General features: G+C 41.8%; 2 protein-coding genes across 2 annotated transcripts; one reads left to right on the top strand and one right to left on the bottom strand.

Annotated features, from left to right (window-relative positions):
- The first annotated feature begins 26333 nt into the window (after positions 1–26333).
- On the top strand, positions 26334–45533 carry TAF7L (TATA-box binding protein associated factor 7 like). Its single transcript, XM_032618941.1, has 13 exons — positions 26334–26565; positions 30247–30314; positions 31150–31228; positions 32556–32689; positions 33336–33462; positions 33702–33757; positions 36271–36312; positions 37176–37248; positions 37579–37692; positions 38116–38334; positions 38531–38643; positions 39933–39992; positions 45489–45533. The coding sequence occupies exons 1-13, from the start codon at positions 26334–26336 to the stop codon at positions 45531–45533; spliced, it is 1362 nt and encodes a 453-aa protein (XP_032474832.1).
- Positions 45534–52872: 7339 nt separating this feature from the next.
- Positions 52873–80439, bottom strand: DRP2 (dystrophin related protein 2). Its single transcript, XM_032619831.1, has 22 exons — positions 80323–80439; positions 76049–76212; positions 74304–74460; positions 72769–72889; positions 70529–70797; positions 70014–70160; positions 69492–69570; positions 67742–67802; positions 67367–67428; positions 65832–65906; positions 64702–64903; positions 64394–64479; positions 62318–62475; positions 61806–61972; positions 59819–59930; positions 58431–58567; positions 58044–58109; positions 57714–57779; positions 56681–56824; positions 54679–54916; positions 53507–53627; positions 52873–53188 (listed from the first exon to the last, which is right to left on the bottom strand). The coding sequence occupies exons 1-22, from the start codon at positions 80437–80439 to the stop codon at positions 53064–53066; spliced, it is 2874 nt and encodes a 957-aa protein (XP_032475722.1). The 3' UTR covers positions 52873–53063.
- Positions 80440–112319: the final 31880 nt, after the last annotated feature.

Here is a 112319-nt window from a genome sequence, read left to right as displayed (position 1 = left end):
ATCTGCAATATAATAATAATAGCTATGCTTTATTGAGGGTATGCATACTGCTTGCCACACAATGTACTAAGTATTTAACATTGGATCATCTTTTTAAAAATTAACAATTCTGTGTGAGAGGAGCTATTATATTCATTTTACAGATGGAGAAGCTGAAGCTCGGAGAAATTATTCAAGGTTACACAGCTAATAAGTTATAGGAATAGGATTTGAGCCCAGGCAGTTTGACTCCAGAGCTCATGGGCTGAAATACTATACTAAACTGCCTCCTAAAGTGTTTAAAGGTAGGAAGTAATGTTTCTCTAGAAGGTGGGGCCAGAATGATGGGAACATTTCATTCTAGAGATGCCATCGTAGAGTGGAAAGAGCCGGAGTTTTAGAGTTAGGCAGAACTGGGTTCAAAGCTTGACTCGGCCAGTACCTGCGTGACATTAGGGAAGTCACTTAACCTCTGATCCTCAGTTTCTTTACAAAAAACTCAGTTGGTAATGCCTACCTCACAGGGTTGAAAAATGAGAGTGCATGTAAAGTGCTTGGCACACTGTAGGTACTTTAATGTAGCTATCATTTATTATTATTATTCAGAACTGAGCATCTTTGATCATCCTGGCAGAGTTGTTTGGGAGAACAAGAAAAAAGAAGTCACTTCATGAAGCTAACTAGTTGATAAAGTGGCAGAGCTAAAGGAGCATGTAATGTTAAGAAGTTTGAGTTTTATGTTGCAATCAATGGATAGCTGTTGGAGAATTTTTAAGTGGAATAATATAATATTTGTACTTGTTTCATGACAAAAGTACTACCTGCATGTTTTAAAACTTTCAAACAATATAGAATTGCTTACGATAAATGGAAGTCCTCCTCTTACCCTCATATATGCATTTAGAAAGATCATTTTCACAACTATATGGTAGTTGGATTAAGACTAGGAGAATAGTAAGGGTATTTCGTTAGTTCAGGCAAGAGACTGTGGAGGATTGAATTCAGATAGTGGAATTGGGGATGGACAGGAGGGGACATGTTAGGAATATGAGGGAGCTGTGAGAGAAATCTGGAGTAAAATGGAGAGGGAGTAAGACATTATAGGGAAAGAAGTAGGGGATAGAATAATGTGCCAGTGAGACCATGCCTTGGGACTCAAAGGGCAGCAAAAGTGACTGGGAAGAGAGGGAGATAACACAACTGATAACGTTGAACAGGCTTCAGAGAGGAAATTACACAAATGCCCATCCCCATGGGTAACCCCTGGAATTTATTGCTGCCCTCCAATTTGAGGAACATAAGCATATCACCAAAGTCAAAAGATTACTCACAATGTTCTATAAACTTTTCATGGGAAAAGTTAGAAACAAGCCAAGAGGAAAAAAAAGATAAAATATTATTTGAGTTTTAACACTGTATTCTGATGAGGTAAGGAGGAATGAGTAGAAAGACAAAAAGGAAAAAAAGGGAGGCAGGGAGTCAGCAGTACAGTCATCCCTACAGGGGGATTGGTTCCAGGACACCCCCCTCACCCCTGCAGATACCAAAATATGCAGGTGCTTGAGTCCCTTATATAAATGTAGTATTTGCATATAACTTACATCCTGCTGTATGTATATTTTAAATCACCTCTAGATTACATATAATGCCCAATACAGTATAATGTAAGTGCCATGTAAATAGTTGCCAGAGTTCAGGAAATTAAAAGTTTTGCTCTTTGGAACTTTCTGGATTTTCTTCCAAATATTTTCAATATGCGGTTGGTTAAATCCACAGATGTGGAACCTGTGGATACAGAGGGCCTACTGTATTTGTTAAACTGTCCTTCAGACCTATAGTTATTTCCTTAAAGCTTAAACCATTTGCTATATAACATGACTGACCTGTGTATTAAACCAGTATTGTTCCAATTAAAAATCTCAGGTGGTCATGATATTGCTAGATGTACCTTGTCACTCCAAAGGAAACATCAACACGGCTTAGTTGCAACAGCTATCCATCATTATGTGGCAGCATACACCACCAGGTTGAAAGAGCTGATCCCCATTTTTCAAGCATTTTCTTTTTTTTCTTTCCCTTAGGCAGGTCCCAGGGATGCTTTATTTTCTTCTTTTCTTGAAGCTGCCAACACTTTGAGGTTCTTCCCATCAGATTAACTATAATTCCTAATCACTCCATTCTCCACAAGACAAACATATAGGCTCTTAGCATAGTAAGGGTTTTGCTTTGAATCACCATGGGAGAATAGACATGGGACAACATGCAGAATAAATACAGGGAAGTTACAAAGGTTACAGAATTTTACAAATTTCTAACAATCAACTCTGATTCATATTCCCTTCCTTACTGATACAGTGATTACCAAGATCTCCTTTGGTCTTTATTCTTTAGTGGGCTTTCAGCTTCCCCACTGCACACAAAACTCAGAAGCGAAAAAAGAAAGGGTTATTAATTTTGTCTACATAAAAAATTATGAACAGCAAAAACTTCCATAAGCAAAGTTAAAAGAAAAAGAAATGGGGAACAAATATTTGAAACTTTTCTACAAAGGACCTAATTTACTTCTTATATAAAGGGCTCCTACAAGTCAATAATAAAAGAACAGTCACTCGATAGATGGACAAAGGATATAAGGAGACAGCACAAAGAAATAGAAATGCAAATGGCTCTTGAACATGTGAAAAGATGTTTATATTTAAGAGAAATTTTTAAAACCTGCACTGAGATATCATCTTTGTGGGTGCAAGGAAGCAGGTACTCTTTACTGGTCAGAATGTAAATTGGTACCACCTCCATGGACAGCAGTTTAGCAATATCTACCAAATTGATAGATATATAAACCTATTCCAGAAATCTGACTTCTAGAAACTCATCCTGCAGATATACTCACATGTACAAAATGAGGAACCTCTTTATATACTGATATGGAATGAGCTCCAATACATATTAAATTAAATTAAAACAGCAGTATTTAAGACACAATATGCTACCATTTGTGCAAAAGGGGGGGATTAAAATACATGTACACATTTGCTTGAATAAGCATAAATTATCTCTTGAAGGATATTGTTAACATTGATTGCTTGCAGGGAGAGGAACTGGGTGGTTAGAGAGTAGGAGTGAGAGGGAGACTTTTTACTATATATCTTTTCTCTATGCCTTTTGAATTTTGAATCATGTGACTATATTACTCATTCAAAAATTAATATTATTTTTTGGAAGAAATATCAAACTCTCATTTTTATATATTCTTGTACCCAGTAGTTTGTAGATCCTCTTGGATTTTTCTAGTAGACAATAAAAAAAACATATCATCTATAACAACATTGCTTTTGTTTCTTTCTAAGCCTTACACTTTTTGGTTTGTTTTGCTTTATTCACGGGCTTCCAGTACAATAGTGAGTAGAAGCAGTGCTGGTCAGCATCCTTGTCATCTTCCTGACTCTTCTAAAAAATTAATATTATGTTAAAAATAAAATTTCTCCCCACTTCAGAACTCTGAGCTCTGTACTAAGAAGCGGAGAGGTGATGGAAACCACTTCCAGGAATAAAAATCCTATATCTCAGCTACAGTAATGTCAGATGCCCACTAGTTGCAAATAGATTATTTATATATCTAAGGACCTCAAGTAGGGATGGGATAAGTGGGGGGTAGTGAGTAAGGCATTCACCTTGTGTGCAAAATTTAAGGGGATGCCAAAAAACTCAGTGATCAAGATAAATACTTTAATGCAATATTTTAAAAATCAAAATTAGTGCAAAAATTCATGATGAACAAAACGTCAAAATTTTAAATAAAGACAATGCCATACTGAGCCATACTGGAGTGTGAGGAAAAAGGAAAAATGTGGGCCCCATATATGTGTTTTTGTGTATTCTTGAATGGTTAATTTTTTCCCGAACATTAAAGCAGTTGAAAAAATGTTGGAAAAATTGAAAAGTAGATACATTACAACTCACAGCATTAAGTTTAAATATTTTATCAACACTAAAAGCAGAATTAAATTTTACTTTCCTGCCTTTAATGGAAGTAAATTCATCAATAATATTTTCATTAAAACCAGTAATAGTCTCATTAAATATTTTCTTAGGCCTAATAAGAATATATAGAATTTGGGGGAAGTGCTAGTAATCTAGTGGGATTTATATGCAATGTAAGGGCTTCCCTGGTGCAGTGGTTGGGAATCCACCTGCCAGTGCAGGGGACACAGGTTCGAGCCCTGGTCGGGGAAGATCCCACATGCCGCGGAGCAACTGGGCCCGTGCACCACGACTGCTGAGCCTGCGCTCTGGAGCCCGCGAGCCACAACTGCTGAGCCCATGTGCCACAGCTACTGAAGCCCGCGTGCCTAGAGCCCATGCTCTGCAATAAGAGAAGCCACCGCAATGAGAAGCCCGCGCACAGCAACGAAGAGTAGCCCCCGCTTGCCGCAACTAGAGGAAACCCGCGCGCAGCACCGAAGACCCAACGCAGCCAAAAATTTTTAAAAAATAAATTAAATAAATTTATAAAAATAAATAAATAATACAAGGTGGATATTGGAGAATCTCTGGAAATAAGGATCACAAGGTAGATATGTACTATTTAGTTACGCCATGTTAAGGAGTTTAGATTTTATTTTGAAGGTGATGGTGAACCTCTAAAGTATTTCAAGCACATGTTTTAGGAAGATTACAATCACACCAGTGTCAAGGACTGAAAAAGGACAAGACTGGAAGTAGGTACCTGATAGATTTTTAAGTCAGAAATGTAATTCCAAGGTAGATAGGGTAAATTATTATTATTTTTTTTTTTTGCGGTACGCGGGCCTTTCACTGTTGTGGCCTCTCCCGTTGCGGAGCACAGGCTCCGGACGCGCAGGCTCAGCGGCCATGGCCCACGGGCCCAGCCGCTCCGCGGCATGTGGGATCTTCCCGGACCGGGGCACGAACCCGTGTCCCCTTCATCGGCAGGCGGACTCTCAACCACTGCGCCACCAGGGAGGCCCGGTTGGGTAAGTTTTGATGAATAAATAAGAGGAGCAAGGGACTTCCCTGGTGGTCCAGTGGTTAAGACTCCATGCAGGGGGCGCGGGTTTGATCCCTGGTCGGGGAACTAAGATCCCACATGCCGCACGGTGTGGCCAAAAAAAAAAAAGAGGAGCAAAAGGGAATAAATGAGGATGACCCACCATTCAAGATTCGCCCATTTACCACCTGTTGTGTATCCGTATTACACATTTGTTCTTGAAATGTGTGAAAGGAAATATATTACTCTCTCCTTTCTAAGAAGCATGCCAAGCACCTTTTATTTTTGTAGCTGAACTCACCAAAAAAGTTGAGGATCATTAATCTGGTCAATTTTCTCATATTACAAATGACCCATCCATAATATATATATATGACATATGTGAAATGTATCCTTCTCACCCTCACTATAGTCCTTTTCAACAAAGTTCTTTTCAAGAAACTGGCACAAAATCTGGTATTCTACCAGATATGCCAAGATTAGGATAAAAGAAAAAAGGCAGCAGACCTCAGATAACTGGTAGGTTGACAGTTTTGTTTTCTTTTTTAGGCAAGCAGAAATATTTAAAGATGATGAAATAGGGCAGAAAAATCCATTTACATTCTTCCCTGAAAGAAAGGAGGATGACCTTTTAAATAAGAATTTTTAAAATTGAAGTATAGTTGATTTACAATATTATACTAGTTTCAGGTGTACAGCACAGTGATTCAGTATTTTTACAGATTATACTCCATTAAAAGTTAGTACAAGATGAAGGCTGTAATTCCCTGTGTGGTAAAATATATCCTTGTTACTTATCTATTTTATGCATAGTAGTTTGTATCTAACATCTAAGACAATGCTGCCTGCCATCCTAGGATTACTTACCTTTAAAAATAATCTTTGATATCCATTTTCAGCAATGCGGTGGCCAAAATGACCTGAAAGTCCAACCACATTACAAAACACTTGGAAATACAGAATAAAATATAACATCCTTTTAAATGTATAGCTGAGTTTACAGGTAAGTAAAGGAAATCACTAGGGGTCGAAACACAAAGTGGAAAACCGAACACAAGAACATTTAGTGAATGTTGAAGTTGTAGCCGCTCTGATGGTGTGGTGCAAGTGGCTTGGTTATCTCACAAAGTAGGGTGCTTAGATTCTGATGCCCATGTAGAGGCAGGAGACAGAGCCTTGGGCCTAAGTAAGGCAGAGAATTGGAGCTGGGACACCTGTAGAAAGTTGGAACTTTCAAAGGACTACATCTTCAGTAAGGGTGAACTAGACAAAAAAATCCATTCACTAGTATCAAGAAACAACCTGGGATCTGGGAAGGTGGAAAAAAGGTCTTCCCACGAGGATTTGTATCCTCAAGCCTTCTTTCACATGGGTTTGAGATTCAAAATGTATACTTCTTGCAAAGTCCAAGAATCCTCCAGATCTAAAAATTAGCACAAAGTGGGTCCTAGCTGTTGATATTCCTCAAACTACTTGGCAGAAGCAACATAAAACAGCTCTAAGGGGACAAATCCTCCACAAGATCCCCACAGGTAAAGCTACACTGAACATGACTTACAATAAAAAATTATAAAACACATGAAGAAACACCCCACCATAAGCCAATGTCTCAAGATACAACAGCAGGATTAGACCCCAAATCTTCAGATAATAGAATCATCTAATGCACACTGTAAAATAACTATGCTTAAGATTAAAGACATAAGTGAAACATGAGAAAAAAAGAAGACACTATTTGTTTTAAAGAGACCAAGTAGTTTTGAAAGAAAATTCTAGAAATTAAAAAACACAGTTTTAATGTTAAAAACTCAATGGATATATTAAACCATAGATTGGGCACAGCTAAAAAGTGGTAAACTGGAACACATATACAAAATATAACACAGAGAGATAGATAAAGAATTTAAAATATGAAAGAGAGGTAAAGAGACATAGAGGACAAATGGAAAAAAAGTAATATTCAAAGAACTAATGGCTGAGAATGTTCCAGAACTGAAGAATTAAAGATGTGAATTCTCAGATTCAGGAAGTATGAGTCCTGAGCAGGAAAAATACAAACTAAATTCACATTTAGACCATTTTGGTGTATCTTCAGAACATCAAAACAAATGATCATAATGATAATACTTAACATTTCCTGTGTGCCAGGATTGTTCTCAACACTTTACTCAAAAGACAATCATTTTAATATATTGGTATATTTTTCTTCCAGTCTTTTATCCATGCATGTTTATGTACATATATAAAAATTTCGAAGACAAATAAGAATAATACTGCACATATAATTTTGTATTCTATTTTTTTACTCAACTTCTTTCCATAAGCATTTTCCTATGTCATTAAGCAGCAGCAGCAGCCACAAAGGCACAAATAACAGCTAACATTTTAGTGTCGTGGTTATGAACATGGGTTTTGAAGTCAAACTTTGTGTTTGAATCCCAGCTCACCACTTACTAGCTGTGTGACCTTGGGTAAGTGACTCATCCTCTCTCTGGTCCCATTTTCTCATCTGTAAGAACCTACATCCTAGAGTTATTGCGAGTTACTATTAACTAAGCTATCTGCCAGGCACTGTGCTAGATGCATGAATAATCTCATTTAATCCTCACAAAATCCCTGTGGGTTAAAACTGTTATTGCCCCTATTTTACAGATGAGAAAAGTGGGGCTTAGAAAGACTAAGTGATTTGCCCAAAATCACATAGCCAGTGATGGTGCTTCAACTTGAATTCAGATGTCTCCAAAACCTATACTCTTGATTGTCATGCTACACTCTTTCTTCTTCAATATGTTTGAATGGCTTCATGGTATGTAGAGATCATAAAGCTCATCACAATATTCCCCAAATGTTGCACATTTAGATATTTTCCACTCATTTCCTATTACAAATAACCCAGTGAAGAACATCTTTGTCCATAAAATATTGTGTGAACTTCAGATAAACCCCTTAGGGTAGTTATTCTGAAGTGGACTTAGACTAAGTATGAACATTTTAAGGCTCTTAACATAAGCTGGCAAACTGCTTTCCAGAACTTTGGTAGTTTATGAGAATAAGGTTAAATATGTTTTCATATATTGACCACCTATTTATATGCTTTGACCGTGTTTCTTCAAAGATGTTCATTTTTCTAACTTGTCTGTATGCTGAATAGTTATATATTATGTTATGGTATATACATTATATGTTATATGTATATATTTACATGTTATATATAATATATATTAAGTTATATGTTTTATAGTTATATAGTATGGATATTAGCCAGTTTTATCTTATAAATTTTTAATAAACTTTTTATTGTAGAATAGCTTTAGACTTTCAGAAAAGTTGTGAAGACAGTACAGAGTTTTCATATACTCCACACCCAGTTTCCTCTATTGTTACACCTTACATTAGTATGGTACAGTTGTCACAACTAATGAACCAATACATTATTAACTAAAGTTCATACTTTATTCAGGTTTCCTTATTTTTTTTTAACCTAATGTCCTTTATCATCCAGGATACCACAGTACATTTAGTCATCATGTCTTCTTAGGCTCCTTTTGCTGTGGCATTTTTTGCCTGTTAAACTTTTTTTTGCAAATCTTTTACTTCCAATTTATAATTTGCCTTTCTCATGTATGTGTTTTTTTTCTGATGCATATAAAAAGTAAATTGTACATTCAAATATATCAGTATTTTCTTCTGTGATATCTTCTCCTGTATTTATACTTAGGAAGTTCTTCCCCATATCAGATTGAGGAAAATGTTTACCTATATAATTTCTTATTGTTTCATACTTTCATTTTTATATTTATATCTAACTCACTAGTCCACATGGAATTTATTTTGGTATATGGTATGAAGGAGGCAGTCTAATTTACTTTTTCCCGAATAGTTACCATTTCTCTGAGCACCATCTTTTATAAATTCTTTCCTTTTCCCACTGATTTGTGATTCTCTATTACCTATTAAGGTTTGTTTCTGGGCTGTCTATTCTTTTCCACTGTTAGGATGACCAATCATCCCAGTTTGCTCAGGACCGTCTCAGTTTTAGCACCAAAAGTCCCATGTCCTGGGTAGCCCCTCAGTCCTGGGCAAACCCCCCATTGGACAGAGTGGTTGGTCAACGTATCCACTGTCTTTTCTTGTGCCATTGCTATGCTGTCTTATTTACTGTTGCTTTATAATACATCTTCATATCTAATAGAGCAAGTACCCCTCACTGTTCTCTCCAAAAATTGATTGTTTCTCCTTCTAGATGAAATTCAGAGTATTTTACCAAATCCCAAAATAACAATTCTAGTGGGGTTGCATTACAGTTACAAATAATTTGAGGACAGACAATTTTGCAATATTGAGTCTTCTCATGCAATATGGAATGCCTCTTTCAAGTCTTCTTGCATGTTTCTTATCAAAGATTCAAAGTTGTTTTCATATAGGCCCTTACATACATTTCATTCCTAGGCAATATAAAATTTTATACTGCTATATTAAATGGGATCTTTTTTCCTCCATTATATTTTCTAAATAATTTAAAAGATATTTTTATGTATATCCACACAATTTTACCTAAATGCATAAATGTGAATTATACACATGCTTTATTTATTAATCACAGCCTTTTTTTTCTTTTGTTTTTTGCTTGGCTACCCCAACTCTTCTCCACTTCTACCCCTGCCACACATGTTAATAACCTAATATGTACCTTTCCGTTTTCCCCATACTTAGAGAAATCTATACAGATAGATATAGATAGATGATAGATGATAGATAGATAGATAGATAGATAGATAGGTAGGTAGATAGATGATAGACGATAGATAGGTAAATATGTCTTTTGGTCATTGATTTTTTGTGTACTTTTATTTATTTTTAACATCTTGATTGGAGTGTAATTGCTTTACAATGTTGTGTTAGTTGCTGCTGTATAACAAAGTGAATCAGCTATATGTATACGTATACCCCCATATCCCCTTCCTCTTGAGCCTCTCTCCCACCCTCCCTATCCTACCCTTCTAGGTGGTCACAAGGCATCGAGCTGATCTCCCTGTGCTATGCAGCAGTCACTGATTTTTTAAAATGGAGTCATATTATATACATCAGTAGATATTTTCAGATTGTTTACCATGACTATAATACCAAATATTTCTACCATCAATGTGTAAGAACACCTGTATGGGAAAAAACACTCTTTCTCCTGTGTTTCTCCTTTACTCTCACACTACTACCACACAATATCTCTGACACCAGATGTGTGGTTTTTCCACACATCAAGCAATTCTCTGACACCAGATGGGTGTCCTACAATTCAATTCAGTCCTAACGCTATCTACTTAGCGTCAGATCTCACAAATTAAGGGTTCAGTCCCACAAGACTCCCCCTACTTCAGACACAAGTTGAAAGTCCCAGCTTGTCACCTGTACTTCTCACTGACCAGCTAAAAATCGGGGTTCTGATGACCTCTCCTTGGATTTAATATCGATAGCTTTATGTTTACCAGTTTATGATAAAGGATATAATAAAGGATATGAATGTACAGCCAGATGAAGAGATACATAGGGCGAGGTCCAGAAGGGCGCTGAGCCCAGGGGCTTCTGTCCTCATGGATTTGGGATGCGGCACCCTCCCAAACTTCTAATCGTGGTTTGGTCTTTCTGGTGATGAGTTTCCATCCTGAAGTTATTCAGGAGCCCACTAAGAGTTGCCTCATTAGAACAAAAGACATTCCTATTGCCCAGGAAATTACAGGGGATTTAGGAGCTCTGTGTCAGGAACCAGGGGCAAAGAGCAAATATTAGAACAAAAGATGCTACTGGTGCTCTTATCACTTAGGAAATTTACAAGGGTTTCAGGAGCTCTGTGCCAGGAACTGGGGACAGAGACCAATATATATATTTTTCTATTATTTCACAATATTCTTTTTCCCCCATATCCACCAGCAATAAATTTTTGTCACTCCTAAACCACCCAAATGTCCATCATAGGAGATTTGCTGGGTAAAATATGGCACACTGGAACAATGGAATACCATGCAGCTGTTAAAAGAAATTAGAAAGTTTCTATATACTGCTATGGAGTGATCTCCATTAAGTGAAAAAGCAAGGCGCACAACAGTATTATGAAAGAAAGTGGGAAAATAAGAACATATACATGCTTGTTTATGTTTTCAAAAATAAACAATGGAAGTATAAACTAAGAGCTAATAAAGATTGTTACCTCTAAGAAGAAGAAGGAACAGTCTATTGGGGGTCAGGAATGAAAGATAGACTTCTCTGAATGTGTCACTAGTTTTGACTTTGGAATCATGTAAATGTTTTTCACAATTATAACAAAAATTAAACAAAAAACTCCCTAACATTTGAAAACAAAATAAATACAACAAATTACATATATATCAGTTGTTGGCAGAGCAACACAGAATTATTCCACGTTTCTTTAAGGCACAGTAATTTGACTCAACTGGTGGGATAGACCCCAAAGAGAAAAAAAATCACAAAGAAATCAAATTACTTTCAATAACCGTATTTGTTAGCAATAGTACTGGAATTGTTATTTTAAAACTATAAGATATGTATTGTAGAATAGAGTAAATAAATAATTATGTTAATGTCATTAGCAACTGAGATTTCAGCATGAGAATAGGGACACAAATATAAAATCAAAGTAGTTGAGAACAAATTCTATAATTTCAATTTTGAGCCAACAATATCAGAATGAACTGATTTATTTTTCTCTTTCTAAAAATATACTTTTAATGTTTTTATAGTTGAATACATCTATCTCTTCTTTTATATTACTTCCAGATATATAGCCTTTATTAGGAAGATTTCTTCTGCCCCTGAACTGTACTCACAGTCTACCAGACTTTCCATGTTTACCATTTTACTTTTATATTAAGTATTAAACTATCTGGAATTTATTTTTCAAAAATGTATAAGATAAGAATACATTTTTATTTTCTTCCAAATGGATAGCCAATTGTGCCAGTATCAATTATCAAATAATCTATACTTTTCCCACTGAACTGAACTATTGTCTTGGTCATACATTAACTTTTCACATATCCTGGTGTCTCATTTTGGATTTACTTTTCTGTTACACTGATCTTTTTGTCTAATCTTATATTAATATTATGTTGATTTGATCACAATGGCTTAATAGCATTTCCTAATACCTAGCAAGACAAATCCTCCTTCAGTGTTCTTATTTTTCAGACTTTTCTTGACTACTCATTTTATCCAATTCTCCCTAAAAAATCTTGTTGGGATTCTATTTGGAATTGCATTACATTTATATATTAATTCTGGGATAACTGACATTTTTCCATTAGGTCTCCCCATTCAAGAACACTGCATGTGCCTTTTCGTTAGCTCACGAGATTGTCTTATATTTATAAAATATTTATAATGAAATTTTATAGGTTTCTTCATATAGGTCCTGTGACTTTCTGGCTAAATATATTCCAAAGTATTTTATAGGTTCTTGAAAAAGTTTTTTTCCAGCTTTATTGAGGTATATATACTTGACAAATAAAAATTGTATATATTTAAGATGTACAACGTGGTTTTGATATACCTATATATTGTTAAATTATTACCACAATTAAACTAATTAACATATCCCTCACTTCACATAGTTATTATTTTTGTGTGTGTGAGAACACTTAAGATTAACTACATTTAAGTTTTTATTTAATCTTAATTAACTTAAATGTAAATAGCTACACGTGACTAGTAGCTACCATATCAAACAGCACAGGTCTATATTATCTAAAATAATGTTAAATAATAACAATAGTAGGTATGTCTTTATAGTCCCTGCTTTTAATCAAAATGGTTTTAACTTTTGCTACTTAGGATACTCTTTGTCTTGGTTTTTGGTAAACAGGCTGTTATATTTAGGGCTTTTTTCTATTCTTATTTTACTTAGAGTTTTTATTAGGAATTCCTGCTGAATTTTATCAAATTACTTTTACTATTTATTTATGTGATCATAGGGCTTTTTCCTTTAACTTAGTGGTATAATGGATTATGATGATAGATTTTCTTATGTCTAACCACTCTCATTCCTGGAATAACCCATATTTAGTCATAGTCTAATTTGTTATTAAATGATTTTAAAATAAAAATTTAATGTGATTTTAACTAGAAATTATGTTATTTCTTTTTTAAATTTTTATTTTATATTGGAGTATAGTTGATTAACAATGTTGTGTTAGTTTCAGGTGTACAGAAAAGTGATTCAGTTATACATGTACATATATCCATTCTTTTTCAGATTGTTTTCCCATTTAGGTTATTACAGAATATTGAGCAGAGTCCCCTGTGCTCTACAGTAGCTCTACTTTCTTCAAGAGTACCTAGATCTTTCTGTTTCTCCGCCGTGACAAGGTAGAACTATGCTCCCCCTGTTGGGCATAGATCACCATTTCTGTAGGGCTCAGATCACCTAGGATGCAGCCCACCTTCACATGCATATTCAATTACTTATTCAAAAGATAAGAAGATAGAATTGGACTAGGGGAAAACAGATAAAAGGTAAATAAACCTAAAATTCATTCTCTAGACTTAGACTAGGCAGTTCTTGGAAAAATAGTAAAAATGACCAAGTTGATTACTATTCCTTTTACCACATAGATTTTTTTCTAGTGTATCAATAGGAATAAAAACTGGCTGATTAATTTAAATCTAGTGGCCAGTTCCCAGGAACAAAGTAAAGAGGCAGCAAGGGGCATGTAAGACAGATAAATTAAACTAAAGAAAATGATTGCAGAAGTAACAATTTAAGCAAAGTTACAGTTGGTGTGCTTTATATACAGGCAAATATTCACTGAAATATATAGTATCTTCTAAATACTCTAAAAATTAAAACTTCTACCAAATAAAGAGACAAGTGAAATAAAAGACCATCTTTGGCAGAAGTAAAATACTATCAGAACTAATTTGGGAGTGTAACAATTAAAAATGAGAAAGATAGAGTAAAAATTATGATGATACTAATGGACATCCCAGATAAAGCACCTTCATTCTGCCTACCTAATACCTTCAATGCACCCAAGGGTTGCTAGGGCAAAGACACAGGCTACAGAATTGGCAGCTTCTCTGACTCCCACTTCAAAGGAGACACAAAGTTCATGGTTACATGAGGGAACATGAGTATGTATAAACCAAACTTGACATATCTGTACTATTTTTTACATATACTACACTTCTTAAAGTTAAGTCCAGCCCACGTAAAGAATCAAAAGCTCTTATACATCCACTGTGCTGTATAAACTCTGAACTTCTACCAAATTCCAGTTCAGCACTACCTTTTCTCATGACTAAATAAATCCCACAGCAGCTATAAAACAAGACAGTTCTTACTGATGCCCTAGTAATTTTTATCATTATTCCAGTGAGCCAAGGTTGATAGTTTTTTGTTTTTTGTTGCGATACGTGGGCCTCTCACTGTTGTGGCCTCTCCCGTTGCGGAGCACAGGCTCCGGACGCACAGGCTCAGCGGCCATGGCTCACGGGCCCAGCCGCTCCGCGGCATGTGGGATCCTCCCGGACCGGGGCACGAATCTGTGTCCCCTGCATCGGCAGGCGGACTCTCAACAACTGCGCCACCAGGGAAGCCCCTGATAGTTTTTTTTTTTAAGTTGATAGTTTCTAATACGTTATGACCCACTAAAGTATCAGTAAATGTGCACAAATGACTGGTAAATAAGGAGCAAATGCATCATGTTTCCAGAGAAATGAGCAGCAGATAAGCATTTGATTTATATTTTACTGTGATTAAGAAAACTGTGCTTCTGCCAGAACAGAAGACCGAAAAGGCAGGATTTTATTGAAAAGCTCACAGACAGCCTCAATTTCTGGAATCTGACATCAACTTTATCCTCATCTCCTTACGTTATTTGTTCCCAGGATGCCTCCATCATTTGGATAATTTTCCTAGCGAAGTTGCTTCATCCCCAACATAGAGCCCATCTGCAAAGTCTGGGACAGATCTCTCTTTTACTTCCTCCCTCCCTTCCTTAAAAGAAGTTGCTTCGTTATAGTGCAGGCCTTGAGAAGTGAGACTCAACTGTCACTCTAGGCCAAGGCAACAGGAGCTGAAGTTAAATTTGCCTTTGCTTAGCCACACAGAAATGGATGTGAATGTAGGGCAGAGACAGAAATATACTCTTGAGATAATTTTTTATTATATAAAAGTAAGTAAATATGTATCTATGCTTATGTAACTGTGTATGTGAGTGTGCATGTAATTATGGGCGGAAATGAGGTTTTACTGAAAATATCTGGGAAAAAGAGAAACCCTGAATGCTTGTTGGCTTATTCTAAACCTGGCTGTGATCCATGAAGAAAACACTGTCAAAATCAACTTTATAAGAACACTGGAAACAAATCAAAAGTTTATAGCAACTATACTTGTTGAGTGACATCACCAAAAATGGCAGAGTAGGGAACTCCAGGGTTCCATCTCCATGAAAACAACTAATAAGTGGTCAAAAACTGTCAATTTTTTCAGAATTCTGGAATCTAATTAAAAAAATACAAGCAGTGGAAAGTTTAATGAGGAAAAAATTGGCTGCACTGCAGTAAAAGAGTGCTGTGGTGTTTTTAATCACCTACCTACCAACTCCTCACTCCCCAGGTCAGTGGCAGCCATGAAGATGACATCCTGCACTCTTGGCACAGGTTGATATTGCCAGAGTGAGCAATACAGACCTTGTTCCCAAGGATTGTGATTGTTTCTTTCAAACTGACTAGTGGCTCCCTCAAGGACTGGTATAAGGGCCTGCCTTTATTTCACCTGAATTAGAGCAATCTCAGGGCTTCCTCAGTGGCTTTTGCCAAAAGCATTTAAAAGCAAAAGTATTGTCTGGAGCAGCCTGGGGGAAGGGATAACAGTAGAGACAAGAAATAGACAGCCTGAAAAGCCCTGGAAAAAGGGAGTTGGGAAAGGAAGCCTTCCAACAGTTCTCATGTATACCAGGGAATTGAGAAAGCTACATGCATGCCAAGAGCTACACACATGTTCAGAAAAGGCCTGAGAAGATTTAAGCTTTCACCTCTGCCTGATCTTCAGGATTTGTCCAAGCAGGAACTGAAGGTTAAGGCAGAGTTGTAAAGGAACTGGCTAAGCATTTACAGAATCCCCCAACGCAGAGGCAATCTACAAACATTGGGAGAGTACTTTTCTCTTTCTCTTTTTTCCTTTCTGTATTTCTTTTCTTGGCTCTAAGCATTTAAGAAAATTCCATCAAAATACTAGTTGACCACTAATCTAATGGAATACAAACCTAACTGGCCACATTACACAATACAGTAGTCTCCCCTTATCTATGAGGGATACGTTCCAAGACCTCCAGTAGATACCTGAAACTGAAGATAGTACCAAATTCTATATATATGAATACTGTGTTTTTTCCTATACATACATACTTATGATAAAGTTTAATTTATAAATTAGGCACAGTGAGAGACTAACAATAGTAATAACAATAACACTGAACAATTATAACAGTATACTGTAATAAAAGTAATGTGAATGTGGTCTCTCTCTTTCACTCTCCCTCTCAAAATATCATATTGTACAAACTTAATGCCTTTTCCATCCTAATCAAACACTTATCATGCACTGTGGCCATAACTCTTGTAGTTTGAGGTGCAACAGGAAAACTATCATGAATTTCTTTTTCCTTCTTCCTGATTTCACAGATAGAAGATTCTTTCTTACTGTAGATCTTAGCAACCTCAGCAAACAATTTTTTTCTTCCCTTATTAAGTCAAGAACTTTCACCTTTTCATTTAAAGGAAGCACTTTAAAGCTTCTCTTTGGCATATGTGAATTGCTAACATCACTACTCTTATGCTTTGGGGCCATTACTAAGTAAAATAAGGGTTATTTGAACACAAGCACTGCAATACTGTGACAGTTGATCTAATAACCAAGATGGCTACTAAGTGACTAATAGGCAGGATATGCTGGACAAAGGGATGATTCATGTCTCAAGTGGGACAGAGTGGAACAATGAGATTTCATCATGCTACTCAGAACAGTACACAATTTAAAACCTATGAATTATTTATTTCTGGAATTTTCCATTTAATATTTTCAGAACATGGTTGACTGTGGGTAACTGAAACCATGGAAAGTGAAACTGAGAATAAGGGGGAACTACTGTAGAGATTTTGTAAAAATAGTTTAGAAAAGTTATTAAACAAACACAGTCCACAATAGGAAGCAGAACACACCCTGAGGAAGAGGAACAATCGTATTTCAAAAGTTGCCATATTATAACATTCAAAATATACAGTTTTCAACAAAAATTAAAGGAAGCCAAAGAAAGGAGAAAGAATGGCACATTCACAGGAAAAAAAGAAATTAATAGAAACTGTCCCTAAAGAAGCTGAGACATTGGATTTACTAGACAAAGAGTTTAAATCAACTGTCTTAAATATGCCCAAAGAGCTAAAGGAAACCAAGAACAAAGAACTAAAGGAGAGTAGAACAATATCATACCAAGCAGAGAATATCAATAAAGAGATATAAATTATAAAAAGGAATGAAAAAGAAATTCTGGGGTTGAAAAGTATAATAACTGAAATAAAAAATTCACTAGAGGAGAGAGTTTTGAGCAAGATTTGAGCAAGGAGAAGAAAGAATCAATGAACTTGAAGATAGATTAATCCATATTATCTGGTCTGAGGAGCAGGAAGAAAAAGGAATAAAGAAAAAGTAATAGAGCCTAAGAGACTGATAAGACATTATCAATCATATTAACATATGCAAATGGGATTCCTGGAGGGATGGAAGAGAGAGAAAAGGGAATAAAAAATACTTAAAGAAATAATAACTGATAACTTCCCAAATTTGATGAAAGACATGAACCTATGAATACACGAAGAAGCTAACAACCTCCAAGCAGTGTAAATTCAAGAGATCCACACTGAGACACATTATAGTCAAATGGTCAAAATACAAAGCCAAAGAGAGAATTTTGAAATAATGAAGAAGTGACCCATCATGTACACGAGAGCCTCAATAAAATTAACAGTCTATTTCTCTTCAGAAGCCATGGAGGCCAGAAGACAATGGGGTCACATAGTCAAAGTGCTGAAAGAACCCAAAGCAAACATCATTCTCAATGGTGAAACACTGAAAGCATTTCCTCTAAGATCAGGAAAAAGACAAGGTTGCCCACTCTCACGACTATTATTCAACATAGTTTTGGAAGTTTTAGCCACAGCAATCAGAGAAGAGAAAGAAATAAAAGGAATCCAAATTGGAAAAGAAGAAGTAAAGCTGTCACAGTTTGCAGATGACATGATACTATACATAGAGAATCCTAAAGATGCCACCAGAAAACTATTAGAGCTAATCAATGAATTGGTAAAATTGCAAGATACAAAATTAATGCACAGAAATCTGTTGCATTCCTATACACTAATGATGAAAAATCTGAAAGAGAAATTAAGGAAACACTCCCATTTACCACTGCAACAAAAAGAATAAACCTACCTAGGGAAACAAAAGACCTGTATGCAGAATACTATAAGACACTGATGAAAGAAATTAAAGATGATACCAACAGATGGAGAGATATACCATGTTCTTGGATTGGAAGAATCAATATTGTGAAAATGACTATACTACCCAAAGCAATCTACAGATTCAATGCAATCCCTATCAAATTACCAACGGCACTTTTTATGGAACTAGAACAAAAAATCTTAAAATTTGTATGGAGACAAAAAAGACCCCGAATAGCTAAAGCAGTCTTTAGTGAAAAAAACGGAGCTGGAGGAATCAGACTCCCTGACTTCAGACTATACTACAAACTTCCAGTAATCAAGACAATATGGTACTGGCACAGAAACAGAAACATAGATCAATGGAACAAGATAGAAATCCCAGAGTTAAACCCATGCACTTATGGTCAACCAATCTATGACAAAGGAGGCAAGGGTATACAATGGAGAAAAGGCAGTCCCTTCAATAAGTGGTGCTGGGAAAACTGGACAGCTACATGTAAAAGAATGAAATTAGAACACTCCCTAACACCATACACAAAAATAAACTCAAAATGGATTAGAGAACTAAATGTAAGACCAGACACTATAAAACTCTTAGAGGAATACATAGGAAGAACACTCTTTGACATAAATCACAGCAAGGTGTTTTTTGATCCACCTCCTAGTGTAATGGAAATAAAAACAAAAATAAAGAAATGGGACCTAATGAAAGTTAAAAGCTTTTGCACAACAAAGGAAACCATAAACAAGACAAAAAGACAACCCTCAGAATAGGAGAAAATATTTGCAAACGAATCAACGGACAAAGGATTAATCTCCAAAATGTATAAACAGCTCATGCAGCTCAATATAAAAAAACAAACAACCCAATCCAAAAATGGGCAGAAGACCTAAATAGACATTTCTCCAAAGAAGACATACAGATGGCCAAGAAGCACATGAAACACTGCTCAACATCACTAATTATTATAGAAATGTAAATCAAAACTACCATGAGGTATCCCCTCACACCAGTTAGAATGGGCATCATTAGAAAATCTACAAAGAACAAATGCTGGAGAGGGTGTGGAGAAAACAGAACCCTCTTGCCCTGTTGGTGGGAATGTAAATTTATACAGCCACTATGGAGAACAGTATGGAGGTTTCTTAAAAAACTAAACATAGAATTACCATATGATCCAGCCATCTCGCTACTGGGCATATACTCAGAGAAAGCCATAATTCAAAAAGATACATGCACACCAATGTTCATTGCAGCACTGTTTAGAATAGCCAGGTCATGGAAGCAACCTAAATGCCCATCAACAGACGGATGGATAAAGAAGAAATGGTACATATATACAATGGAATATTACTCAGCCATAAAAAGGAACCAAATTGGGTCATTTGTTGAGACGTGGATGGATCTAGAGACTGTCATACAGAGTGAAGTAAGTCAGAAAGAGAAAAACAAATATCGTATATTAACGCATATATGTGGAACCTAGAAAAATGGTACAGATGAACTGGTTTGCAGGGCAGAAACTGAGACACAGATGTAGAGAACAAACGTATGGACACCAAGAGGGGAAAGACGTGGGGGGGTTGGGGGGTCGTGTGATGAATTGGGCGATTGGGATTGACATGTATACACTGATGTGTATAAAATTGACAACTAATAAGAAACTGCTGTATAAAAAAATAAATAAAATAAAATTCAAAAATTAAAAAAAAAACCACAATGAAAATGATGGCTATATATGTTCTGTGCAAGCTAGTTTGACAAGAGTGTTACTTCCGGGAATAGATGTGATTGCTCTTTTTTAATGTTCTAGGGATTTGTTCAACAATACATCTAACAAAGATGAATATGAGTGCTAAAAAAAAAAAGCCCACAGTGAGATACCATTACCTACCCATTAAGATAGCTGTTGTTCTTTAAAAATGGCAAATAATAAGTGTTGGTGAGTAGGTGAGGATGTGGAGAAATTGGAACCCTGTGCATTGTTAGTGGGTTGTGAAATGGTGCAGTCACTATGGAAAACAGCTTGGTGGTTCCTCAAAATTTAAAACATAGATTTACCATATGATCCAGCAATTCAACTTCTAGGTATATAACCTGAACAATTGCAAGCAGGGGCTCAGATACTTGTACACCACTGTTCATAGCAGGATTATTCACAGTAGCCAAAGGTAGTAACATCCCAAATGTCCATGGGCAGATAAATGGATAAAGAAAATGTGGTATATCCGTACAATGAAATATTATTCAACCTTTAAAAGGAATGAACTCTGATACATGCTACAACAGGGATGTACCTTGAGAATATTATGCTAAGTGAAAGAAGCCCGATACAGAAAGACAAATGTTGCACAATTTCACTTATATGAGGTACCTGGAATAGGCAAATTCATAGAGACAGAATGTAGAAGTTACCAGGAGCTGGGGGGAGAGGGGGAATGGTGAATAACTGTACAACTAATTGTTTAGGGGAAGTCCGAATATGTAGACATAGACACAGAGTCAAATGGAACTGAACTTAAATTCAATATTGGCTCTGCCATTTACTAGATGTGTGACATGAGTCAAGATAACTTTTTAAAATCTCAGTTTACTCATCTGAAAAAAACAAAAACAAGAACAGGATCATAGTCACATCAAACTCACAAAGCAGTTGTGAGCATTAAATGAGATAATGCATGAAAAACACTTAGTGAAGAGTTTAGGGGAGAAGGGGAAGATGGCGGAAGAGTACGACGCAGAGACCACCTTCCTCCCCACACATACATCAGAAATACATCTACACGTGGAACAACTCCTACAGAACACCCACTGAACGCTGGCAGAAGACCTCAGACCTCCCAAAAGGCAAGAAGCTCCCCACGTACCTGGGTGGGAAGAAGAAAGGAAAAACAGAGACCAAAGAATACGGATGGGACCTGCACCAGTGGGAGGGAGCTGTGAAGGAGGAAAGGTTTCCACACACTAGGAAGCCCCTTCGCGGGCGGAGACTGCGGGTGGTGGAGGGGGAAAGCTTCAGAGCCACGGAGGAGAGCGCAGCAACAGGGGTGCGGAGGGCAAAGCGGACAGATTCCCGCACAGAGGATCGTTGCCGACCGGCGTTCACCAGCCTGAGAAGCTTGTCTGCTCCCCTGCCGGGGCGGGTGGGGGCTCGGGCTTCGGTCGGATCGCAGGGAGAGGACTGGCGGCGTGAACACAGCCTGAAGGGGTTAGTGCACCACGGCTAGCCGGGAGGGAGTCTGGGAAAATGTCTGGACCTGCTGAAGAGGCAAGAAACTTTTTCTTCCCTCTTTGTTTCCTGGTGCACGAGGGGAGGGAATTAAGAGCGCTGCTTAAAGGAGCTCCAGAGACGGGTGCGAGCCGCGGCTATCAGAGCGGACCCCAGAGACGGGCATGAGATGCTAAGGCCACTGCTGCCACCACCAAGAAGCCTGTGTGCGAGCACAGGTCATTATCCACACTTCCCTTCCGGGAAGCCTGTGCAGCCCGCCACTGCCAGGGTCCGGGGATCCAGGGACAAATTCCCTGGGAAAACGCACGGCGCGCCTCAGGCTGGTGCAACGTCACGCTGGCCGCTGCCGCCGCAGTCTCGCCCTGCACTCCGTACCCCTCCCTCCCCCCGGCCTGAGTGAGCCAGAGCCCCTGAATCAGCGGCTCCTTTAACCCCGTCCTGTCTGAGCGAAGAACAGACGCCCTCCGGTGACGTACACACAGAGACGGGGCCAAATCCAAAGCTAAACCCCAGGAGCTGTGCGAACAAAGAAGAGAGAGGGAAATTTTTCCCAGCAGCCTCATGAGCAGCAGATTAAATCCCTTTTATTCTGAGCCGTGTGGATGAAAGGCTCTTGGTGCTGCAGCCAGAAGTCACTGCTGTCCCTCTGAGGTGGGAGAGCCAACTTCAGGACACTGGTCCACAAGAGACCTTCCAGCTCCACGTAATATCAAACGGCAAAAGTCTCCCAGAGATCTCCACCTCAACACCAACACCCAGCTTCACTCAACGACCAGCAGGCTACAGTGCTGGACACCCTATGCCAAACAACTAGCAAGACAGGAACACAACCCCACCCATTAGCAGAAAGGCTGCCTAAAATCATAGTAAGTCCACAGAGATCCCAAAACACACCAACAGACGTGGACCTGCCCACCAGAAAGACAAGATCCAGCCTTATCCACCAGACACAGGCACTAGTCCCCTCCACAAGGAAGCCTACACAACACACTGAACCAACTTTAGCCACTGGGGACAGACACCAAAAACAACGGGAACTACGAACCTGCAGCCTGCAAAAAGGAAACCCCAAACACAGTAAGAAAAGCAAAATGAGAAGACAGAAAAACACACAGCAGATGAAGAAGCAAGATAAAAACCCACCAGATCTAACAAATGAAGAGGAAATATGCAGTCTACCTGAAAAAGAATTCAGAATAATGATAGTAAAGATGATACAAAATCTTGGAAATAGAATAGAGAAAATGCAAAATACATTTAACAAGGACCTAGAAGAACTAAAGAGGAAACAAACAACGATTAACAACACAATAACTGAAATTAAAAATACTCTAGAAGGGATCAATAGCAGAATAACTGAGGCAGAAAAACGGCTAAGTGACCTGGAAGATAAAATAGTGGAAATAACTACTGCACAGCAGAATAAACAAAAAAAGAATGAAAAGAACTGAGGACAGTCTCCGAGACCTCTGGGACAAATTTAAAAGAAGCAACATTCAAATTATACGGGTCCCAAAAGACGAAGAGAAAAACAAAGGGACTGAGAAAACATTTGAAGAGATTATAGTTGAAAACTTCCCTAATATGGGAAAGGAAATAGTTAATCAAGTACATGTAAAAGTAGGAGATCAGATCACTCCCTAACACCATACACAAAAATAAGCTCAAAATGGATTAAAGACCTAAATGTAAGGCCAGAAACTATCAAACTCTTAGAGGAAAACATAGGCAGAACACTCTATGACATAAATCACAGCAAGATCCTTTTTGACCCACCTCCTAGAGAAATGGACATAAGAACAAAAATTAAAAAATGGGACCTAATGAAACTTCAAAGCTTTTGCACAGCAAAGGAAACCATAAACAAGACCAAAAGACAACCCTCAGAATGGGAAAAAATATTTGCAAATGAAGCAACTGACAGAGGATTAATCTCCAAAATTTACAAGCAGCTCATGCAGCTCAATAACAAAAGAACAAACAACCCAATCCAAAAATGGGCAGAAGACCTAAATAGACATTTCTCCAAAGAAGACATACAGATGGCCAACAAACACATGTAAGAATGCTCAACATCACTAATGAGTAGATAATTGAAAATCAAAACTACAATGAGATATCATCTCACACCGGTCAGAATGGCCATCATCAAAAAAATCTATAAACAATAAATGCTGGAGAGGGTGTGGAGAAAAGGGAACACTCTTGCCCTGCTGGTGGGAATGTAAATTGATACAGCCACTATGGAAAACAGTATGGAGGTTCCTTAAAAAACTACAAATAGAACTACCATACGACCCAGCAATCCCACTGCTGGGCATATACCCTGAGAAAACCGTAATTCAAAAAGAGTCATGTACCAAAATGTTCATTGCAGCTTTATTTACAATAGCCAGGAAATGGAAGCAACCTAAGTGTCCATCATCGGATGAATGGATAAAGAAGATGTGGCACATATATACAATGGAATATTACTCAGCCATAAAAAGAAATGAAATTGAGCTATTTGTAGTTAGGTGGATGGACCTAGAGTCTGTCATACAGAGTGAAGTAAATCAGAAAGAGAAAAACAAATACCGTATGCTAACACATATATATGGAATCTAAGGAGGAAAAAAAAAAGGTCATGAAGAACCTAGGGGTAAGACAGGAATAAAGACACAGACCTACTAGAGAATGGACTTGAGGATATGGGGAGGGGGAAGGGTAAGCTGTGACAAAGTGAGAGAGTGGCATGGACATATATACACTACCAAATGTAAAATAGCTAGTTGGAAGCAGCCACATGGCACAGGGAGATCAGCTCGGTGGTTTGTGACCACCTAGAGGGGTGGGATAGTGAGGGTGGGAGGGAGGCAGATGCAAGAGGGAAGAGATATGGTAACATATGTATATGTATAACTGATTCACTTTGTTATAAAGCAGAAACTAACACACCATTGTAAAGCAATTATACTCCAATAAAGATATTAAGGGGCTTTCTTGGTGGTGCAGTGGTTGAGAGTCCGCCTGCCGATGTAGGGGGCACGGGTTCGTGCCCCGGTCCGGGAAGATCCCACATACCGCGGAGTGGCTGGGCCCGTGAGCCATGGCTGCTGAGCCTGCGCATCCGGAGCCTGTGCTCCGCAACAGGAGAGGCCACAACAGTGAGAGGCCCGCGTACCGCAAAAAAAAAAAAAAAAAAAAAAAAAGATGTTTAAAAAAAGTGCTTAGCACCTAATAAGTGCTTAATGATTATTAACCTTAGAACAGTTCCTGGCACATAACTCAAACTTCTGTTGAAGGAATACATGCAACTGCATATTTCCTATAATGTTGAAATTGACTGAAGCCATAGTTAAGGGAGAGGGAGGAAGGCTTTGGAGGGGATGGGGGTTCAGAAGAAGATATCAGAGAGACAGCAACATGACAGGACAAAACCCAGAAAAATATTCTGACAATATGACAGTATGTATATGACAGGTTTTTACCTGTACATCAGAGCTACTTCTTGGATCTGCTCTCCCCTACCAAGAGAAACCATAATTCGTGCCTTTTCCTTTTTTTCACTTTTCATTCCATTCTTTCTCAAGAAGGGGCTGGAAATCTGGCAGTAAAGGAAAAAATTACATATGTGTATGTTTGTGCCTTAATTTTTGCCTCCTTTCATGAAAGTCTTACCATATTTTAAGCATTTAATAAATATTTCAAATCAAGTCTGGCATATTAGATTATCAATTAATATTTGTTGGATGATTGAATTTATAAGTGAGCAGTTGCTTACTATGCTCCCCTCCTTCACCCATAGGGATACTCCCTGTGACACTTCTGTCAGAGCACTGTTTTTAGTTATCTAATATTTATATCTGATTCTCTTCACAAAAAGTTTTGAAGCAGTTCTCAGTGTTATGTACCACACCAGATAAAAATAATTAGGGATTGGGAGACAATGTGATGATTCAAAACAAGAGATCAACATATGCCAGTGAGGTTCACAGTTGTTAGAGATGGGTTGCAAAATTGATTCTGAGCTTCCTAGCAGCTATCAAAAGGAAAGTTAATTACATAATTCACATTGTCCAATGATTCAAAACACACTATTAATGGGGGTATTTCAGTCACTGAGAATAGAAAATTTCCTTTGAGTTATTATTAAAGAATAATTTTTGATATAAATGCCATCAATAATTTTCCACAGTACATGAAAAACGAGTTTCATTGGTCCATTTTGTATTATAATCTTCAATGTACCTCACCACATTATGCTAAAGTAAAGATCAGTGGATGAATTCTCAAAGGGACAAAAAACGGTTTTGTCTCGGTCTGAAGCTCTGGCAATTTAGCTTCACTGAAGGGAAAAAAATATCACGTATCCAGAAGAAAAGACTGTACCACAATTAGTCTTCTAAAAATATTTATTCCTTACCATGAGGTTTAGATAAGTGAAGGCAACAGAGACTTCACGTCTATAATCTCTAAGAGGCACCACTTAATGTCTCTAATATTACCCCTGTGTCTTTAAGGACACCATTTTAGGAACGGTTTCATTTTTAGGAAAGTTCTGGAAACTTTTAGGTCACATGACTCAATAGGAAGCCATTTTATGACCTCAGCGAGAGACCATGGAGTGCCCTGAGGGACGGCGCCGCAGTTCCTCAGAAAATGATTTAACACCGACTTCAACATCAGAAGTAATGAGCCTCCGATATTCCCAAACTGCCGTTGACCATGGAGCTGAAACTGCCGGCGGTCTTGGCACCCAAACTCCTGCCGACTATGGCGCCCAAGCTGATGCCGCCATCGGCAACCAGGCTGCTGCCAGAACCCCTCTGGAAATCTTACGAGAAGGGACAGGTAAGTGGTTTTAAGATTTTTTCCGTACATTAAGGATCTATGGGAGAAACGAACTGCTAGAAATTTATTTGAACCGCGGTGCCCATTTAAGAGAAATAAAAGGAGTACGCTGTATCTCTGTCCAAAAGATGTAAAATAGTGACTTTGTTTCGAAGGGATCAGCTAGTTAGAGTAGTTTGGGTGCGGATTCTAGTTATTTAATGGGTTTGCTTGGCGGTGTAGTTTTCACCAGGCGAGGTCGCGTCACCAAGGAACAAATCGGTCCAACCTAACGGATTTGCGGAGCAACCGATTCTGCCACCCCTTTTACAGTTATCACTGTGTGCTGGTAAAACCCCCGTGGCCGACCCAAGGGTCGTCCGTGTGTAAAGGGTATTTGTTCTGAAGCCTTGCTCCGCGAGGTACTTGAGCGGCCGCAATCAGCACCCTTCGAGTCTACTGCCCAGGCACGCGGCGAGCTGGCCGCCGCCTCGAGGCCATCCGCCTATCCGCGGTGGCGGAAGTGTGGGGAGGGGTGGCGCGCGAGGCTCCTACCTGGCGCCACACAGTCCGCCCGCCGCCGGGAGCCCACTCGCTCCCTCTGGAACCACCCTGTGCAGAGAGGCCGTCCCGGCGCGAGTCGGCTTAGGGGCATGTGAGTCCGGCGGTCGGAGGGCTCAACGAGGCGCCAGGGGCTGCTCGCTGCTCTTCCCTTGCCAGCGCACCTGGGGTGGCGCGAAGGCTTAGGGCCCTTTGGCCTGGTGGGAGGTTTTCTAGGGAAATGGGATCAAAGCCTAGGGCTGCGGTCTTCCCTTGGGAGCTTAGTGCCCCTGGGATAAGGATGGAGTGGTCATTGCCTCCAAACCGCAGCTAGCAGCTATGAACTTGAGAAACTACCAATTTAGTTTTGTGATGACTTGTGCTAATGGGAGCTTGCGGTCAGGCGCCCTCCATTTAATCATAATTCTGATTCCAATTCTAATTCTGTTGAAGTGAGATGGAGCTGGCTGGGTGGGGGCGGTGAATGGTGGAGAGAGGTCCTGTTAATTTAATTAGGTATCGAAGAGTGCTTGCTGGAAAAATGTGGATGGCTTTTCTTAAAAGAAATATGATGTAACCAGTTCATTGTATAAATGCAGATAGCAAATCTAAAAAATCATTAAAACTCATTTCTACCAAGGGTGTCTACCTTCTCTGAAATGGTTCCAGTTCTTACATTCTTTCTTTCATAAGAGAGGAGTTGCCAGAAAGGCATTGAAATGAACAAAATGCCTTAGTCTTAATTCTGCTGATAAATCTAAAAGTTACTACTGATCTGATAAAATCTTGCTTAGCAGCTAGTTCTTCAAATCTGTATTTCTGCTTCCAACCTTAAATGTTTGTTACTCTTATGTTAGGCGATGTACCCAGTCCCAAGGTTTTTTATTCAATTTATTTTATTTTAATTAACTTTCCCCCTTACCTTTACATTTAGTTTTTGTATATGTGTGTGTGTGTGTGTGTGTGTATAACTGTATGAGGCAGGAAAAGGAGAGAAATGGCTATCACAAATAATCAATCTCTTTTTCTCCCTTTCTCTTTTTCTCTCTCTCTCTCCTCCCCCCCACCCCACCCTCCCATCCTGGGTGTCTTGATTTTTCACTCCTGATTTCTCTTGTGCTTTCTATGCCTTTCTGGTAGTTTCTGAAGTCAGCCTAAAGGACTGAAATCATAACTGGTGAATGATTTACCTGTAATAGGGTCTCAGACTCACTTGTATGAGGTTTTGTTTGTTTGTTTTTCCTTTTCTCTATTTTAACTGGTAGTGCTAAATATTCTTTGTCCTCCCCCCACTTTTTCCAATTTTTTTAAATTGAAGTATAGTTGATGTACAATATTATATAAGTTACAGATGTACAATATAGTGATTCACAATTTTAAAGGTTATGCTCTGTTTATTGTTATTATAAAATATTGGCTATATTCCTCGTGTTGCACAATATATCCTTGTAGCTTATTTTATTATTTTTTTTCTTGTAGCTTATTTTATACCTAATAGTTTGTACCTCTTAATCCTCTACCCCTACATTTCCCCTCCCCTTCCCTCTCTCCACTGGTAACCACTAGTTTGTTCTGTATATCTCTGAGTCTGCTTCTTTTTTGTTATATTCACTTGTGCTTTTAAAAAAGGTTCCAGTGCTTTTAAGTGAGATTCAAATTCAAAACTCAGAACTCAATTAATGGTTTACAGAGTATTAGGGGCTATACATTATCTGGAGCTTTTGATCTAACTTAAATTATAAGATTTTATAACTTGGTGTATAGCATAGTGTCCTTAGAACATAAGAAAACTTTTTCAGTTTTCATATATGTACACTGCCTTTTTCCATTTATTTATTTATGGCTGCGCTGGGTCTTTGCTGCTGCGTGCGGACCTTCTTTTTAGTTACGGCGAGCAGGGACCACTCCTTGCTGCAGCGCGAAGTCCTCTCATTATGGTGGCCTCTCCTGTTGTGGAGCACAGGCTCCAGGTGCGCGGGCCTCAGTAGTTGTGGCCCGCGGGCTCTAGAGCGCAGGCTCACTTGTTGTGGCACATGGGCTTAGTTGCTCCATGGCATGTGGGATCTTCCTGGACCAGGGCTCGAACCCACATCCTCTGCATTGGCAGGCGGATTCTTAACCACTGCACCACCAGGGAAGCCCACTTTTTTCCATTTTTGAGAAAAAATTTCCTCAGAAGTAGTGTGGGCCCTAAAACTCAAAATGCAAGCCACTACAGATACATCCCTAATAGATGGAAAATAAGATGAAAAAATGAAGATCAACTTGGAGATTATTCACTTTACAGAATGTGCATTATATATGTGTGTGTGTGTGTGTGTGTATGTATATATATGGATTCATCTTAGGATTCCTTCAAATGGCTCTTAGGGGTATTTCAAATAAGTGGTGGTTGTGAGGATTAAATGAAATAATAGACCTTATGCACTCAATGTAGAGCCTGGCACATGGAGTGCATGCAGTAAATGTTAGTGATGAATAAATCAAATTAGATTTTATGTTTTTTCATTATCACCCCTTCAGAAATGAGTCTATTCCATGAAGTTAGATGTACTTATATAGATAGCCCAGCCATAAGACTGGGACTCCTAACTTTTCCCCGAGATAGCTCGGAGCTGTTGATGTTGGCTTTAGAGTCATAAAAAGCTGCCTGCTCTCACACGGACTGTTTAATTCCTACCATTTTATTGATCATTAAGGTGAAATACTGAAAATTAAGCGCTGTTTCCTTCAAATCATCATAGAGCATTTCTGCCAGTGGTTTTTTGGGTTGATTTTGGCCTTTGGTTGGCAGTCTTCTCTGCAGAGGTATGTAGCTTACTTGCTTTGGTAGTCACCACTGTATTGATGAGTTAATCCTTTACTGGAGAGTCTAAGAATATTAAGACTAAATCATGTGTAGCAGCTCTTACTTCATTTGTTATCATGTAATTAGTATTAACGTTGGAAAATCTGTACATATGGGAGGGGAGATAAGGTGACTTTATAGATAATCAAGTTATGTCAAATAAAGTGTTTTGAAGCTGTACACACGTCATTCCAGTGAGGGTTATCAGCAAGATATTGTATAATTTTACCAGAAGTGGTCAGTAGAGGGGGCAAGAGGAGTTTTTGGTAACTTTCTGTTGGTTTTGTTTTTGTTTTCATGAACTCAAAAACAAGAGATGAGTAGAAGCCAGGATGAACCTCCTTACGAATTTGAGAAGCAGTTTATATTGCGTCTGCCTCTGGTAAGAAACCCTTGTATCTCAGGCCAAATATCTTCAGTGCATAAGTATCAGCCCTGCTTGGATTCTGTAGCATTTCTGATTATTTAAGGTAGGCTATAAAAACCAAGAACATTTGTTTCCCAGGAGTTGTGTTCTATTTAGCAGTCCTATTCTAGCGTGTACTCTTTTAAGCAGCATTTCTTTTGTCCTGCACATGCCACCTACTGTGTGGGTTGATTTCCTGGCAAACAGGTGGGACAATGATGGATTCAGTCACTTATCACAGATGCCAACAGCCTTGCTCACTGGACAGCCAAGATAAGACTCTTCTAAAAGAGAGTTCCTTTCTGTCACCTCAAAAAGGGGCAATGGAGGGGTTAGCACTGTCTCCTCAAATTCATCATCATGCAAGGCTATTGAAGCTCATTTCAGCATTGTGTTAGGGACTCTTCCCCTATTGATACCTGTATTTAAGTATTATTTAGTCTAAGAAAGGTACATTAAGGATGGGCTTCAGAAAGGTATTTCCCTAATTAGGGTTAATTAATATAGCCAGTAAACTGCAGCTAAGCCTTCCCTTAGCAACTACAACTTGAAGGGTAACAGTGAGAAACAGGAAGGTACAGCTAGGAGAAGGCATTATCTGTAGCTACTAAAAGACAACAATGAGATTAGAGTCAACCTCATCCTGACTTGACTTACCCAGTGCACAGTATCTCATGGTACATGGCATTGTTCCTAACGTTTGGGAAGTTTAAGGTTCTATTTAAGGGAGGACTGTCTCTGACATATCTGTTCTATTACCTGCTAAGTAGACAATTCATCCTTCTGATTTTTCAATCTACCTCCTTTTTAGGAACATGCTTCTACTGCCAGGAAGATAATACGGTCTGGAAGTGCTGCCATGAAGGATAAACTGAAAATTGACTTATTGTGTAAGTAGTTAATATCCATTCACCATACATTGAACAGTAATTTATTAAGTGATTGCTATGTGTCAGGCACAATACTAGATACCAAGGCTGTGGCAAAGAATAGAATGTGGTCTCTGTCTTGATGGACTCAAAGAGAAGCTTCAGTCACTTCCATCTCTTCCTTTTAAGAGGAAAGGAAGTAGAACTTAAACAACTTGAGGTAATTATCATGGTGTGTATAAGGAAGAACTTGGAGGTCAACTGTGGGATTTGCATACTGCTGATTGTCTCCTATATGAAACTTGTGATTTCTGACTGTCCAGGGGAATGACAGGTGGATGTACTATTCTTTGTTTACAAAAGTGACATATCTTTATCTCTTTTAAATAATATTTATTAGAGTTTTAAATACAGAGAAGTATATGAAGAATAAAATTTTAAATGGCCCATAATCCCACCACTCTGGTAGCCCTTACTGACACTTTTAAAAAAATGAATACAAATGCATGGCTAGAAAATTCAAATAAAACAGAAAGGTTCAAAAGGAGAAGTGAAACTATCCTTCACAGTGCCTCAACCTCAATGCCAAGGATAACTAATATTGGCCTTTTCTCCTTGTGTTTCCTTATAGACAAAACTTTTATGCATAATACCAACGTATAAATAATCTCTATATATTTTTAAAGATAATTTACACAAAAAGGATCATGTCAAACATAGTTCTGCATCTTTCTTTTTTCACTTAATATTAGAAGATTACACTTGAATCCTTTTGTATCAAGAGACGTTCATGTTTGAGACATCTGGGCAGGATTCAGAGTTGTCAGTATATAGCTGACTCTTTCTCTCTCTCTCTCTCTCTCTCTCTCTCTGCCTATTGTGTAGAATTTTATCTTTGTGAAACTAACTAGAGATTATAACTTAAGACTTATTAGTACTATTCTAGAATCAACCCTCCCCTTACCCAACCCTTTGAAAACACCCATGTACAATGACATGATCGAATGCTCCTAATGGTGTCCAAACGAATGGGTTTAAATGAATGGAGTTGGCCTTTCAAGATGAGAATGAAACAGTTACCACTTCATTCACTTTAGTTCACAACCATGACCAAGAAACTCAGCTACTTTTGATGGAATGACATAAACTAGAAAAAAAGAGCTCCATATACTCTGCCTTCTTTGCTGTGGGAAGTTACTAATTGTGTACACAATTCTGGCATTGTGAGAAATAGTAAGTTTCAATGAAAGACTCCTCTGTCCCCCATAAGTCTTCATTACTCAAACCCCAGGAGTCTTGAGAGTACATTGGGAAGATGTCAGCTTTAATCTTTTCTACTTCTGTTCAGCTGATGGACGTCATGCAGTTGTTGGGGTTGAAGATGTCTCACTATCTGCTAAGCTGGTTGATTTGCCTCGTGTTGTTGAAAGCCTGAAAACTCTGGATAAAGCAACTTTTTATAAAACGGCAGATATTTCCCAGGTATGGACAAGTTTTCTTAATCTACTCGCCCACACATCCTTCAAGGATTTACTTTCTCCCTCCTTTTCTTTCTTTCAATTCTCTTTTCACCTGCTTGTCATTTCTAATTTCCAGCTCAATTGCACAGGGAATACAATGTCATGTTCTGGTTTGGTGTTTGATCCATCACTTTTCACTACATTATTTTATCCAAATAGCTTTTAGAGCCTCCTGTTTGCCATTTATAGTGCCTTTCATTATTTGAAAAATATGAGCATCTGGGATCTTCGTCTGAAATTCCTGTTAAAGCAGTGTGCTGTTAACTCTGGAGGTTTACATTGGTTCTTATTCATCATCTCTACTGTTGATTTTTTGTTTCCTTTCTAAATCAAAATGCTAAGATATATCTTGTTTTCAACACATTCCTTCCGCAGTGGTAAGCACTGGAGCTAAAAAAGACAACAACAAACTCAGAGTCCATATGCTGTGCTGCCGAGATAGAGAGAGAATGCATATGAGTGTATGTAATACTTGGTTTTCTGGAAATGCCAAGTAGCATTCTCCTTACTTTTGTGCTCCAGGATTTCTGGTGGTAAGAATGATCATTATCCATTACTAACCCAAGATTTGTGGCCACAGTCAACTTCTTTGTCTTTGTTAAATGCAGATGCTTGTGTGCACTGCTGATGGTGGTGTCCACTCTCATCCTGAAGGACTGGTTACCTCTACTGATCTTAAAGCAATCAGGAAAAGTAAAAAGGAGAGACAGAAAAAACATATCTGGAAGCATGGCAGTAAGTCATCAGTCCCTTGCTCATTCTGGCTAACTACATTTATCTGCTGGATCCTAATTACTTGTGAGCCAGGGATCTGTTACCACACTTAGGTATTTGGTTCAGTAGGCATCCAGACACTCTTAAAGGAACGAGTCGTGTCATGAGCCAGTGGCTTAGAGCATAACCTTATCAAATTCAGACAGATATGTGACTACCATCAGTCATATATACATTTCACCATGTTGAATTTATTTTAGTTACTCCACCACTTAGGAATGTCAAAAAGAGAAGCTTCTGCAAAACAACAAAAGAGGTTAGTGGCATGCTATTTCTGTGTCTACTGGTTGGATTGGAAGAGGATTATGAATGGGGGGGAAGGGAGACAGTCAGTTGGGTATTCATTTGTTCAGTCATTTATATGTCCAATAAACATTTGCTGAGTATGAGCAACATGCCAGGCACTGTGTGCTAACAATTGGAAACAGGTAAAGAACAAAAACAGACTTGACCCTTGAAGTTATAGGGTAGTCACTTAGGGATCTAGATGTGTCATGAGCTTGAAACTTCTGCTAACGCTTTTAAAAGTTTCCAACTGCAAAATCTTGTTTTAAAGTGAACACATCCAGAACCTGAGAATTGGGAATTGTGGTTGTATTTCTAACCTTAACTCAGACTTGTAGAACCCTGGGCAAACGATAGGAGTACTATACCTTGGCTTCTTTTATAATTAAATTTTTTATTTTGAAATAATTGTAGATTTACATGCAGTTGTAAGCAATAGAAAAGAGATACTGTGTACCCTTTACCCAGTTCTTCCCATTGTAACATTTGCAAAACTATAGTACAGTATCACAAATAGGAAACTGACATTATTACTATTCACTAATCTTATTCACATTGCTCCAGTTTTACTTTCTCCTGTGTATGTGTGTGCATGTGTTTAGTTCTATGCAATTTTATCCCATGTGTATGTTGGTGTATCCACCCACGTAGTCAAGATACTGAACAGTATTGTCACCACCAGGATCCCTCATCTTGCCCTTTTAAAGCCACACCCATCTCCTCCTCACCCCAAACCACCAGGCTCTAACCTCTGCTAATCACTAATATGTTCTCCATCTCTATAATTTTGTCATTTCGAGAATGTCGTATAAATGGAATCATACAAAGTATAACAGTTGAGACTGGCTTTTTTTTTTTTCACTCAGATTACTTCCCTTAAGGTCCATGTGGATTGTTGCATGTATCAATAGTTCCTTCCTTTTTATTGCTGAGTGGTATGCCGTGTTATGAATGTACCACAGTTTGCTTAATTGTTCACTCATAGAAGTACATCTTGGCTGTTTCCATTTTTTGACTATTATAAATAAAGCTGCCAGCAGGTTTTTGTGTGAACATAAGTATTCATTTCTTTGGCATAAATGCCCAGGAGTGCAATTACTGGGTATGTGGCATGTTTAGTTTTATAAGAAACTACCCATAGTGTTTTCCAAGTGGCTGCACCATTTTACATTTGCCCCAGAAATGTATGTGTGATCCAATTTTTTACATTTTCACCAGCATTAGGTGTTGTCAGTATTTTTTATTTTAGCCATTCTGATAGATGTGTAGTGATCTCATTGTGGTATTAATTTGCATTTCCCTGATGGCTAAAGATGTTGAGCATCTTCTCATGTGCTTGTTTGCTATCTATATGTCCAGTTCAGTGAAGTGTCTGTTCATGCCTTTTGCCCATTTTCTAAATGGATTGCTTTTATTGTTGAGTTTTGAGAGTTCTTTTTTATATTCCAAATACTAGTTTTCAGATACGTGGTTTGCAAACATTTTCTCCCAGTCTGTAACTTGTCTTTTTATGTTCTTCACTGGGTCTTTCAAAGAGCAAAAGTTTTTTTGTTTGATGAAGTCCAATTTATTGATTTCTCCTTTTAAGGATCATGTTTTTCATGTCAAGTATAAGAACTGTTTGCCTAGCCCAGATTCTGAAGATTTCTCCTATCTTTTTTAAGTTTTATGTTTAATTTAAGTCTACAATCCATTTTTGAGTTAATTTTTGTAAAAGGTTTGAGGGTTAGTTCAAGGTTGTTCTTTTTTTTTCCCCTTTGCATGTCCAATTGTTCCAGCACCATTTGTTAAAAAGGCTACCCTTTGTCCGTTGTATTGCTTCTGCACCTTTGTAAAAACTAAGTTGGGCATATTTGTGTGAGATTTTTTTCTGGGTTCCATTAATCTGTGTTGATCACCAATTCCACAGTGTAGCTTTGTAATAAGCCTTGAAATCAGGAAGACTGATCTCACTTTTCTTTATTCAAGATTGTTGTAGCCATTCTAGAGTCTGTAACTTTCCGTATACATTTTAGAGTAAGTTTGTCTATGTCTATAGAAAACCTTGTTGGAATTTTGATAGGAATTGCATTGAACCTATAGATCAATAGCTTTACTATGTTTAATCTATGAGCATGGTTGCTTTGGTTTTATACTGTCAGTCAACAGCATTCATTGAGTGCCTACTAAATATAAAACTACATTAAGGGCTTCCCTGGTGGCGCAGTGGTTGAGAGTCCGCCTGCCGATGCAGGGGACATGGGTTCGTGCCCCGGTCCGGGAAGATCCCACATGCCGCGGAGCAGCTGGGCCCGTGAGCCATGGCCACTGAGCCTGCGCGTCCGGAGCCTGTGCTCCACAACGGGAGAGGCCACAACAGTGAGAGGCCCGCGTACCGCAAAGAAAAAAAAAAATACATTAAGAATGGTTCTAGAACTCTTTAAGCTTTAGTAAAGTACAACAATTATAATATAACTTCATTGTTCATTGTGTTTTATTTCATAGGTCACTGATATCAAACAAACTGAAGAAGTCAGCTTTCCTGAGGTAGACAAATCGTAATATAACTATTGTTAACCTATGCTGTGTTTTATTTCACAGCTCTTTTATTTCAAACAAATCAAAAAAATCATAAAGATTGCTTTCAAGCCTTCCTTCTCACCTGTAACCCCCACTCCCATACACATACACTGAATTTGATTCACTGAAAAATGAATTCATTGTTCAATGTCTGACAACTCCAAAAGCAAAAGATACAATTTGATCAGTGACCCTGTGTATTTTAATCTGCTTCTTTTCTGTGATATTTATTTTTAAAAACCATTTCTTGGAAGCCAGGGTTCACTCTTACCAGCAGTTGTTTGTAATTAGTTATTCCCCCTCAAAGTTCGAATCTCTATTTGTGGCATGATGAATTGGTTGCTGTGGAGATAATTGTCTAAAACTGGATTTAAGGGAGAATATGTGGCTAAGACCCAGTTTTTATAGGAAACTGTCTAATAATAAAGATGTGGAGAAGTGGAATCTGGGATTTTGGATCTTTAAACCAAATTACTTCCAAGTAACAAAAAAATTATAGTTCTTTGCCAGTGTGGGTCAGCACAAATAATTAACAACTGAGGCTTAAGGGTCATGCCTCTGAGGAGGTCTTTAATATAGAGTTGCAGATTGAAAAGATTAAATGTCTCAAGTAATTCGATTGGGAAAAAATAAGCTTACTGTACAAAAATATAGACCCTGATCAAAGTTTCCTTCATAAATAGCACTGTTTAAAGTAGAAATTTGATTGGATGTATCTTAAAGAGGCCTAATTATTTGAATTCATTTGTATGTAGGAAGAGGACATTTCTGCAGAACACAGGGTGTTAAGTGATGTTACTGGTATTCCTTCTTCTCCAACTTTGGTTCAGCACGTTGAACCTCCTGATGTGGAAAAGGAAGTGAAAAGACTGCTGCAATCAGATGCTGAAGCTATCAGTGTCCGTATCCTTTTATACTAAATATTTTCTGTGTAGTCTGTTCCACCCAGAATGCACTTGGTGACAAGCTCTCATTTCTGATATTGTGTGCTGATGTTAATGTACAGAACTTATGATTTTTGGAAATGTTACTTTCTAGCTAGGAACAGTACATTCATGTAATAGAAATTATTTACTTGCGTAATTCAGTATAAGGCACTTTTCTATACTAGGAATCCAGATACCAATGGCCTGAAGTTGGACTAAATTAAATAGCACTTTCAGCCAGAGAGCCTCTTCCCTTTCAAGTTTGCCTTCTGCTTTCTGCTTTTTCCTTGACTGCCTCTCCTTTCAGGATGGGAGGTCATTGCCGAAGGTGAAACCAAGGAAATAGAAAGTCAAGGCTTCATTCCAGGCTTTGAGATAGCCTCAGAAATGAGTGGCTGTAAGCAGCGTCATACCTCACCAGGTGCATTAATAAAGGCAAAGCAGGAGCTTCAGAGAGGGCAGGTGTTGACTGTAGGACCATTCTCCGTAAACTCAGGCCAATCACAGAAAAAGGGTGCCTTTGCCCTTCTCTCCTCGTATTGGTCCCACAAGTTTAGGGGTTTTAGATTGGGGTTCTAATATCCCATCCATCTCTGCTATTCTAAATTCCTGTGGGCCCTTGGATTCTCTGAATATTTTGATCATTGAATACATGAATGAATGTTACAGTGTTTTGCCTTTCCTGTCCTTGTTTTATAAAGGGAATAATCTTCCTGTGAGAAAAATTATTTTTAAAATTCATTGGTTGCCCAGTAAACTTGAGGAGGAGTATAATTGCAGCTGGAGTGGGAATTATTTGAAAAGCTTCAGATGGTTTCACCTTTCTTTTGCTTAAAACCCATAGAATATGGTGTGTTTCGGGAGATGGTCAATGACTCTAGCAGTAACAGTGAAGTTGAGGGTGATAAGGAGGAAGATGAAGAGGGAGAGGATTACTATGATGATGCGGATAAAGACAAGGAAGAGGAAGAAGATTATTATGAAATGTATATGGAAAGGGAGCTACAGGACAAGTTCACTGAATCTGGCCAGTATGAGGCAAAGGAGGGAACCAGCTCAATGGGTAAGTTAGGGGAAAACAAAGGGGTGGGACAGAGTGGGTGGCAGTACTAAAGACTGACTCTAAACACGTGTTAGTTGCAAAGTTAAGTTTGAGAAATTATTGCTCAGATGTGTAGTGGAGTTTTAGTTGATTTGGATCTTGGTCCACTAGTTTAGGCCATGTTTAGATACATGAAGTTTTTGTCTATCTCTGTTAGTCATGAAAATTCAGAAGCAGACTCATTACGTGGAGAAAAAGCTCCAAGAGATTCAGTGCAAAGCACAAAGACAGGAGAAGCTCATTATGAAAGTGGAAAACCTAAAGCTCAAGGTAAATTCTTGTTGGCTGGTATAAATATATCCTGATATCTTACTTTCAAAATCCCATCTTTCCACTCATGTCATCTCTGTGCAGCATTCTGGCTCATTCATGAACCTGAACAACCTCTTAGATACCCCTAATAAAAGATAGCCCTATTTCCTTTTACCTGAGTAATTTTGATCATCTTACATAAGCATTTTTGGGAGGGGACCAGGAGACTTGAGTTAATAATTGCCAATATTGAACATTTAACTATGTGAAAGGCATGTACAGAGCTAAGCATTTTACGTGTATTATCTCATTTCATCCTGACATCCCTGAAATATAGGTGCTGTCACTATTCCCATTTTATAGATAAGAAATTGAAATTCAAAGAGATTAAGTAACTTGCCAAGGACCACAGTAAGTGGTAGGGCATAGATTGAACCCTGTTGCTCTGTACCAAAACGTATTCATTACAATGAAAGAGAAACTAAATTAATTTAAAATTTTTATGATGCCTGCTTGAACAAAAATTAATATGCTTTATTTTTATTAATATGCATTAATACATATTTTATTAATACACATATCAGCAAAAGGAAAATGTATGTTAGGCCATGTTTTTTTTTATAGTGAGGGAAATTCTGAAGCATCTGGAGAATTCCTTGCCAGATTTCTTTTTCTATAGAGCTGTTGTCATCAAAGGGGTGCAACTTGACACAGAACTATACTTATTTAGAGTGTTGTCCTTCAGAATAACCAAGTTAGATAATAGATGTGGACATACTTTGAAAGATACAGATATATGGTATTATGATTGTTGTGTGCAGTAGTAGTTAAGAATGGTAATATTCTGCCCTAGTGCAGGGGAATGAAGGAGTCAGCACCAGATTCCAGGCCAGCTCTTTAAGTAGGTCACCACAGTCAAAGGATTTGTGCTAAACTAGAAAAAGGTAACATGAAGGCATTCTAACTCTTTGTTTTAGGGCAAGAAACAAAAGTGCCATGTAGGGTGTATAAAATCAAATCGAATGGCCCTGCAGTTGGAGAGTGTAGTTTTTATACTCTAAATCCTTTTTAAAATGTGTTTTTATTGAAGTAGAGTTGATATACAATGTTGTGCCAATCTCTGCTGTACAAAGTGACTCAGTTATACACATAGAGACATTCTTTTCCTAATTCCTTTTTTAAAAGTACTCTTTTGTTACGACTGACAGTTTTCTTACTTATCAAATTATTTGCCAAACTCTTTGTCTCTCTTGGTTCTCTTTTCCTTTGAGACTCGGCATTCATCTTTTATATAATTCGTTTTCCAGAGTCATTTACAGTCTGTGCTGGAGCAGCTTAAGCTACAGGAAAAACAAAAAAATGAGCAGGTGAGAAGTGTGTTTTCACATCAACCAGAAAACATTTGATGCAAAGAACCCCACCCCCCCAATCTCATTTTTGGCTGTTCTTTTCACAGGAATAGTAGTGGCCAAATCTTCTAAATGAGGGTAGCATGTTGGAACAAAGTCTTTGTGAAAATTTGTTCATTCAGCAGATATTGAATGTCTATTAAGTGGAAAGCACTGGATGTACACACAGTGTTGAATAAGACACATACAATACTTTTCCTCATGGAGCTAACAGTCTAGCAGGGAAGATCAACAGCAAATAAATTATCATACAAATATAAAGGTGCAAATCATAAAGAAGGGCTGTGAAGGAGAAAGAGTCAGTAGTGCTATCTGAATAGAGTCTTGAATTAAATTGGGGAGATCATAATCAGCCTTTCTGAGGAAGTGATACTTAAGAGACCTGAAGGAAAAGTCCAGGCAAAAAGTGTATGAAGAGCTTCTTGGGTGGAGTGTATGCCAGGTCCCACATTGGAAAAGAGCTTGGCCTCTTTGAGGACCTCTGCAGTATTTAAAGCGAGGAAGAGAGTGACTTAACGTAAGGTTGGAGAAGTAGGCAGAGGCCATATTGTATGGTTCCCTTGCAGTCCATGATAAGGAGGATGGGTTTTAGTCTTAAGTGCAATGGGGAGCCCTTGGAGAGTTTTAAGCAGGAGAGTCACATTTAATTTAGAAGTTTTAAAGATCACTTTATTATCTGGAGAATGGATTGTGGGAGGGCAGGACTAGAAGCAGGGAGGCCAGTTAGGAGGCTGTGGGGTCGTCTAATAAAAGGTGATGGTAACTTGAAATAAGGAGGTGGCAATGGAGATGGAAAGAATAAATATTTTTTCTTTTTTATTGAAATGTTAATTTACAGTGTTGTGTTAGTTTCAGGTGTACAGCAAAGTGGTTCAGTTATACATATATGTGTGTGTGTGTGTGTGTGTGTGTGTGTGTGTGTGTGTTCTTTTTCAGATTCTTTTCCATTATAGGTTACTACAAGATATTGAGTATACTTCCCTGTGCTATACAGTTGGTCCATGTTGTTTATTTTTTTTATCTATTTTATATATAGTAGTGTGTATATGTTAATCCCAAACTCCTAATTTATCTCCCCTCCCCCCTCCTGCTGTCCCCTTTGGTAACCATAAGTTTGTTTTCTACGTCTGTGAGTCTATTTCTGTTTTGTAAATAAGTTCATTTGTGTCATATTTTTAGATTCCATATGTAAGTGATGTCATGATATTTGTTTTTCTCTGACTTACTGCACTTAATATGATAATCTCTAGGTCCATCCATGTTGCTGCAAATGGCATTATTTCATTTGGAAAGAATATATATATATATATTTAACTGCAATAAAAATGTGTTATAACAGCTTTATTGGGATATAATTCATATACCATACAATTCACCCATTTAAATTGTACAATTCAATGGCTTTTAGTGTATTCACAGAATTGTGCAACCATCACCACAATCAATTTTACATTTTTATCACCCAAAAAAGAAACCTGTACCCATTAGCAGTCATTTCCCGTTTCTTCTGACCCTCCCACTCACCACCCCCCCACACCCAGTTCTAGGCAACCACTAATCTACTTTCTACTAGCCTACTTTGCCTATTCTGGTTATTTCATATAAAAAGGAAACATATGTCCATGCCTCTCTCTCGCTTTGTCACAGCTCACCCTTCCCCCTCCCCATATCCTCAAGTCCGTTCTCTAGTAGGTCTGTGGCTTTATTCCTGTCTTACCCCTAGGTTCTTCATGACATTTTTTTTCTTAAATTCCATATATATGTGTTAGCATACGGTATTTGTCTTTCTCTTTCTGACTTACTTCACTCTATATGACAGACTCTAGGTCTATCCACCTCATTACAAATAGCTCAATTTCATTTCTTTTTATGGCTGAGTAATATTCCATTGTATATACGTGCCACATCTTCTTTATCCATTCATCCGATGATGGGCACTTAGGTTGTTTCCATCTACGGGCTATTGTAAGTAGAGCTGCAATGAACATTTTAGTACATGACTTTTTTTTTTTTAACATCTTTATTGGATGGTGTGTAAGTTTCTGCTTTATAACAAAGTGAATCAGTTATACATATACATATATTCCCATATCTCTTCCCTCTTGCGTCTCCCTCCTTCCCACCCTCCCTATCCCACCCCTCCAGGCGGTCACAAAGCACCGAGCCGATATCCCTGTGCCATGAGGCTGCTTCCCACTAGCTGTCTGCCTTATGTTTGTTAATGTATATATGTCCAGGCCTCTCTCTCGCCGTGTCACAGCTCACCCTTCCCCCTCCCCATATCCTCAAGTCTGTTCTCCAGTAGGTCTGTGTCTTTATTCCTGTCTTACCCCTAGGTTCTTCATGACATTTTTTCCCCTAAATTCCATATATATGTGTTAGCATACGGTATTTGTCTTTCTCTTTCTGACTTACTTCACTCTGTATGACAGACTCTAGGTCTATCCACCTCATTACAAATAGCTCAATTTCGTTTCTTTTTATGGCTGAGTAATATTCCATTGTATATATGTGCCACATCTTCTTTATCCATTCATCCGAAGATGGGCACTTAGGTTGTTTCCATCTCCGGGCTATTGTAAATAGAGCTGCAATGAACATTTTGGTACATGACTCTTTTTGAATTATGGTTTTCTCAGGGTATATGCCCAGTAGTGGGATTGCTTAGTCATATGGTAGTTCTATATATACACTACCAAATGTAAGGTAGATAGCTAGTGGGAAGCAGCTGCATAGCACAGGGAGATCAGCTCGGTGCTTTGTGACCGCCTGGAGGGGTGGGATAGGGACGGTGGGAGGGAGGGAGACGCAAGAGGGAAGAGATATGGGAACATATGTATATGTATAACTGATTCACTTTGTTATAAAGCAGAAACTAACACACCATTGTAAAGCAATTATACCCCAATAAGGATGTTAAAAAAAAGAAAAGAAAAGAAATACAGTGATGCTGAAGAAAAAAAAAAAAGGAAACATATACTACAAGGTCTGTTGTGTCTGGCTTCTTTCACTTGGCATAATGTTTTCAAGGTTAACCCATGTTGTGGAATGTATCAGTACTTTATTCCACTTCGTGGCTGAATAATATTCCATTGTACAGATATACAACATTTTGTTTATCCATTCATCCATCAGTTGACATTTGGGTTGTTTCCACTTTTTGGTTACCATGAATAATGCTGTTGTGAACATTTATATATTAGAGAATGTATTTTAAAGGTAGAATTGATGGGAATTGGGCCAATTACTGAGTGTTGAAGGGGAAAAGAGCATTAAGGATGTATGCCAGATTTCTAACTTGAAAGACTATCATTTAAAGCCACAAGAGAGTGAGCAGAATGAAAAGAAAAGAGGGCAGTGTGGGATAAGTGAGGGTCAAGTAGCTGTATAGAAATGTATGCCGGTTCCAGCCCTATACTGTTGAGGGTAGGGTAACAGTTTTAAAGAGACTGGAGGTCGTATTTTGAGGATGGACTTAGCATGGAGCTTTTTTGGTGGTGGGGGGGGGCCCACGCCACGCATCTTGCAGGAACCCGCACCTTCAGCAGTGAAAGTGCGGAGTCCTAACCACTGGACCGCCAGGGAATTCCCGAGCATAGAGCTCTTAAGGTAGTGATGCCATCCCCCATGCTCATCCCCATACAAACAAGGCCAGGAGAATTCTTATGTTCTGTATATTCCCTTCCCCTCAGCACATCACTCATCCAAGTACTGCTTATAAACAGCCATGTGAACAGTTAATGCCAGGATTGCTTTAGCACCCACTAAACATCTTTGTTTTCCTACATGTAAGTAGTTAGTACTGGGGAGTGCTATTTTCAACATAGAACTACAGTTGTAAACTTTATTCACTCAGAACCCTTTATGTTAGCTCATTTATTCAACATAGATTTATTGGGCACCTACTTAAAGCTGGGTTCCACAGGGAACTACAAAATGCTTATGACACAGTCTCTGCCTCCAGTTGGGGAGAAATACATGAGAGGGATAGGAATTTAAAGGAATGAGAGCTCATTTTTGTCCATGGAGATTAGGGGAAGCTTCATGGAGAGATGGTGTTTGGGGCCTTAAGAGGTGGGTAAGGTTCTAATAAAGAGATAGAGAAATGAAGGCATTCTGTATAGAAAGTAGCATTCACAATGGCTCAGAGGTGGTGATGCCAGGCTTAAGAGTTTAGATTTTTGGTGTAGGTCATTATAAGCCCTAAAAGCTTTTTCACCTGGGGAGTAACTCAGGAAATTTTCTCTGCCAGCAGTATATAGGAGAAATTGGAGGGGGGAAAGACTAGAGGAAGATGCAAGTGATAGAAGGAATCAGAACTTAAAAATTGATTGGATTTCCAGGACAAAAAGGGAACAAGGAGCCTGGGTGACTGGAAAATGATGAGCCACTAACAGGATTGAAGACAACTTGAAGAGGATTCTTGGGGGGTGGAGGATGGAGAAGATGATGAGTTGAGTTGGAAGCACTTTTTAAAATGGGAGATTGGAGAGTTGCCTCATGCATAGAAATGATCATTGAGGCTGTGGGGATAGATGAGTTAGCCAGGTTGACTGTTCAGCAAGAAGTCTGAACCTAAGGAAAAACCTCCCTTTAGGAGGTGGTGGGAGGAGAAAGTGCCCGTAAAGGAGAAAGAACTGGAGAAGTCAGTGGTGGTAATCATGGTCAGCATCTGAGTGAAAAGATGCTCTCAATTACTACAGCTAGCAATTATAGCAGTTTGGTAGCTCATGTCCAGCACAGGATCATTTTGTAATGCTCCATTCCTGTCATTCCACAAAATGAAAATCCACACTGATATGGGGCGAGCTAAATTGAATAATACTCAAAAACAATCTTTGTATCAAAGACAGTATACCTGAGTGTTATTGGTCACTTTGCCATTTCAAGTAAATAAAAAAAAATAAATCTTACATCACAAAATGTTCAGGGCTTCTGACTTTAAAAGCATCAGGGTAAGTAGAACGTCATCAGACTTGTTATTGGTTAGGACTCTGAGCCAGTTTTCAAGGGTCTCATAACATGGCAGGAAGCAGCAGCCACGACTCTGTTTAAGACACGGTGCGTTCAGTGGGGCAAGAGGCTATCACAACTGCCTTATCTTTTGAGTCTTAGACTATGGCTACAGTGATCCCATCTCCTTTGCCCCTACAGTGAGCTGTGACCTCTGTACACTCTTCCCAGAAGTACAAATTCTTAACAGCAAGCATATTTAATTTCTTTAGTATATTCAATTTTGAAGCTTCCTTTTATAAGATTGGCATGATAAAGGACAGCATCATTGTTTGTGTTCTTGACTGTGGCACTGTTCTTTGGAACATTGTAAGACTAAGATAACCTTATAAATGCCAAATTACAGTCTTTCTTTTTGGTTTACATAAGTAAATTCTAGATCAAGTAATGGAACTTAAGATTTCAGATGAATTTTTCATGTTTTTCTGCCTCTCCCTACAGCTCATTTATCTACGGAAAAGACTGAACTATTTTCTGAAGAAGTGAGAAGAGCCTTCAGCCTGGCACACAAACCTTGGCTTCACCATCCAGACTGAAGACCTAGATGAAATTGTACCTGTTTCTTCCCCTTTCATTGCCTTATGTTGCATCATTTGTATTTGTTTCTCTGAACGTTTTTTTTTTTTTTGCTAGTTATATTCAAAGTTTGTAGCCATGTAGGAAGGGACAAAGTATTAAAAAGTAGTAGACCTGAAGACCCAACTTAACTATGGGACTTTGCTTCTCTTTATCAGTTTGAGAATTAACTTAAATTGTTTCTCTTTTATGGTGTCCCAGATGATTCAGCCATGCTTGCCAAAGGCAGACAGTCTAACCGGAAGGCTATACAGCTGGTTTGCATAGATTTTTAGCTTTTTCTTCTTCTGTTTGTTTCAAATATTTCCTAAAACATAGAGTCAAACCATTTCTACCAAGGGCTAGGACCTGCCACAGTGAATAAGTGCCTATCTGGCAGCAGTTGATACTAGGTTGTATCCTGTCTCTGTTCAGGCATTAAAGGCTGCTTTCCGGCTTAGGGACGATTTCTTGCTGCTGCTATCTTTGTTCTGTTAATGGTTTTAGGATTGTGTCTGGTTGTTATTTGGCAGCTATGGCACTAGTTAGAACAGAGATGATATTCTGAGCTGTTATCCTTATTCTGAGCGTCTTCTTCCTAACCCCCACCAGAAAAGGTTAGGAAAAAAACCAGATACCTGTGGGAGCTCCCTGGTTGCCTAGTGGTTAGGATTCCAGGCTTTCACTGCCATGGCCTGGGTTCAACCCCTTGTCTGGGAACTCCCATAAGCCTCGTGGCAAAAAAAAAAAAAAAAAAAAAAAAAAAACCGAACAAAAAACAGATACTTGTATTGCCTGTGAAAACTTCCTTAAAAACCCTGGGCCAGTTTGGTGATTTTCAGCTATGTTAAGATTTTATAGTCTGTATTCCTTAAGCAATAAATAAATTCCTTAAGTGGATTACTGTCACTTTATTAAACAGCTCCCATGATAAGTACATTCATATCCAAAAGGAAACTGGTGAGACAAGCAATAAATTCTGCAGTTAGGAAATTAAAGAAGATGCTGTCAGCACTGGGACATCCTTCTAAAGAGCTCTTAGGATAACTCCTAATGAACTAAGCAGATCATCTCATATTCACCATAAATCATTGGGATTTTGAGAGAAGGTACAGAGAAGTAACAAAAATGGCAGCTCCAATATTTGCACTGAATTATGTTGTAGTGGAAGGAACACAAGGTTGGAATCCTGGCTCTGCTACCTACCTTGGGCAAGTCCCTACACCTCTTAGAGCCTCTATGTCCTTATCTGGAAATCAAGGGTGATAATGCTTATCACCAAGAGACATCTGAAGGTTTTCTGGAAGTAGCCCAGCTAGACCCAGGTCTGGTCCCAATTGATGAAGTTGGTACCACTCTAGGAAATGAACCCCCAAGATTTCTCTGCCACTTTTAGTTCTCTCATTCCAAGTTGAAGGTAATAAGCCAAGGGCAGAGAAGGGGAAGTCAGTATGCATGGGCAGGGCCTATGGAGAAGGGATGAAGGCAGAAGGAATGCTGGGGACAAATGCAGGGAAGAAGTGGGTCTAAGGGAGAGAGACATGGACAAACAAAATAAAGCCAAGATTAGGAGAAAAGTTAGAGGATAGCTTGAAAACCAAGATGGTTTTTTATAGTTTTTTTTTTCAGAAACCCAGAATTTAAAAGATGAGAAGAAAGAATAGGGAAAAGGACTTGTCAGAGGCAGAAGGTGGGGGAAGAGGCAGGGTTTGAAAAGAAGATAGACCTTTCCAGATGAAGGATGGCATAGGACTGGGGCAAAAACATAAAAAGTACCCTGGGGACGTGGCTGGAGAGACTGAGGCCGGAGAGAGTGGCACATAGACCACAGGTGGCATCCAGGGGTGAGAGAAGTAGAAGAGCCCTAGTCCAGCCTCTGTCCAATACTGTAGCCCAAGAGCAGCCAGAGCTCTGCTGAGAGTCAGTGGGGAAGGGAAGACAATGGGAAGGAGTAAATTTGTGTATCTGTGGTACCCTTCTGTTCCCTGTACTACCACGTCTTGTAACCCTGGGTAACTGCTTCACCACTGCCCTCCAGTCACCCAAGGCTTGTTGCCGCCCTGACTCCCTCCCTCCCCCAACACACACACACGTAATATATCATGAAGGTTTCCTTTTCTACAGCCCAGTGATTGTGACTTTGGCATGTTACAGAACTGCACTGTCCAATATGGTATCCACTAGCCGTGTGTGGCTTTTGAGCACTTGACGTATGGCTAGGCCAGCCTAGGCCAAATTGAGGTGTGTCTTTCCACATAGGCAAGGCTCAACTGCAGGTGGCCCCAGGCCTTGGCAGAATGCCCTGTGATCCTCCTGGAACGTGGGACGATGGGCAATCTCACGAGGATTTGAGACAAGACCATTCCTCACTCACCTCCCTGTTTTGAGGGAGGCTGTCATGGGGCAGTTTCTCATCTGCCTCCCTCATTCTGGTGAGCATGAGACTTTCTGTCTGCCTCCCCACTCCCCTGCCCTTGCCCCAGAGGGTCCAGCTGCAGGCCATAGAGCTGCTTAGCAGTGGTGTGGAGTTGGTACTCAGCAACATGGTGTCCTGCCATTCATGTTGCATGTCATCTGGCCCCCTTTGTTTCAGTGTCATCCTGTGCAACAGCGACACGGAACGGATCCCATTGCTGGTCTTGCTTTCGCTGTCTCTAAGTAATAAAGTGCCTGGATGTACGTGGGTTTCCTGTTCTTTTTTACCAGTTGAATCTGTCAGCTTACTTGACAATTTCCAAGACTTAGTAAAAAAAGAAAGAATATAAAATATCTCAATAATGGTTTTATACTGATTACATGTTGAAATGATAATACTTTGCATATATTGGGTAAAACGAAATATTAGTAAAATTAATCTCACCTGTTTTTTACCTTTTTAATATGGCCGCTAGAAAATTTTAAATTGCATATGTGATTCACATTATATTTCTGTTGGACAGTGATGTTATAGATCGGTGAAGAAAGAACAATTGGTGGTGGGGAGGAGGGACTGACAGGGTTTTATTTTGCCAGAAAATGGCATTAAAAAAAAAAAACTATCGCCACCAATTCACAGGGACATTTTAACACACCCCCCCAAATATATAACCATAATCTCAGAATAAAGGATAGACTTTTAAATTGATTATATGTAACTTTATGGAAACTCACTGCATTGTCCAGATTTTTCTCTTAATGCTTTAGGCTGGTGAAAAATTCCTCAGATTGATGAGGATGGTGTTGAAGAACCATTGCTACAAAGAGCTCATCCCATGAGCTGATAACTAGCTAATTTGTGTGGGGCTTTGAGAGGCGACCAGTCCAGGTAACAGTGGTGGATGGGGCTAGTGGGGGTGTCTTCTTGTCCTGTAGGTGTTGGACTCTTCTGGTGGCCTATGTTTTGAAATGTTCCTGTGGCTCCTTGGCCCCACCCTCTTCTCCCACACCCAAATAAGGTAAAGATGTGGAGTGTCAGAGTCAAAGAGTGTAACCAGAGGAACCAAAGTAAACAAATACGAATTTATTCTTTTCAAAGCAGAATTTACGGGAAAGGGGAAAAGCACCACAGTGAGTGGCAAAGTTAACTAATTTGTCTCCAGCCCCGCCCCTTCATCCCAAACTTTTCTAGACTTGTGCGTGGCCCTTGCCACTTCCCCAAATCCCATCCTTGTGACCAGTCCTTGCAGCCAGCGAGCAGCATTGCAGGCTTCGGTCTGGCCTCAAGACTGCCCTGGGACAGCAAGGACATTGAGCAGGTGCCCCTCCAAATGCAGCAGCTGTGGGAGGAGATGAAGACTGGGAGCTGAGCCCTGGCCTTGAGCCTTTCCCTCTCCCACAGTCATTGGTGTTTAAAGAACAAGAAGGAGCTGAAGTATTCCTTTGTTCTCAGGGCCAGATTTTGGCAGGAAGGCCCAGAGACAGAGTTGCCCAGCTGAGCAGGTGAGTCTCCACAGCCCTAGGGCAGGGCCCCCACTTTCTCCTCCAGCACTGTTCATCTTAAGGTAGCTACTTTCTTGGTTATCTGTCACCTGTGTCAAGGGAACTTTGATGAGAGTCTTGGCCTGAAATGGTCTCAGAGGCCGTGAGTCTGCCGTTGAGAATGCCTCTTCAAGGAATGCTCTAGCCCAAAGCTGACTATGGAGCCCAGATCCCAAACACACACCTCAAGCATCATGGGTATTCCTTAAAATTCATCGGTAAGGAAACCATCTCCCAGGATTTGCCTCTGCTTGGCCTCAGGGTTTCGCATTACCATGGCCTGCCAGCCCAGCTCCTAAAGTACAACAAACTCAAACAGGTTTCTCTACAAGGAAGTATCTCCAAACTTTGGGCCTGGAAGGAAATGGACATTTGAAGGCCTTTCCATTCTGGAGGGAAGGGTGCATATCCTCCTGGGTAGGACCCTCTCTAGGGAACCATACAACAAACAGCCTGATGTCCTCCAGCCAGTCAGCCTTCCTTAATAATTTCCCAGTCAACCTGACTCCACTCTGCTCTCACTAGAAGCAGAGGCACCCTCATAATGGTTTTTTGGCCTCTACCAGATTCTGTCGAGAATACATCACCTATCAATCCTAACTGTTCCCTGATACTATTTGACAACAACCCCAGCAAACACATTCCTTATCGCTGATGCTGATCCCACAAGCCAGGGGTTTTCATTAGGTTGCCTACCCAACAACTCCCTTCACCACCCTTCCAGTATGGGGCCAAAAACTACGCAGCATCACACACAATACCTCTAGGAGACAAGATACACGACAGATGCTTAACAACATGCAACACATCTCCGTAAATCCCACCTTAATTTGAATTCACAGTGCCCAAAGACCCGTTTACCTCACTGTGGGAAAACTCTCCGCACATGCTTCAGTGACTATCACTGGACTCTCAAGCGATATACTCACCTCGGGCATCAAGGTAAACCCAGGACCACTAAGTGTCATTGACCCTGTTACTGAGAATTCAACTCTTGACTTGCTGCTTCAGTCTACCTATAGCACAAATCCTACATAACGAGATCTACGTCTTCTCTACCATAGCCCACTGCAGTTGCCACAGGCCCTCAACAGCCCAAGATCTCTCGAGTGGAGTAGCAGTTAGGAAAAGGATTTTCCAGGACTTTCCTGGTAAGATTGTTTCATAACCTCTGCCCTCTTTACCAGCTGAGCAGGTAAGTCTCCACAGCCCTAGGACAGGGCCCCCACTCTCTCTTAGGCAGGCGTATGCCTCAAAGACCCTGAACTCTGTGTCCTAGATCAAATTTTCTCTATACTATTCCTACCTACAATCTAGGCTCCTACAAATATAGCTCCCCCACGCCCGACCCCAGTAACTGATGTCCAGGCTCTGTGTTTGATGCCCACCTGCCACCTGCTCGCCATACATCACCAGTGCTCCTGCCCAGAGACCTCATGAGCTCTAAGGCAGATGTCACGATGAAGTCTGACACCCTGAACCTGTGGCTTAGTGCCCCCTGGTGATTCTAGAAGGAGGCAATCCTTGGCTTCTGGACCCAAGCCACTGCCTTCCCTGCCCAGCAGTAGATAAATCTACCTTCCCAGCAGTTCTACCCACTGGCCTACTGCTTGATTATAAGACAGCATCCCAACCGTCTCACACCCTCCTGACCTTGGTATCAACTGCTACTTTCTTTAAGGCCCTGAGCCAGACTTAGAAACTGGAAGGGGCAAGAGGATGTACTCTGTGTCTTAGCCTGGCTATTTCTTCCTCCCTTTCTGCATGGGGTGAGTAGAGCTTGGATTTGTTCTATTTTGGCCTCTGAACCATTGTTTAGAGGAGCCCAGGAAGATTCACCCAAGGCCCACGTCTCCAGGGAACAAGGTGTGGAATGAATGAAGAGAGCAGAGTGACTCTTCCTGTTAGATTCCTCTGTGGCCACAGGCTTCTGTTGCTTTGGTCTTGAGGACAGCTCACCTCAAACATGAATGGAGAGACATCCTAGGGGAGCAGCCAGGAGGCATCTGTCTGTCCAACCAGAGGCTGGGACTAACAAAGAGCAAGGCAGAACATTAATACTTCAAGAGGTATTAGAATTTAATGTGTGAGTGAGGCCAGGGGAGTACTGATGTACAGTAGATATGTAGGATAGGTATGTATGTATATAAACTTGGGCAAATTAAGTCAATTGCAGGATTCTAAGTTATAAAGCTCCTTTTGGTAGAAAGCTGCCTAAGTGGGTTCTGACTCTGTTCAAAGTCCCCAAGCCCACCCCCCACCCCCCACCCCCACTATCTATTCTGAACAGTTTCTGGATAAAGGGATCATGGTATATGTTGCCTAGGAAAACTTAGCTCAGTTTGAGGACTGGGTTCACCTTCCAGAGTTAGAAAGAATAGTTTTATGCAAAGGAAGGCCTTGCTGTTGTCTCTGTGGAAAGTGGCCAACTTCCTGATCTGTAGCCCGTGGATACTAGAAAAGGGCCGCTATTCAGGATGGCCTGTTGCATCTGCCTTCTGACTAGCTGGGGGATATCAGCCACCTCATCTGATTCAGCCTAAGAGAAAGAAGGGTCACAGCCTGAAAGGGTGTTGGGTGGTCACGCTCCTCCAGTCTAGAGGGTGGCTTCCCCTTCCTCACCCAAGGGGAAGACCCCCTTGCTGAGCAGCTGCCGGCCCTCCCCCAGGGCTGTGAAGGCCAACTCAGAAGAGCCAAGGGTGGCTTCAGCTGGGTTTCCAGAGCAACTCAGCTGGTCTCTTGGGATGCTGAGGTTTTCAGGAAAGAGGAGGATCTGGGGAAAATATCTAAGCCCATAAGTATTTCTTTAATGTTTCCCAATATAAGGTGAAAATAGGAACCTGAATGAACTGTTTCCCCCCTTGAGAAAGGTCTGCCAGGGACTGAGGCAGAAGGAACTGAAGATATTCAAGGAGGAAACAGCATCTAGGTAGCATCGGGATGACTAGATTTTTGCCTTTGAGCTGAAGTTATATGACACACGTTGCCCAGACTTTTTCAGGGGCACTTTGTGGGGGGAGCGGGAGTGTCTTCAGTGTCACCTCCCTGTGTTGGGCCAGAGAGTAGGGCTAAGTCCTGTGTGTTCACAGTGCTGGAGCCCTCGGGTCATTAGGCTCCCCCAAATCCATCATTCCATGGAGAATGGAAAGGGGCCAATGGGCGGGCACTGCTTCACTCTGCAAGGCAGCTTCTCTGCTCCCCATCTGAATGGCCTCCAAGTGCCATTAGCCTGGGCTGCAACAGAATTGTACTTAAGGGATTGATCTCAAACTTGAAGATTAAAGGGCACATTTCTAGAGTCAGAGGAATCATGCCTCTCCCTCCCCCGGCCCTCACACACCCACCTCGCATACCATCGAATCCCTGCTGCTGCCTGGAGCCCAGATAACTCCGGCTGAGGAATGTGGGGCCAGTGGGGACTGGAAAGGTTAGGTGAAGGCTGAGGGAAGGCTTTGACCAGAACTGGGAGAGGACCGTGGACTATAGGATGGGGATCTGGTTCCATCAGGAGGCCAGCAGAGTGTTGGTAGTCACATCAGAACTTCGCACACTGGGGAAGGCATGGCGGAGCTTCTCCATAATGTCTTCCAAGCACAGGCTGACATCTTGGCTCTTTGACCCCACATCATCTGAGTTGGAGAAGAAAGATGTGGGAAGAGAACTAGAAATTCCCTTATGAGGTCAAGGGGCTGAGGTAGGATGCTGCCAGCTGAAGGTGAACCTATAGCATTTGTATCTTCCCGGCACGATGCTTAGGTACATATGAGGTACTCGACATACATTTGTGGAATAAAATGAATGAATCAGTCAATAAGCCAATCATCCCTGACCCTAAGCTCAAAGCCATGAGGAGAAACCAGTCCCAGCCCTAGCAGAACCTTAGTCAGGAGACCTGGGGCAAGACAAAGCCATGGAGGAAGGGGTTGGGAGGGGCCCGGGGAACTCACCTGCAGCTTGAGTATCTGGAGTAGTCTGTCCCTTCTCCTGGGGGTGACTGCCTTCTGACTGCTGCGGAGAGGAAGCCAGGGACGAGCCTGCAGAGCCATTGCCATCCGATTCAGTATGTGGCTAGCAAGAGGTAAGGCATGACTTAAGTGGCTTTGCCTTCCTGACCTTACTTTGACAGACTCCCGAGCTTAGAAAGGTCCTTAGAGACATCATGCCCATCCCTTTGCCCTGGGACTTTAAGAAGCTTTTGGTGGTGCCCCAAACTGTGGTTTCCCCTTTCACGAAACTTCTTAGAATATTTAATTACTGAATACTCTCTTCCTTCAACCACATGTATCAAAGGCTCCCAGTTCTTCTAAGGATACCATTGCCCCTAAATATCTCTTGCTGTCATTTCAGCTATAATTAAGCTATCTAGAACTCAATTCCCTCTGGAAATGTAGAGTTGCACACCTGATCCTTGGTTCATGACATAATATCATACGTTAAGACCTCCAGGAATTCATCTAGAGGCCATCCCTTGGAGGATCTGGGGAAGAGGCATAGTGTGGTATTACCTGGTATGGATAATGACAATAATTATTCATAAATTATTCATTTATGAAATGTTTATTATAGTCCTGGCATCATTCCAAATTGTTTAAAGGCGTTATTTCATTTGACGTTCACCACAATTCCATGAAGTTGGTATATTTTTATCCCTGTTTTAGACATGAGGGAACTGGGGCTTAGTGAGGCTAAGTAACTTTCCTAACAAGTGATCCCTTCACAGCAAAAATCTTCCTCTTGCCAAGCATGTCCAAACTCGCTTCTTTCCAGCAAACATCAAAGTAGCAAAGTCAACGTTTTGGATGATTCTTTGAACTTCGTTCTTTCAATACCAGATTCAAATGAGTTGTGGGGAAGTGAGCCCTCAAAAGCCCTCCCTGTGCCCTAGGCCCCACGGTGGCTTGAGAGTAAACACACAAGGATGGAATGGAAGCTAGGTACGAGAGAATTGGCCAAGCGATGTGATATAGCAGCCCATTCCTCCCCCCCAAATTTCCTGATTGCTAGCCCAGTTCTCTTTAGAAAGTCTTCTAACAGCCACCTCCCAGGAGCAAGGAGCATCTCTCCCCGGCCCACCTGTGCTCGGAGGCTGCTCTGATTCTTCCCCTGGCCCCAGACTCACTTGCAGGAGCAGCTCCCTTAAGCGCTGCAGCTGGGACTCGAGTTGCTTGTTGTGGTCTTCAAGAATCTGCATGCGTGTCTCCAGGCGGCTCTTGTGCTGCCGAAGGATCCGGGCCTCAGCCAGCAGCTCCTCATTGCGGTGGTCCTGTGCCACCTCGGCAGAGCCCTCAGCCAGGGTGGGTGCCTCAGCAGCCTCCTCATGCTGCCACTTCAGGCGCCTCAGCTCCCCCTGGAGAATCCTGCCAAGGATGGAGAAGCCAAGGCCAATGACCTTCACAGGGTATCGACTGTCCAGGGCTCAGTGGCCCCTCATACCACCCCCTCCCCAGCCCCCAAGCCGTGCTTTTTTTTTTTTTTTTTTGGTCGCAGCATGTGGGATCCTAGCTCCCCGACCAGGGATCGAACCCGCACCCCCTGCAGTGCTACAGCGGAAGTGTGGAGTCCCAACCACTGGACGGCCAGGGAAGTCCATCCCAGCCATGCTCTTGCTTGAATGGCCATATCCACTTCCTCTCCAACACATATATCATTTACTTTGCCATCCTTAGGCCACAGAGCAGAGAGAGCTGACATTTCATATAACAAATGTCTCAGGGCTTTGATGTACTGCTTTGGGGATTAATTCTGACCTTAAAATCAGGCAGAAACACAGTCTGCAAATAAATGAGGCATTAGGGCCACTGACTCACCTACTCCATTTTTAGATTTTTAGATTCCAGGGGAAGACATAATATAAACAAAGGATCACCCATCTTTCCTCTTCTCTCTACTGCCCTCCTCTTTGACCCACTTTAAACACCCATGTTGAGTCATCAAGGAAACAGATTCCAAAGAGTTGGTCTCCTTTGGAGGACATTACTGTTTTTTTCCTTTTTGCAACAGAATCACTCTCTCCCTAGTGTTTCCCAGGGCCTCCCCACCACTGCTCTAGTGCAGTGCTTCTCAAACTATCCATAGCAAAAAAACAGGGGGATTTTTCGATCCATCATGGATCAATACATGGTCTGAATGTGCATAGCTAGTACACAGCTCACACCACACATGACTTGCTGCCCAAATTCAACAACTCTCAACCTGGCCTATACCCAATTCAATGAAGACAAGTCCACTAATTATGTGCGTGGATATTGTGGCCATGTCAAATTGCTATGAAAATTTCTAAAAGTTTACTCTCTATTTATGTATTTATCTTTTCTTGAACCAGTAACAAATACTTTGCAGATAGGCCCTGTTCTAAGGACTTGCTAATCCAAATACAGTCTGTAGGCCTGAGGCATGGGCATCCTTTAGGAGCTGCTTAGAAGTACAGGAACTACGGCCCCACCCCAGACCTTCAAATCAGAATCTGCATTTCACCAAGCTTCCCAAGTGACTTGTATGCACACTAATGTTTGAGAATTACTTTTCTGGGGGTTGTTTTATTGATTCTACTACACACTCCCAAAGTGTCTTGGATGCTCCTCAGACTCCTGCTGCCCTCCATGCTTTACAGAGGTCAATGCCATCCCCATAATCTTCTTCACCTTCCCTCTTCCAGTCCTCAAATGCTCTATGCAGTATCATCCTCCTCTTATTACTTTCACTAAGTGATAAGGACCTCTTTCCATTTCCAACAACTGAAAGTTCCTTGAGAGCAGAGACATCATCTCTTCTGTATTCTTTGTGTTTGCATTCTCTCTGCCTGTATCTGTTGGGTACTTGGAGATATTTGGGTTGAGTTTAAAAAGATTCAAATAATTATTAGGATAGCTAGCTTTTATTGAACACTTCCAATAAGACAGACACTGGCTAACACATTATATGCCTGATCATTTGATCTTCACAAGTGACCTTAAGAGGTAGGTACTCTTATCATCATCCCCATTTTACAGATGAGGAAATGGAAGATCACAGAATATAAGTAACTTGTTCAAGGCCACATAGCTAGGATGTGGAAATTCGGGACTTGAATTAAGCCGTCTGACTCTAGAACCCACGCAGATCTGTGCCATTGCCACACCTACCGGTTCTCATCCTCTAAGTGGGCCAGGATCTTTTCGAGCTCCCCTTTGCTTTCAGTGGCCATGCTGCACGGAGCCTGCTGTCCAAAGGCTGGCTCCCGGTCTGTAATGGGGCTGGAGTGCCGCAGCAAGTACTGGTCCTCGTCTCTGTGTGGGGGTGGGGAGAGGAAAGAGGGGCCCAGGCATTGAACTAAGAAACAGCTCAGGGTGTGAGTTCTCAGCTCCCACCTCAAGCCCCAGGAGACACATGCTGGAGGATTCCCTCTCTAAGATACACAGAGAGGGAAAAAGCCATGTATTCAGGTTTAAGAGGGATAAAAGTGTTCAAAGGTGGCAGGGGTCATTGTTGGGGGTAGTAGGAGAGAGTGTTTTCAGGATGCCAAGACTCCTGGGTTCTACTTATAGTGACCTGGGAAACAATGAGCAGGTCACTATAACATCTGTGATGTTCCCCCACCCCACCCCCCTTCGCTTTCCCATCCCCAGGGGAATTGTGGCCTGCCTGAGTCCCAGTCCCAGGGCTGGATTTATCCGTGTAGCCAACAGTTTCTAGGTCCTCTGAGGAGGCCGGGGACCTCCCTAGAGATGAAGGGCCCCTTCTCTGGGCTATAGCACCAAGGAATCTCTCTGGCCACACTTCAGTCAAGTCCCTGGTATCTCCCCAGGGTTGATGTGGCACTAGATGGGGCATTGGCATTTTGAGCATAAGATAATGGCTCATTCCTGCAACTTTAGTTGAGGGCATATTCTTCTTCCCTCAGAGTTAGGAATAAAAGGATGGGATCTTGCAACAGAAAGGGACCTTGGCAGATGGCAGGGAGGTAGTTCATCCTTCATTACCCTGCTCAGTTGATAGAGGGCAGACTGCTTCTCTCATTAAATACTGTGCCCAGAAAGCAGACTTCCTTCCTTAGGGTGTCAGGGACCCTACCCACACACACCCCACCTCCCACTGAGGATACACCCTCCCCAAGTAGTGGTAGAAAGATCCCAAAGGAGAGCTAGTCCTGGCAAATATGTATCTGTGAAAACTCACATGCTGTCGTCTGGGGACAAGCTGTCATTAAAGAAGGAGCAATTTTGACTTTCCATCTCAGCAAGCCTAGGAAGAAAGAGCAGGAACAGAAGGGAAAACAGTATGTGAAGACTGCTTTTATCTCAAGGACTGTAATCCCACAGCAGGATAATCACGTTTGGGGGGCTGTCCCAATTCCCCCTCCCCTGCCCCAAACGTTAGGCCTCGCTGGCTGCTGCAAAGCCCACTGTGCATGTTCCCCTGGCCCTGACTTCATTGTCTTTGCCCCAACTGAAAACTCCTTTCACCCTTGGACTCCTTACAATTCCCCTCCCCAAAACCTGGTGGTACCTGCTGGCAAAATGCTCAATGCGGGAGTGTGTGTCAGCATGTGGCAACATCGGGGAAGAAGCTGGCCTAGAAGAAAGCAGCAAAGACTCAGAAGACCAAAGACTGGGTAGCTGGGCAGCCTGTCTCCTCACCACCACCCTTCCACACCCCGCAACACCACCACCAAATTAGGGAGCTCCCAAGAGCTGATGGGAACAAGATACAGAGACTGGATTCTAGTCTGTTTCTCAGGTCAGATTCCTGGTCAGGCCCCAGCTGAACTGCCCTGTCACTAGTTGGGTTTGCCCTGGAAGACTGCCCTAGCCCATGTGAGACTCAGCCCCTTCACAGCACATCCCTAGGCTCAATGAGGATGCCTGCAGCCCCTGCTCAGCTACCGGTACTCACGTCTCACTGTAGTCAGCCTCCAGCACTGATTGCACAGGCAGATAACCTCGCTGAGGGTGTTTGCTGAAATAATGCTTTGAGCGGAATTTGTTCTTTAAGGTAGTGGCAAAGTCCCTCATGTTCTCACTGGATGTGGTCTGGGAGGAGACAAGATAGAGGGACTCACCCTAATGGGCTATTCTAGGGAGGTGTGGCCACTCCCCTGGAGCACGGACCATGACTGGTAGTCCACTCTTGTTCATATTTACCACACCTCGCTCCTAGAAAAAGATCTAGAAGGATACATGTCAAACTGTGAACACTGCTTGCCTCAGGGAAGTTAGACTTGAGGGGTGGGGAACGCACTGAGGAGAAAAAGGGACTTTGTTTTATACTTTAAACACCTCTATATAATTTAAATCTTTTACAATGATCGTATATTTGTTAACTTTTAAATATCTTTTACATAAATTCTAGGGATGTAGAAGATGAACAGGAGCTAGACAATTATCAGTCTACCATCTCTAGCCAGTTTCCCATGTATGATGTTAATAATGTTTATTTTAAAATGATAATAAAAGAAAAATAAAGGTCAAGGTCACTGCTTCCATTGGGTCACACATGTTTCTGTGTCAACAGAACTTGGAGAAGAGATGACAGCTCAGGGAGATGGATTATGGAGATGGGGAGGTAAGATGGGAGAGAGCAGTGGGGGGAGCCGGGGATATGCTTGGGACGTTGGGAGAATGTGTGGGGAGAGAGGAATAAAGGAGTTTAGGGAGCAGAGTCAGCTCGGGAAGCTAAGCCTGGAGGTCTGAGTCCTGAACATAGCAGAGGAGAAATTCTGTGGCTGGAGTTCAGGGATGCTGGGCTCAGGAGGCTATGAAGGGCACAGTTTCCAATGAAAGCCCAGTTGATTTTGGGGATCCAGGTAAAGAGTATACCCCCTTTTCACGCAAGAGACTGAGTAATGAAGTTGAGCACAAACTTTGGTATTGATTAGAAGGGATGGAAGCAATGACAAGGTAGCAGGTGAAGACCGACAGAAACAATCCAGGAAGCTAAGCAGGAAAAAACTAAATTGAGCGATCGAAGGCTAGTCACCTGTAATTGCCTTGCTGTCTCTATTTTTTCCTGAGACTTCTCTCTGCAGGAGTATAGTGAGTGCCTTTTAGATGGCCAAGAATGTCCTGGGCTGCTACAGCCAGCTACCGCCCCGGTGAGGGTGAGGGAGAAGCTCTGCTAGAAGGACAGCCCTGGATCCCCCAAATTGGTCTATCACCAGGCCTGTTTGGAGGATGCTCCCCAACGGAGAGCAGAATACAGTGAGCTAATGCTGGACAAAATGGATCAAGCACCCAGAAGCTGAGAGTTGCCTGCCCCTCCCGCCCGGCCCAGAGGCTCCATACCGGGGTGTAATACTCCATGATGGGATAATGAAGCTTGTTGCCCTTGCTGGCCCTGCCTGTCAGGAAGCAGGTCTGGCAGATGTCCACGTTAAATTGTTTCAGACTCCGATACCTTGGGGAAAGGAGAGGTGGTAGGAAACAGGATGCAATGTACTATAATGACCTCCCCCTCCCCCAAACATCCAAATATACACATACATTAAAAGGGGGTGAGGCATGGAACCGTAACCTCCTATACGCGGAGCGCTTAACCTCCTATGCATAGCAGTGATAGAGTTCTCACTAGATAACTAGTCTTACTCCAGAGACCACAAATCTCCATGAAATCACATGCTCAGAATCCCAGGAAGTTCGGGAAGTAGCCCTGTCTCACCATCTTTTTTAAAAGGAAGGGTGGGATAAACAACAAGCTCCTACTGTATAGCAGAGAGAACTATATTCAATATCCTATGATAAACCATAATGGAAAAGAATATAAATAAATAAATAAATATATATATATATATATATATATATGTATAACTGAATCAATTTTCTGTGCAGTAGAAATTAACACAACATTGTAAATCAACTATGTTGATTGGGAGGTTGGGACGGGGTAAAAAGCTCATTATATCAAATAACCTTCTAAACAAAGGTGGCCTGAAAGGGTCCAGTTTCACAAGTATGACCACCTTCCTTGGAGGAGGCACACTTTCAATATGAAAACAACTGATTCTATCAGCCGTGGGCAAGTTGGCTAAAAATTATTCCCCAAAGTTATTTATAATAATAACTCTATTATGACTGAATATAGACTAGCCCTTAAGATCCAATACCAAAGCCTGATTGGACTGCGCAGACCTAATAGCATAGCATGGTGAAATGTCTAGACTTAGAACAGTCAGAGGATCTTATATCTTATCCTGGAGCTACACTAGCCAGAAGTGTGAACTCCACCTCTGTGCCTCATTTGCTTATAAAAAAGCAGGGTGGTTGTAAACAGAGTATGTGCTAGTGCTTTAAAGTGGTAAAAACAAGCATTTTATGATGAAAGCCAAATTCAGGGTAGCGGCTACCTTTGTGGGGACAGGAGGGAAATATAATCAAGGAAACTTCAAATATATTGTTTTATATATTATATAAAATATGTATATAATATATAAATTCATAGATATATAAATATATTATATAATATATATAAATATATTGTTTGTTTCTTCAGCTTTGTGGTGGGTGCCCACCATGGGGCACTGGAGCCTGCTCATACAAGCTCACGAGAGCTGGTTGTTAAAATTTCAGGAATTTTCCAAGCCAGTTGTTAAATATAGCCATTATTTAAAAATTAAATTGTATAAACTCACAATTAAGCAAATGGTATTAAAAACAAAGATAATAAATACTCAAACTCATCACTTCTTATTTCACTATTACCTATGCTCTCGAGGTTGTCTACATCTGTTATACCTGGTGGTGGAAATACTATAAATGGTGTGCAACTGTGTGTCTCTTCCCAACCTCCTATGGGTAGCCTGACACTGGCCACAGTGGGAGTATTTACATCATGGAAATTAGCCAATGCTATATCACGTTTCTCTTTTGCTTTCTAGAGAGTAGCACATTTGCCAGCACACCTTTTGGTGCGTAGGTGTTCTCATATGTCAGGATGCTGGGGCTTCTGGGTTCTACTTAATGCTCCCTGGGAAACAATGAACACATTACTTCCCTTTCTGTGCTGTTCTTCCACCCCACCCCCTTTTGCTTCTCTATACATTTTTATAGGTCTGAATACTTCATAACACAACTAACAGAAAAAAATTTCATCATTTTTGAGTTTTTTAAAAGTTAAACATTCCGCAGTAGAAAGGATTATAACAGTATATAAAAACATACAATAGATTAATTGTAATTATATAATTATGTCATGCCCTGTTTTGCAATATATGGTTTATATGTAACATGGCCTATTTATTATTAGTATCACTCCAGCAGGTATTGCTTTCCCTACCTGAAACCTTTGATGGGGCACTGCCTACAGATAGAGCACTTGGTCTGATGCTTCACTTGTTCAGCAATGGTGACCCGATGCAGAACAGCCAGCCACACCATGGACTGGGGCTCCAAGTTGACCCATTCCAAGAACTGTGCAACTTCAATGACTGGCTTCCCAGTGCTCTAGAGAAACAAGAAGCCCAGTAGTGATGTCTGAGGCCCAGTGTCTTGTGCCCAGAATGGCAGCCCTCAGGGGAGGAGGAGAAACAGCAAGACCTGGTTGGACTCTGGGTTAGACTGTTCTCCAGAGGTGTCCACCTTCTACCCTGTCCTAGTTGACCTGGTGCCTTCCCCTCAGGACTCTGACCCTAAAAGCCCAGAGAACCCTCTGCCCTTTCGCTCCAGCCCAACAAACTCCCTTGCATCTGAGTACTTCAGATCAAAAGCCCAGCTCTCAGTCCTCCCTCCCTTCTTCCCACCGTCTGTCCCATCATTCCTCCTTTCCTCCCTCCCCAGTTCCATACTCACAAAACGGAAGCAACTACGGACGCTGGGCTCCACGTTGCTGCCCCCAAAGGCTGCCACTTCCCCCAGCTGACGGGGCACCTGAATGGCTTCATGAAGCAGGACACCAAGGTGGCGTTGGTCACACTGGCTGCCTGAGTTGGCCACTTGGCTGAAGAGGTCTGCTGGCCCCACCGTAAGTCATGGCCAAGCCCGATACAGGAATGGCCAGAGAATTGGTGTGAGGAGAAAGAACAGAAAAAGAAGACAGGGAAAGAGCACATTGACTTAGCTAATGACTTTTGAAATTGGAATACCTAAAGGTCCATCCCTGACCTTCTAGAAGTCCAGGTGTTCTAAAAGCAGCTCTCCTCTGGGTTCAGAGAGAAAAAAGTGAGTCAGACACAAAGACAGAGAGCGTCAGAAAGAGAAGGGGAGAGAGGGGTGAAGACAGAGAGCAAGCTGTGTGTGAGAGCGGTGCCAGACACAGATATGACACTGCTGGGAAAACAAAGTCTCAAGAAGCAAGATGAAGGGGTGTGGGATTCAAGGGTGCCTGAATATGAGTTGCAGTCAGTCTGCCCTATCCCCTCCTGTTCATGTAGCCCATGTAGTCTGATACTGCAGTAATCTCTCAGTTATCCACACAAATGAAAAGAAACACTGGCATGGATAATCCAAAAAAAGGGGATAATTCAAAACATTTGATCATCTAAGAAGTCACTCTAAATCATTGTGGAACAGACTATGGTACTTATATATTTGAGCATGGTCTATATCTGCCCTTGTGGGAACTCCCCCGTCCCACCCCAACTTTAGAAAACCTCCTCCAGAGGTTCTTGTCTGTCCATTTCATACCTCACCTAAGGCCCAGAAATGGAACAAAACCAAAAGGCAGAGGACCTGGGGTTTATTTCTGGATCCACTACTGACTAGCTTGTAAAACCTTGGGTAAGTCATGAACCACTCTATGCTGCAGTTTCCTTACTTATAAATGGAGATTAAATCATCACTGTCCATCCCGTCTCAAAGGAACATTAGGAGAAATAAATTACATCATAGATATGAACATACTTTGAAAAGTCTTCTTCCCTGTAAATCTTTCCTAGACGGCTGTCCTCACTCTTCTGTGATCTGATATAGCACATATCCTTTGCCATTCAGATTATTCTAATTAGCACTCTAAAAAATGCTTTCTGTGTACTTCTGTATCCTCTTCTGGACTGTAAACCACTTGAGGCAGGGACCGTGTCTAACCGGACCTTGTACTCACCACATGTAGCACAGTGGTCAACGCACATTAAACACTTGACACTAATGATGCTGTTGCAGAAAAATGCAAAATGCTGTACAAATGATGGAGGATGGAGGGGAAAGCAAAGGTACTGTACACCAGAGAGGTTCAAACCTACAGAATTACATGTTGTCCACTTCCCAGATAATGGGGATTACTGCACACCACCCACGTTATCACATGGGAAGTCTCCAACAGAATGTGTGACGTAGTTTTTTTTTATTAATGTATAGCTTTTTATTTTATTTCAGATGCCTGTGTTGATGATGCAGGTACTCAGGAAACCCCCAAAACTATAAACGCCTTTCAAAGCTTTTGACAGTCAGGGTAAATTGAACAATTCTCAGTGATGTATTATATAGTAAAAACCATTCCATTTATAAAAACCAGCACACACCTGCCTCGTAAACAATAAAACTGTCCTCTTCCACATTTGTGTGATATGGTTTGAGCTTCAGATTGGGAGAGGGCTAAGCCTGATAGGCCAAAGGGAAATGGAACTAGAAAGTCCAGGTCCTGGGTATCCCAGGATCCCAACTCAGATCCCCATCAAGTAATTACACCAGATCAGAAGAAACCAATGCCCTTGGAGTAACAGTGGGAATAATAACAGGCCTTAGACCCATCTTGGCCTTTGGCTGTTGTGGATGCTTTGCAATAGTTTGGACCAGGAAGCATTACAAGGTAGCCTGAGTAGCCCTTTGCTGAGTCATAAGACTCATCTTCTGCTTATCTTAGACTTTTCTTCCTCCCACCACACCTCTCCCTCCACACAACTCTACTCCAAACTTTGGAGTTGTACTCACACTGCAGTTTTTCCTTTACTTCTGTGCCACACAGGCATGCAATGCCAGTCTTAAAGGACAATGCCCGCATCTTTCCACTGCGACCACTAGGTTTAAAAGAAGAGACTGAGAATATGAATATCTGTAAAGGGTTAACATCTTGGCAGTCATGTCCCTCACAGGGTTGATCCCAGCAGGGCTCTGTGCCAGCCATGCCCCAAGTTGAGCTGAGTCCAAGTGCACCAGGGGAGCAATTCCTTCCCACCATGCCCACTCCAGATGTCCCACTGAATTTCACCATGGAGGCTGTCAGGACTGCAAGCCCTTACCTATCAAAAACATTGAGGAGCCAGTTGAGGCTCATGTCCACACAGAGTGGCACGTTGACAAGGATGCCTCTTTCCTCCTCCAGTCGTTCATATAAGGCAGTCAGGCAGTGAATGACCTCCACCACATCCATTACATGCTCACTGGCCTGCAGATCATGCTCATTGAAGATCTCCAGGGCTGTGGTTAAAGTTACCAGGTCCACTGAGAAGGAAAGGAGAGAAGGAGAAAGTATAGCCAAAAGTAGAACCCCAGGGACTAGACGGGAAGATATGGCCACCAGCATCACCAAATCTGACTCAATCTCCAGACTAACCATTTGTAAGTATGAAACAAGCTTGCCCTTTACCAAGACCCTCAACCCAAGTAAGGAGAAGGCAGCAGAAGGCCCCCTAAATTAACCCCAAATGTTTCTATACCCAAATGTTTCTTGACATCAGTTTCAAGAAGATGGTGGGATTTGGATAAACTCCCAGCGGTTGAATAACATTATTTTAAACTTTCTTTGTCTTTACATGCATTTCAACTGCAAATAAGTTGGTCTGTGAACCTCATTCTGAAAACCTAGACACTGGTTATGAAGGTTCAGGTATGCCTGGGTAAATGTGACATAACTCAGGAGGATTTTTTAACTACCTCCAATGCTGAAATCAGCCTAGCCAGATAACCTGGTCCAGGAAGACTGAATGGACAGTGTCTCAGAGAAAAGACAGAAGGCACATTATACCTGCAGCCATGTTGTCCCCTAACCACTGGCATTCGCTTCAACAGTTCTGCTGCTACATCCAATAACCCCAAGATGGTGAAAGAACAAGCCTCCAGTGGCTCCAAACCATTTGCTGGGATACTTCTTGCCATAAAACACTTGCTTGATTATCCGTTTTGGGCAGGGAAGAAGGTAAAAGGAAGAGGATAGCTGTGGGTTAATTTGGAAATAAGTCTGGGGGTTGGGGAAAATAGAAGGGCCCTGGAAAAATCGGTGTCCACAGCCAGCATATCCCAGCCTTTGGAGAGTCCCCACAAAGCCAACCTACAACACTGGACAGGTGGGATGAAAGTGGGAAACAGTCAACAGATGAGGAAGGGTAGGAGTGGGATGAAGGCTATAAGGGAAGTGTAATAGGAGACTTACGACGCAGTGCCTTCTGGACTCTGCGTAGCTTCATGGCAGTGCGGTAAGCTGAGAACTTAATGTTGTTCAGATCAGCTGCAGAGAATGGAAAGAGACCCACTCAGATCAGGGAAATGCAAATTAAAACAACAAGATACCAAAAAAAAAAAAACAACAAGATACCATGTTACACCTACCAGACTGGCAAAAAATAAAAGTCTGACAATAGCAAGTGTCAGCAAAGATATGGATGAATGAGAATTGCTGGTGGAAGTGTAAACTGATACAATCACACTAGAAAACAACTTGGTATTACCTAGTAAAAGTGAACATTCATATATTCTATGACCCAGCCAGCTATATATCCTAGAGCAGTGATTTTCACATGTTTTGTTTGTTTGTTTGACCAAGCAGCATAGTTCTTGTTAGCTCCAAACTAGAAATGACCGAAATGTCCATCAACAGTAGAATGGTTGAGGAACCTGTGGTATATACAATGGAACACTCCATGGCAGTGAAAATGAATGAACTATAGTCACATGCATCAACATGGGTAAAATTTACAACATAATAGTGAGTCTCTCTTGGCAGTCAAAGATAAGGCACATGAGAGTCATATTCGTAGCCTGGATAGTATCTTTCAAAGAAGCTCTAGTACACGTCTATAAGCATAATTACCTAATGTGATGATAAAATCGTTCAGGGAGAGTATAGAGCTTCCAGTTGAGGGAGGTGCAGAGGGGAAAGGAAAGAAGGCTACTGGAAAAAGCACAAGCACTCACTTCCACCCTCACCTGCTTGTTGAATAGGATTCCCTTCTATTTTTTTAATTTATTTTTTATTGAGATAACATTGGTTTATAACATTTTGTAACTTTCATGTGAACATAGTTTTATTTCTACTGCTGTATACCCTACAAAGTGCTCACCACCAAGATTTAATTTCCATCTGTCACCATACAGTTGAACCCCTTTACCCATTTCAACTTCCCCCCCTACCCTTTCCTCTCTGGTAACCACTACTCTGTTCTCGGTATTTATGTGTTTGTTTTTGTTTTGTTCATTTATTTTGATTGTCTCTTTTTATATTCCACATATAAATGGAATCATATGGTATTTGTCTTTCTACTCATGTCATTCAGCATATCCTCAAGGTCCATCCGTATTGTCACATGTGGCAAGATTTCATCTTTCTTATGGCTGAGTGTGTGTGTGTGTGTGATCCAGCTATCCCATTTCTGGGTATTTATTCAAAGAATATAAAGAATATAAAAACACTAATTCAAAAGGATATATGCACTCCTATGTTCATCACAGCACTAGTTACAATAGCCAAGACATGAAAAAAACCTAAGTGCCTGTAGACAGATGAATGAATAAATAGGATATGGTGTGTATATATATATATATATATATATATATATATATATAATGTATATACACACACACACACACACACACACACACACACACAATGGAATACTACTCCCTTATATTCTTATAGGACAAAGGCAACTGTATAGATCTCTACACTATACAGGAAACTTGAATTCTTACCTAGGGTTTGGTATAACTCAGTCATCTTGGGATGGTCCCAGCATGTGGTCTGAGCCTGGTGGCTACAAATAAAAGCATCAATAGTGCCAGGGTCTATACCACCCCCCAACCCCTCAAACACACATGCACACACCCCTCAGCAATAGGTTGGATGCAAGGAGCAACAGGATCTGAGGGTGAACCCTGAGGATCCCAAAGCACAAGGGTTCACCTTTACCAGGTAGAATCTTGAGCCCTTGAGATGAGTAGGAGGAAAAACTGGAGTGGATGGAGGAATCCCAACAGGTAAGGGGTGAGAGGGATAGATAGAAAAAAAGAGGAAAAGGAGGGGGTGGGCAGGTGACTGACCCATTTCCGATTCAGATGGGCACTCACTTGATATAGTAGGGAACTTTATTGGGTGAAATTGCTCTTTCCCAAGGAACCTGAACAGAGGCTGGTGAGGGAGAAGAGAAAGAGAAAGAAGCTGACCACTAACGCTCTTCAAGCCCCTGGTTACTCCCCTGCTCTATCCTCTCAAAGAAGTAATTAAGCCCAAAAGGGGATGCCTGACTCTCATTGCCAGCTCTTAACAGCCCCTGAGCATGAGGTAAACACTTTTAAGGAACACACTTCTCTCCCTGACGTTTGGGTGAGGGAAGGAGAAGAGGTTGTCACTGATACCCTCATGTGCCAGAGACATGACAAGGGCATGAACAGGTGGCCTTGGCCACCCTATCTTCTCCCTGAGCTGTCTGCCATTTTATCCATTCAGCCGAAGGCAGCTGGTGTGCTGCTGTGGATATGAAGTGGACTCTACTTTCCTCGTGGGGCTCAAAGCCCTTCCCCCAGAAGGTCAAGCTTCTCAGTCCTGTGGGACAATGGGGAATGGGACTGCTCACTCCTCTCTGGTGAGGAACTCTGGAAAAGGATGTCTCTCTCTGCTCTGTGTCTTTAACATCCGGATGCTCCAGGAGAGGCTCAGTCACCTGGCGAACCTCCTCATTGCAGTTTCCCTGGGTACAAGAGCCCTCTGCAGGTATATCTGCATGCCAGTGATTATAATTCAATAGTTCTAATCACCATTAACATTGATTAAGTTCCTACTATGTGACAGATACTCTGCTGAATGCTCTGTGTGCATATCTAATTTTCATATCTGTACATTCCCACTATCTCCACTGCTGCCACCCTGATCTGGGTCACCATCATCCCTCATCTAGATTGTTGCAATATGCATCCTAATAGGTCTCCTTCCTCCCACTCTTGCCCCCCAAAACGCTGTTAAAACATAAGTCGGATCATGTCATCCCTCTGCTCAAATCCCTGCAATCGTTCTCCATTCCATTCAGAATAAAATCCTAAGTTCTTACCATAGCCCTCCAGGCCCTCCATGCTCTGGCCTCCTGCTCCCATTCTGACCTCTTGCTCTCTCCCCTCGTCACTCACTTCTACACTGGCCTCCTTGCTGTTCCTCAGGTATGCCCCTGCCTTAAGGTCCTGGAAGTTGTTGTTCCCTCTGCTCTTCCCTAAGATATCCACATGGCTCATTCCTTCACCTCCTTGAGGTTTCCACTCAGTTGCCTCCCTCATTAAGTCCAGCACTCCCTAATTCACGTCTTCCCTGCTTTACTTTTTTTCCATAGCACTTGTCACCAATTGACTTTATATATATTTTACTTATTTGTTTACGGTCTGGCTTCCTCCTGTAGAATGTAAGCTCTCCACGTCCAAGGATTTTTGTCTATTTTGTTCACTGATGTAGCCCCAGTACCTAGAACAGTACCTGGCCCACAGTAGGCCATCAGGAAATATTGTTGGAACAATAAAGTCATTTAATTCCCATAACTCTACCAGCTATGTAATATTTTTCCTCTTTTTACATATGGGAAAATTGAGGTTCAAAAAGGTTAAGCTATTTTTTTTCAAGCTTGCAAAGATATAAAGTCGAGCAGCTGTGACTCAGATCCAGGTCTCTCTGACTCAAGAGCCTGTCCTTTTAACCGCTACACTACACTGTTTTATCCTACTGCTTCTTAGATGCCAAGGTACACTCCGCTCCCACTAGGCCCCCAAGGGACAAGAGTAGACCCTCTTGGAAGGTGGCTGAGTTTCTACCAAGTGAAGCGCAGTTTGTCTCACATACAGGAGAGGAAGTGCTGTGACCCAGGCCCAAAGTCCCGGTGGGCATCCTGGAGCTGCTTAAGTCTCTCACCAACTGACACCTATGGAAAGAAGATGCAAGAAGTCAGTGGACTCATTCCAGATATCCAGGGTAGGATTTCCACACGCCTCTGGCAATCTCTGTGAATTCCCTCAGAGGCTGCCTCTTCAGTTCCAGATCCTCCCAACATTCACCCAAATCCTAGCCTTCCCATGGCACTCCCAGGGGTCAGAGAAGAGCATCCCTAATTCCAGGCCACAGACACCCTTCATCTGCCCCTGTCTACCCTGAGGGGCAGACAGGCCCCTCTCAGACCATTTTAATCACTTCCTGCAGTTTAGAGGTTGAGAAGCCTGCTTCCTAGCCCCAAATTCTCTATAACTCTTTTCCCACATAGATTCCATTTCAATGCCCCTTCACTTCCTTTGGGCCTGGGTAAGTTGCCCTCCAAGCCTAGTTATACCAAGCCTTTTCCTCATGCCTCACTCCAGGCTTCTCTTTTACCTGTAGCTGTTTCCACCGGATGTTGATCTGCTCCAGGGCCCGGGAGTTCTCCATTGACAAGTGCACATCAGAAATGGCAAGTTGATGGGCCAGATCATTCACCAACTTCACTCCATCTTTCATGGGGAAGAATTCTTCTTTGAATAGCTATAGAACCAAAACCCAAGTGCCACAGTAGGTAGAAAATAGGAAAGAGGAACCATTAGTCATTTTGTTTTAATAGCACAACCTCAGTGCTTGCCTATTAGGGCAACTAGACTAAGGTGTGTGTGGGGGGGGGCATTGTCCTTATCCTCTTCCTTTTCTACTCTCAGAAGACACCAGGGAAAGAGAAGCCAGTAGAAGGACAGAGGAGACTTCAGCTAAACCAGCCCCCAAATCTAGCACAGAAACTGGAACAGACTCTATTGAAGTTCAGGGCAACAATGGAGCCTCAGCAGCAGGAACACTGTCAGGGTCTGGGAGGAACATCTGGTCCTGGGGTGGACTGTAGCCACGGGAGGGGGCCTGCATACCTTAAGAGCCTGGATGTGCTCAGGAAGTGAATCAATGAAGAGATCCCCAATGGGCTCCCAAGTGGCTCGGACTCCCTCGGCCTGAGTCAGAGTCGCGCTTAATTCCTCCATTGTCCCTTGGATCTCCAACAGCTGCTCCAGAGTGCGCTCAATGTGGCGGTGCTGGTCCACACAGCGGGCTGTCAACTTCTCCCATAGTTCACTGGCCACCGTTGCCTGCTTCCACACAAAGCGGCTAAGATTCTGGATCCGCTGTCTGGGAGAGGTATCTGCAAGGGCAGGCACGAAGTCAAGTCAGTCCAGCCAGGCAAGGATAGCCATGTAAAGACAGAGACAGATAGCCCTTTGTAAAATGTGTGTGTGTGTGCATGTACGTGTGTATATATATTCATACATACACAAATGCATTTTTTCATATTTGAGCTCCTTTTGAAGATTCAGCTTTTTAAAAAATTAAAATTTTTATTTTGAGTTCATTGTAGATTCACATGCAATTATAAGAAATAATACAGAGGGACTTCCTTGGTGGCACAGTGGTTAAGAATCCGCCTGCCAATGCAGGGGACATGGGTTTGATCCCTGGTGCAGGAAGATCCCACATGCTGCGGAGCAACTAAGCCCGTGCACCACAACTACTGAGCCTGCACTCTAGAGCCCGCGGGACACAACTACTGAAGCCCATGTGCCTAGAGCCTGCGCACCGCAACGAAGAGTAGCCCCCGCTTGCCGCAGCTAGAAAAAGCCTGCACGCAGCAACAAAGACCCAACGCAGCCAAAAATAAATTTAAATAAATAAATAAAGCTTTCCTGTGGTCTCACATCACTTCCAGCTCCTGCCTAAATTCTTTAAAAAAGAAAGAAAGAAAGAAAGAATACAGAGATCTCATGTACCCTTTAGCAAGTTTCCCCAAATAGTAACATCTTGCAAAACTATAGTATAATATCACAACCAGGATATTGACATTGACATAATCCACCAGTTTTGTTCAGAGTTCCCCACTTTTACTTGTACTCATTTCTCTCTCTGTGTGTGTGTATGTGTGTGTGTGTGTGTGTGTGTGTGTGTTTTGCTCTATGCGATTTTATCACATGTGTAGGTTCATGGACCCACCACCACAGTCAAGAGACCATACTAGTGTTTTCCACTTATTATATCATGAGGATTTCCTCATATTCTTAAAAAATGGGCAAGGTAAAGAGTGAGTAAAATATTTAAGATGTGTAATGAGACAAATCATTGAGTCCCATTCACATGACCTTGGAATGCGATTTTGCATTAGTGTCTGCTGCCCACTTCCTTCCGAAAAAGGGAGGTATTTTATGAAGACCCAGCAAAGGAGAGGTTAGTATAATTTGCCCAGCCTTTCCACCTAGGCTCCTAAATTGTAAGTTTCCTCTTCCTCCCTCAGACCTACCCTCAGAAGTATATTCAGAGCCCCCAAACTCCAGACTAATTGGAATTGTCCTGCTCTCTTGAGCTCGTTCTATCTGAGGCCCATTGGACAGTAAATTGAGTACTAGTTAGTACTCAGTAGGAGGGGCTCGAGGTAAACTGAGAGGGTCAACAGCATTGACAAAAGGCTGCATTAACAAAGGGTCCTTTCAGGCTATACATAACCAATCTCAGAGGGTTGAAGCCTCTTTCTGGAGAAGAGGGCGTGCTGGGCCACCACTCAGACCTGAGCACCACGGATCCCACCCTGCTGCCTTATTTAAACCTAGACCTACAGTGACCGGCTCTATTGATGAAAGAGGGCCAGAACTCACCAGGGTCAGAATTAAAGAGCCACAATCATTTTTCTTTTCAAATGCAATCACCAAACCTTTTAGAATTTTTTGAAAGGTTTTTTAAATTTTCTGGTTGATTATAGCAGTGCCACATGCCTCTCTATGTTGTAATAAAGCAGTATGCTTTTAAAGGACATACTACTACTTTTACTTACTGAGTTAGTTTAATGCATTTGAGTCTTTTTTTTTCTTTTTCATGCCTTATTAAATGGCCACACATGATGCTCCAGAGAGCTACATACAGCTTTAGGCCACACGGTCATCTCCCCTGCTCCGGGCTCTGTTCTCTTTGCTTTATCTTATAGTGTGAATCTGGCTTCTTCCCAACTTTGGACTCCCAGGAGAAAATTATCCTCCTAGGTAACAGCTGAGAAAATGAGCTTGGGGAGGGCAGGAAGGTGTTTAATGGTTCACAGCTCAAGAAGAAGATGAAAGAGGGGAAGATCACCCACCTTTGCTCTCAGAGCGAGGCTCCTCTAATTCATCAAATGGGTGCTGGGACAGGAAGGCCTGAGCTGACTCCAACACAGAGTAGATATAGGGGCCCCGAGACTTGACATCTTCCATGAAGGCCTGTGAAGTTAGCAGCGTGGTCAATGGGGAAGGAAAGTCTTTCAATTGCTTTGAAATCCATCCTGCAATTGACAATCTTTCTTCTCCTCAGTGCAGCTTGATCCTTTGGCGTTATCCTGTATCTTTGGGCTACTCAGACTAAAGAAGAGCAGACTTCTCCTTAGGCAGAAGAATAACTCTGACACTGGAAGGTCTATTTACTCTGAAATGGGTCTGTCTATGCCACAAGGTAGAGTGAAATGTGGGGATTTGGTTCGGGGAATCTTGGTTTTCTGGAAGACTCAGAAAGCCCTCTGTGAGGGGCTTAGAGAAATCAAAGCCAGGATGGGCAAGATTTATATTAAAATTTTAATTAGTTTTTTTGTTGAAATATACACTAATAAGAGTATATAAATCAAAAGTGTACAGCTCAATGAATTTCCATAAAGTGATTCAATCTCTGTAACCAGTACTGGGATAAAGAAACAGAACTCCACCAGCATCCTGGAAGGCTCCCTCATGACCCCTTCTGGTCACTCTCTCATTCCCCCCTCCCCCAAGGTAACCACTATCCTGACTTGTAACACCACCGATTAATTTTGCCCATTTTTTAACTTTATATAAATGGAATCATATAATGTGTGCTCTTGTTTGTATTTGGCTCTTTTTTCACTCAGCATATTGTCTTTAAGATGTATCCACACTGTGGCACACATTTATAGTTTATTTTCTTGTTGTATGGTATTCCGTTCTGCATTCATCTTTTAAATTGAGATATAAATTATATATAACATTGCATAAGTTTAAGGTGCACAATATACTGATTTCAAACATTTATGTAATATGATTGCCATTAGCTAACACGTCTGTCACATCACATAATTATCATTCCTTCCGGTGCATTCTGGACTCATTTTAAGAAGCATGTTGTTATTTTCTGATTATAGAGGTAATATATGTCACAGAAATCTTAGAAATCTCAGAAAAGTATGAAGAAGAAAGTTAAAAAGAACTCTGATTTCGTCACTTGGATTTAACCATTGTGAAGATTTTGATACAGTTTCTTCTTCTGTTTGTATACATGTGTATACATACATACATATCTATATCGATTTTTATACAGTTGAGATCCACCTGTATATAGTTTTGTATCCTGTGTTTTTTCACTTAATATTATATTATGTTCATTTTCCCATGTCCCCATTACAAATCAGCGCAGAATTTTAAGGGAGGTCAATATTTGATGGAAAGAATAGAGGGGAAAGATTTGACTTATTCTCTGGAATACTAGCCACAGACCAGTAGGACTGTACACAGCTTCCTGTGACTTTAAGCATCTAAGCAGAGACTGGGTATCCATCAGTCAGGGTGTTGCAGAAGAGATCTCTTCCCGATGGAGAGGCTACACACCACGGCCTCTGTAACTCTAACCTACCGCGTGAGTCTCCTTCTCCTGTTGCACCAGGGCCACATCCCCTTGTAGGGGCAGCTGAGCTGACAATTCCTCATCCTTTTGGCTGAGCCAGTCAATAATCTCTTGGAGAGGGAGCTGAAGCTTTCCACTGTGATCTGAGAAGGCCTCTAGGCGGGCGCTGCACACAATGGTAAGACCAGTGATTTTCAATCCTCTTGTTAAGTTGCAAAACATTTTTCCCCAACAAATACATATGTGGAACCTTAATATATAAACAGATGAAAGAGGTGCTGCTCTGGTCGAAGTGGGAGGAGGCCCAGAGCCCTCCCTCTGACCCACCCACAAAGGCTCCCAAGGCAGCTCCAGAGGGAGTACGGTACCAAAACACTTGGCAGACGTCAGCTAATTCGGTTGAGTGTCCAGCATCACGCTGGGAAGGGTAGCGAACTGAGCAAGGCCATTAGAGGTGACAGCTGTCTGGTTGCCCTCTTGTCCTAGGGGACCTCAAGTCATGCCAAACTGCTCATCCTCAGAGGCTTCTTGGAGGCTGCCTTCTGAGCAGAAGCGGATGCAGTAGGTGGAAAGGGCGCGTCAGGTGGCTGAGTTTGGGCACGCACATGTGTGAGGCTGCATACAAATACAAGCAGCCCTGGGGTCCCAAAGGATGAGGACAACATAGGCTAGAAGTTTGACATATGGAAGGAGGAAAATGGGTACCGCATAATCACCTCTGCTTGCCTTCCCCCACAAATGAGCCATGAGCTGAGGTCCAAGTGGTAGGAAGCCAGAGGCCAGCCCAGGCTGTGTGCATCCATCGAGCCCATTCCCCTCAGCCGACAGTGCTAACTAGTCATTGCGTCCCTACCACGTGGGCCAAGCCTTTTACCTGCACTTTTGCTTCCACTAATTCTCAGAGCAACCTCGTGAGGTAGGCACTGCTATTACCCAGAGAGGTTAAGTAATTTGTCCAAGGTCACACAGTTAAGTCATTGGTACAGTGATGATTTGAACTTAGGTTTGTCTGACTCCAGAGCCTGCATTCTTTCAACTTCTCCACACTCTTCATCCCCGCCAGAACCCACCAGAAGCCAGGAGCTTGGTCTTTGATGATAGGAAGTAGAAAGGAAAAGTGTGGGTGGGGGGTGGGGGTGGCAGGGGTTATAGAGAAGGGTAGAGGAAAGAGGAACAACTGATACAGAAATTGCCTGCAGGCTCTTACTGATTCGCCCTTACTTTGGGGAGGTATGAGTGGGTGATAAGCAATAGACAGGAATAGAGGGATAAAAAGATGGGAAAGAGAGTAGATGAGATCTACCAAGATGGAGGACAGTTATGAGAGGAAGAGGGGGAGGCAGTAATCATATCCTCCATTTATACATCTGAACTTATACATTTAAGTTCAGAAAGCATTTTCATATCTTATTTGAGTCCTCACAACAACACTGGGAGATAGTTAGGACATCTATTATTCTTCTACTCATTTTTTTTCCTTAAAAAAATACAAACAAGTGGAAGCTAAAATTCAGAGGTTACTCAAACCAATTATGCAAGGTGACACAGCTATTCAAGACTGAGGTTCAAATCCAAGTCTCCTGACTTCTGACCCAGTGTTCTTCCCCCAGTTCCAGAGAAGGAAAAGGAGGAGAAACAGAGGGTGAGGCTGACGAGAAGGCTAAGAAGAGGATGATGAGCTACAGCAGCAAGAGGAGCCCAACACCTTCCCAGACAACTCCCTAAAGCCCCTGTTTCGAGGGGCCAGGTCTTACCGGAGGCTGTGCGACTTCTTTTTGATTTCATTCCAACACAGATTCATGGCTGGTGGTTCCAGGGGTCCAGCAGCACCAACAGACCCGTTGAATAGCTTTGGGCTTAGGTAGGGCACCCCAGCACCATCATGAGGAGGCGCAGGGGTGCTGGCAGCAGCTCTAACCTGGACAGAAACACAGGCACCTCTGTGAGCCCTGGAGTGTGCCACACCCTGGTCTGCACCAAGCCAAGCGTGGGCCAAGTGTGAACAGAGGGAGAGAAGGGCTGGTTCTGGGGTGTGTTCAGGGGTGGGGGTTGAGAGGAAAGATGACTCCATGGCTCTGTTCATGGCAAGGTCCTCTCTTGGTACAGGTCGGTCACTTTTAACTGCTGACTCCTATCATTATCACTCTTATTATTGCAAATTGTGCCAGGATTACTGCCCAGATGGGACCCTAGATGTATTTGTGTTAGATAAGAGCTGCTCAGAATTGCCCAAACATAGGCAACCATGGCATTCAAGGTGAGCTGCAACTCTTACTTCAGTGTCCCACAGTTTAGCCAACGTTCTAGAAAAGAAAGCTGAAGGGCTGTCCCACAAAGTTCCAGAGAGAGAGAAAGAGAGAGAGAGAGAGCAGCCAGAGAGAGCCATCAGTAGTAGATGATGTCCTACTTCCAAGCGAATCTAGGCCTTGGTGCTCCCTCTTCCTCTTCCCCGCTCACATTTTCCGCCACAGTCAGGAAGGCTGGAAAGAGTCCTAAAGAGCACTGTTCATCTTCCATGGGTTGAGAAAGGGCTAAAGCAGCATTTTGGGTCCTGATCTCCAAAGGACTCTGACCAGAGTCGACAGCTAAGAGGACCAGCCGTGGAGCCTGCCAAAGTCTCACCTTGGGCCGTCAAGTTCAGAGCCCGTCACTTGCTCACCCTGTAGGGTATTGTGGGGTTTGGGGGAGTGTGGGTTGTGCCAAGTAGCCCTTCAGGAGTTAGCTACCTTCAACGCAGTGCCAAACCTGCGCAGCCAGGGGCAGAAGCGGGTGGAGAGCAGAGGAGTGTGGAGAGGAAATCTCAGCCTCGGGAAACCCACCTGCCTGCCTGCCTGTCTACCTCCTCACCTCCTGTGGAAAGCACACGGTCCTGGTGGCTGAACCTCCTCTTGTCTCCCTTGCCCCCAAACCATACCTCCTCCCCACACAAGACTCTCAGGAAGTTGGAAAACCAATCATCCCATTCAAACCACGGCTCGAAGTGCTTAACACATAGTAGGTGCTTAATAAATATCTGTTGATAAAATTAATGATGCCCAATCTATAGAATAAAAAATATTCAAGATTTAAAAAAGAACCCACAGCTCGCAGCCACACACGGAAGGAGAAGTGGGAGAGCAGTCAGGCTCTGGGGCAAAGCTCTGAGTTCAGTTGCCTTGCGTCCCTGGGAGCGGACCCTACCTGTGCCGCCTGGGGACCCAGTTGCAGGATCGGACAGCTCCATGATGATCCCTCCACACAAATCTGGACCCAGTGCCTGGTGAGCTAAAGGCAGAGTCCCGACAGGCTCTGAGCAGGCTCCCTCAGGGAGGGTGGGCAAAGCGAGCCAGGCCAGGAGGCGGGATCTGTCACCCTGTTTGTTTACTGACCCCCCAGGAATCCAGAGGGGGCGGCTATGTCAGGACTCCAGACGGTGAATCAGGGCTTTGTCCCTGGGGAATTCCGGCTCACTCCCAACTGGGCCCGCCACACCGGGGCCAGGAGGGCCCTCCCAGACTGGCAAGGATGGTGAGAGTGGGACTGAGCATTCCATGGTGCTGAGGAGGGGCACGAAGAGGGGAGCTTCTGTTGATTTGTGTTCCCTTTCCCTGGAAGACACAAAGGACTCACTCTGCCTCCACCCCCACCCCCTGAGGTGAAGGAAAGGATCAGACTGCTTTGGTGACAAACCTCTGGTAAACAATTTCCCCAAGGTCTGGAAGGACAATGAGCTTGGTGATAAGCCTTGTCCTTGACTAAGTAAGCGTCCTCAGAGCCAGTGAGAGATGTGTGTGGCACACCTGGGGACAGAGCTGTGGTTGGGAAGGTGGGCAGCAGAAGACTGACCCAAGCCCACAGTGAAAATGAGAGAAGAGGGAGAGCCTTGTCCCCACAGACCTCCGCCTGCACTCTAAGGCCGGGGGAGATGGATGGTCAATGGGCAATCCCCCCTGGACTTTTGCAGGGTGGGGAGAGGGCAAGAGGGAACCCAGAAACTCCAGGCAGGGATCCAGCGCCAGAGACGCTCCTGTGCCCTGCCTGTGCTGTCATAGGTCCCTGGCCTGAGGGGCAGGGCCCCTTCTGGAGGTGGCCACTCTTCTCCTTTGCCAGCAGACTTGGCTGGAGAAAGGTTAACATTCCCAAGCTGGGCCCCCACCCCTCAGCACTGAGGCAAAACACTTCATTTTGACCAAAAAGAGTTCTGTTCCAATCCTCATTTATCTCCCACAGAGTCTTCTGGGCTTTCCACAGTTCCACATTGTTTCCATGCTGAGGCCCACCTACAGGAATAGTTAGAGCAGCTGCCTGACCCTTTCTGGGGCTACGGGGTAGAGCCTTGCGGGGTGGATGGGGGATGGCAGGGGACAGCAGGCCAAGAGCAGGGAGTGGCTCTAGCTCTGTGTCGCAGCTTGGCTTATGCTGGGATAATTGGTCCCAAGCCAGCCTCACAGAGTTCCCCAGACTGGGAATGCCCCAGAGTTAGAAATGGCCTCTTGTGATCCAGCCACAGCCTAGTTGTCTGGTTCTGATGGAAGCACCCACGATGAGCTGGGCTCCACCCATGTTAGCCTTTCATTCCCTCCAGCCTTCTTCTCAGTTTCCTATGCCCCCATTTGGCTCCTTTACTATGCTCCATCACCCTGTTTTCTCCTCCGAGTTCCCCCTAATAATCACAAGTCCCCTGGGGCAGAGCCAGGCACACAATAGGCAAATAATGAATAATCATAGTTTTCTTTCCCTATCAATAGCCTTCTACTTCTGGCTTTTGTGGCCAAAATGTTTGCTTCTCACTCCCCACTCCCCATAGGGCTCTCTCCTTATCTCTTGAAACTTTAAGACAAAGTCAGAGCCATAGAAAAGGAAGAGAAGAAACTAGACAGTGACCGAGGAGAGGGCTTGGTCTCACCATTCTCTGTCACAAAATGAAGCCCTCAGGTCCCGTTGCCAGGTGGAGAAGTTTGGAGGGGGTGGGCAATGAGCAGGGCAAGCCTTATGGAAGGACCCATGCTTCTCAATCCCTCAACCTTCTGAAAGCCCCAGTCTGGGGAAGGGGTAGGTGCACAGGGGGACTCTCAGTTGACACTGACTTTGAGAATATGTTACAAGCAGCAAATTCTCTCTGGCTAGACATGTGAAAACAGCTTGGGAGGACCTGGGTCTTATGCCTCACTGGACCTTAACTTTCCCTCATTATTCTCCCCCAGATGGGCTCCCCAGCACCTACATTCTCCATCCATGCCACCTCTCCACCCGTGTCGCTCTCTTCCTCCTCCCTGTATATTCAGCTGCTGTTTGCAGCTGAATAGTGACTCAGCGCTGCAGTCCATCTGTGAGATACTAAGAAACATAGTACTTTCACACACTTCTGTGGCCTCTGGACCCCAAAGCATCGTAGGGCAAGCAAAAGTATGCTGATACTTCTCTCTTGTCTAGTCAGCTTTCCCTTGGACCTCCCTAATTGTCAGGAAAGGGGGCTGCCCTCTTGGGATTACTGCCTCTCACACATACTCTGACCACCTAGAACATATGCAGGTGGGCACACGCAGCACCACCACTTCACTTCTACAGAAGGAGAGAGACAGGAGAGGCCAGTATGAAACTCAGGGGAGCCTTAGTGGGGTTAACCCACTGTGAGTAAGACTAGGGACTTGAGAAGAAGAGCCAATGGAAGGAGAGGGAATATTCTGCAGGTGTGGAATATGAGGAAGTCAAGACAAAGGAAGGTCCTGTCTTGTCCTTGGCTATACCCTGAAGGATCATGCTTTTCTGGGACCTCCCTTGGGAGGTTAACATAAAACCAGCCCCCTCAGCCATTGTGGGCCCTTTGGCTTGTCCAGCTCAACACACCTCCTTTGCCCCATGCCCCCCCCCCATAAAAGGCCTCATGAGTGATAAGGATGGGCCAAAGGAGACCTCGTGCTGTCCAAGAGGTTTCATGTATATGGACAGTACCCCTGAGCCTTAGGAAGCATGGATACCCACAAGATCACACACAGATCATGTGTCCACCCTGTCTCCACAGGTCTTTCTTTTGCTCTCGGCCTCTTACCTGAGGCTGGGGGCAGGTGCTTCGGAGGCTGCTGCTGTGATGGAAGTGGTCAGCTGCCCGCCACTCATGACATCGTGGGAGGGTATAAGGGCATCCCTGCATGACCATAGGTTGCATCAGAACTGAGGCTCATGGGGGGGGGGGTGGTGAGGATAGGCAGTGCACCAACCGCTGAGCATAAGCACCTGGAAGAGTAACAAGGAGAAATTTAGAGTCAAGATCTAGAAAAGGACTGCAAATCCACCACTTCCCTAGAGGTGCCTTGACCAGTTATGTAAATAAGTATTCAAAGCTTACTTACCTATCCAATAGTTTTTCCCAGGCTATCATGTACCATCAAAATTTGATTTAATTATTGATCAAGGAAGTATTTATTGTTTCTCTATTGTGCTTTGTGCTAGAGACACAAAGATTATATGCTGAGATTTCGCTGCCTGGGGATGGGGTGTGGGAGATGGAGGGGGGCAGTCATATAAGCTGATAATGATAATAAAACACTTATGTGGAAAATGCTATAATCGCGGTTTGACCAGAAGGCTAGGGGAGCACAGAGTGGGGAACAACTAACTCTATCTGAGATTTCAGAGAGACTGCATTTGAGATGAGTCTTGAAGGACTCAGTAGATGTTTGCCTGTGCAGAGAAGGGAAGAAAGGGAGAAATGCATTCCCAGCAGAGGGACCCACCTGTGCAAAGGCGGATGTCACAAAAAAAGCACAGCATGTTCAGAGAACAGTAAGTTCAGTATGGCTGGAGTTTGGGAGGCACAGAGATGAAAAAGACATGGTGCCTGTCCCTGAGGAGTTCACATACGGAGAGAACAGACATGGGGAAAATCAAGCCATAAAGTGTTACTTGCATTAATTGTAGAAGTATTTATGGGTTGTAGTGAAGGGATGGATGAGGTGAGTTCTACCTGGTCATGTCAGGAAAAGTCTCCTTAGAGGAAATATACTTGAAGTGAGTCATAAAAGAGAAATCAGATTGCCATTAAGCAGAGAAGATAAAACAAAAAAGAACATTCCAAACAGCGCAAAAATAAAATGTATGGTGTGACCAGAGTACCAGGTAGGTGCTTTGTGGGGAGTAGCAGGTGAGGCTGTGGCCAGATTGGGTCATGCCTTGAATGATAAGCAGAGGATTCTAAGGCTTCATCTTGTAGACAATAGGAAAGCACTGAAGACTTTAAGCAGGGAAGTGACATGACTAGATTTGCATTTTAGAAAGAGCCCTCTGGCTACCTTGTGGAGAGATTCTCTTGGGCAAAAACCCATTGAGGAGCTGTCAAAATAGGCAGGCAGTTGCAGTGAGGAGGGAGCAGAGAACATGGCTTTGAGTTACATTGAAAAGGTAAAACACACTGGGCTCGGTGATCACTTGGAGGTGAAGGGTGAGAGAGGTGAAGGAGTCAAAGGTTTTTAATTTGGGAGCTGGGTGGATAATGTTGCCAACAGTAGGAAAGGAAAGACAAGAGAAGAAGCAAATTTGGTGTGGCAGGGGCAGGTGAGAGCAGTATTCCGTAATAAACTATTCTTTAGACATGTTCAGCTTTTGATGTCAAGAGCTAAGCTTAGAAAAGACATGAATGAAAAAGTTAAATGTACAGACCAACTGACAGTTTAGTGAATGTACACAAGTGTGATGAGGATGGGTGGCTAAAACAATGCTTGCAGATGATAAAAGTGATATCTTTTAGGGCTGGGCAAAGATGTGCCAGCTTTGATCCAATGGGCAGGAAGTGAACATCTTTGATTCCTGATCCTGATGATTAAATAGCCACCATTTTTAGTCTCTATTTCAGTGGTTCCCAACATTTTAGGTATAAGGGCCTCTTCTTAAAATAAAAACATCTCACTTCACCCACTCACACCTACATAGTAGCTGTACTTTTAGCACTTACGGAGTGACAAAAACACTTATACATTTAAAGATCTGTGGACTCCTCACATTAAGTACCCTTCCCTCCTCCTCATGGGTCTATGGTCCAAAGATTGGGGCTATTACAGATCATGAAGGTGCAAGAATTTATTGTCTGAAGGACATTTTACTGTAGTCAAAGTCCCTAGAGATCACACAACTACATCATTCCTCATCCCCAAAGAGACTGCCCTAAAGAATGGTTGAAAAGGTGGCTCCCCTCTGATCCAATGCCAACATAAAAGAATTAACCACTCAGATCAAAAATGAAGTACTGCTATGGACATATTGTAAGTATGATGGCTACAAAAGTCTTGCTTTCAGCCCTCTTTTTACATTAATATTTTTATACAAATAATGCATGTTTAGAGAAAAACTGGAAAATATAAAAAAACATAACTGAAACTAAAAATAACCTATAATACTAGTATCCAGAGATAACCATTACTAACAGGTATGAATCCTTATGGTAGTTTTCCTGTGAAAAATATATACTTATACTTTGGAAATAAAATTGTCATCATATTATTTATATATTCATCATATATTTATAATTTTGTATCATGCTTTTTTTATTTTCCTTTTATATCATGATCAGTTTAGAATTTCACTAACTATTCCTCTAAAAGATGATTTCTAATGGCTGCGAAGCTGTTAGAGTGCTATGGTTGAGGCCGTGGGTTTTTGCATCAGACAGACCTAGGGTCAAACCCACACTATTCAACCTAATATCAGTGTGGCCTGGGACAAGTTAACCTTTCTGAGCTTCAGTGTCCTCATCTGTAAAATGGGGATGACTGCCCTCGTAGACTACTTCTAACGATTAAAATTAATAATGTATTTAAATAACTTAGCGCAGTGTCTGGCAATGGCACACTGTTCAATAAATGTTAGCTGTAATCATTGTTGTATACTATCCCACTGAATGGATATGCCATAATTTATTTTAACAATTTAACATGTCACACTGCAATGAACAGCCTTGTGCATATTTGTGATTCTTTCCGTAAGATAATTTCCTAGAAGGGAAAACTCCTGGATCAAAGGGCATGAACCATTTTCAGACTTGTAATACATACTTCTTTTTTTTAATTTACTTACTTTATTATTGGCTGTGTTGGGTCATCATTGCTGCACACAGGCTTTCTCTAGCTGCGGCAAGTGGGGGCTACTCTTTGTTACAGTGCACCAGCTTCTCATTGTGGTGGCTACTCTTGTTGTGGGGCACAGGCTCTAGGCACACGGGCTTCAGTAGGTGTGGCGCATGGGCTCTAGAGCGCAGGCTCTGTAGTTGTGGCACACGGGCTTAGTTGCTCCGCGGCATGTGGGATCTTCCCGGACCGGGGATAGAACCCGTGCCCCCTGTGTTGGCAGGCAGATTCTTAAACACTGCGCCACCAGGGAAGCCCCAGACTTGTAATACATACTTCTAAATTGCCCTAGAATAAAGTTAGATCACTTTGTACTACCCCCAATGTATGAGAGAGCCAGTTTCCCAGCACACTTGCCGGCAGTTAGTATTCTTATTTTTAAAATATCTTTGCCAATTTTGTAAGTGAAGATGGCATCTTGAGGATTACTTTGCATCCTTAACTACTAGAAATGCTTAACTTTTTCCTTCCATTTTTAGTGGCCAGTTGTAGTTCTTCTTTCATAAACTATCCCTTTTTCTCTTTTGAGGTTCACCACTCTACAGATTAAATTCCTTCCTTCCTATTCTCCTCTACTGACCTGATGTCAGTTTGATGCTTCACAAAATAAAAATAAAACAAATCCAGGAATCAGGGAATTCAGATCTTCTAATCCCAACACAGGCCAAAAAGGGATAAACTCTTTCTAGTACTAGCGTGACTACCTTCTGTTATGTTCAGACTTTGCCACTGATTGTGACAAGTCATTTCACCTCTCTAGACCTTGGTTTGCTAAAATGTTAATGTTTAACAGTTGCCACACATCAAAATGCTAGCATTTGCTATATTTGTAGGGCATGCTTTTGTAGCCTGCTGTACTGTCTTTCTTTTTTTTTTTTTTTTTTTTTTTTAACATCTTTATTGGGGTATAATTGCTTTACAATGGTGTGTTAGTTTCTGATTTATAACAAAGTGAATCAGCTATACATATACATGTGCTCCCATGTGTCTTCCCTCTTGCGTCTCCCTCCCTCCCACTCTCCCCCTCCCACCCCTCCAGGCTGTCCCAAAGCCCCGAGCTTATATCCCTGTGCCTTGCGGCTGCTTCCCCCCCAGCTATCTACCTTACTACGTTTGTTAGTGTGTATATGTCCATGACTCTCTCTCGCCCTGTCAAAACTCACCCTTCCCCCTCCCCATATCCTCAAGTCCGTTCTCCAGTAGGTCTGCGCCTCTATTCCTGTCTTATCCCTAGGTTCTTCATGACATTTTTTCCCCTTAAATTCCATATATATGTGTTAGCATACGGTATTTGTCTTTGTCTTTCTGACTTACTTCACTCTGTATGACAGACTCTAGGTCTATCCATCTCATTACAAATATCTCAATTTCATTTCTTTTTAAGGCTGAGTAATATTCCATTGTGTATATGTGCCACATCTTCTTTATCAATTCGTCCGATGATGGGCGCTTAGGTTCTTTCCATCTCCAGGCTATTGTAAATAGAGCTGCAATGAACATTTTGGTACATGACTCTTTTTGAATTTTGGTTTTCTCAGGGTATATGCCCAGTAGTGGGATTGCTGGGTCATATGGTAATTCTATTTGTAGTTTTTTAAGGAACCTCCATACTGTTCTCCATAGTGGCTGAACCAATTCACATTCCCACCAGCAGTGCAAGAGTGTCCCCTTTTCTCCACACCCTCTCCAGCATTTATTGTTTCTAGATTTTTTGATGATGGCCATTCTGACTGGGGTGAGATGATATCTCATTGTAGTTTTGATTTGCATTTCTCTAATGATTAATGATGTTGAGCATTCTTTCATGTGTTTGTTGGCATTCTGTATATCTTCTTTGGAGAAATGTCTGTTTAGGTCTTCTGCCCATTTTTGGATGGGGTTGTTTGTTTTTTTGTTATTGAGCTGCATGAGCTGCTTGTAAATTTTGGAGATTAATCCTTTGTCAGTTGCTTCATTTGCAAATGTTTTCTCCCATTCTGAGGGTTGTCTTTTGGTCTTGATTATGGTTTCCTTTGCTGTGCAAAAGCTTTGAAGTTTCATTAGGTCCCATTTGTTTATTTTTGTTTTTATTTCCATTACTCTAGGAGGTGGGTCAGAAAGGATCTTGCTGTGATTTATGTCATAGAGTGTTCTTCCTATGTTTTCCTCTAAGAGTTTGATAGTTTCTGGCCTTACATTTAGGTCTTTAATCCATTTTGAGCTTATTTTTGTGTATGGTGTTAGGGAGTGATCTAATCTCATACTTTTACATGTACCTGTCCAGTTTTCCCAGCACCATTTATTGAAGAGGCTGTCCTTTCTCCACTGTACATTCCTGCCTCCTTTATCAAAGATAAGGTGTCCATATGTGCGTGGGTTTATCTCTGGGCTTTCTATCCTGTTCCACTGATCTATCTTTCTGTTTTTGTGCCAGTACCATACTGTCTTGATTACTGTTGCTTTGCAGTATAGTCTGAAGTCAGGGAGTCTGATTCCTCCAGCTCCTTTTCTCGTTCTCAAGATTGCTTTGGCTATTCGGGGTCTTTTGTGTTTCCATACAAATTGCGAAATTTTTTGTTCTAGTTCTGTGAAAAATGCCAGTGGTAGTTTGATAGGGGTTGCATTGAATCTGTAGATTGCTTTGGGTAGTAGAGTCATTTTCACAATGTTGATTCTTCCCATCCAAGAACATGGTATATCTCTCCATCTATTTGTATCATCTTTAATTTCTTTCATCAGTGTCTTATAATTTTCTGCATACAGGTCTTTCGTATCCTTAGGTAGGTTTATTCCTAGATATTTTATTCTTTTTGTTGCAATGGTAAATGGGAGTGTTTTCTTGATTTCACTTTCAGATTTTTCATCATTAGTATATAGGAATGCCAGAGATTTCTGTGCATTGATTTTGTATCCTGCTACTTTACCAAATTCATTGATTAGCTCTAGTAGTTTTCTGGTAGCATCTTTAGGATTCTCTATGTATAGTATCATGTCATCTGCAAACAGTGACAGCTTTACTTCTTCTTTTCCGATTTGGATTCCTTTTATTTCCTTTTCTTCTCTGATTGCTCTGGCTAAAACTTCCAAAACTATGTTGAATAAGAGTGGTGAGAGTGGGCAACCTTGTCTTGTTCCTGATCTTAGTGGAAATGCCTTCAGTTTTTCACCATTGAGGATGATGTTTGCTGTGGGCTTGTCATATATGGCCTTTATTATGTTGAGGAAAGTTCCCTCTATGCCTACTTTCTGGAGGGTTTTTATCATAAATGGGTGTTGAATTTTGTCAAAAGCTTTCTCTGCATCTATTGAGATGATCATATGGTTTTTCTCCTTCAATTTGTTAATATGGTTTATCACATTGATAGATTTGCGTATATTGAAGAATCCTTGCATTCCTGGAATAAACCCCACTTGATCATGGTGTATGATCCTTTTAATGTGCTGTTGGATTCTGTTTGCTAGTATTTTGTTGAGGATTTTTGCATCTATGTTCATCAGTGATATTGGCCTGTAGTTTTCTTTCTTTGTGACATCCTTGTCTGGTTTTGGTATCAAGGTGATGGTGGCCTCGTAGAAGGAATTTGGGAGTGTTCCTCCCTCTGCTATATTTTGGAAGAGTTCGAGAAGGATAGGTGTTAGCTCTTCTCTAAACGTTTGATAGAATTCACCTGTGAAGCCATCTGGTCCTGGGCTTTTGTTTGTTGGAAGATTTTTAATCACAGTTTCAATTTCAGTGCTTGTGATTGGTCTGTTCATATTTTCTATTTCTTCCTGATTCAGTCTTGGCAGGTTGTGCATTTCTAAGAATTTGTCCATTTCTTCCAGATTGTCCATTTTATTGGCATAGAGTTGCTTGTAGTAATCTCTCATGATTTTTTTTATTTCTGCAGTGTCAGTTGTTATTTCTCCTTTCTCATTTCTAATTCTATTGATTTGAGTCTTCTCCCTTTTTTTCTTGATGAGTCTGGCTAGTGGTTTATCTATTTTGTTTATCTTCTCAAAGAACCAGCTTTTAGTTTTATTGATCTTTGCTATCGTTTCCTTCATTTCTTTTTCATTTATTTCTGATCTGATTTTTATGATTTCTTTCCTTCTGCTAGCTTTGGGGCTTTTTTGTTCTTCTTTCTCTAATTGCTTGAGGTGCAAGGTTAGGTTGTTTATTCAAGATGTTTCCTGCTTCTTAAGGTGGGCTTGTATTGCTATAAACTTCCCCCTTAGAACTGCTTTTGCTGCATCCCATAGGTTTTGGGTCGTTGTGTCTCCATTGTCATTTGTTTCTAGGTATTTTTTTATTTCCTCTTTGATTTCTTCAGTGATCACTTCATTATTAAGTAGTGTATTGTTTAGCCTCCATGTGTTTGTATATTTTACAGATCTTTTCCTGTAATTGATATCTAGTCTCATGGCGTTGTGGTCAGAAAAGATACTTGATACAATTTCAATTTTCTTAAATTTACCAAGGCTTGATTTGTGACCCAAGATATGATCTATCCTGGAGAATGTTCCATGAGCACTTGAGAAAAATGTGTATTCTGTTGTTTTTGGATGGAGTGTCCTATAAATATCAATTAAGTCCATCTTGTTTAATGTATCATTTAAAGCTTGTGTTTCCTTATTTATTTTCATTTTGGATGATCTGTCCATGGGTGAAAGTGGGGTGTTAAAGTCCCCTACTATGAATGTGTTACTGTCAATTTCCCCTTTTATGGCTGTTAGTATTTGCCTTACGTATTGAGGTGCTCCTATGTTGGGTGCATAAATATTTACAATTGTTATATCTTCTTCTTGGATCGATCCCTTGATCATTATGTAGTGTCCTTCTTTATCCCTTTTAATAGTCCTTATTTTAAAGTCTATTTTGTCTGATATGAGAATTGCTACTCCAGCTTTCTTTTGGTTTCCATTTGCATGGAATATCTTTTTCCATCCCCTTACTTTCAGTCTGTATGTGTCTCTAGGTCTGAGGTGGGTCTCTTGTAGACAGCATATATAAGGGTCTTGTTTTTGTATCCATTCAGCCAATCTGTGTCTTTTGGTGGGAGCATTTAGTCCATTTACATTTAAGGTAATTATCGATATGTATGTTCCTATTCCCATTTTCTATATTGTTTTGGGTTCGTTATTATAGGTCGTTTCCTTCTTTTGCATTTCTTATCTAGAGAAGTTCCTTTAGCATTTGTTGTAAAGCTGGTTTGGTGGTGCTGAACTCTCTCAGCTTTTGCTTGTCTGTAAAGATTTTAATTTCTCCATCAAATCTGAATGAGATCCTTGCTGGGTAGAGTAGTCTTGGTTGCAGGTTTTTCTCCTTCATCACTTTCAGTATGTCCTGCCACTCCCTTCTGGCTTGTAGGGTTTCTGCTGAGAGATCAGCTGTTAACCTTATGGGGATTCCCTTGTGTGTTATTTGTTGTTTTTCCCTTGCTGCTTTTAATATGCTTTCTTCGTATTTAATTTTTGATAGTTTGATTAATATGTGTCTTGGCGTATTTCTCCTTGTATTTATCCTGTATGGGACTCTCTGTGCTTCCTGGACTTGATTAACTATTTCCTTTCCCATATTAGGGAAGTTTTCAACTATAATCTCTTCAAATATTTTCTCAGTCCCTTTCTTTTTTTCTTCTTCTTCTGGAACCCCTATAATTCGAATGTTGGTGCGTTTAATGTTGTCCCAGAGCTCTCTGAGATTGTCCTCAGTTCTTTTCATTCTTTTTTCTTTATTCTGCTCTGCAGTAGTTATTTCCACTACTTTATCTTCCAGGTCACTTATCCGTTCTTCTGCCTCAGTTATTCTGCTATTGATCCTATCTAGAGTACTTTTAATTTCATTTATTGCGTTGTTCATCGTTGCTTATTTCATCTTTAGTTCTTGTAGGTCCTTGTTAACTGTTTCTTGCATTTTGTCCATTCTACTTCCAAGATTTCGGATCATCCTTACTATCATTATTCTGAATTCTTTTTCAGGTAGATTGCCTATTTCCTCTTCATTTGTTAGGTCTGGTGGGTTTTTATCTTGCTCCTTCATCTGCTGTGTGTTTTTCTGTCTTCTCATTTTGCTTATCTTACTGTGTTTGGGGTCTCCTTTTTCAGGCTGCACGTTCGTAGTTCCCGTTGTTTTTGATGTCTGTCTCCAGTGGCTAAGGTTGTTTCAGCGGGTTGTGTAGGCTTCCTGGTGGAGGGGACTAGTGCCTGTGTTGTGCTGGATGAGGCTGGATCTTGTCTCTCTAGTGGGCAGGTTCACGTCTGGTGGTGTGTTTTGGGGTGTCTGTGGCCTTGTTATGATTTTAGGCAGCCTCTCTGCTAATGGGTGGGGTTGTGTTCCTGTTTTGCTAGTTGTTTGGCATAGGTTGTCCAGCACTGTGGCTTGCTGGTCGTTGAGTGAAGCTGGGTGCTGGTGTTAAGATGGAGGTCTCTGGGAGATTTCCACCGTTTAATATTATGTGGAGCTGGGAGGTCTCTTGTTGATCAGTGTCCTGAAGTTGGCTCTCCTACCTCAGAGGCAGAGCCCTGCCTCCTGGGCTGGAGCACCAAGAGCCTTTCATCCACACGGCTCAGAATAAAAGGGAGGAAAAGTAGAGAGAATTATTAGAAGTATGAGGAAAGAAAGAAGGAAAGGAGGAAAGGAAGGAAGGAAGAAAGAAGCAAAGAAGGAAAGAAAGGAGGGAGGGAGGGAGGAAGGAAGGAAGGAAGGAGGGAAAGAAGGAGAAAATGTAGAGAGAATTAGTAGAAGTATGAGGAAAGAAAGAGGGAAAGGAGGAAAGGAAGGAAGGAAGAGAAGCAAAGAAGGAAAGAAAGGAGGGAGGGAGGGAGGGAGGGAGGAAGGAAGGAAAGAAGGAGGGAAAGAAGGAGAAAATGTAGAGAGAATTAGTAGAAGTTTGAGGAAAGAGAGAAGGAAAGGAGGAAAGGAAGGAAGGAAGAAAGAAGCAAAGAAGGAAAGAAAGGAGGGAGGGAGGGAGGAAGGGAGGAAGGTAGGAGGGAAAGAAGGAGAAAATGTAGAGAGAATTAGTAGAAGTATGAGGAAAGAAAGAAGGAAAGGAGGAAAGGAAGGAAGGAAGAAAGAAGCAAAGAAGGAAAGAAAGGGAGGGAGGGGAGAAGGAAGGAAGGAAGGAGGGAAAGAAGGAGAAAATGTAGAGAGAATTAGTAGAAGTTTGAGGAAAGAAAGAAGGAAAGGAGGAAAGGAGGAAAGGAAGGAAGGAAGAAAGAAGCAAAGAAGGAAAGAAAGGAGGGAGGGAGGGAGGGAGGAAGGGAGGAAGGAAGGAGGGAAAGAAGGAAAAAAGACAGAAAGAAAGAAGATACAGTAAAAATAAAATAAAGTATAATATAGTTATTGTACTAAAAAATATTTAGAAAGAAAGAAAAAAAAAAAGAGAACAGATAGAACCCTAGGACAAATGTTGGAAACAAAGCTATACAGAGAAAATCTTACACAGAAGCATACACATACGTGTTCACAAAGAGAGGCAAAGGGGGAAAAATCATAAATCCTGCTCCCAGAGACCACCTCCTCAACCTGGGATGATTCGCTGTCTAAAGGAGGGAAGGAAGGAAGGAAGGAAAGAAAGAACGAAGGTAAAGTACAATAAAGTTATTACAATTAAAATTAATTATTAAGAAAAAAAATTTTTTTTTAAAAAAAACCATGGACGGATAGAGCCCTAGGACAAATGTTGGAAGCAAAGCTATACAGAGAAAATCTTACACAGAAGCATACACATACACGTTCACAAAGAGAGGCAAAGGGGGAAAAATCATAAATCCTGCTCCCAGAGACCACCTCCTCAACCTGGGGTGATTTGTTGTCTAAAGGAGGGAAGGAAGGAAGGAAAGAAAGAAAGAAAGAACGAAGGTAAAGTACAATAACGTTATTACAATTAAAATTAATTATTAAGAAAAAAAATTTTTTTTAAAAAAAAAACCATGGACGGATAGAGCCCTAGGACAACTGTTGGGAGCAAAGCTATACAGAGAAAATCTTACACAGAAGCATACACATACACGTTCACAAAGAGGGGCAAAGGGGGAAAAATCATAAATCCTGCTCCCAGAGACCACCCCCTCAACCTGGGGTGATTCGCTGTCTAAAGGAGGGAAGGAGGGAAGGAAAGAAAGAAAGAAAGAACGAAGGTAAAGTTCAATAAAGTTATTACAATTAAAATTAATTATTAAAAAAAAATTTTTTTTAAAAAAAAAAAAAAAACCATGGACGGATAGAGCCCTAGGACAAATGGTGGAAGCAAGAGTATACAGACAAGATCTCACACAGAAGCATACACGCACACATTCACAAAAAGAGGAAAAGGGAAAAAAATCACAGATCTCGCTCCTAAATTCCCCCTCTTCAATTTGGATCACTTCCTGTCTATTCAGGTATTCCACAATGCAGGGCACATCAAGTTGATTGTGGAGCTTCAATCCGCCGCCTCCGCGGCTGCCGGGAGAGACCTCCCCCTCTCCTCCCTGCTCTCACAGCTCACAGGAGCTCAGCTTTGTACGCGGCCCTGCCCCTGCGCGCAGATCGCTGGAGGGCGTCTGTTTTTTCGCTCAGACAGGACGGGGTTAAAGGAGCCGCTGATTCTGGAGCTCCGGCTCACTCAGGCCGGGGGTTGGGGGATGGGGGAAGGAGGGGCACTGCGTGCGGGGCGGGCCTGCGGCGGCAGAGACGGTGTGACGCTGCGGCAGAGGCCGGCGTGACGCTGCACCAGAGGCCGGCGTGACGCTGCACCAGCCTGAGACCCGCCGTGCGTACTCCCGGGGAAGTTGTCCCTGGATCCCGGGAACCTGGCAGTGGCGGCCTGCACACGCTCCGCGGAAGAGGGGCGCGGAGAGTGACCTGTGCTCGCACACAGCCCCCCTGGTGGCGGCAGCAGCAGCCCCAGTGTCTCCCGCCCGTCTCTGGGGTCCGCGGTTTCAGCCGCGGCTCGCGCCCGTCTCTGGGGCTCGCGCTTCCCGCCGCGGCTCGCGCCCGTCTCGGGGGCTCGCGCCCGTCTCTGGGGTTCGCGCTTTTAGCCGCGGCTCGCGCCCGTCTCTGGAGTTCCTTTAAGCAGCGCTCTTAAACCCCTCTCCTCGCGCACCAGGAAACAAAGAGGGAAGAAAAAGTCTCTTGCCTCTTCGGCCGGTGCCGGCTTTTCCCCGAACTCCCTCCCGGCTAGTCGTGGCGCACCAACCCCTTCAGGCTATGCTCAAGCCGCCAACCCCAGTCCTCTCCCTGCGCTCCGTCCAAAACCGAAACCCGAGCCTCAGCTCGCAGCCCCGCCCGCCCCGGCGGGTGAGCAGACAAGCCTCTCGGGTTGGTGAGTGCCGGTCGGCACCGATCGTCTGTGCAGGAATCTCCCCGCTTTGCCCTCCACACCCGTCGCTGTGCGCCACTCCGCGGTCCCGAAGCTCCCCCCTCCGCCTCCCGCAGTCTCCGCCCACGGAGGGGCTTCCTAGTGTGTGGAAACTTTTCCTCCTTCACAGCTCCCTCCCACTGGTGCAGGTGCCGTTCTTATTCTTTTGTCTCTGTTTTTTCTTTTTTCTTTTGCCCTACCCAGGTACGTGGGGAGTTTCTTGCCTTTTGGGAGCTCTGAGGTCTTCTGCCAGCCTTCAGTAGGTGTTCTGTAGGAGTTGTTCCACGTGTAGATGTATTTCTGGTATATCCGTGAGGAGGAAGGTGATCTCCACGTCTTACTCTTCCGCCATCTTCCCGCCGACCTCCTGTACTGTCTTTCTTGATCCTCAATGGACCTGGTAAGGTTGGCCCAGCCAGAATTATGATCCCATCTGACAGATGAAGATGCTGAGACACAAGTGAACCTGGACCTCCTGACTCTTGGCCAGTGCTCCTTGTTCTACATAAAGATTCTTCTTTCTGCCTCTTTATTTATCTCCATCCTGTCCCAGTTACTACCTGTACATACTGATTGTTCTCTTCCTATTCCTCCTTTTAACTTGCAAAGCCTGTGAGGAATTGGAGATGAATCTGACTTGGTACCCAAAAGGTCGAGTGTGGGAAATAAGACATATAAACAAGTATCACAGGGGAGGAATGATTCATACCTTACATGGGGCACAGAAATCATACTCTGAGAGGTCACAGAGCAGGAACTGTTCACTTCAAGCTGGAGGGATATAGGATATAATTATGGATGTTTTTGAGCTAAGGTGAGAGAGAAGCTTTGGATGCATGAAGTAGTATGGAGGATGCTTTTGCAGTGGAACCAACTCGTCTGCGCTCTCCCCTAGGTATCCTGCTAGATACCAAACTGTGGCTTTTCCCCAATAGGAATACTCTTTTCCTAGTTCTCAAAGCCATATACAGGCCCTTCTGGGAGGATTCAGGGAGGAGACGTTGTTTAACTTAGGCAGAGATAAAAGCTTTAAATATATGTGGAATACCAGGATTTCAGCATGAAAGCAAGTTTGTTGGCTGGTGGAAGACAAGATTCATGCCCAATATTTATTTCTACCTCACATATTTTTAACACAGAGCCAGGCACAGAGCAGGCATTCGGTGAATGTTTTCTGACTTGATTTTCTTAATTAAATTATAGTTGATTTACAACATTATGTTAGTTTCAGGTGTACAACATAGTGATTTAGTATTTTTATAGATTATACTCCATTTAAAGTTATTATAAACTAATGGCTGTATTCCCTGTGCTGTACAATATATATCCTTGTTGCTTAATTATTTTATGTGTAGACAAATACTCTATGTTATCACTTATATGTGGAATCTAAAAAATAAAACAAACAAGTGTATATAACAAAAAGAAAACAGACTCACAGATATAGAGAACAAACTAGTGGCTACCAGTGGGGAGAGGGAATCAGGAAGAGGTGAGATAGGAGTATGGGATTAAGAGACAAAAACTAACTTGATCTACTGAATTGAACTCCAAACAGGTGAGTGTACAGGTCCTCAATTTTGTAGGTACAAATTCCAAGGGGCATGAAGAGAAAGGCTCTGGATATACACATTTGTGTGAAATGATGTATACAGAACATGAGCATTTGAAGCAAGGCTTGAAATGGCAAAAAAAACTGCAAACAACCTAATTGTCCATTACTAAGGACTTGTTAAATAAATAATTGTGTATCCATACAATGGAATTCTATACAGCTGTTAAAAACAGAATTAAGAACTATTTATGTGCCAATATAGAATGATCTCTTAAGATATATTTTTAAGTAAAAAGGAAAGAATAAAAAATAAAGTGGTTAGTTTACATTAGTTTAAAAAAAAAGGAAAATATGTGCTTATATATGCAATAAAATATCTTTGGAAGTATAGAAAAGAACCCGTTAACATTGATTGCCTTTGGAGAATGGCATCAAGTGGCCACTAGACAGAGGTGGGAGAATTCCTTCCATTCCTTTGGGATTTTTCCTTATTTTCTCTCTTTCTAAAACTGAGAAATACAACTTACAAAAAAGTGCATAAAACATATGTGTAAAATATATTGAATTATTACAAAGTAAATCCCCATATAATCATGGCTTGGGTTGAGAAATAGAATAATTACTCACACCCACAAAAGCCCCATGTCACCAATAGGAGATATAGTTTTTACTGAATATCTTTTTGTACCTTTTGAATTTGGAGCTGTGTGAGTATATTAGCTATTTAACGGCTATTCTCTCCCTCCCTCCCCACTCCTCACCAAAGTGCCATGGACATCTTCAACTGTTTTATGGAAAGGTAGGTGTAGCAGCTTTTCCACAGTCAAATAAATAATAACAGTTAAAATTTACTGTATTCCATGTTTTACATATATTAACTAATCAGTCTACATACATCAAGCATTGAATCCTCAGGACAATCCTATGAAGTAGTTACTACTGTTGTCTGCATTGTGCAGGTAAGAACACGGAGGCACATAGGCAGTAAGTAACTTGTTCAAAGTGATATTGTTACTGTGAGGTGAGGAACTGGGATTTACATCCAGGCTAGTGTGTCTCAGAATACAAGTTCTTCACTGCTACACTATTCTGCATCTGTAAATTCTAGAACCCAGGCTCTGAGGCACTGTGGTCACTGATACTTAGTAAGTAGGGAAGATTCTTGGCTATGGGCCACCAGGTGGGAGCCCAAGGGCTGACTCAGACATGCCACTACCCAGGCAAAGACACAAGCAATTAAGAATGGACAGGATGCAGTGGGTCTGGGGTATCAGCCAGCTGGCAAATCCTACAGAGCATTTAAATGACCTTGCAAGGACATCTGGGAAGTAAAATGCTAGTCAACTCTCCCAGTCTGACCTCAGACCTTTCCCAGTGCCTTAGAGCTCAGTAAATGTTTTTTGAACAAATGAATAAGCTCTTTCCACCTATAAACTGGAGAAGTTTAGGAACCTACCCTACAGAAGTACTTGCAGAAGTGGACGAGGGTGTCTGCTACAGTATTGTTTGCAATAGCAAAACTGCAATTGACTCAAATCACCATCAACAAGGGACTGGTTAAGTATCGGAGATGCGGCACCGCATAGCAGTGTAGAGTGTGGGCTCTGAGCCAGCACACTAGAGTTTGCATCCTGGCTCCAAGACCTAACAGCACAGGTTTGGACAAGCTCCCTGACTTCATGCTTCAGTCCCTGCATCTGTAAAAAAGGGGATAACGAAAAGACGTACTTCATAGCCTTGTTGTAAGGAGTTAATTCATAGTTTCTGACATCTAGTAAGTACTGAAATCTTTTCTATTATTGCAGCCACTCATGCCATGGAATATTATGTAGCTGTTAAAAAGAAAGAGGTAGATCTGTACTCACTGATTTGAACAGATGCTGAAGATACATATTTTAGGTTAAAAAAAAAGTGTCAGAATGAACATGTCTGGTATAACTCCAGTTTTGTAAAAAACCTTCTTTCTGTGTATGCACAGAAAGAAAACCTACAAGGATACACAAAACTGTTCAGCATGGGCTTCCCTGGTGGCGCAGTGGTTGAGAGTCCACCTGCCAATGCAGGGGACGCAGGCTTGTGCCCCAGTCCGGGAGGATCGCACATGCCGCAGAGTGGCTGCACCCGTGAGCCATGGCCGCTGGGCCTGCGTGTCCGGAGCCTGTGCTCCACAACAGGAGAGGCCACAACAGTGAGAGGCCCGAGTACCGCAAAAAACAAAAAACAAAAACAAAAAACTGTTCAGCGACACTGCTTCTGGAGAGTTGTATGAAGGGGACTCTCATTTTGACTTTATACACTTCGTGTGTGTGTACATATATTATATATATATATACATATATATATATATATATAATTTTTACAACAATCATTTATTATTCTTGGAAGAAAATAAATAAGGAAGACTTCTAAATCATGAGAGGCTCGGGAAAGAACAGGGAAGTGAAAAGAAGACCCCTTCTTGTGAGCTACAGTTTCCTCTCTCCAGTCCAAGGTGACATTGCATGATGGCCCTCCCTCTCACAGCACTGCCTTTCTACCTGACAGCATGGCACTAAGAGACGAGACACACATTTCATTTGTACCAAACCTTGTTATGTGTTCCTAAAATAATTCCTGCAATGTAGCCAAAAACCAAGGTTCTGCTTCAGATGCTCTCACTAATGAATAACACAGGGAACACAGATTGTCAAGCTGGTAGGGACCTTAGAGCTTACTTAGGCCAACCCCTTCATTTACAAATGGAAACAATGAAATGTGTTCCTGAGAAGGTAGATGTCAAGTAATTTTGAGAAATACAATTTCTTTTCCAGTGGGAAGAAAGATCAGAGATGCATCCTCATGAGGAGAATTGTATTATAAGAACCAATTAATAAACAAACTTATGGTTACTAAAGGGGAAAGGGGGGAGGAGGGATAAACTAGGAGTTTGGGATTAACATATACACACTACTATATATAAAATAGATAAACAACAAGGACCTACCGTATAGCATAGGGAACTATACTCAACATCTTGTAATAAACCATAATGGAAAAGAATATGAAAAAGAATATGTGTGTGTGTGTGTGTGTGTGTGTGTGTTTATAACATAATCACTATGCTGTACACCTGAAACTAACACAACATTATCAATCAACTATACTCCAATAAAAAAAAGAAAAAAGAAAACCAAATGAAATAAAAGATATAGGAATTGGAAAGGGAAAAAGAAAGAACCAATTAATGCAATACATCTAAAACCTTTATACACTGCTGGTGGGGGTATAAGTTAGTAAACCATTTTGGAGAGCAATCTGACAATATCTCCCCAAAGTGAAAAATTCTCATACCCTGCAATGGGACAATTCCCTCCTAGATATATACCCAATAGCAATAGTCACATAAGAATATCTACACAGGAATGATCACAGTAGCCCTAACTGTGAGCCAGAAACTGGAAACAGCCTAAATGTCCATCAACTACAGAATGGATAAATAAATCATGGCACATTCATTAAATGGAATGCTATACAATAGTGAAAAATGAATGAACTAGAGTCACATATCACAATGTGGATGAATTTCACAAATATAACATTGAATAGGAAAAAACAAATTGGAAAAGAATACATACCATTGATATACATTTTAAAAACACATAAAGCAGTGGCATATGCTACTTAAAGACCCATACATATATAGTAAAAGTATAAATAGATGCATGAGAATAATAAATGCCAAATCCAGAGAGTGGTTACTTTGTAGGGAGGAAAGGAGGAAGTTTGATCACAGAAGGATAGAGGGTTTCAAGTCTACTGGAGATGTTTTTTCTTAAGCTGGATGGTGGATATCCTGATGTTCATTATATTATTCTTTATACCTCTTTGAATGTCTAAAAATTTTCGTAGCATATTGTTTAAAAGAATGCAAAAAATCCAAGGCTGAAAGGGAAATTCAGAATTTTCAGATATAACAAAATAACTAAAGAAATGTATAAGATACAAACATCTCACTCAAAATGACAGGATTATTCCTTCAACCTGCTTCATCTTCCTGGGACTAATTTAACAGGAGGGAACCTGCTAGAGGAGCAGCAAATGGGCACAGGGGGACTAAGAATTAGGAGATAAGGGTTCCATTCTCTCAAATACTCAGAAAGAACAATTTCATTAACCTCTCATTTTTTCACACTTAAAAATGTGGTGCTGGATTACATTATTTTAAAGTTTTTTTCCATATGTCAATTTCTTCCAGGATTTTATTTTGAGCAGCAATTTCTAAAACTGTGTGTGCAAGATACAAAAATTTTTTCCATGTAGAAAAGAGTTCCCTGGTCAAATCTGTTTGGGATATATTGGGTTAAACAGAATTAAACAGGGCTTCCCTGGTAGCACAGTGGTTGAGAGTCCACCAGCCGATGCAGGGGACGCGGGTTCGTGCCCCGGTCCAGGAAGATCCCACATGCCATGGAGCGGCTGGGCCCGTGAGCCACGGCCACTGAGCCTGCATGTCCGGAGTCTGTGCTCCGCAACAGGAGAGGCCACAACAGTGAGAGGCCAGCGTACCGCAAAACAAACAAACAAACAGAATTAAACAGATTACAGCAGTACTTCTCAGAGCCTTTAACACATTTATATATATTATGACTCTTCAAGAGGATAATTCAGTAATGAAGCATTTTCAAAAAATTATTGGACCATAGAAAATGGCCCCCTGAGACAGCAGAAGTAAGAAGAACTACAGTTCTGCAGCTGTGGAAGGAAAACCATGTTCACAGAAAGATAAACAAAATGAAAAGACAGAGGACTTTGTACCAGATGAAGGAACAAGATAAAACCCCAGAAAAACAACTAAATGCAGTGGAGATAGGCAACCTTCCAGAAAAAGAATTCAGGGTAATGATAGTGAAGATGATCCAGGACCTCGGAAAAAGAATGGAGGCAAAGATCGAGAAGATGCAAGAAATGTTTAAAAAAGACCTAGAAGAATTAAAGAACAAACAAACAGAGATGAACAATACAATAACTGACATGAAAAATACACTGTAAGGGGCTTCCCTGGTGGCGCAGTGGTTGAGAGTCCGCCTGCTGATGCAGGGGACACGGGTTCATGCCCTGGTCCGGGAAGATCCCACATGCCACGGAATGGCTGGGCCCGTGAGCCATGGCCGCTGAGCCTGCGCGTCTGGAACCTGTGCTCCGTGATGGGAGAGGCCACAACAGTGAGAGGCTCGAATACCTCAAAAAAAAAAAGAAAATAAAAGAATACACTAGAAGGAATCAATAGCAGAATAACTGAGGCAGAAGAATGGATAAGTGACCTGGAAGACAGAATGGTGGCATTCACTGCCACAGAACAGAATAAAGAAAAAAGAATGAAAAGAAATGAAGACAGCCTAAGAGACCTCTGGGACTACATTAAATGCAACAACATTCGCGTTACAGGGGCCCCAGAAGGAGAAGAGAGAGAGAAAGGACCAGAGAAAATATTTGAAGAGATTATAGTCGAAAACTTCCCTAAGATGGGAAAGGAAATAGCCACTCAAGTCCAGGAAGCACAGAGAGTCCCATACAGGGTAAACCCAAGGAGAAACATGCCGAGACACATAGTAATCAAATTGATAAAAATTAAAGAAAAAGAAAAATTATTAAAAGCAGCAAAGGAAAAATGACAAATAACATACAAGGGAACTCCCATAAGGTTAACAGCTGATTTCTCAGCAGAAACTCTACAAGCCAGAAGGGAGTGGTAGGACATATTTAAAGTGATGAAAAGGGAAAACCTGCAACCAAGATTACCCAGCAAGGATCTCATTCAGATTTGACGGAGAAATTAAAACCTTTACAGACAAGCAAAAGCTAAGAGAATTCAGCACAACTAAACCAGCTCTACAACAAAAGTTAAAGGAACTTCTCTAAGTGGGAAACACAGGAGAAGAAAAGGACCTACGAAAACAAACCCATAACAATTAAGAAACTGGTAATAGGAACATACATATTGATAATTACCTTAAACATGAATGGATTAAATGCTCCATCCAAAAGACACAGGCTCACTGAATGGATACAAAAACAAGACCCACCTATATGCTGTCTACAAGAGACCCACTTCAGACCTAGGGACACATACAGACTGAAAGTGAGGGGATGGAAAAAGATATTCCATGCAAATGGAAGTCAAAAGAAAGCTGGAGTAGCAATACTCATATCAGATAAAATAGACTTTAAAATAAAGGATGTTACAAGAGACAAGGCAGAACACTATGTAATGATCAAGGGATCAATCCAAGAAGAAGATATAACAATTATAAATATATATGCACCCAACATAAGAGCACCTCAATACATAAGGCAACTGCTAACAGCTATAAAAGAGGAAATTGACAGTAACACAGTAATAGTGGGGGACTTTAACACCTCACTTACACCAATGGACAGATCATCCAGACAGGAAATTAATAAGGAAACACAAGCTTTAAATGACACAATAGACCAGATAGATTTAATTGATATTTACAGGACATTCCATCCAAAAACAGCAGATTACACTTTCTTCTCAAGTGCATACAGAACATTCTCCAGGATAGATCACAACTTGGGTCACAAATCAAGCCTCAGTAAATTTAAGAAAATTGAAATCATATCAAACATCTTTTCCGGCCACAACGCTATGAGATTAGAAATCAATTACAGGGAAAGAAACGTAAAAAACACAAACACATGGAGGCTAAACAATACGTTACTAAATAACGAAGAGATCATGAAGAAATCAAAGAGGAAATCAAAAAGTACCTAGAGACAAATGACAATGAAAACACAACGATCCAAAACCTATGGGATGCAGCAAAATCAGTTCTAAGAGGGAAGTTTATAGCAATACAAGCCTACCTCAAGAAACAAGAAAAATCTCTAACAAACTAACCTTACACCTAAAGGAACTAGAGAAAGAAGAACAAAAAAACCCAAAGTTAGTAGAAAGAAAGAAATCATAAAGATCAGATCAGAAATAAATGAAATAGAAACAAAGAAAACAATAGCAAAGATAAATAAAACTAAAAGCTGGTTCTTTGACAAGGTAAAGAAAATTGATAAACCTTTAGCCAGACTTATCAAGAAAAAAAGGGAGAAGATTCAAATCAATAAAATTAGAAATGAAGAAGGAGAAGTTACAACAGGCACGTCAGAAATAAAAACAGTCATCAGAGATTACTACAAGCAACTCTATGCCAATAAAATGGACAACCTGAAAGAAATGGACAAATTCTTAGAAAAGCACAACCTTCCGAGAGTGAACCAGGAAGAAATGGAAAATATAAACAGATCAGGGGCTTCCCTGGTGGCACAGTGGTTAAGAATCCGCCAGCCAATGCAGGGGACACAGGTTCAAGCCCTGGTCTGGGAAGGTCCCACATGACACAGAGCAACTAAGCTCGTGTGCTACAACTAATGAACCTGTGCTCTAGAGCCCGCAAGCCACAACTACTGAGCCCACGTGCCACAACTACTGAAGCCTGTGTGCCTAGAGCCTGTCCTCCACAACAAGACAAGCCACCACAATGAGAAGCCCATGCACTGCAATGAAGACCCAATGCAGCCAAAAATAAATAAAGAAAAATTTAAATATATATATAAACACACCAATCAGAAGCACTGAAATTGAAACTGCAATTAAAAATCTTCCAACAAACAAAAGTCCAGGACCAGATGGCTTCACAGGTGAAATCTATCAAACATTCAGAGAAGAGCTAACACGTATCCCTCTCAAACTGTTCCAAACAATTGCAGTGGAAGGAAAACTACCAAACTCATTCTATGAGGCCACCATCACCCTGATACCAAAACCAAAGATACTACAAAAAAAGAAAATTACAGACAAATATCACTGATGAATATTGATGTAAAAATCCTCAAAATACTAGCAAACAGAATCCAGCAACACATTAAAAGGATCATACACCATGACCAAGTGGGATTAATCGCAGGGGTGGAAGGATTCTTCAACATACACAAATCAATGTGATACACCATATTAACAAACTGAAGAATAAAAACCATATGATCATCTCAATAGATGCAGAAAAAGCTTTTGACAAAATTCAACATACATGTATGATAAAACTCTCCAGAAAGTGGGCATAGAGGGAAACTACTTCAACATAATAAAGGTCATATATGACAAACCCACAGCAAACATTATTCTCAATGGTGAAAAACTGAAAGCATTTCCACTAAGATCAGGAACAAGATAAGGATGTCCACTCTCACCAGTATTATTCAACATAGTTTTGGAAGTCCTAGCCACAGCAATCAGAGAAGAAAAAGAAATAAAAGGAATACAAATTGGAAAAGAAGAAGTAGAAGTGTCACAGTTTGCAGATGACATGATACTCTACATAGAGAATCCTAAAGATGCCACCAGAAAACTACTAGAGCTAATCAATGAATTTGGTAAAGTTGCAGGACACAAAATTAATACACAGAAATCTCTTGCATTCCTATACACTAACAATGAAAGATCAGAAAGGGAAATTAAGGAAACAATCCCATTCACCACTGCAACAAAAAGAATAAAATATCTAGGAATAAACCTACCTAAGGAGGCAAAAGACCTGTACTCAGAAAACTATAAGACACTGATAAAAGAAATCAAAGATGACACAAACAGTTGGAGAGATATACCATGTTCTTGGATTGGAAGAATCAATATTGTGAAAATGACTATACTACCCAAAGCAATCTACAGATTCAATGCAATCCTTATCAAATTACCAGTGGCATTTTTTACAGAACTAGAGCAAAAAATCTTAAAATTTGTATGGAAACACAAACGACCCCGAATAGCCAAAGCAGTCTTGAGGGAAAAAACTGGAGCTGGAGGCATCAGACTCCCTGACTTCAGACTATACTACAAAGCTACAGTAATCAAGACAGTATGGTACTGCCACAAAAACAGAAATATAGATAAATGGAACAGGATAGAAAGCCCAGAGATAAACCAATGCACCTATGGTCAACTAATCTATGACAAAGGAGGCAAGGATATACAATGAAGAAAAGACAGCCTCTTCAATAAGTGGTGCTGGGAAAACTGGACAGCTACATGTAAAAGAATGAAATTAGAACACGCCCTAACACCATACACAAATGGATTAGAGACCTAAATGAAAGACCAGACACTATAAAACTCTTAGAGGAAAACATAGGAAGAACACTCTTTGACATAAATCACAGCAAGGTGTTTTTTGGTCCACCTCCTAGAGTAACGGAAATAAAAACAAAAGTAAACAAATGGGACCTAATGAAACTTAAAAGCTCTTACAACGCAAAGAAAGCTACAAACAAAATGAAAAGACAACCCTCAGAATGGGAGAAAATATTTGCAAATGAATCAACAGACAAATGATTAATCTCCAAAATGTGCAAGCAGCTCATGCAGCTCAATATCAAAAAAACAAACAACCTAATCCAAAAATGGGCAGAAGACCTAAATAGACATTTCTCCAAAGAAGATATACAGATTGCCAACAAACACATGAAAGGATGCTCCACATCACTAATCAGTAGAGAAATGCAAATCAAATCCACATTGAGGCATCACCTCACACCAGTCAGAATGGCCATCATCAAAAAACCTACAAACCATAAATGCTGGAGAGGGTGTGGAGAAAACGGAACCCTCTTGCCCTGTTGGTGGGAATGTAAATTGATGCAGCCACTATGGAGAACAGTATGGAGGTTTCTTAAAAAACTAAAAATAGAGCTACCATATGACCCAGCAATCCCCTGCTGGGCATATACCCTGAGAAAACCATAATTCAAAAAGACACATGCACCCCAATGTTCATTGTAGCACTATTTACAATCGCCAGGTCATGGAAGCAACCTAAATGCCCATAGACAGATGAGTGGATAATGAAGATGTGGCACATATATACAATGGAATATTACTCGGCCATAAAAAGGAACGAAATTGGGTCATTTGTAGAGATGTGGATGGATCTAGAGACTGTCATACAGAGTGAAGTAAGTCAGAAAGAGAAAAATAAATATCGTATATTAACGCATATATGTGGAACCTAGAAAAATGGTACAGATGAACCGGTTTGCGGGGCAGAAATTGAGACACAGATGTAGAGAACAAACGGATGGACACCAAGAGGGGAAAGTGGGGTGGGGGGGGGTGATGGTGGCGTGATGAATTGGGAGATTGGGATTGACATGTATACACTAATATGTATAAAATAGATAACTAATAAGAACCTGCTGTATAAAAGATAAAATAGAATTTAAAAAATAAAGAAAGAAAACGTCCCCCGCCACGTGCAACACACCACCACCACTCCTTATTTTAAAACAGAATCTATTAACATTCTTTCCTAACAGTGTTCTGTGGAATATCGGTTTGGTAAATGTCATCCTAGGAGGATTTACCTCACTTGCTCTTTCAGTTGCTGATGGATGTTTAGAATCTTTTTAAAGAGTGGAATATAGTTTCCTAGTTTAACTTCCACAGAGTGGGTTTCCTTTGAGTGAGTGCTCCTGGCCAGTGTAGAAGGCTATCTTCTTAGGCTTCATTAGTGAGAGCCCATCCTATCTCACATTTTGGCAGATTTAACATGAGAAACTTCTGAGTAGCTTTGGTTAGCAGTGCTGCATCCCAGATGTGCCCTCTGTACCTGGCTCTTGGGCCTTTGCTAAGTTTGCTGCTTCAAGCTGTGCTCCCTTCCTTTGGGTGATTGCAGAGCTGAGGAGTGCTCTGGCCCGGAGCTCAGGGCCGAATTCCTGTGGGACAAGCCTCAGGGGAAGAGGAGCCCTAAGTGCCTTCATCTCCCAGCACTGGTTTGCAGTAGACAGGCCTGCAGAGCCAAGGCCAGTCCACCCAGGAAAAGAGGGGATCCGACTTCTTTCAGGGACAGGACACTTATCAGTTCCACTGGCAGCACTGCCTTTTGGGGGGAGGGGTTCCTTAGAAGATCCCAGGGTTCTCTGGAACTATCTCCCCATCCAAATCCCAGAGGGGAAATCTCCTGAGGTTTGTGGCTCCCACAGGGCCTTTTAAAAGGTGATTTACCTGAGGGCCTTTAATCTAGAAACAAGGATTCCTTTGGAAAAGTCAGATGCTAAGGTGAATGAGGCAGAGAGATTTTTTTTAAAGGCTTTTGTTCTTTTGAACAATCAAAAAGAAAACATGAGAAAAGTATGTTCTTTTCCAGGCAGCTGCTGCTGCTGCCCTTCCTCCTTCTCTACCCCACTCCACCCCAGCCCGGCCCTGCCCAGCTACCTGCTTGGACCCAACACCTCTGAGGCCTGGCTCTCCCTGCCTACCAAAGGCAAGATAAGCCTTAACTACCCACACAGTGTCAGGCCCACTTACCAGGCTGGGGCATTGGGCCTGATGCTGGGGAAAGCTGAAGAGAGAAAAAGGAACAGGGTGTTTGATGCCAGAAGAGGTGATCCCCATTTGAAAGCTCTCCAAGCTCTGCTCTCAAGAATGGAGAGGAGCCTCCTGGTTACAGGGGGTAGAAAGGAAATCAAGGGAAGCAATCAGAGGAAAACTGCAACGGGGGAAGCCGGATTGAGCCAGGAAGTAAATGCAGAGATTAGGATGCACCTTCAACCCCAGGCTCCTAGGTCAGAGCCCGGTTTGCTCCAAGGAAGTGCTCCTGTGTCCTGTCTGCTGGCCAGACACTCATTTGTTCAGGAAACCTGCTCCGAGGTCCCGCGTTTCCTCTCTCCTCCCTTTTCAGCTAATGCTTTCCACACCCCTTCCCTTCCCTCCCTCCAGGAAATCCATCCATGGACAAAAAGCCTGTCATTGAGAACAGACATAAATAAATAAACAAACATGTAAATAAATAAATACCCCTCTACTCTCAAAGCAGCAAACTGTGGACCTTCCTCTTATTCATTTTTAGACCATAGTTGCTCAAATTGGATGGAGTTTCTATTCCTGGGCATCTTTTTTTTTCCTTCTGTAAATCCAAGCGGTGGCTACTTCATTGTGGGCATTTTTTTAAATGCAAGTTTTCCCCTAAAGGCACAAGCAGGCGGCAGGCAGGCAGGCAGGTGCATACACACACACACACACACACACACACACACACACACACACACACACACACACGCACACATGGGCGCACACAGAGTACCTCTGGAGCTTCCCCTCCCTCAGTCATTTCCCCTCAGTGGGCTGAAAAAGGGTGAGGCTTGGAAATCATGTCTCTGTGGCCTACCTTCTGATTCCAGCAGGTCTGAGGAGCAGGCGACAACCGGGAGCTGGGCGGCCAGGGCTGGGTTGCCTGTGTGAATCAGCAAAGAAGTCCCTGAGACAGGGATGCTGACAGCTGCTGTATGCACACTCTCCCTCTGTCTCTCCCACCTCCCTGCCCTCCTTCTCCTGCTCCTCCTCCCCTCTCGGAACCGCTCTGTGTTGCTATGCAATCATATCACAGGACTAACAGCATCACTCCCACCTCAGGCAAAGATACCCTTGACTGGGCAAATGCAGGAAGAGGAAGGACAGTTTTGTAGAACTACCGGAGCCTTGGCAGCTCTCTCGGAGATTTCAATTTATTAGAAGCAGAGAAGGAAAGCGGAAGACGCTGAGAGGCAGAGGGGGAGAGGGGGAGAGGCTTCCACTGGGGAGGAGGAGACAAAAGAGGCTGAGAGATCAATACAAGCTGCTGAGCGAGGAGCCTGGGCCTCAACTTCCACAGATCTAGCTCAGAGCCAAAGCCAACTTCAGAGCCAGCAGCTGGCAGGGCCCCTCATTAGCCAGTCCAGGATTCAGTTTCTGTGTTAGAGGTTGAAACACTCTGCGCTAGAATCATCACTTGTACCCAAGGTAGAGTCTTGGGCCCAGGGCAGTCTGCCAGTCACCCGTAAGTTCCATCCTTACCTCCTCTTAGATCTAAATGTAGAGAAAGCCTTGACAATAGAGCAACAAAATGCACCTTGAATGATTTAAAAAAATACAGCTCCTCCGTGCCTCCCCTCACCCACTACCCCAGTCACTCTCCTTCCTTCTGTCCATACCAGCCCTTACAACTTTAACTGTCACCCCTGCTAAAGAGAAGAGGGTATGAATGCCAAACACACTGAGAGACCTGGGAGAAGCCACTAAAGGGATGGAGGGGATTATACCCCTTTACAGAGTGCCCAGCACACAGTACGTTAACTCAATAAATATTTGTTGAATGAGTAAATTGAAATGATGGATGGATGGATGGATGGATGGATGGATGGATGGATGGATGGGTGGATAGCAGTTAGAAGGCCCCCATTCCCATCCTCCTACACAGACATACTCATATTTAAAGCCCCAGCAGCTCCAGCCTGGGGCAAAGGATAAGAGAAGCATTCTTCTTTCCTCTCTCCATTTCTGAGAACAGGGTGTGTATGAGAAGGAGAAACGCGTTGGTTTGGGGGTGGATTGCTTAACTTTACTGATTTGCCTCTAAGAACTCTATAAGCTCTGATGGCAATGGAATTTAGAAGACAAAATACTTCCTGGCCCAAAGGACTTGGGACTAGTGTTTACAAAGTTTCTACAAAGACTGAGAATTATTATTATTATTATTATCTTTATGGAAAACCCTCAGGTAGGAAATAACTAGTGTGTATGTGTTTTCTTTTGAGATAAAAATGTTAAAAACTTAAACTGCTGGTTTCAGTAAAAGATTAGCCATAAAGGCCTGATCTCCTCTTTAAAACGAGCAAAGAAAATGGGAACCAACTGCTCCCTCCCCCAAACGAGGCTTTTAGAGCTGTGTGAGTGGCCCCCCCTGCCCAACCCCCATGCAGGCGCAGAAAGGGCCTTTGATTTCTGAAGGGGTTTGGAAGTACAACCGGCTTCTCAGTCTACACACCCCCGACAGAGCAGTTCTGAGCTCCCCAGCCTCACCCGGCCTGGCCCCAGTCTTAGTCCTGGCAGCGTGCAGGGTTTCTCAGTACCATCCAGATCCAGGGCCCCAGGAGTCCTTTACTACTGACTCAGAATGACTTGGAGGGGGCAGTTGGCTAGAAGAAAGACCAGAGGAACACTCTGAGAAACTATTTGGGCTGGCACAGCACAGGACACACACCGAACACATGGGGACCTGACTCCATGCTCACCTCTGGCACCAGTGCACTGGCACACCAAGTCAAAGCCGAACCTGAGTTTCGAAGGAGGAAGGAGAGTGAGCCGGATGGGTTACTTGCTGCCCACTTGTTTTTTTAATTAATTTATTTATTTTCGGTTACATTGGGTCTTCGTTGCTGCGGGCAGGCTTTCTCTCTAGTTGTGGCAAATGGGGGCTACTTTTTGTGCGGTGCACAGGCTTCTCATTGCAGTGGCCTCTCTTGTTGCGGAGCACAGGCTCTAGACATGTGAGCTTCAGCAGTTGTAGCATGCGGGCTCAGTAGTTGTGGCTCGTGGGCTTAGTTGCTCCGTGGCATGTGGGATCTTCCCGGACCAGGGCTCGAACCCGTGTGCCCTGCATTGGCAGGTAGATTCTTAACCACTGTACCACCAGGGAAGCCCTTGCTACCCACGTTGACTGCACCTGGACTGACCCAGATCACCATGAGCAGTCAGAATCCTCCTTAATTTTTCTATCTCTAGAGAAAGCATTCAGGCTGCTGTTACAAAAAGACAATACCAACCTCCAGGAAAATAAACCCACAGAGTTTGTTTTGAGGGATACAACAAAATCTTTCCCTAAATCTCTCCCCCGTTGACTCAATTATGATGGAAAAGACCTCCCCTCCTTGTTCCTTTGCTTTAGGCACTCAGAGCTCTTGTGTAAAATGAGGGTATTACCAGTGAGACAAAAAACGTTATGCTATTATCAGCTAGCAACACTTAAGATTTAATTATTAGATTATAATTATGGCTAACATTATTGAGCATTTACTCCAGGCTAGGCACTGTTTGAAGTACTTTGAACATGTTATTAGCTCATTTCATTCTCATAGCAGATTAAAAATAGCTTCTATTATCCCCCCACACACTTTATAGATAAAGCAGTATAACACAGTGAGGTTACATGACTTGCCCAAGGTCACACAGCTATGCATTATGGAGCTAAGACTTATCCTAGATCTCTCTGGGCAATGCCCACATGATTAACCATGATGCTATACTGTCTCCATCTATCTTGTAGTGGCCTGATCAGATGTCAAGCCTAGGTAGGTCATTGAGACAAATGTGACTAGGGCAGAAGTCCCTGGATAGTTTTTCTAATCTTTTGTGTCTTTTCTCAGGCTATTTCCTCTACTCAAAATGTCTCCCTTCCCTTTAGAGGTCAGAAACACAAGGGACCTTAGACGTAAGATTTCTCTCTCTGAGAAGTCCCAAGTGAGCAGACTCCACACAAATTTTGGTTAAGACTATGAATGGAGTATGAAAGGGAAAAGACAAATGACCTTGAGATGAGGTGGAGTGCTCCAGTTTGCTATGGTTCCCACACTGCCCACTGTACTCTAGTCATTTATATTACCTGTTCAGCTCCTGTGGCTTTTCAGTGGGTGCCGTCTCATAGGCTACCAAAGGTACATTCCTTACTGTCATTGGTCTTCAGGTGTATTTAGAAGAGGATTGTTTGGTTTTTGCTTCCTGGAGAGTGTCAGGATGGGTAGAGTCTCTAGCTGTGTTTCAGGAAAGGTAATATCTTGGCCTGAACATCGCAACTGGATAGAAAAGTTCACTCTGACATTTAAATCCCAGGGAGAGGCATTTTTACCCAGGAGACATCTCAACAAACCAGAGCAAGCACATAGGCTAGCTTCAACTAGTTTTCTGATGAGGACAAAGAAAGATGAAAGGGGATCAGGCCACAAGCTTTGATTGTATCTCCACCCTGGTAACCTACAGGAGGATGTTTGAGACCCATCGTAGCATCACTGAGCAGGACTTTGCTCAGTGGACAAGGATAGGTGGGGCATTTCAGGCAGAGAGAAAGCATGTGAAAAGGCACAAAGCTGAGAGAACACAGCTTGCTAAGGGACTGTAAGTACTAACTCATTTTGATTAAGCTAAGATGGGGTTACAGGTGGGAAATGGCAGGATGTGGCAGGAGGTGAAGCTTTGGAAGCACACACAGAGGCACTAGGGTCATTTATGTTTTTGTTGTTTTTGTTTCAAGCAGGGAAGTGGCATGGTCAGATTTATGTTTTAGAAGTATCATTCTAATGGATTTCATTGAAGGAACAATTTTTTTAAATTGAAGTATAGTTAATTTACAATATTAGTTTCAGGTATACAACATAGTGATTCAATTTCTTTTATAGATTATTACTCCATTTAGAGTTATTACAAAATAATGGCTATATTTCCCTGGGCTGTAAAAGATATCCTTGTTGTTTATTTATTTTATACATAGTAGTTTGTGTCTCCTAATCCCCTCCCCCATCTCACCCCTCCCACCTCCCCACTGGTAAACACTAGCTTGTTCTTTGTATCTGTGAGTCTGCTTCTTTTTTGTTACAGTCACTAGTTTGTTGTATATTTTAGATTCCACATATAGGTGACATCATACAGTATTTGTCTTTCCCTCCCTGACTTGTTTCACTTAGTATAATACCCTCCAGGTCCACTCATGTTGTTGTAAATGGCAAAATTTCATAAGCACTTAGGTTGCTTCCATATCTTGGCTATTATAAATAGTGCTGCTATGAACATAGGGGTGTATGTATCTTTCCTAATTAGTTTTTTTTCTTTTAATATATACTCAGAAGTGGATTGCTGGATCATATGGTAGTTCTATTCATAGGTTTTTGGGGACCCTCCATACTGTTCTCCATAGTGGCTGCACCAATTTAGAATCCCACCAAAAATGTCCTAGGGTTCCCTTTTCTCCATGTCCTCACCAACATTTGTGAAGAACAATTATTTATTGCCCGCTACATGCTAGGTCTGTGCTAGACCCCAAGAGCACAGAGAAAACTTGAAAACTACCTTCAAGTTGCTCACAGTCTAATGGGTGAGACAACTAATGAAACATAAATATAATCGAGTGCAATGAAGGATGAATTGGAGGGGAGGAAGGCTGGAAGCTTGGACACCTAGTAGGAGGTGGTTGTAGCACTCATCTGATGAGGGCCTGAAGCAGAGCAGTTGGTAGTGAGGGTGGGACAGTGCCCCCATCCTTAATGGATCTTCCTCATATTCTCCTTTCCTTTTATCATTTCTTCCTAGCCTAGCTTTACTACTTGCCAAGTTGCTAAAAGAAAAATAAACTGTGAATAGCTTTTTTGTCCTTGGTGGGTGGGGAAGAGGTAGTATAGGTAATTCCCATTGTCATTCCACAACCTTATTCATTGCCCAACGCCCCCCCCCCCCCCGCAACCATGTTTACCAAAAGTATTACTTCAAATTATTTCTACTCTTCTCAAACACCCAACCCATGCCCACCTACCTCAGCAAATAACCTCCATTCTTGTTTTGCTGAGAAGGTGAAAGCTATCCCTGCAAAAGTCTTCTCTGCCTCAGAACTTCTTTCTATCTTCTTCCCCTTCCATTATCCCCAGACAAAGGACTTCCCCCTGCTTTTTCCTCACCAAGGTCAATATCTCTGCTCATGACCTCACACCATTCTCTTCCTATCTTCTCTGGGAACTTCATAAATTTTTGTCTCTCTCTGGCTTTCATCTTCAACCTAATCCTTGCTTTTGACACTTTTCCCTGCTTTCTAAAAACATGTGAGGAGAAGGAAGTTTGCTGACTCCAGTGAGCTGGGAAGTGGGAAGAATGTTCCCCCACTAGAGAGAGCCCTCCCCTCTGCCCTGTAGGAACTCACCACACACACAACCAGGTCAAAACTGTCTTACCAACAAGTTTGGAGGGAAGAAACATCATCAGGGCAAAGAATTCCCAGGTTTCAGGTAAGGCTAGGACATAAAAAGTAGAACTAAGAAAATGTAGAGAATAAGAATAATAAACATTTTTACCAAAAGGGAAAGGGGGGAGGGATAAATTGGGAATTTGAAATGAACATATACACACTATTATACATAAAGTAGGTAAACAACAAGGACCTACTCTATAGCACAGAGAACTGTATTCAATATCTTGTAATAACATATAATGGAAAAGAACCTCAAAAAGTTATAT

This window comes from Phocoena sinus, chromosome X, assembly GCF_008692025.1.
Source record: "Phocoena sinus isolate mPhoSin1 chromosome X, mPhoSin1.pri, whole genome shotgun sequence".
In the NCBI taxonomy this organism is placed as follows: Eukaryota; Metazoa; Chordata; class Mammalia; order Artiodactyla; family Phocoenidae; genus Phocoena; species Phocoena sinus.
This window is presented reverse-complemented; position numbering and strand designations above follow the sequence as displayed.

What these genes read in the sequence shown, in the direction of transcription:
- DRP2 (XM_032619831.1), bottom strand. Translation starts at nt 80,439, where the DNA reads ATGCAACCTATGGTCATGCAGGGATGCCCTTATACCCTCCCACGATGT. An exon ending in AGGAGAAGGAGACTCACGCG is followed by an intron (nt 72,890 to 74,303) that starts GTAGGTTAGAGT and finishes CTAACTTCACAG; the next exon opens with GCCTTCATGGAAGATGTCAA. An exon ending in CACTTAGAGGATGAGAACCG is followed by an intron (nt 54,917 to 56,680) that starts GTAGGTGTGGCA and finishes CATCCTTGGCAG; the next exon opens with GATTCTCCAGGGGGAGCTGA.
- TAF7L (XM_032618941.1), top strand. Translation starts at nt 26,334, where the DNA reads ATGGAGTGCCCTGAGGGACGGCGCCGCAGTTCCTCAGAAAATGATTTA. An exon ending in ACTGAAAATTGACTTATTGT is followed by an intron (nt 31,229 to 32,555) that starts GTAAGTAGTTAA and finishes ACTTCTGTTCAG; the next exon opens with CTGATGGACGTCATGCAGTT. An exon ending in GGAGGGAACCAGCTCAATGG is followed by an intron (nt 38,335 to 38,530) that starts GTAAGTTAGGGG and finishes TATCTCTGTTAG; the next exon opens with TCATGAAAATTCAGAAGCAG.